Genomic DNA, 129,325 nt, shown 5'->3' with positions numbered 1-129,325 from the left:
CATCAACACTCCACCCCCATCCATCATCACTCCCCCCATCCATCATCACTCCCCCCATCCATGCATCACTCCCCCCATCCATCATCACTCCCCCCATCCATCATCACTCCTCCCATCACACATCACCCCCCCATCACACATCACTCCCCCCATCATCACTACCCCATCCATCATCACTCCCCCCATCACACATCAATCCCCCATCACACATCATTTCCCCATCACAGATCACCCCCCATCAAACATCACTCCCCCCATCACACATGACTCCCCCCATCCATCATCACTCCCCCCATCACACATCACTCCTCCCATCACACATGACTCCCCCATCACATATCACTCCCCCCATCACATATCACTCCCCCCCATCACATATCATTCCCCCCCATCACACATCACTCCTCCCATCATATATCACCCCCCCTCCATCATCACCCCCCCATCACACATCAATCCCCCATCACACATCACTTCCCCATCACACATCACTTCCCCATCACACATCACCCCCCATCACACATCACTCCCCCCATCACACATCACTCCCCCATCACACATCACTCCCCCCATCCATCAGCACTCTCACCCATCACACCATCACTCCCCCCATCACACATCACTCCCCCCATCCATCAGCACTCTCACCCATCACACCATCACTCTCACCCATCACACCATCACTCCCCATCAAACATCACCCACCCCATCGTCACTCCCCCATCACACATCACTCCCCCATCAAACATCACCCACCCCATTGTCACTCCCCCATCACACATCACTCCCCCCATCACACATCACTACCCACATCACACATCACTCCCCCCATCCATCATCACTACCCCAACACACATCACTCCCCCCATCACACATCACCCCCCCATTACACATCACCCCCCATCACACATCACTCCTCCCATCCATCATCACTCCCCCCATCCATCATCACTCCCCCCATCCATCATCACTCCCCCCATCCATCAGCACTCCCCCCATCCATCATCATCCCCCCATCAAACATCACTCCCCCCATCACCCCCCCACATCACCCATCATCCCCCCCCACATCACACATCATCCCCCCACATCACACATCATTTCCAACATCAAACAACACCCCCCCACACATCACTGCCCAATCACACATCACCCCCCCCACATCACACATCACCCCCCCACATCACATATCACCCCCCCACATCACACATCACTCCCCACCCCACCCACACACATCACAGACCACTCCCCCCACATCACAGATCACTCCCTATATCACACATCACCATTTCCCCACATCACTGATCACCACCCCTTCACAAATCACTCCCCCAACATCACTGATGAATCCCCATATCACACGTCACTCCTCATCACACATCAACCCCCCCATTCATCATCATTCCCCCATCACACATCACTCCCCCCATCACACATAACTCCCCATCACACATAACTCCCCATCACACATCACTTCCCCATCACACATCACTCCCCCCATCACACATCACTCCCCCCATCACACATCACTCCCCCCATCCCACATCACTCCCCCCCATCACACATCACTCCCCCCCATCACACATCACTCCCCATTACACATCACTCCCCCAACACACATCACTCCCCCCCATCACACATCACTCCCCCAACACACCTCACTCCCCCAACACACATCACTCCCCCCATCACACATCACTCCCCCCCATCACACATCGACCCCCCCCCCATCACACATCACTCCCCCCATCACACATCACTCCCCCCATCACACATCACTCCCCCCATCACACATCACTCCCCCAACACACATCACTCCCCCCCATCACACATCGACCCCCCCCGTCACACATCACTCCCCCCCATCACACATCACTCCCCCATCCCACATCACTCCCCCCCATCACACATCACTCCCCCCATCACACATCACTCCCCCCATCACACATCACCCCCCCATCACACATCACTCCCCATCACACATCACTCCTCATCACACATCACTCCCCCCATCACACATCACTCCCCATCACACATCACTCCCCCCATCACACATCACTCCCCCCATCACACATCACCCCCCCCATCACACATCACCCCCCCATCACACATCACTCCCCATCACACATCACTCCCCCCATCACACATCACTCCCCATCACACATCACTCCCCCATCACACATCACCCCCTCATCACACATCACTCCCTCCCCAACAGATCAACCCCCATTGCAAATTATTCCCCCCACATCACAGATCCCTCCACAAATCAAAGAACCCTCCCCCCCATATGACAGATCAACCCACAAATCAAGGATCACACCCCCACCTATCAGAGAACAGCCCCCCCCCCCCACCCCAACAAAAAAAAAACATAACATTCCCCTACCAACCACAGATCCAAAGATCATAGATCCCCCCTCCCCCCCCCCCCAATCACCCCGAGCCGTCCTCTACATCTCATCATCGTCATAAAGAGACCATAAAAGGGAAAATCATCCCCGACACAGAACAACGTATACCGAGAATTCCATCAGAACAACGTATACCGAGAATTCCATCCCGTACAACACCAGGGAAGTCATACTGTGCAGAGTCCATACATACAGAATAAGAACAGATACCGAGAATTACACCCAGCATACAGGACAGGAGAAGTAGTACTGTGCAGAGTCCATACATACAGAATAAGAACAGATACCGAGAATTACACCCAGCATACAGGACAGGAGAAGTGGTACTGTGCAGAGTCCATACATACAGAATAAGAACAGATACCAAGAATTACACCCGGCATACAGGACAGGAGAAGTGGTACTGTGCAGAGTCCATACATACAGAATAAGAACAGATACTGAGAATTACACCCAGCATACAGGACAGGAGAAGTAGTACTGTGCAGAGTCCATACATACAGAATAAGAACAGATACCGAGAATTACACCCATTATACAGGACAGGAGAAGTAGTACTGTGCAGAGTCCATACATACAGAATAAGAACAGATACCGAGAATAACACCCGGCATACAGGACAGGAGAAGTAGTACTGTGCAGAGTCCATACATACAGAATAAGAACAGATACCGAGAATAACACCCGGCATACAGGACAGGGGAAGTAGTACTGTGCAGAGTCCATACATACAGAATAAGAACAGATACCGAGAATTACACCCGGCATACAGGACAGGGGAAGTAGTACTGTGCAGAGTCCATACATACAGAATAAGAACAGATACCGAGAATTACACCCGGCATACAGGACAGGAGAAGTAGTACTGTGCAGAGTCCATACATACAGAATAAGAACAGATACCGAGAATTACACCCAGCATACAGGACAGGAGAAGTAGTACTGTGCAGAGTCCATACATACAGAATAAGAACAGATACCGAGAATTACACCCGGCATACAGGACAGGAGAAGTAGTACTGTGCAGAATCCATACATACAGAATAAGAACAGATACCGAGAATAACACCCGGCATACAGGACAGGGGAAGTAGTACTGTGCAGAGTCCATACATACAGAATAAGAACAGATACCGAGAATTACACCCGGCATACAGGACAGGAGAAGTAGTACTGTGCAGAGTCCATACATACAGAATAAGAACAGATACCGAGAATTACACCCGGCATACAGGACAGGAGAAGTAGTACTGTGCAGAGTCCATACATACAGAATAAGAACAGATACCGAGAATAACACCCGGCATACAGGACAGGAGAAGTAGTACTGTGCAGAGTCCATACATACAGAATAAGAACAGATACCGAGAATTACACCCGGCATACAGGACAGGAGAAGTAGTACTGTGCAGAGTCCATACATACAGAATAAGAACAGATACCGAGAATTACACCCGGCATACAGGACAGGAGAAGTGGTACTGTGCAGAGTCCATACATACAGAATAAGAACAGATACTGAGAATTACACCCAGCATACAGGACAGGAGAAGTGGTACTGTGCAGAGTCCATACATACAGAATAAGAACAGATACTGAGAATTACACCCGGCATACAGGACAGGAGAAGTGGTACTGTGCAGAGTCCATACATACAGAATAAGAACAGATACTGAGAATTACACCCGGCATACAGGACAGGAGAAGTGGTACTGTGCAGAGTCCATACATACAGAATAAGAACAGATACCGAGAATTACACCCGGCATACAGGACAGGAGAAGTAGTACTGTGCAGAGTCCATACATACAGAATAAGAACAGATACTGAGAATTACACCCGGCATACAGGACAGGAGAAGTGGTACTGTGCAGAGTCCATACATACAGAATAAGAACAGATACTGAGAATTACACCCGGCATACAGGACAGGAGAAGTAGTACTGTGCAGAGTCCATACATACAGAATAAGAACAGATACTGAGAATTACACCCGGCATACAGGACAGGAGAAGTAGTACTGTGCAGAGTCCATAGATACAGAATAAGAACAGATACCGAGAATTACACCCGGCATACAGGACAGGAGAAGTGGTACTGTGCAGAGTCCATACATACAGAATAAGAACAGATACTGAGAATTACACCCGGCATACAGGACAGGAGAAGTAGTACTGTGCAGAGTCCAAACATACAGAATAAGAACAGATACTGAGAATTACACCCGGCATACAGGACAGGAGAAGTAGTACTCTGCAGAGTCCATACATACAGAATAAGAACAGATACTGAGAATTACACCCAGCATACAGGACAGGAGAAGTAGTACTGTGCAGAGTCCATACATACAGAATAAGAACAGATACCGAGAATTACACCCGGCATACAGGACAGGAGAAGTGGTACTGTGCAGAGTCCATACATACAGAATAAGAACAGATACTGAGAATTACACCCGGCATACAGGACAGGAGAAGTAGTACTGTGCAGAGTCCAAACATACAGAATAAGAACAGATACTGAGAATTACACCCGGCATACAGGACAGGAGAAGTAGTACTCTGCAGAGTCCATACATACAGAATAAGAACAGATACTGAGAATTACACCCAGCATACAGGACAGGAGAAGTAGTACTGTGCAGAGTCCATACATACAGAATAAGAACAGATACCGAGAATTACACCCGGCATACAGGACAGGAGAAGTAGTACTGTGCAGAGTCCATACATACAGAATAAGAACAGATACTGAGAATTACACCCGGCATACAGGACAGGAGAAGTAGTACTGTGCAGAGTCCATACATACAGAATAAGAACAGATACTGAGAATTACACCCGGCATACAGGACAGGAGAAGTGGTACTGTGCAGAGTCCATACATACAGAATAAGAACAGATACTGAGAATTACACCCAGCATACAGGACAGGAGAAGTAGTACTGTGCAGAGTCCATACATACAGAATAAGAACAGATACTGAGAATTACACCCAGCATACAGGACAGGAGAAGTAGTACTGTGCAGAGTCCATACATACAGAATAAGAACAGATACTGAGAATTACACCCGGCATACAGGACAGGAGAAGTAGTACTGTGCAGAGTCCATACATACAGAATAAGAACAGATACTGAGAATTACACCCGGTATACAGGACAGGAGAAGTAGTACTGTGCAGAGTTCATACATAGAGAATAAGAACAGATACTGAGAATTACACCCGGCATACAGGACAGGAGAAGTGGTACTGTGCAGAGTCCATACATACAGAATAAGAACAGATACTGAGAATTACACCCAGCATACAGGACAGGAGAAGTGGTACTGTGCAGAGTCCATACATACAGAATAAGAACAGATACCGAGAATTACACCCAGCATACAGGACAGGAGAAGTAGTACTGTGCAGAGTCCATACATACAGAATAAGAACAGATACCGAGAATTACACCCGGCATACAGGACAGGAGAAGTAGTACTGTGCAGAGTCCATACATACAGAATAAGAACAGATACCGAGAATTACACCCGGCATACAGGACAGGAGAAGTAGTACTGTGCAGAGTCCATACATACAGAATAAGAACAGATACCGAGAATTACACCCGGCATACAGGACAGGAGAAGTGGTACTGTGCAGAGTCCATACATACAGAATAAGAACAGATACTGAGAATTACACCCAGCATACAGGACAGGAGAAGTAGTACTGTGCAGAGTCCATACATACAGAATAAGAACAGATACCGAGAATTACACCCAGCATACAGGACAGGAGAAGTGGTACTGTGCAGAGTCCATACATAGAGAATAAGAACAGATACTGAGAATTACACCTGGCATACAGGACAGGAGAAGTAGTACTGTGCAGAGTCCATACATAGAGAATAAGAACAGATACTGAGAATTACACCCGGCATACAGGACAGGAGAAGTAGTACTGTGCAGAGTCCATACATAGAGAATAAGAACAGATACTGAGAATTACACCCGGCATACAGGACAGGAGAAGTAGTACTGTGCAGAGTCCATACATAGAGAATAAGAACAGATACTGAGAATTACACCCGGCATACAGGACAGGAGAAGTAGTACTGTGCAGAGTCCATACATACAGAATAAGAACAGATACCGAGAATTACACCCGGCATACAGGACAGGAGAAGTGGTACTGTGCAGAGTCCATACATACAGAATAAGAACAGATACCGAGAATTACACCCGGCATACAGGACAGGAGAAGTAGTACTGTGCAGAGTCCATACATACAGAATAAGAACATATACCGAGAATTACACCCGGCATACAGGACAGGAGAAGTAGTACTGTGCAGAGTCCATACATACAGAATAAGAACAGATACTGAGAATTACACCCGGCATACAGGACAGGAGAAGTAGTACTGTGCAGAGTCCATACATACAGAATAAGAACAGATACTGAGAATAACACCCGGCATACAGGACAGGAGAAGTGGTACTGTGCAGAGTCCATACATAGAGAATAAGAACAGATACTGAGAATTACACCCGGCATACAGGACAGGAGAAGTGGTACTGTGCAGAGTCCATACATACAGAATAAGAACAGATACCGAGAATTACACCCGGCATACAGGACAAGAGAAGTAGTACTGTGCAGAGTCCATACATACAGAATAAGAACAGATACCGAGAATTACACCCGGCATACAGGACAGGAGAAGTGGTACTGTGCAGAGTCCATACATACAGAATAAGAACAGATACTGAGAATTACACCCGGCATACAGGACAGGAGAAGTAGTACTGTGCAGAGTCCATACATACAGAATAAGAACAGATACCGAGAATTACACCCAGCATACAGGACAGGAGAAGTAGTACTGTGCAGAGTCCATACATACAGAATAAGAAGAGATACTGAGAATTACACCCGGCATACAGGACAGGAGAAGTAGTACTGTGCAGAGTCCATACATACAGAATAAGAACAGATACCGAGAATTACACCCAGCATACAGGACAGGAGAAGTAGTACTGTGCAGAGTCCATACATACGGGGAAGTTGTACTGAGCGCAGTCCATACTTGTCTGTTTCCCTCGGTAATGACTCTTCAGTAGAGGAAGTAGAGGGGCGGTCTTGTGTCTGATCCCCGCCCCTCCTACACAGAGTCTCCACCCCTCTGACCATATATGGAGTATAGACTGTAGGGGAGGAGCTGTCTTCACAGAAAGGGGCAGTCCTGTCTATGACCCCTCCTACTTAGTCTCTGCCCATAACGGAAGTGCACATAGTGAAGGAAGGGGGAGGAGCTGAGTAGTGGGGCGGTCCTCTCTCTGACCCCTCCCCGCATGCTTTTAGTTCCCACCCCTCTGACCAAAAATGGCGTTTTGGGGACGGATGACCTGAGTAGAGGGGTGGTCCTGTTTTTAGCCCCTCCCCTCACCCTCAGTCCCCGCCCCTCTTATTATACAAGGAGTGTATGAGGGAGGAGCTGAGTCTAGGGGGCGGTCCTTTCTGGCCACTCTCCTCACACGCTTAGTCCCCGCCCCACTGGCTATATATAGACTGTATGGGGAGGGGCAGTCTTCTCTCTTGCCCCTCCCCTCACACCCTTAGTTCCCCGCCCCTGTGATTATACAGGGAGTATATGAGGGAGGAGATGAGTATATGGGGTGGTCCTCTTTCTGGCCCCTCCCCTCAATCAACACCCCTCAGATTACACATGGAAAGTGTGGGGGAGGAGCTGAGCATAGCGGGCGGTCCATTTTGGCCCCTCCCCTCACACCCTCAGTCCCCGCCCCTGTAATTATACATGGAGTGTACAAGGGAGGAGCTGGGTATAGGGGGCGGTCCTCTCTGACCCCTCCCCTCACATGCTCAGTCCCCGCCCCACTGGCTATACATAGAATTCAAGGGGGAGGAGCTGTCTACTCTCTGGCCCTTCCCCTCACAGTCCCCGCCCCACTGGTTATACATAGAATGTAAGGGGGGAGGAGCTGTCTTATCTCTGGCCCCTCCCCTCACACGCTTAGTTCCCACCTCTCTGACCATACATTGCATGTAGGGGTGGTCCTGTTTCTGGCACCGCCCCTCTGATTATCCATGTAGTGTATGGGGGAGGAGCTGTCCTCTCTCTGGCCCCGCCCCTCTGATTATCCATGTAGTGTATGGGGAGGAGCTGTCCTCTCTCTGGCCCCTCCCCTCTGATTATCCATGTAGTGTATGGGGAGGAGCTGTCCTCTCTCTGGCCCCTCCCCTCTGATTATCCATGTAGTGTATGGGGGAGGAGCTGTCCTCTCTCTGGCCCCTCCCCTCTGATTATCAATGTAGTGTATGGGGGAGGAGCTGTCCTCTCTCTGGCCCCTCCCCTCTGATTATCCATGTAGTGTATGGGGGAGGAGCTGTCCTCTCTCTGGCCCCGCCCCTCTGATTATCCATGTAGTGTATGGGGGAGGAGCTGTCCTCTCTCTGGCCCCGCCCCTCTGATTATCCATGTAGTGTATGGGGGAGGAGCTGTCCTCTCTCTGGCCCCGCCCCTCTGATTATCCATGTAGTGTATGGGGGAGGAGCTGTCCTCTCTCTGGCCCCTCCCCTCTGATTATCCATGTAGTGTATGGGGAGGAGCTGTCCTCTCTCTGGCCCCTCCCCTCTGATTATCCATGTAGTGTATGGGGAGGAGCTGTCCTCTCTCTGGCCCCTCCCCTCTGATTATCCATGTAGTGTATGGGGGAGGAGCTGTCCTCTCTCTGGCCCCTCCCCTCTGATTATCCATGTAGTGTATGGGGGAGGAGCTGTCCTCTCTCTGGCCCCTCCCCTCTGATTATCCATGTAGTGTATGGGGAGGAGCTGTCCTCTCTCTGGCCCCTCCCCTCTGATTATCCATGTAGTGTATGGGGGAGGAGCTGTCCTCTCTCTGGCCCCTCCCCTCTGATTATCAATGTAGTGTATGGGGGAGGAGCTGTCCTCTCTCTGGCCCCTCCCCTCTGATTATCCATGTAGTGTATGGGGGAGGAGCTGTCCTCTCTCTGGCCCCTCCCCTCTGATTATCCATGTAGTGTATGGGGGAGGAGCTGTCCTCTCTCTGGCCCCTCCCCTTTGATTATCTATGTAGTGTATGGGGGAGGAGCTGTCCTCTCTCTGGCCCCTCCCCTCTGATTATCCATGTAGTGTATGGGGGAGGAGCTGTCCTCTCTCTGGCCCCTCCCCTCTGATTATCCATGTAGTGTATGGGGGAGGAGCTGTCCTCTCTCTGGCCCCTCCCCTCTGATTATCCATGTAGTGTATGGGGGAGGAGCTGTCCTCTCTCTGGCCCCTCCCCTCTGATTATCCATGTAGTGTATGGGGAGGAGCTGTCCTCTCTCTGGCCCCTCCCCTTTGATTATCCATGTAGTGTATGGGGGAGGAGCTGTCCTTTCTCTGGCCCCTCCCCTTTGATTATCCATGTAGTGTATGGGGGAGGAGTTGTCCTCTCTCTAGCCCCACCCCCTCTATACACAGTACAGGTGACATGTCCTCTCCTCCCAGCATGCTCCCAGTGAGGGCCCCGGTCTCCTCTCCCTCTCACCTGCTTCTCTCCGGAGCTCCGCTCTCCTCCAACTTCTGCCAGTCTGTGGGGGAGATCCATGTGACCCGAGCCAGCCAATCAGCGCCGAGCTCCGGGAAGAGGCGTGGCGGGAGCGATGAGTGACACCCAGTGGGCGGGGCCAGCTGCTCCGGGTTTGAGCGACACTGACAGGTGAGTGACGGCCGGTGGGAGGAGCCATCCGCACAATGTTGGTGGGCGGGGTCAGGTGTGGATATTTTCTGATGAAAGGGGAGGCGGGGCGCAGCGTGGCGAATGACAACTAGTGGGAGGGGCCAGCGCTGCTTTTAACTATTAGAAGGGGCGGACAGAAATGGAGGGGGCGGGCTTCTATAAACAGGTGGGCGGGGCTTGGTCTGTGTATGAGGCGTGTGGACAGGTGGAGGAACAGCTGAGCCGAGTGTGGAGGGGGCGGAGCTAAGGATGGAAACAATGTTATTTATAGAGAGCAATAGAAGATCACGTGATGAGAGAATCTACAGGATACAATGTAACATTATCCATAGAGAGGGGAGAAGATACAGTGTGTGACAAAAGTAAGTACACCCCTCCCATGTGACAACACTGCTACAATGTAAAGTAGTGAGTGTACAGCTTGTATAACAGTGTAAATTTACTGTCCCCTCAAAATAACTCAACACACAGCCATTAATGTCTAAACCGCTGACAACAAAAGTCAGTACACCCCTAAGTGACAATCTCCAAATTGGACCCAAAGTGTGAATATTTTGTGTGGCCACCATTATTTTCCAGCACTGCCTTAACCCTCTTGGGCATGGAGGTCACCAGAGCTTCACAGGTTGTCACTGGAGTTCTCTTCCCCTCCTCCATGATGACATCACAGAGCTGGTGGATGTTAGAGACCTTCCCCTCCTCCCCCTTCTGTTTGAGGATCCCCACAGATGCTCAATAGGGTTTAGGTCTGGAGACGCTTGGCCACTCCATCACCTTTACCCTCAGCTTCTTTAACAAGGCAGTGGTCTTCTTGGAGGTGTTTGGGGTCGTTATGTTGGAATACTGCCCTGTGGCCCAGTCTCTGAAGGGAGGGGATCATGCTCTGCTTCAGTATGTCACAGTACATGTTGGCATTCATGGTTCCCTCAATGAACTGTAGCTCCCCAGTGCCGGCAGCCCCAGACCATGACACTCCCACCACCATGCTTGACTGTAGGAAGACACACTTGTCTTTGTACTCCTCACCTGGTTGCCCCCACACACGCCTGACACCATCTGACACCAAATAGGTTTATCTTGGTCTCATCAGAGCACAGGAGATGGTTCCAGTAATCCATGTCCTTAGTCTGCTTGTCTTCAGCAAACTGTTTGTGGGCTTTCTTGTCCATCATCTTTAGAAGAGGCTTCCTTCTGGGATGACAGCCATGCAGACCAATTTGATGCAGTGTGCGGCGTATGGTCTGAGCACTGACAGGCTGACCCCTCCCCCACCCCTTCAACCTCTGCAGCAATGCTGGCAGCACTCATACGTCTATTTCCCAAAGACAACCTCTGGATATGACGCTGAGCACGGCACTCAACTTCTTTGGTGGACCATGGTGAGGCCTGTTCTGAGTGGAACCTGTCCTGTTACACTGCTGTATGGTCTTGGCCACCGTGCTGCAGCTCAGTTTCAGGGTCTTGGTAATCTTCTTATAGCCTAGGCCATCTTTATGTAGAGCAACAATTCTTTTTTTCAGATCCTCAGAGAGTTCTTTGCCATGAGGTGCCATGTTGAACTTCCAGTGACCAGTATGAGAGAGTGAGAGCGATAACACCAAATATAACACACCTCCCCCCATTCACACCTGAGACCTTGTAACACTAACGAGTCACATGACACCGGGGAGGGAAAATGGCTAATTGGGTCCAATTTGGAGATTGTCACTTAGGGGTGTACTGACTTTTGTTGCCAGCGGTTTAGACATTAAGGCCCCTTTCACACATACAGTCCGTTCAGTTCATCAGTTCAGTCACGTCAAATGTATCAGTTTTTCATCCGTTTTTCGTCAGTTGTTATCCGTTTTTCATCAGTTTTTCATCCGATCCGTTTTTTTGACGGATGAAAAATAGGGCATTCATCCGTTCAAAAAAACGGACATTGACGGAAGTGGATGAAAACGGATGTTAACTGACGATCATCCGTTGTCATCCGTTTTTACATAGAGATACATTGATGTCCGTTTTTCATCCGTCAACGGATGGATGAAAAACGGACAAACGGACAGCATGTGTGAAAGGGGCCTAATTGTGTTGAGTTATTTTGAGGGGACAGTAAATTTACACTGTTATACAAGCTGTACACTCACTACTTTACATTGTAGCAAAGGGTCATTTCTTCAGTGTTGTCACATGGGAGGGGTGTACTTACTTTTGTCAGACACTGTACAGGATACAATGTAACATTATATAGGAGCATCTCATAAAATTAGAATCTAATTAAAAAGTGAATTTATTTCAGTAATTCAATTAAAAAAAGTGACCTCCTATATTTTCTATGGATGTCACACAGAGTGAGAGATTTCCAGCATTTGATGATTTTGGCTTCCAGCGAGTGACTCCCCAACATTCAGCATCTCAGAAAATTAGAATATTACATAAGACCAATAAAAGGATTTATAATGGAGAAATGTTGTCTTAGTGAGAAGTCTGTCCATGTACAGTATAGGAGGAGAAGTCTGTCCATGTACAGTATAGGAGGAGAAGTCTGTCCATGTACAGTATAGGGGGAGAAGTCTGTCCATGTACAGTATAGGAGGAGAAGTCTGTCCATGTACAGTATAGGGGGAGAAGTCTGTCCATGTACAGTATAGGAGGAGAAGTCTGTCCATGTACAGTATAGGGGGAGAAGTCTGTCCATGTACAGTATAGGAGGAGAAGTCTGTCCATGTACAGTATAGGGGGAGAAGTCTGTCCATGTACAGTATAGGATGAGAAGTCTGTCCATGTACAGTATAGGAGAAGTCTGTCCATGTACAGTATAGGAGGAGAAGTCTGTCCATGTACAGTATAGGGGGAGAAGTCTGTCCATGTACAGTATAGGAGGAGAAGTCTGTCCATGTACAGTATAGGGGGAGAAGTCTGTCCATGTACAGTATAGGAGAAGTCTGTCCATGTACAGTATAGGAGGAGAAGTCTGTCCATGTACAGTATAGGGGGAGAAGTCTGTCCATGTACAGTATAGGATGAGAAGTCTGTCTATATACAGTATAGGAGGAGAAGTCTGTCCATGTACAGTATAGGAGAAGTCTGTCCATGTACAGTATAGGAGGAGAAGTCTGTCCATGTACAGTATAGGGGGAGAAGTCTGTCCATGTACAGTATAGGATGAGAAGTCTGTCTATATACAGTATAGGAGGAGAAGTCTGTCCATGTACAGTATAGGGGGAGAAGTCTGTCCATGTACAGTATAGGAGGGGAAGTCTGTCCATGTACAGTATAGGAGGAGAAGTCTGTCCATGTACAGTATAGGGGGAGAAGTCTGTCCATGTACAGTATAGGAGGAGAAGTCTGTCCATGTACAGTATAGGGGGAGAAGTCTGTCCATGTACAGTATAGGGGGAGAAGTCTGTCCATGTACAGTATAGGAGGAGAAGTCTGTCCATGGACAGTATAGGAGGAGAAGTCTGTCCATGTACAGTATAGGGGGAGAAGTCTGTCCATGTACAGTATAGGGGGAGAAGTCTGTCCATGGACAGTATAGGAGGAGAAGTCTGTCCATGTACAGTATAGGAGGAGAAGTCTGTCCATGTACAGTATAGGGGGAGAAGTCTGTCCATGTACAGTATAGGAGGAGAAGTCTGTCCATGTACAGTATAGGGGGAGAAGTCTGTCCATGTACAGTATAGGATGGGAAGTCTGTCCATGTACAGTATAGGAGGAGAAGTCTGTCCATGTACAGTATAGGATGAGAAGTCTGTCCATGTACAGTATAGGATGAGAAGTCTGTCCATGTACAGTATAGGGGGAGAAGTCTGTCCATGTACAGTATAGGAGGAGAAGTCTGTCCATGTACAGTATAGGAGAAGTCTGTCCATGTACAGTATAGGGGGAGAAGTCTGTCCATGTACAGTATAGGAGGAGAAGTCTGTCCATGGACAGTATAGGAGGAGAAGTCTGTCCATGGACAGTATAGGAGGAGAAGTCTGTCCATGTACAGTATAGGGGGAGAAGTCTGTCCATGTACAGTATAGGGGGAGAAGTCTGTCCATGTACAGTATAGGGGGAGAAGTCTGTCCATGGACAGTATAGGAGGAGAAGTCTGTCCATGTACAGTATAGGGGGAGAAGTCTGTCCATGTACAGTATAGGAGGGGAAGTCTGTCCATGTACAGTATAGGAGAAGTCTGTCCATGTACAGTATAGGGGGAGAAGTCTGTCCATGTACAGTATAGGAGGGGAAGTCTGTCCATGTACAGTATAGGATGAGAAGTCTGTCCATGTACAGTATAGGATGGGAAGTCTGTCCATGTACAGTATAGGAGGAGAAGTCTGTCCATGTACAGTATAGGAGGAGAAGTCTGTCCATGTACAGTATAGGATGAGAAGTCTGTCCATGTACAGTATAGGATGAGAAGTCTGTCCATGTACAGTATAGGGGGAGAAGTCTGTCCATGTACAGTATAGGATGAGAAGTCTGTCCATGTACAGTATAGGGGGGAGAAGTCTGTCCATGTACAATATAGGATGAGAAGTCTGTCCATGTACAGTATAGGATGAGAAGTCTGTCCATGTACAGTATAGGGGGAGAAGTCTGTCCATGTACAGTATAGGAGGAGAAGTCTGTCCATGTACAGTATAGGGGGAGAAGTCTGTCCATGTACAGTATAGGATGAGAAGTCTGTCCATGTACAGTATAGGGAGGAGAAGTCTGTCCATGTACAGTATAGGAGGAGAAGTCTGTCCATGTACAGTATAGGGGGAGAAGTCTGTCCATGTACAGTATAGGAGGAGAAGTCTGTCCATGGACAGTATAGGAGGAGAAGTCTGTCCATGGACAGTATAGGAGGAGAAGTCTGTCCATGTACAGTATAGGATGAGAAGTCTGTCCATGTACAGTATAGGGGGAGAAGTCTGTCCATGTACAGTATAGGGGGAGAAGTCTGTCCATGTACAGTATAGGAGGAGAAGTCTGTCCATGTACAGTATAGGGGGAGAAGTCTGTCCATGTACAGTATAGGAGGAGAAGTCTGTCCATGTACAGTATAGGAGGAGAAGTCTGTCCATGTACAGTATAGGGGGAGAAGTCTGTCCATGTACAGTATAGGGGGAGAAGTCTGTCCATGTACAGTATAGGGGGAGAAGTCTGTCCATGGACAGTATAGGAGGAGAAGTCTGTCCATGTACAGTATAGGGGGAGAAGTCTGTCCATGTACAGTATAGGAGGGGAAGTCTGTCCATGTACAGTATAGGAGAAGTCTGTCCATGTACAGTATAGGGGGAGAAGTCTGTCCATGTACAGTATAGGATGGGAAGTCTGTCCATGTACAGTATAGGAGGAGAAGTCTGTCCATGTACAGTATAGGAGGAGAAGTCTGTCCATGTACAGTATAGGAGGAGAAGTCTGTCCATGTACAGTATAGGGGGAGAAGTCTGTCCATGTACAGTATAGGGGGAGAAGTCTGTCCATGTACAGTATAGGAGGAGAAGTCTGTCCATGTACAGTATAGGAGGAGAAGTCTGTCCATGTACAGTATAGGGGGAGAAGTCTGTCCATGTACAGTATAGGAGGAGAAGTCTGTCCATGTACAGTATAGGAGGAGAAGTCTGTCCATGTACAGTATAGGAGGAGAAGTCTGTCCATGTACAGTATAGGGGGAGAAGTCTGTCCATGTACAGTATAGGGGGAGAAGTCTGTCCATGTACAGTATAGGGGGAGAAGTCTGTCCATGTACAGTATAGGAGGAGAAGTCTGTCCATGTACAGTATAGGAGGAGAAGTCTGTCCATGTACAGTATAGGAGGAGAAGTCTGTCCATGTACAGTATAGGGGGAGAAGTCTGTCCATGTACAGTATAGGAGGAGAAGTCTGTCCATGTACAGTATAGGAGGAGAAGTCTGTCCATGTACAGTATAGGAGGAGAAGTCTGTCCATGTACAGTATAGGGGGAGAAGTCTGTCCATGTACAGTATAGGGGGAGAAGTCTGTCCATGTACAGTATAGGAGAAGTCTGTCCATGTACAGTATAGGGGGAGAAGTCTGTCCATGTACAGTATAGGGGGAGAAGTCTGTCCATGTACAGTATAGGATGAGAAGTCTGTCCATGTACAGTATAGGAGGAGAAGTCTGTCCATGTACAGTATAGGATGAGAAGTCTGTCCATGTACAGTATAGGAGGAGAAGTCTGTCCATGTACAGTATAGGGGGAGAAGTCTGTCCATGTACAGTATATGAGGAGAAGTCTGTCCATGTACAGTATAGGAGAAGTCTGTCCATGTACAGTATAGGAGGAGAAGTCTGTCCATGTACAGTATAGGATGAGAAGTCTGTCCATGTACAGTATAGGGGGAGAAGTCTGTCCATGTACAGTATAGGGGGAGAAGTCTGTCCATGTACAGTATAGGATGCACTCAGTTCTTGGTCGGGGCTCCTTGTGCATGAATTACTGCATCAATGCGGCGTGTCATGGAAGTGTGACATGGAGGCGGGGCATGGAGGTGTGGTATGGAGGCGTGGCATGGAGGCGATCAGCCTGTGGCACTGCTGAGGTGTTATGGAAGTCCAGGTTGCTTTGATAGCGGCCTTCAGCTCCTCTGCATTGTTGGGTCTGGTGTCTCTCATCTTCCTCTTGACAATACCCCACAGATTCTCTATGAGGTTTAGGTCAGGCCAGTTTGCTGGCAAATCAAGCACAGTGATCCCATGATCATATGACCAGGTATTGGTAGATTTGGCAGTGTGGGCGGTGCCAGGTCCTGCTGGAAAATGAAATCAGCATCTCCATAAAGCTGGTCAGCAGAGGGAAGCATGAAGAGCTCTAGAATTTCCTGCTAGAGGGCGGAGCTGACTTTGGTGGACCGACACCAGCAGATGACACGCCCCCAAATCATCACTGACTGTGGAAACTTCACACTGGACCTCATTTACCTTGGATTCTGTGCCTCTCCACTCCTCCTCCAGACTCTGGGACCTTCATTTCCAAATGAAATGCAATATTTTCCACAGTCGGTGATGATTTGGGGCACCATGTCATCTGCTGGTGGTGTGTTTTTTTGGCTCCCCAAATCATCACTGACTGTGGAAAATTTTGCATTTCATTTGGAAATGAAGGTCCCAGAGTCTGGAGGAGGAGTGGAGAGGCACAGAATCCAAGGTGCATGAGGTCCAGTGTGAAGTGACCAAAGTCAGTGATGATGGACGTAGTGTAGGCTCTCAGGTGTTCTTGTACACGGGGGTGGGGTAGTATGGCCCCTCAGGGATTTGTCTTTGTGTGAGGGGTGTAGAGTAGGCTCTCAGGGGGTATTCTTGTATGCGGGGTGGGGTAGTACAGTCCCTCAGGGACTTGCCCTTGTGTGAGGGGCGTAGTGTAGGCTCTCAGGGGGTGTTCTTGTATGCGGGGGTGGGGTAGTATGGCCCCTCAGGGACTTGTCCTTGTGTGAGGGGCATAGTGTAGGCTTTCAGGGGGTGTTCTTGTATGCGGGGGTGGGGTAGTATGGCCCCTCAGGGATTTGTCTTTGTGTGAGGGGCGTAGTATAGACTCTCAGGGGGTGTTCTGTATGCGGGGGTGGGGTAGTATGGTCCCTCAGGGACTTGTCCTTGTGTGAGGGGTGTAGAGTAGGCTCTCAGGGGGTATTCTTGTATGCGGAGGTGGGGTAGTATGGCCCCTCAGGGAATTTTCCTTGTGTGATGGGTGTAGTATGGTCTTTCAGGGGGTGTTCTTGTATGCAAGGGTGGGGTAGTACGGTCCCTCAGGGACTTGCCCTTGTGTGAGGGGCGTAGTGTAGGCTCTCAGGGGGTTTTCTTGTATGCGGAGGTGGGGTAGTATGGCCCCTCAGGGAATTTTCCTTGTGTGATGGGTGTAGTATGGTCTTTCAGGGGGTGTTCTTGTATGCAGGGGTGGGGTAGTACGGTCCCTCAGGGACTTGCCCTTGTGTGAGGGGCGTAGTGTAGGCTCTCAGGGGGTGTTCTTGTATGCGGGGGTGGGGTAGTACGGCCCCTCAGGGATTTGTCTTTGTGTGAGGGGCGTAGTATAGACTCTCAGGGGGTGTTCTGTATGCGGGGGTGGGGTAGTATGGCCCCTCAGGGATTTGTCCTTGTGTGAGGGGCGTAGTGTAGACTCTCAGGGGTGTTCTGTATGCGGGGGTGGGGTAGTACGGTTCCTCAGGGACTTGTCCTTGTGTGAGGGGCGTAGTGTAGGCTCTCAGGGGGTATTCTTGTATGCGGGGTGGGGTAGTACGGTCCCTCAGGGACTTGCCCTTGTGTGAGGGGCGTAGTGTAGGCTCTCAGGGGTGTTCTGTATGCGGGGGTGGGGTAGTACGGTTCCTCAGGGACTTGTCCTTGTGTGAGGGACGTAGTGTAGGCTCTCAGGGGGTGTTCTTGTATGCGGGGGTGGGGTAGTACGGTTCCTCAGGGACTTGTCCTTGTGTGAGGGGCGTAGTGTAGGCTCTCAGGGGGTGTTCTTGTATGCGGGGGTGGGGTAGTACGGCCCCTCAGGGATTTGTCCTTGTGTGAGGGGCGTAGTGTAGACTCTCAGGGGTGTTCTGTATGCGGGGGTGGGGTAGTACGGTTCCTCAGGGACTTGTCCTTGTGTGAGGGGCGTAGTGTAGGCTCTCAGGGGGTATTCTTGTATGCGGGGTGGGGTAGTACGGTCCCTCAGGGACTTGCCCTTGTGTGAGGGGCGTAGTGTAGGCTCTCAGGGGTGTTCTGTATGCGGGGGTGGGGTAGTACGGTTCCTCAGGGACTTGTCCTTGTGTGAGGGACGTAGTGTAGGCTCTCAGGGGGTGTTCTTGTATGCGGGGGTGGGGTAGTACGGCCCCTCAGGGATTTGTCCTTGTGTGAGGGGCGTAGTGTAGACTCTCAGGGGTGTTCTGTATGCGGGGGTGGGGTAGTACGGTCCCTCAGGGACTTGTCTTTGTGTGAGGGGCGTAGTGTAGGCTTTCAGGGGGTGTTCTTGTACACGGGGGTGGGGTAGTATGGCCCCTCAGGGATTTGTCCTTGTGTGAGGGGTGTAGTGTAGGCTTTCAGGGGGTGTTCTTGTATGCGGGGGTGGGGTAGTACGGCCCCTCAGGGATTTGTCCTTGTGTGAGGGGCGTAGTGTAGACTCTCAGGGGTGTTCTGTATGCGGGGGTGGGGTAGTACGGTTCCTCAGGGACTTGTCCTTGTGTGAGGGGCGTAGTGTAGGCTCTCCGGAGGTGTTCCTGTACACGGGGGTGGGGTAGTATGGCCCCTCAGGGATTTTTCCCTGTGTGGGGGAGAGTGTGGAGGTCACATAAGTGGGAGAAGGTGGGGGGAACATCATTCTTGTAGGGTGGGATTGGGACCATTAGGGGCTCCTGTAGGTGTGACAGGTCCTCTTCAGCAGTAATAGCGAAGGAAGCCAATGTCACAGGCTGGGGGCACTCATACTCTTAGATAAGTAAGGGGGGTCATCATCCTTCCAGGGTGGGATTGGGACCTTAGGGGCTCCTGTAGGTGTGACAGGTCCTCTTTAGCTTTAGGGAAGCCGTTGTCACAGGTTGGGGGTCAGTAGTGGATGGGGGCGCTCATACTGGCAGATGAGTGTGGGAGGGGGGCATCATCCTCCACAGCAGTCAGTTGAGGTCCCGGAGTCCTGTGATGTGACCGGAGTGGTGATCAGGAATGGGCGGAGTGCTGGGCCCCACATAGGAACAAGCGGCCCCTCGCTGACTGCCATACACAATGCCCGGAGTCCTGCCCCCCGCATACTAAGCAGGTTCCAGCTTCCTGGCCGCCCCTCCTCTGCTTGCCAGCTATTAATCCTCAGCAAGGACGGGGCCAATCTGGGGGGGTATTTATATATCACCCTACAATAAACCCCACAAGGGGCCCCTGTGCTGCTCATTTGTGCCACCTCGTAAGAGGCTTTCTGTCATGCTGATCCTCTGGCTTCAATACTTTGCATTAAGCTTTCAGGTCCAGCATTGTGACTTCACTGTATGCATGCTTTGTTCAGGGTCTGAATCCCTAAATCTACGCTCTGCTGCTGCAGGAAGGAAAGAAAATATGCAGTACTTCCAGGTATGGAGGAGCATGCGACTCACTCCCATGTGATTGGCCCTGAGCTGTATGGAGGAGCATGTGACTCACTCCCATGTGATTGGCCCTGAGCTGTATGGAGGAGCATGTGACTCACTCCCATGTGATTGGCCCTGAGCTGTATGGAGGAGCATGTGACTCACTCCCATGTGATTGGCCCTGAGCTGTATGGAGGAGCATGTGACTTGCTTCCATGTGATTGGCCCTGAGCTGTATGGAGGAGCATGTCACTCACTCCCATGTGATTGGCCCTGAGCTGTATGGAGGAGCATGTGACTTGCTTCCATGTGATTGGCCCTGAGCTGTATGGAGGAGCATGTGACTTGCTTCCATGTGATTGGCCCTGAGCTGTATGGAGGAGCATGTGACTCACTCCCATGTGATTGGCCCTGAGCTGTATGGAAGAGCATGTGACTCACTCCCATGTGATTGGCCCTGAGCTGTACGGAGGAGCATGTGGCTCACTCCCATGTGATTGGCCCTGAGCTGTATGGAGGAGCATGTGACTCACTCCCATGTGATTGGCCCTGAGCTGTATGGAGGAGCATGTGACTTGCTTCCATGTGATTGGCCCTGAGCTGTATGGAGGAGCATGTCACTCACTCCCATGTGATTGGCCCTGAGCTGTATGGAGGAGCATGTGACTTGCTTCCATGTGATTGGCCCTGAGCTGTATGGAGGAGCATGTGACTTGCTTCCATGTGATTGGCCCTGAGCTGTACGGAGGAGCATGTGACTCACTCCCATGTGATTGGCCCTGAGCTGTATGGAGGAGCATGAGACTCACTCCCATGTGATTGGCCCTGAGCTGTATGGAGGAGCATGTGGCTCACTCCCATGTGATTGGCCCTGAGCTGTATGGAGGAGCATGAGACTCACTCCCATGTGATTGGCCCTGAGCTGTATGGAGGAGCATGTGACTCACTCCCATGTGATTGGCCCTGAGCTGTATGGAGGAGCATGTGACTCACTCCCATGTGATTGGCCCTGAGCTGCATGGAGGAGCATGTGACTCACTCCCATGTGATTGGCCCTGAGCTGTATGGAGGAGCATGTGACTCACTCCCATGTGATTGGCCCTGAGCTGTATGGAGGAGCATGTGACTCAGTCCCCTTCCTCAGATGTGATTGGCCCTGAGCTGTACGGAGGAGCATGTGACTCGCTCACTTCCTCCTATGTGATTGGTCCTGAGCTGTACAGAGGAGCAGGTTACTCACTCCAGTCCCTCCCATGTGATTGGCCCTGAGCTGTATGGAAGAGCATGCGACTTGCTCTGCTTCCTCTCATGTGATTGGTCCTGAGGTGTATGAAGTAGCAGGTGACTCACTCCAGTTTCTCCCATACAATTGGCCCTAAGCTGCGTGTAACTCAGTCCCCTACCTCCCACGTGATTGGTTCTAAAGTGTATGGAGGAGCATGTGACTCACTCCGGTTCCTCCCATGTGATTGGCCCTGAGCTGTATAGAGGAGCATGCGATTTAGTCCCCTTCTTCCCATGTGATTGGCCCTGGGCTGTCTTACAGGGGCAGGAAGATACCTCAGTTCCATCTATGCTCAGACTGAAGTGACTCAGAGCTCACGTTGGGAGTATGTATAGCTGCGGGGGGAAGGTTTCAGTTTGATCAACAAAACTTTTCTGCAACATCAAAAATAAAAAGTTTTCAGTCTTTAGAAACCAGCCACAACTTGAGTAGAAGTTTGTCACCTGCCAGCATGCTGCAGCAATAGAACCGCATGGAAGAAGTCCTTAGAAACCAGCCACAGCTGGAGGACAAAAGCCTGTTCCCTGCCAGCATGCTATGCTCAGAGTTAGAGCCCTGGAATCAGCTAAACCCATGCTACCCTGATGGGGCATGGAGGACTGACTGCAGAGGGACCACACCGAGAGAAAGGGTCCTTCTCTGCAGCATGCTGGCAGGGGACAGGCTTTTCTATCCAGGCTGTAGCTGAGTGTTTCCCCAGAACTGTCAAGGCCTCAAATGGCTGGAGTCATAACTGATCACATGTGCAGCACCATGACAACTGCAGACCAGAGACTAAGATGGCAGCTTCATTGGTTGTAGACAGAGCAAAGTTTAGTTCCCCTTTAATCACTGTCAGGAAGGAGAAAAGTCATGGCTGCCTGACCAGCATTTGTACAACTTTTATTGTTCTGGTCTTGGTTTCTCTTCACTTCAGTCCCGATGAAGGGCGATCTCCAAACCCCCTGAAACAGGTTGGCTTACTCTTTTGACTTCTTGCCATGTGCAAAAAAGACGTACTGGGTTCACCTTGGACATGTTCTCATCCTCTGGACACTACTTCGCCTACCGCCAAGAATACCATGGCTGACCGAGAGCTGCTTCAAAAGTTTGGATTTCAAGCCCTTTTATTACTAATAACACCAGGAGAGGCCATGGAAGCCAATACCGGCCAATCAGAACTTTTCCACATTCCCAACATCCAGTAAACAGAAGATCCAGCCACACTTCGATGACATCAGCATATAGTAAAGCATCATTGTTCTAAACAAGATCACAAATAGTCCACCCACTGTCTTATGACTGATACATTGCACCCAATAGGGCTTAGCCGTAGAGATCATACCAGATCATGCAGAGTTGTAGTGAAGATCATAATGGATCATGCAGAGTTGCATATAGAGATCACAGTAGGCCATGGAGATTGTAGCAGACCATGTAAAGATCATAGCAGACCATGCACAGTCTTAGTGGAGTGTGTAGTAGACCATGCATGAAGAGATGACAGACTGTGGAGATTGCAGTAGAGGATACAGAGTCATAGTGGAAATTATGCAGTCATAGAGAAGATCATAGTAGAACATGCAGAGCTGGAAGTAGACCACGCAGAGCCCTGGTGGAGCTGGAAGTAGACCACGCAGAGCCCTGGTGGAGCTGGAAGTAGACCACGCAGAGCCCTGGCGGAGCTGGAAGTAGACCACGCAGAGCCCTGGCGGAGCTGGAAGTAGACCAAGCAGAGCCCTGGCGAAGCTGGAAGTAGACCACGCAGAGCCCTGGTGGAGCTGGAAGTAGACCACGCAGAGCCCTGGCGGAGCTCGAGGGAAAACCACGCAGAGTCCTGGCGCAGCTCGAGGGAAAACCACGCAGAGTCGTGGTGGAGATCAAAGTAGACCATGCAGTCCTAGTGGAGATCAAAGTAGACCATGCAGTCCTAGTGGAGAGGGTACTAGACCATGCAGTCCTAGTGGAGAGGGTACTAGACCATGCAGGCCTAGTGGAGAGGGTAGTAGACTACGTAGTCCTAGTGGAGAAGGTAGTAGACTACGTAGTCCTAGTGGAGAAGGTAGTAGACCATGCAGTCCTAGTGGAGAGGGTAGTAGACTACGTAGCGAGGGTAGTAGACCATAAAGAATCATAGTGGAGATTGTAGTATACCATGCAGTTAGAGTTGCATGTAGAGATCATAGTAGACTATACAGAACCCTAGTGGAGATCTTGGTAGACGATATAGATGCAAAGTAAACTACACTGAGTCTCACCAGATTCTCTATGACTAAGCCCTTTCCAGCTCAAACACCTTAGAGTGCATGCAGTCCTAGTGGAGAGGGTAGTAAACCATGCAGTCCTAGTGGAGAGGGTAGTAGACTGCGTAGCCCTAGTGGAGAGGGTAGTAGACTGCGTAGCCCTAGTGGAGAGGGTAGTAGACTGCGTAGCCCTAGTGGAGAGGGTAGTAGACTGCGTAGACCTAGTGGAGAGGGTAGTAGACTGCGTAGCCCTAGTGGAGAGGGTAGTAGACTGCGCAGCCCTAGTGGAGAGGGTAGTAGACCATAAAGAATCATAGTGTAGATTGTAGTATACCATGCAGTTAGAGTTGCATGTAGAGATCATAGTAGACTATACAGAACCCTAGTGGAGATCTTGGTAGACGATATAGATGCAAAGTAAACTACACTGAGTCTCACCAGATTCTCTATGACTAAGCCCTTTCCAAGCCAAACACCTTGGAGTGCATGCAGTCCTAGTGGAGAGGGTAGTAGACTGCGTAGCCCTAGTGGAGAGGGTAGTAGACTGCGTAGCCCTAGTGGAGAGGGTAGTAGACTGCGTAGCCCTAGTGGAGAGGGTAGTAGACTGCGTAGCCCTAGTGGAGAGGGTAGTAGACTGCATAGCTCTAGTGGAGAGGGTAGTAGACTGCGTAGCCCTAGTGGAGAGGGTAGTAGACTACGTAGCCCTAGTGGAGAGGGTAGTAGACTACGTAGCGAGGGTAGTAGACCATGCAGAATCATAGTGGAGATTGTAGTATACCATGCAGTTAAAGTTGCATGTACAGATCAAAGTAGACTATACAGAACCCTAGTGGAGATCTTGGTAGACGATATAGATGCAAAGTAAACTACCTTCCCTTACCAGATTCTCTATGACTAAGCCCTTTCCAAGCCAAACACCTTGGAGTGAGAAGGGTCTGGGTGGATCGTCTGCGATCTTGTCTGGAACAATAAAGCTAATTTTTCACTAATGGCATCGGACTTTTGGCTGGTTTTTCAGTTACCTATCTTTTTAACCCTTGGATCCAGAGAACTACCAACATGTCAACCGAATATCTCATTCATGGCAATCACTCATCCCAGTCAGTGAGAAATAAGACATGGAGACGTACCATCACATTTTTATAGAACCGCTTATACCAGCAGTACACACAATATCCACAGCTGGAAATACACAAAGTTCTCGCCGCCATCTCCCCCGCCATTTATAGAAATAACGGACACTTACATGGAAGGGATCCAGGCAACAAGCAGGGGGTGCGCCACTATTATATAGCAGTAAAAGTCTTGCGCCCCCATTCAGCTCTGATTGTCCTCCAAATCATGGCTTAAAGTCCACTCGGGAGGGGTAAACAACAGTGCTGTGTTCCATAAGTGCATAATCACTGGTGGGGGTACAAAGGACGGATTGAAGGGGGGGGGGGGGGGCGCACAGTCCATATTGCAGAAGCAAATTCACAAATATTCACATGAAGGAATCTCCAGGTGGCACCTCCCGGCAGCGTCACCATTAGGGTTGCAGGTTTTTAAAGTGAGGTAGTTGCAAACCCCATGCGGGTGGAGTCTCTGTAGGAGGGGTGGAGTCTCCGGAGGGCACCTAGAAAGGCCAGGAGTGCTTTTATTTTGATTGAAGAGTCATAGTGGACTATGTAGTCGAGCCACAGTCCAGTGGTAGTGGACTACCTAGTTGAGCCACATTTGAGTAGAGTCCTCATGGACTACGTAGTCCAGTCACAGTCGAGCCGTCGCACACCCCACCGTCCAGTCACAGTCGAGCCGTCGCAGCCCACGCGGTCCAGCCACAGTCGAGCCGTCGCAGCCCACGCGGTCCAGCCACAGTCGAGCCACCGCAGCCCACGCCGTCCAGCCACGGACCACGTCATCCAGTCACAGTCGAGCCGTCGCGGACCACGCTGTGCAGCCACAGTCGAGCTGTCGCAGACCACGCCGTCCAGCCACAGTCGAGCCGCCACAGCCCATGCCTTCCAGCCACGGACCACGTCATCCAGTCACAGTCGAGCCATCGCACACCACGCCATCCAGTCGCAGTCGAGCCGTCGCACACCACGCCGTCCAGTAACAGTCGATCCGTCGCACACCACGCCGTCCAGTCAGTCAAGCCGTCGCAGACCATGCCGTTCAGTCAGAGTCGAGACATAGTAGACCATGCCATAGAGCCGTAGCAGACTACACCGTCCAGTCACAGTCGAGCCGTAGCAGAACACACCATCCAGTCACAGTCGAGCCGTCACACACTACGCCGTCCAGTCACAGTCGAGCCCTCGCACACTACGCCGTCCAGTCACAGTCGAGCCCTCGCACACCACGCCCTCAAGTCACAGTCGAGCCCTCGCACACCACGCCGTCAAGTCAAAGTCGAGCCCTCGCACACCACGCCGTCAAGTCAAAGTCGAGCCCTCGCACACCACGCCGTCAAGTCACAGTCGAGCCCTCGCACACCACGCCCTCAAGTCACAGTCGAGCCCTCGCACACCACGCCGTCAAGTCACAGTCGAGCCCTCGCACACCACGCCGTCAAGTCACAGTCGAGCCCTCGCACACCACGCCGTCAAGTCACAGTCGAGCCCTCGCACACCACGCCGTCAAGTCACAGTCGAGCCCTCGCAGAACACGCCGTCAAGTCACAGTCGAGCCATCGCAGAACACGCCGTCCAGTCAGCAACGAGCCATCGCAGAACACGCCGTCCAGTCAGTGTCGAGCCGTCGCAGAACACACCGTCGAGTCATAGTAGACTGTGTGAAAGAGCTTCTAGAACATTCCACATAATAAACACAGACTCCAATTATTTACAGCTTACTGCTTGGATCCACCATCTCAGGTTACGGGAGGTTGAAAGCTGATCATAGTTTTCTTATAAAGGATTATCTGACAGGAAGTCAGCTGTGTGCTTTAAAATATCTCCCCCCCCCCCCCCCAAACATTTATTTTTAGTACTTTTAGCACTGATTCAACCAAAAGGTCTAGAAAACTCTCCATGGGAAGTTCTTAAGACTCTTTTACATAAACCCGGAAATCACGCAGCGTCCTCCTTCAAAACATTCATTGGACTGCGTCAAAATCAACAACCCCCCCCCCCCCCCCCCGTCAAAAAAAAAAATTAAAAGGGACCACATGCCATCCCCCGAGAGCGTCAAGTGCGAAAATAAAATGGCCAGCATGGCCAAGATCAACAGACTGGTTATAACAGATAAAATATTTATTTTTTTATCGAACATGATTGTAACCAGACTTAAGTATTCGCTCACCTCCGCAGGTACAGGGCACCTGTAGGGAACAATAATCCCCAGCTTTGACTAAAGCTGGATAATGTCCTTGCTATAGGGGTACGCTATTTACATACGAAGCCAGGTCGGAAAACTCCCAGAGATGGCATCATCTTGTCTGGCTTTGTTGCTGAGACACTCCCAGCCTTCCCGGAACAGCGCAGCTCAGAGCTGCTTCCACAGTGGAGAGAGCACGCGTGCGAGAGGAGCTTGGATCAGACGGGAGCGTCTTAGCAACATCCTAGTATATAGGAGTTTTTCAGTCAGTGTTCAGGAGGGAAATAGCCTACACCTGTAGCAAGGTTTAACTCTACACTCCATTCAATTCTTTTCACAGGCCGGGCATTACATAGTTGTTGGTAGATCTAGGGGATTGCACAGATTATATAGCCGGCTTTCCTGACCCTCTCTGGCCTTACAATCTCCTTTACATCTAACGACAGCTGCGCCGGTCCATCAAATTTAAAGGCTGAGGCTTAGGTTTTAGTTAAAGGAAGCCGTACAATCCAATTGTAGTGTGTAGGACGAGACAAAGTAGTATCAGCAAAGCTCAAACATTGATGAATCCTCAGGGCATTACTGAGCCGGAGTGGTCAACTGTGTGCCGACCTTCCTCCAACCAACTGCTCAGAAGGGGGAGAACTTTAAATGTGATGCGAGTGACCACTCAGGCTTGAGGAAGAGGGGGAATCTCAGGGAATGATGCCACATGCACAAAGGAGGGGGGGCTATGAGAGATGACATACAGGGGAGGGAAGGCAATGGACGCATAGGGGGCAGGGCAATAGAGGACAGACAACGCACACACACCAAGGAGAGAGGGGCGGCGACAGACGACGCACACACCAAGGAGCGAGGGGGCGGCGACAGACGATGCACGCACCGAGGAGAGAGGGGGCGGCGACAGACGATGCACGCACCGAGGAGAGAGGGGGCGGCGACAGACGACGCACGCACCGTGGAGAGAGGGGAGCGGCAACAGACGACACACGCACTGAGGAGAGAGGGAAGCGGCAACAGAGGACACACGCACCGAGGAGAGAGGGAAGCGGCAACAGAGGACACACGCACCGAGGAGAGAGGGAAGCGGCAACAGAGGACACACGCACCAAGGAGAGAGTCAATAGATGCACAGAGGATAGGGGGCGTTGGCCAACACATGCACGGAGAGGGGGAGGCGGACGACAGACGACGCACGCACGCATAGAAGTAAAGGTTGTTACAGTGCTATAGCTCTCCTATAGGAATGCCTGTAAATTGGGCTTCAGCCTGGGGTGGAGCCGACAGCTAGAAACAAATGCACTTTTATTGGGCAATGCAACCACCAATCAGAATGGGCCCAAGTCCGCCACGTACTTCGCCCCCCTGGGTGATTCAACGAGATTTAAGCTGTGGTGATACTTCTTAAAAACACAACGGCACACAAAGGGTCCCCTGCCGGCCAAGGAACACAAGTCTGCAATGACAGTGCTATGAACAGGTGAAGTGGAAGATTAACAGAATAATTTTTGGGCAAGATGGATTTCTTTTTATACCAATCAGCATGCCCAACATGTGAAAGACCCAGCGGACGTCCTGACCACGCCCCCAGAGATGAGCGGGAATATATCACCATATACTGATAACGGTCGACCATAGAGGAAAAATAACAGCAAGCAAAGTTTGACCTGTACAAAATAAAATAAAGCTTTAGAAGAAACCATGACAGACTCAGGGGGACCATGGCAGGCTCTAGAAGGGGTGGCACCAGTTGAAACGGATGCAGGTACAGAACTGGAAGAGACCATGGTGGACTCTTGAAGGGGTGGCACCAGCATGTGATGGATGTGGTAGAAGCACTGGAAGAGCCCATGGTGGAATTTGGGAGGGGTGGCACCAGTTGTGATGGATGCAGGTACAGTATTGGAAGAGACCATGGTGGACTCTTCAAAGGGCAGGACCAGCCATGATGGATGCAGAAGTACTGAAGGAAACCACAGTGGACTCCAGGGGAGGGATGGCACCAGAAGAGACCATGATGAACTGAGAGGGACAGGACCAGCCGTGATGGATGCGACAGAATCACTGGAAGAGACCATGGTGGACTCTTGAAGGGGCGGGACCAGCCGTGACGGATGCAGTAGAAGCACTGAAGGAAACCATGGTGGACTCCAGGGAAGGGATGGCACCAGTTGTGATGGATGTGGTACAAGCACTGGAAGAGCCCAAGGTGGATTTGGCAAGGGGGCACCAGCTTTGATGGATGCATGTTTTCACAATGACCCCTCACTGTCCGAGTGGTGAACACAGACTCATAGTGACACAAGCGACTTAACGTTCCTCCCGGACCGGCTTTACAGGTCGGGAAGGTCCGAACCACGCCCCTTCCCGCTGATTGGTGCCGGTCATTAAAGCTCAGAATAGCCATATTGTGGGGCCCGCTCCGTCCCTTCATCCGTCATTGGCGGCTACCAGCTGCCCCATGGGCTCACGGATGTACACGGGCTGAATGTCCTTGGTCTTCAGGCAGTAATCGCATGCCCACACGGCGGAGGCCTCCCGCGTCAGCAGACCGTAGGCACTTTCTGTCATCCCTGTGCACTCGCGGTGGAACCACTTCTGACAAGAGGCTTCGCACAAGATGGCGTCCTGGTCGTCATTGACCTCGTTGCGGCACGCCCCGCAGGGATAAACAAGTCCTGGAGGGGGCTGGTGTCCGGAGTTCCCGGTGGGCTTGCTGGGCGGGGGGATGTTGTTGACCTCTGGTGTGCTGCTGTTCCCGCGGGGGGCGCTGTTGGGAGTGAAGCTCTGCTGATTGCCGTTGACAGCCGACGGCGAGCCGACGTGCTGCTCTTGGTTAAAGGTGTTGCTGGGAGGGTTTAAGTTCTTGTTGTGGTCCTCCACCCCTGGGGGGAAGTTTTGGTCGGCTCCGGAATATGGACTGGCATTTGGAGGAAGGCTTGGCCTCTGAATTGATGGCTGTCCGAAGGGGTGACCGGGCGAGCCAAACCTTTGAGTGAAAGGCGGACCCGTTGGAGAGTTTAATACGGTACCCGGCCCCAGTTCCCCGCGGGGAGGCTGACCCATTGTGGGGGACATCATAGGGCCAAATCCCCCAACTGGCCCCTGCATTATCTGCCCACCCGGGGGGCTAAAGCTCTGTCCCATGCCTTGGTTGAACGGCTGGTTGGAGAAGTTCATGTTTCCGGGTTGGACGTAGTTGGGGTTCTGAGGCATGCCGAACCCAGGGCCCATCTGGTTGGGTGGGAAGGGCGGATGCTGGCGTCTGATTGGCTGGGGACCTCCTGGATATCCCGGGGGTACCTGGTGAGGCATTCCACCTTGCATGCGGTAGCTGCCGAAGGGGACAGGGTTATTCATGAACGGAGAAGCGGCGGCAGCGGCGCTGACCTTCGGAGCTCCAAAGTCATCCTCGAAGGGATTGGAAGCCACCAAGTGGTCCACCATTGGGGTTGGAGGTGGGGCGAACTCCGACAGGTGAGAGTAGGACGGCCCCTGAAAAAGACAGGAGAGAGTCAGAAACAGATTACATAGAAACAGATGGAACAAAATCATCCAACACAACACTGAACACGCCACAGTACAGGCGGGCTGAGGACGCCAACGAGGTTATCCATGATGCTGCGCCATCTACAGCCCAGTCAAGGAACCACGGCCCGGGCTGACACTACCCAGATGAAAGCCATTAACCATTTATACCGTAATAAATGCCCCGACACCCATCCCAGCTTTACAAAGTCCCAAACAAACCTGACATGAAGGTGAAGGACCAGAGCTCGAGGGTTGTTGGGTCTGAGGCTCTGAATATAAACCTTCTGGGGGATTGAGAAATCAAATCAAACACCGGAGGGGAGGGGGGAACCAAACCAATCGATATTCAGCAACAAGTTCCTCTGTAAAAGTGACTGACACCATTGAGGACGAAGTGACGGGTTCTCTTGAAAGAACACCCCACCCCCGAACTTAAAATCTGAACTCCAGGTCTGGATAATATTACATAGTTGGATTGTTCCAGCTTGAGACCAAAAATAAACACCCGTTACCAAAAGTATTGGGACGCCTTTACATACACATCAACTCTAATGACATCCCAGTCTTGTCTTGGTCCGTAGGGTTCAATATTGAGTTGGCCCACCCTTTGCAGCTATAAACACCTTCAACTCTTCTGGGAAGGCCGTCCACAAGGTTTAGGAGTGTCTATGGGAATGTTTCACCATTCTTCCAGAACTGGCCTGCACAGAATCCTGAGCTCAACCCAATAGAACACCTTTGGGATCAGTGCCTGACCTCACAAATGCGCTTCTGGAAGAATGGTGAAACATTCTCATAGACACTCCTAAACCTTGTGGACGGCCTTTCCAGAAGAGTTGAAGCTGTTATAGCTGCAAAGGGTGGAGCCAACTCAATATTAAACCCTACGGACTAAGACTGGGATGCCATTAAAGTTAATGTGTGTGTAAAGGCAGGCGTCCCAATACTTTTGATGTGTGTGTAAAGGCCGGCGTCCCAATACTTTTGGTAATATAGTGTGTGTGAGTGTGTCTACACGTCCCATGATGCATTGCAAAACTCAATCAGACATGACAAGGCATGATGGGAATTGTAGTTCCTGAACAATTGGTGGGCCATAGTTTGAGGATCCCTGCTCTAGAAGCTGGAAATCACTGGACATCACCACTACTACACTATGCCCCAAAAGACGTCACCTATGACGAAACACGTAGAGAAGGGCTACCTACCTAGGCCTTAAGAGTTACTCGCCACCAGTTACCCCACCCAACCCTTACCCTAAACACGCCCTCATAAGTCATCTCATGAAATGACACTATTAAATGTTTTATGCAGAATTAAGTTACAAAAATAAATAACTTCATCAGCGTCCATCAGCGCAGCCTCACCAGCGCCCGGGGATCAGAGCGAGGAGATCCGGCCGGATCACACAGAGCGGGGATCTCACCGCTGTGACATAGCATGGATTTAAATTGCTCGGCGGCCGCAGTCAAACGAAGTCTCGCCTTCTATGACAGACGTCACACTACTTCAATTTCCCGGCATTGAACCAGTGTGCTGTATATCATAGGAGCTGGTCCAGGAGGCGGGACTTCGCTTGACTGCGGCCACCGGGCAATTCAAATCCATGCTGTGTCACAGCGGCAGATCCCCGCTCGCCCCTCCCACCTTTCTCAGAGGCAGCTCCACACTTGCCCTCAAGTTTTTTCCACATGTCAAATGTGAGCAGGCAAGTGGAAATTTTAAGGGCTGACGTAGAGCTACATGCTTACTACATCACTACTACACTATGCCCCGGAGGACGTCACGTATGACGAAACGCGTAAAGCTACATGCTTACTACACCACTACTACACTATGCCCCGGAGGACGTCAAGTATGACGAAACGCGTAAAGCTACATGCTTACTACATCCCTACTACACTATGCCCCGGAGGACGTCACGTTTGACGAAACGCGTAAAGCTACATGCTTACTACACCACTACTACACTATGCCCCGGAGGACATCACATGACAAAATGCGTAAAGCTACATGCTTACTACACCACTACTACACTATGACCCGGACGTCGTCATGTATGACAAAACGCGTAAAGCTACATGCTTACTACACCACTACTACACTATGCCCCGAAGGACGTCACGTATGACAAAACGCATAAAGCTACATGCTTTCTACACCACTATTACACTATGCCCCGGAGGACGTCACGTATGACAAAACGCATAAAGCTACATGCTTTCTACACCACTGCTACACTATGCCCGGAGGACGTCACGTATGACAAAACGCATAAAGCTACATGCTTTCTACACCACTGCTACACTATGCCCCGAAGGATGTCACATAACGAAATGCATAGAGCTACAGTACATGCTTACTATAATATGCCCCACAATACGTTATGTATGACGAAACACGTAGAGTTACACGCTTACTACACCACTAATACACTACGCCCCAGGCTTGCATATGCCGAAATGTGTAGAGCTACACGATTACTACACCACAAACCCGAAAGATTTTATGTATAATGAAACGTGTAGGGCTACATGCTTACTACACAAGTAATACACTATGCCCCAGAGGACGTCACGTATAACGAACAGAATAGAGCTAAATGCTTCATACACTATGCCCCGGAAGACGTCACGTATGTTGAAAGGCATAGAGCTGAACGCTTACTACACCACATCCTGGAAGACTAAACCTGTAGAGCTACATGCTTAATACACCACGAATACACTATGCCCTGGAAGACGTCACAAATGACGAAACTCTGTCCCAGGCTTGTGTATGACGAAACGCGTAGAGCTCTATGCTTACTACACTGCGCCCCGGAAGACAAAACCTGTGGAGCTGCATGCTTACTACACCACTAATACACTATGCCCCATGCTTGTGTGTGACAAAACTCGTAGAGCTCCACGCCCCAGGAAAGAGGTCACATATGACAAAACCTGTGGAGCTTCATGCTTACTACACCTCGAATACACTATGCCCTGGAAGACGTCACGAATGACGAAACTCTGTCCCAGGCTTATGTATGACGAAACGCGTAGAGCTCTATGCTTACTACACTGCGCCCGAAGACAAAACCAGTAGAGCTGGTGCTTACCACACCACTAATACACTATGTCCCACGCTTGTGAAAAAACTCATACAGCCCCACACCCCGGAAGACGTCACGTATGACCAAACCTGTAGAGCTACATGCTTACTACACCACTAATACACTATGTCCCAGGCTTGTATGTGACAAAACGCGTAGAGCTCCACGCTTACTACACTATGCCCCGGAAGACGTCATGTATGACGAACCTGTAGAGCTGCATGCTTACTACACCATGCCCAAGACTTGCGTATGATAAAACGCGTAGAGCTACATGCTTACTACACCCCTACTACACAATGTCATGTATGACGAAATTCGTAGAGCTACATGCTTACTACCCCACTACCCTCAAGGAACCCATTGCATTGTGAACACTGGAGGGCGCTCTCCCAGAAGACTTTGCAATTTTCTCAGTAAATAAGAAGCACCCTGATTGGAGGAGGTGGAGAAGTAGGAAGGTGACATGATCTTCACCTCATCCAGTTGCAGCGGAGAGGGCGGGGCTGCGTTATAAGAGAACCTGTCACTTTGCCTTCTTTACAGGGTTAGTTCACCTTTATGGAGGTAGGGGGCGCCCCCCTGTGATGGAGGAGGCATCACTTAGTAACGTCCCAGGAGTATTCCAGTCAGGCTTCGGGGGGTAAATAAATGGCTCACACCTACAGCAAGGGCGTTATTCATCTTCAGTCAGAGCTGCACTGATTATTACCTACAGGCGCCCCCTATCTGCATGGGCAGTATTTTGTAAAGGTGAACTACCCCTTTAGGAGGGTGTCAGGGCATTTATTTCTAATCGAGCAATTAGGGAGGCAAGAGGAGGAGGAGTCACTTCTATAGGAAGACCCCGGTACATGGGAGGTTCCTCTGACCTGTGATTGGACAGACGGCACTGAACCCCAACAAGCAGCTGGGTGTGTTCAGGAGACCTGAGCCAATGCTGGCCACTCCTACATATAAGGGGTGGGGGGTAAGATGGGGGGGGGTGTCTGCTGGCCACTCCTACATATAAGGGGTGGGGGGTAAGATATGGGGGGGGGTGTCTGCTGGCCACTCCTACATATAAGGGGTGGGGGGTAAGATATGGGGGGGGGTGTCTGCTGGCCACTCCTACATATAAGGGGTGGGGGGTAAGATATGGGGGGGGTGTCTGCTGGCCACTCCTACATATAAGGGGTGGGGGGTAAGATGGGGGGGTGTCTGCTGGCCACTCCTACATATAAGGGGTGGGGGGTAAGATATGGGGGGGGTGTCTGCTGGCCACTCCTACATATAAGGGGTGGGGGGTAAGATGGGGGGGGGTGTCTGCTGGCCACTCCTACATATAAGGGGTGGGGGGTAAGATATGGGGGGGGGGGTGTCTGCTGGCCACTCCTACATATAAGGGGTGGGGGGTAAGATATGGAGGCGGGGGGGTGTCTGCTGGCCACTCCTGGATATAAGGGGTGGAGTTAAGATATGTGGGGGGGGGGGCTCTGCTGGGCACTCCAGAATATAAGGGGTGGGGCTCCACTGGCCACTATTATATATATATATAGGGAGGGGGAGGGGAGGATTTTCCCTTAAAGTGACCCTGTCACAGTAGAGCTCTCCTGTGATTGGCTCTGATGGTAGAACAGCCGGAAGATTCGTAATTTTTGTAATTTGAATTCATTACACAGGTGACAGATAAGACACAGAACGGATAGGATGGCTCCGCCCCTGGAGGGGAGGGGCCAGGAAGAGACAGACGATGGACAGGACGGGTCCCAACCTTCTGGAATTGGCCATTCCCGGGTCCCTTTACTTTCCGCTGAGACTCGTCCCAACCCCCGCTCCTCCATACCTGAGTGTTAGACTTGCGACGTTTCTTCTCCGGGCTCTTCATTTGCAAACCTGGAAGAGAAGGCGGGACAATCAGCAACCCCGCCGGAGACACGCCCACCACCAAATCTACCAATCATAGGGGGGAGGGTCAGACCCAACGGGGAGACTTCACTTCCTGTTCTACAAACACCACAGGAAGTGGGAGGAAACTTCCCCGATGGAAGATCCCCCCTCTATTCCGTATTCCATCCCCTCCCAACAAATCTCCTCCTGACCCCCCCTGAGGAAGTCTCTATAGATCCGCCTCTCAACCTTTTCACCCCAGAAGAAGCCCCTAATTCTTTATTCCCCCCCTCCCCCATATACACCTTCTACATACCCCCTCCCCCCCATATACACCTTCTACATACCCCCCTTCCCCCATATACACCTTCTACATACCCCCCTTCCCCCATATACACCTTCTACATACCCCCCCCTCCATATACACCTTCTACATACCCCCCTCCCCCCTATACACCTTCTACATACCCCCCTCCCCCCCTATACACCTTCTACATACCCCCCTTCCCCCATATACACCTTCTACATACCCCCCTCCCCCTATACACCTTCTACATACCCCCCTCCCCCCTATACACCTTCTACATACCCCCCTCCCCCCCTATACACCTTCTACATACCCCCCTCCCCCCTATACACCTTCTACATACCCCCCTCCCCCCCTATACACCTTCTACATACCCCCCTCCCCCCTATACACCTTCTACATACCCCCCTCCCCCCTATACACCTTCTACATACCCCCCTCCCCCCTATACACCTTCTACATACCCCCCTCCCCCCTATACACCTTCTACATACCCCCCTTCCCCCATATACACCTTCTACTTACCCCCCTCCCCCATATACACCTTCTACATACCCCCCCTCCCCCCATATACACCTTCTACATACCCCCCCCTCCATATACACCTTCTACATACCCCCCTCCCCCATATACACCTTCTACATACCCCCCCCTCCATATACACCTTCTACATACCCCCTTCCCCCATATACACCTTCTACATACTCCCCCTCCCCCATATACACCTTCTACATACCCCCCCTCCCCCATATACACCTTCTACATACCCCCCCTCCCCCCTATACACCTTCTACATACCCCCCCTCCCCCCTATACACCTTCTACATACCCCCCCTCCCCCCTATACACCTTCTACATACCCCCCTCCCCCCTATACACCTTCTACATACCCCCCTCCCCCCTATACACCTTCTACATACCCCCCCCTCCCATATACACCTTCTACATACCCCCCCTCCCCCATATACACCTTCTACATACCCCCCCCTCCCCCTTATACACCTTCTACATACCCCCCTTCCCCCATATACACCTTCTACATACCCCCTTCCCCCATATACACCTTCTACATACCCCCCTCCCCCATATACACCTTCTACATACCCCCCCCTCCCCCATATAAACCTTCTACATACCCCCCCCTCCCCCATATACACCTTCTACATACCCCCCCTCCCCCATATACACCTTCTACATACCCCCCCTCCCCCATATACACCTTCTACATACCCCCCCTCCCCCATATACACCTTCTACATACCCCCCCTCCCCCATATACACCTTCTACATACCCCCCCTCCCCCCTATACACCTTCTACATACCCCCCCCCTCCCCCCTATACACCTTCTACATACCCCCCCTCCCCCCTATACACCTTCTACATACCCCCCTCCCCCCTATACACCTTCTACATACCCCCCCTCCCCCCTATACACCTTCTACATACCCCCCCCTCCCCCATATACACCTTCTACATACCCCCCCTCCCCCATATACACCTTCTACATACCCCCCCTCCCCCATATACACCTTCTACATACCCCCCTCCCCCTATACACCTTCTACATACCCCCCCTCCCCCATATACACCTTCTACATACCCCCCCTCCCCCATATACACCTTCTACATACCCCCCTCCCCCCTATACACCTTCTACATACCCCCCCTCCCCCATATACACCTTCTACATACCCCCCTCCCTCAGCTCCCCTCCCCCCTCTTCTATGTCCCCCCTCAGCTCCCCTCCCCCTCTTCTATGTCCCCCCCTCAGCTCCCCTCCCCCTCTTCTATGTCCCCCCTCAGCTCCCCTCCCCCTCTTCTATGTCCCCCCTCAGCTCCCCTCCCCCATGTCCCCCCCTCAGCTCCCCTCCCCCTCTTCCATGTCCCCCCTCAGCTCCCCTCCCCCCTCTTCCATGTCCCCCCCTTAGCTCCCCTCCCCCTCTTCTATGTCCCCCCCTTAGCTCCCCTCCCCCCTCTTCTATGTCCCCCCCCTCAGCTCCCCTCCCCCTCTTCCATGTCCCCCCTCAGCTCCCCTTCCATGTCCCCCCCTCAGCTCCCCTCCCCCTCTTCCATGTCCCCCCCTCAGCTCCCCTCCCCCCTCTTCTATGTCCCCCTTTAGCTCCCCTCCCCCCTCTTCTATGTCCCCCCCTCAGCTCCCCTCCCCCTCTTCTATGTCCCCCCCCCCCCGGATATCTGACCGGCTTTGGCTCTGCGGCCCGGTATTGTCAGTCCGTCCAGCTTGTCCTGGTCGGCGGCCATGGGATGGGGGAGGGGAAGTTCTCAGTGTCCGGACATCTCTCCGGCCTCACCGCTCCGACCGCCGCACAAAAACCGGAAACCGCCGCCAGAGAACCGGAAGCCGGCCGGACCATACCACTCCTCCGAGAGGGGGAGACAGCGCCTCACATATATCCCCCCTCCCCCATTCCTCCCCCCGGAGATCCTCACACCGCCCGCCTCCGGGAATATTAATATTCTACCAACCGGAACCGGCCGCTAAAGCTCCGCCGCCTCATCTATTACCTCCCCCCTCCTCATACAATGGTACCGCCCACCCCGCGTTCACCGTCACGGCGCTCTGGACGAATCCATGTAAAACTAGGGGGGGGGGGCGTTAAACCTGGCGCACAGATACTCTACATAGCGGAGGTTACGTCACACAGACTGTATATAGCGGAGGTTACGTCACACAGACTGTATATAGCGGAGGTTACGTCACACAGATTGTATATAGCGGGGGTTACGTCACACAGACTGTATATAGCGGAGGTTACGTCACACAGATTGTATATAGCGGGGGTTACGTCACACAGACTGTATATAGGGGAGGTTACGTCACACAGACTGTATATAGGGGAGGTTACGTCACACAGACTGTATATAGCGGGGGTTACGTCACACAGACTGTATATAGCGGAGGTTACGTCACACAGACTGTATATAGCGGGGGTTACGTCACACAGATTGTATATAGCGGAGGTTACGTCACACAGACTGTATATAGCGGAGGTTACGTCACACAGATTGTATATAGCGGAGGTTACGTCACACAGACTGTATATAGCGGAGGTTACGTCACACAGATTGTATATAGCGGCTGTTACGTCACACAGATTATATATAGCGGAGGTTACATCACACATACTGTATACAGCGGCAGTTACGTCACACAGATTGTATATAGCGGAGGTTACGTCACACAGACTGTATATAGCGGAGGTTACGTCACACAGATTGTATATAGCGGGGGTTACGTCACTCAGACTGTATATAGCGGGGGTTACGTCACACAGACTGTATATAGCGGAGGTTACATCACACATACTGTATACAGCGCCGGTTACGTCACACAGACTGTATATAGGGGAGGTTACGTCACACAGACTGTATATAGCGGGGGTTACGTCACACAGACTGTATATAGCGGAGGTTACGTCACACAGACTGTATATAGCGGGGGTTACGTCACACAGATTGTAGATAGCGGAGGTTACGTCACACAGATTGTATATAGCGGAGGTTACGTCACACAGACTGTATATAGCGGAGGTTACGTCACACAGATTGTATATAGCGGAGGTTACGTCACACAGACTGTATATAGCGGGGGTTACGTCACACAGATTGTATATAGCGGCTGTTACGTCACACAGATTGTATATAGCGGAGGTTACATCACACATACTGTATACAGCGGCGGTTACGTCACACAGATTGTATATAGCGGAGGTTACGTCACACAGACTGTATATAGCGGAGGTTACGTCACACAGATTGTATATAGCGGGGGTTACGTCACACAGACTGTATATAGCGGAGGTTACGTCACACAGACTGTATATAGCGGGGGTTACGTCACACAGATTGTATATAGCGGAGGTTACGTCACACCGATTGTATATAGCGGAGGTTACGTCACACAGACTGTATATAGCGGAGGTTACGTCACACAGATTGTATATAGCGGAGGTTACGTCACACAGACTGTATATAGCGGAGGTTACGTCACACAGATTGTATATAGCGGAGGTTACGTCACACAGACTGTATATAGCGGGGGTTACGTCACACAGATTGTAGATAGCGGAGGTTACGTCACACAGACTGTATATAGCGGAGGTTACGTCACACAGATTGTATATAGCGGAGGTTACGTCACACAGACTGTATATAGCGGAGGTTACGTCACACAGATTGTATATAGCGGAGGTTACGTCACACAGATTGTATATAGCGGCTGTTACGTCACACAGATTGTATATAGCGGGGGTTACGTCACACAGATTGTATATAGCGGCTGTTACGTCACACAGATTGTATATAGCGGAGGTTACATCACACATACTGTATACAGCGGCGGTTACGTCACACAGATTGTATATAGCGGAGGTTACGTCACACAGACTGTATATAGCGGAGGTTACGTCACACAGATTGTATATAGCGGGGGTTACGTCACACAGACTGTATATAGCGGAGGTTACGTCACACAGACTGTATATAGCGGGGGTTACGTCACACAGACTGTATATAGCGGAGGTTACGTCACACAGATTGTATATAGCGGAGGTTACGTCACACAGACTGTATATAGCGGAGGTTACGTCACACAGATTGTATATAGCGGAGGTTACGTCACACAGACTGTATATAGCGGAGGTTACGTCACACAGATTGTATATAGCGGAGGTTACGTCACACAGACTGTATATAGCGGAGGTTACGTCACACAGATTGTATATAGCGGAGGTTACGTCACACAGACTGTATATAGCGGAGGTTACGTCACACAGATTGTATATAGCGGGGGTTACGTCACACAGACTGTATATAGCGGCGGTTACGTCACACAGATTGTATATAGCGGCTGTTACGTCACACAGATTGTATATAGCAGCTGTTACATCACACAGATTGTATATAGCGGGGGTTACGTCACAAAGACTATATAGCGGCAGTTACGTCACACAGATTGTATATAGCGGCTGTTACGTCACACAGATTGTATATAGCGGAGGTTACGTCACACAGATTGTATATAGCAGCTGTTACGTCACACAGATTGTATATAGCGGGGGTTACGTCACACAGATTGTATATAGCGGGGGTTACATCACACAGACTGTATATAGCGGCGGTTACCTCACACAGATTGTATATAGCAGCTGTTACGTCACACAGATTGTATATAGCGGGGGTTACGTCACACAGACTGTATATAGCGGAGGTTACATCACACATACTGTATACAGCGGTGGTTATGTCACACAGATTGTATATAGCGGAGGTTACATCACACAGACTGTATATAGCGGAGGTTACGTCACACAGACTGTATATAGCGGAGGTTACGTCACACAGATTGTATATAGCGGGGGTTACGTCACACAGACTGTATATAGCGGAGGTTACGTCACACAGATTGTATATAGGGGAGGTTACGTCACACAGACTGTATATAGCGGGGGTTACGTCACACAGACTGTATATAGCGGAGGTTACGTCACACAGACTGTATATAGCGGAGGTTACGTCACACAGATTGTATATAGCGGAGGTTACGTCACACAGACTGTATATAGCGGGGGTTACGTCACACAGATTGTATATAGCGGCTGTTACGTCACACAGATTGTATATAGCGGAGGTTACATCACACATACTGTATACAGCGGCGGTTACGTCACACAGATTGTAGATAGCGGAGGTTACGTCACACAGACTGTATATAGCGGAGGTTACGTCACACAGATTGTATATAGCGGGGGTTACGTCACACAGACTGTATATAGCGGCGGTTACGTCACACAGATTGTATATAGCGGCTGTTACGTCACACAGATTGTATATAGCGGCTGTTACGTCACACAGATTGTATATAGCAGCTGTTACGTCACACAGATTGTATATAGCGGGGGTTACGTCACACAGACTATATAGCGGCGGTTACGTCACACAGATTGTATATAGCGGCTGTTACGTCACACAGATTGTATATAGCGGAGGTTACGTCACACATACTGTATATAGCGGCGGTTACGTCACACAGATTGTATATAGCGGCTGTTACGTCACACAGATTGTATATAGCGGAGGTTACGTCACACATACTGTATATAGCGGAGGTTACATCACACATACTGTATATAGCGGAGGTTACGTCACACAGACTGTATATAGCGGGGGTTACGTCACACATACTGGATATAGCGGAGGTTACGTCACACATACTGTATATAGCGGAGGTTACGTCACACAGACTGTATATAGCGGGGGTTACGTCACACATACTGTATATAGCGGCTGTTACGTCACACAGATTGTATATAGCGGAGGTTACATCACACATACTGTATACAGCGGCGGTTACGTCACACAGATTGTATATAGCGGAGGTTACGTCACACAGACTGTATATAGCGGAGGTTACGTCACACAGATTGTATATAGCGGGGGTTACATCACACAGACTGTATATAGCGGAGGTTACGTCACACAGACTGTATATAGCGGGGGTTACGTCACACAGACTGTATATAGCGGAGGTTACGTCACACAGATTGTATATAGCGGAGGTTACGTCACACAGACTGTATATAGCGGAGGTTACGTCACACAGATTGTATATAGCGGAGGTTACGTCACACAGACTGTATATAGCGGAGGTTACGTCACACAGATTGTATATAGCGGGGGTTACGTCACACAGACTGTATATAGCGGCGGTTACGTCACACAGATTGTATATAGCGGCTGTTACGTCACACAGATTGTATATAGCAGCTGTTACGTCACACAGATTGTATATAGCGGGGGTTACGTCACACAGACTATATAGCGGCGGTTACGTCACACAGATTGTATATAGCGGCTGTTACGTCACACAGATTGTATATAGCGGAGGTTACGTCACACATACTGTATATAGCGGAGGTTACGTCACACATACTGTATATAGCGGAGGTTACGTCACACAGACTGTATATAGCGGGGGTTACGTCACACATACTGTATATAGCGGAGGTTACGTCACACAGACTGTATATAGCGGGGGTTACGTCACACATACTGGATATAGCGGCGGTTACGTCACACAGACTTTATATAGCGGAGGTTACGTCACACATACTGTATATAGCGGAGGTTACGTCACACAGACTGTATATAGCGGAGGTTACGTCACACACACTGTATATAGCGGAGGTTACGTCACACAGATTGTATATACCGGCGGTTACGTCACACACACTGTATATAGCGGTGGTTACGTCACACAGACTGTATAAAGCGGAGGTTACGTCACACACACTGTATATAGCGGAGGTTACGTCACACAGATTGTATATAGCAGCTGTTACGTCACACACACTGTATATAGCGGAGGTTACGTCACACGGACTGTATATAGCAGAGGTTACGTCACACAGACTGTATATACCGGCGGTTACGTCACACACTGTATATAGCGGAGGTGACGTCACACGGACTGTATGTAGCGGAGGTTACGTCACACACACTGTATATAGCGGCTGTTACGTCACACATACTGTATATAGCGGAGGTTACGTCACACATACTGTATATAGGGGAGGTTATGTCACACAGATTGTATATACCGGCGGTTACGTCACACAGACTGTATATAGCGGGGGTTACGTCACACAGACTGTATATAGCGGGGGTTACGTCACACACACTGTATATAGTGGAGGTTACGTCACACAGACTGTATATAGCGGGGGTTACGTCACACAGACTGTATATAGCGGGGGTTACGTCACACATACTGTATATAGCGGAGGTTACGTCACACACTGTATATGGCGGCAGTTATGTCATGCAGGCTGTATATAGCGGCAGTTACGTCACACAGACTGTATATAGCGGCGGTTATGTATTGTTGCAGCAAATAAATTGAAACCCAGAATGAATTTCTTGGACTCAGGCTTCGGAATCAAACCTTTTTATTCGCTTGCGAAAATGGCTTAGCCAGGTTCCTGCCCGCTTGCTAAGTTTGTGATAAAGTGTGTACATCCCATATATGAAACAGCAGTTACGTCACAGATACATATTTCCCGAACTAGCCTGGCAGTAATACAATACAAATCCTCCCCCTACCATTGACTCCGCACATCTGTGTGTAGCAATTACATCCCTGGACTTCACTCTTATCCGTATTCTCATTGTTCTTGGGAGGCTGGAGAAGAGAAGGTGGGGGCCTCAAATGCACAGCTTTGACTGTCATGGTCTCTGTAGTACCACAGAATCCACCATTTTGTCTTAAAAGGGCTATTTATCCATCATTTTAGAAGCTTTCCAGGTACTGCCACATTCCGCCCTTGATCCTGTTGTAGTGAGAGTTTGAGCATAGACCAAGCATCACGTAGCATTACGAAGCACTAAATTAAGGGGGTATACCAAAAAGGGGGCGAAGGAAGGAGTTATGGTAGTTCTAATTCCTCCCGGGGAGCTAAGGGTTGGTACTTCCATATGGCCATTACATGGGCCGCAGCCTTCCTCTCTACAGTGGCCTAATAATTTGGTTCACCATATACGGCAACCATGTAATCCATCATTCACCCGGGTGGCGGGGCCATAATACTGGACAATACATTCAGGGGACCATTCATGGTCTTTACAACTCCCTATCGGGAGACCAGGTGCCCTCTTTCCCATCCTAATCCCCCGCAACCTCTCCTCGGGAAGCCACTGAGGTTAATGGCAGAGCACACATCAAGCTGTATTGGGGTTAGTAATTTAGAGTACGGTTTATCAGCTTGCCTGTGGAGCCACAGCTCTTAACGGCTAACCAGGTTTTGGTGGGTGCAGAGGTAGGGTCATAACGGGTTACCTGGTCCCCTGCAGTGCACACTGCATAGGTGGTTTCATTACGCACGCAGATACCAGTCACCACGCCGTCACATTTGTAATATGAATTCCACAGCAACATTTTGGTGGTTATGGGGCCTACCTTAGTAGTTTTGATACACGGGTCACATGATGTGTCCTCCCCCCTTACGGGTATTTCCAGTATTATCACCATGGTAACCAGTAAACTTATTAAAGCATTTCTAATAAACATTACATCGATGAATATTCCCAGCTTTGGCTGTGCGTTGACCAGTCAGTTTCCGGGTGTGACGGGAGCTGAGCTAGCAGATATCAGATGTCCTATTCTTCCGCTGTGCATTGACCCAACAGCTTCCAGGTATGTGTTGGGAGCAGGGCTGTAGTCCAACTATCTTCCGCCGTGTGCAGGCCTGACAGCTTCCAGGTGGGTGTCAGGAGCAGGGCTGGAGTTCTTCCCTCTGGTCGATCGCCTTATAGGGTCTCGAGGGTCTACTGTGCTCACCCAGGAGTCTGTGTGGTCAGCAGCTCACTTTGCCCTGGAGTGGTGGATCCAGGGGGTCACCTCGGCCACCTTAATGGCTGTGGGGGTTGAAAGTAGGACAGTATGAGGACCTCTCCATTTTTGTCCTAGGGTGGTTGTGTTCCACTCTTTTACCCTCGCTGTATCTCCTGGCCTAAAGGGGTGGACTGGGTTTATCAGACTTATGGGGAGTTTCTCCTGCACCCATTTCCCTATGTCCTGCATATTCTCCCCTAATTTCTGTAACAGTTCGTGGTTCACCAACCCCCCCCCTATCTGGTGTAAGTCTCCCTTGATATCTTTTATGATGGGTGGGGGCCTACCATACAGTACTTCAAAAGGGGACAGGTTTGTCCTCTTTGTTGGAGTTCTCTGAATCCTCAGCAGAGCAATGGGCACCATCAAGGTCCACTTCATTTGGGTCTCCTGACAGAGTTTGGCCAATTGCAACTTTATGGTGCAATTTGTTTCCACTTTTCCAAAGCAGCTCCTCCCCATGGACAATGCTCCAGGATGTCTCAATGCGCTGGGTGCACACATTGTGACCACAGGACATCAACACGGGATGCTGGGGTGGTATCATTACCAATGGCCAATTTTCGGGCAGTTCAGCCCCTCTAGAATGGCGAATGCTCAATTTGCTGGGTATTCAGTGTAACAAGCAGGCACAATGGAAGATCAGACTGTCCACATTTCACTGGGTGCATGCTTGTTCTATACCAGAGCACTTGATAAACCAGAGCTAAAGAATAACAACATCCTGAACAGTAAACCCAGAGAGACGTTCTTAGCCTTTAACAACGTGGATGATGGTGACACCAAGCATCTGGGTACAATACAGAACAGTAAAGAGCAGCAGAAGACTGGGGAGGCCATCCCTCTTCTTCCTTTCTCTTTCCCCCAACTCTCTCCTCTTCCATTCCCTCCCCCCTCCAAACTCTCTCCGCTTACATTCTTCTGCCCCCCCCCCAACTATCTTTGCTTCCATTCCCTCTCCCACTCTCCCCCCACCTCTCTCCTCTACCACTCCCCCCCCCCCACCTCTCTCCTCTACCACTCCCCAAACTCTCTCTGCTTCGGTTCTCTCCCCCCCACCTCTTCCCCTCCCCCCACCTCTCTTTTCCCCACTCTTCCAATCTCTTTCTCTCACACCTCTCTTCTCTTCCATTCTTTCCCACCCCTCTTCCAATCTCTACACCCCCACCACCTCTCTCCTCTTCCATTCTCTCTCCCCCCACCCCTTTTCCATGCTCACCCCCCCACCTCTCTCCTCTTCCACTCGCTCCCCCCCTCTCTCCTCTTTCATTCTCCCCCTCCCCTCCTCTTCCATTCTCCCCCTCCCCTCCTCTTCCATTCTCTCCACCCCACCTCTATCCTTTTCCATCCCCCCCACCTCTCTCCTTTCCCATTCTCCCCCTCCCTTGTTCCCCTTCATCCATCTCCACCTCTTCTCTCCCTCCCCTCTTCCATTCTCCCCCTCCCCACCTCTCTCCTCTTCCATTCTCCCTCTCTCCTCCTCCATTCTCCCCACCTCTCTCCTCTTCCATTCTCCCCTTCCCATCTCTCTCCTCTTCCATCCCCCCCTCCTCTCTCCTCTTCCATTCCCCCCTCTCTCCTTTTCCTTCCCCCTCCCCACCACCTCTCTCCTCTTCCATTCTCGCCCCCCCCCCCACCTCGCTCCTCTTCCATTCTCTCATTCCCCTCAATTCTTCCATTGCCACCTCCTCTTTTTCTCTCCTCCCCCGCGCCCCCACCCCACTATCCTCTTCCCTCATTCGGCTTCTTTAGTAGGTTCTTTATTGGCTGCATTCGTCTGTCTGCTCCACTTTCAGGCCGATGAGGCGCCATTGCCGGAGGGAAGGTTAATGACGCACGCCCCCGATTCAGGACAAACACCCGACCCAGTAACACACGACCACAAACACATGTAAAGAAATACTAACTTTAATAATGAGCGCTTGTAATTTTCCTTTGGTATAATCAAGGCAAAAATTTCTCTTTAAAATAATATGAAAAAAAAAAAAAAAAGTAATGTACAAGGAAGTGACGCAGCAATACGTGACACAGATGATATGTTGCTGCAGGTGGCGAGACTTTGGTATCAGAATATAAAGTGTGCATGCAATAAGGTGGGGGTCTATGTACATGTGTGAGGGGAAGGGGGGGGGGGGACAACATGTGCATTTCTCTGTGCGCCCCGTCCAGTCCGCCAGTGGCGACAGAGCAAAAGCTGCTTTCCCATTGGTTTGGCTGTGCGGTCACATGACTTCCTCCTTTCCAAGCCTCTTCCTCCTCCTGATCTTCTGGTCTGAGATACAATTCACAGGACTGAACCAACTACAGACAGCAGGCCAACCTACCCAACCGGACCTATTCTATGTTAGGAAATCAGAATCACTGGAACCCGGGAGGGTCAAAGACTACAACCCAACATCTCAAGCTTGGCCATCAGCCATGACCCCACATTGGCTGAGGATGTCCACTGACCACCATCAGCCACGACCCCACGTTGGCTGAGGATGTCCACTGACCACAGGCACCCTCCTCGGTCTAATGTCTATAGCAGCTTTTCTAACCCTTCTTACTTCAGAGGAACCCCTGAAATAACTTTAAGGCCCTGGAGGACCCCTGCTAGAACCAATTCACTGGGGGTCAGTGAAAAAAATGTCCCAGATCCTGGTGGCCAGTGGGATGAATGCTTCCCTTACAGTTGTGTTCCGAATGCCAGCCTGTCATGTAGCCGGCTCTGCCAAGTGGTGGTGGCTAAACTATACCAGCACCATCAAATGGGAGGTCAATCAGCCAAAGCTCAAGGAACCCCCAGCAATCTCTGGAGGAAACCTGGATGAGAATAACTGGTCTACAGATCAGAGCAGGCCATTCTGGCCTACCCTCAGGGAACTGTTCAGAGTAACCGTGGCCGATCCTCCACCTCTTCTTCATTTTAACCCAATCCAGTCTAAGATCCCTTTCCCATTGTTGGACTACCGTCTGCTCTCCTTCTGTCCAATGCCTACACCAGATATTCTAGAACTTCTGCTTTATCCAGCCTGGAGACCCAATCGGGGTCACCAATGTGCTTCTTCAGTAAGGAAAGCAGCGATGTACAGGAGGTGCCCAGCGCAACCAATCAGAATCCACTTTGCTGTATCTACTGGAAATTGGACTGGCAGTCACTACCGACTGCAGGACCATCGCAGATGGAACACCGGTATGAACTGGGAAAACCTGGGCTTCAAGGATTTAACACATCCAGAATGAATCTCCCAACAGCTTTTGAAGGTAGAAAAATCTTCCAATTCAAGCCAAAAAACAAAGCAGAAAGTAAGAAGAGATACGTTCTCCTGAGGACACTAAGTGAAACTAGTGAAGTGGGAGGGGCTATGGCCTCTAGGGGGTTGGCATTCAGCTTTTTATGTGCCTAGTGTGCGTTTCTCTTGTAGGTGGCAGTATAACCGCCCAGGTCTCTTAATATCAATCTGCATCTGACGATGGGACGATGGAGAAATTCCAATTGGCTATGATGGGTTGCAGTTCTGTAAGCATCATCACCGCCCTTGTACACAGAACAATTGTACTTACTACCCAGGCACTGGAAATCACACTCTGCCAGGCTGTGTCCGAAACACCCTCCAAGACAAACCCCTTAAACTTTGACTGGATGAAGGTCTATGAAACTCTAAAATCCAAAACAGGTGGCCAAGGGTGCAAACCCTGCTCTGCATCCAAAAGAGGGGTCAAGCCTAATGATGGGTCATTCTCCCATGAAGTGGGTGCAAGACGCCAGCTGTGGCTCATCTTCAGTCCTGCACACTGCAAGAAGGAGGTTGCCTGCGCTCGTTATGAATCCAGACACAGTCCATACCGACGCGTTTCACCTAGAGACCTAGGCTTCATTGTAGATTAAAGATGAAGCCAATGCCAGTAGGTGAAGCGCACCGGCGTAGGAGGTCCAGGGAAACCCTTGCTAGAACCAATTCATTGGGGGGTCAGTGAAAAAATGGCCTGGGAATTGGTGGCCAGTGGGAAGAATTTCCCTCTTACACTGTTGTTCAGAATGCCAGCCTGTCATGTAGCTGGCTCTGCCAAGTGGTGTTGGCCCCAGAACTATACCGGCACCATCAAATGGGAGGTTAATCAACCAAAAGGTCAAGGAAGCCCCAGCAACCTCTGGAGGAACCCTGGCTGGGAATACCTGGTCTACAGATTAGAGTGGACCATCATAGCCTACCCTAATGGAACCAGAGTAACTGTGATCGATCCTCCACCTTTCCATCATTTCCACCCATCCCAGTCTGAGATTCCTTTCCCTGTAATTTCCAGTATCTGGGCAGTAAATGCAGTTGTGCTGTGTATGAGGGATGTGAAATGCATCAGCGGAGGAGGTCCCAGGAGGGTACATTCTGTCTGGATCAATCTGTTAGCTAGCTTTCTTCTTTTGGACTTGCTCTGTATCCCTCTGGGCACTTGTTCTTTTATAAAGTCTGAGAGCGCCAAAGTTCAAATAAAAATTGTATAATATTAGTATTGGCTCATACACGTGAACGTGCAACGCGTTTTGGCGGCTCAAGGGCCTTCTTCTTTAGGACTACAAAACAGACATGAATTTCTGTACTGGAAGGGATACATCCCAGCTTTATATAAACCAATAAAGTAATTCAAATATATTGGGATCTGTTTTACAGTCCTAAAGAAGTGGGCGGTCTTTGAGCTGACAAAACGCGTTGGATATTCTGTAGTTATTTGTGAACCAATACTAACAGTTTTTAGACTGACTGTTTGGCACTCTCATTAGACGTAGTTTTAATCTTCAAATCTGGGCACCCCAGTTTGAGGGGCACCCCATTTCTGTTGAGAGCCACCACGTCTCATCGCGATCTGACCAATCTCCTGATGATTAGAACACAGCAACTCATTTCTATTGGTTACAGTTCTTCGATGGATCCAAGTTGTGTTATCACTCACAGGGAAGGGATGAGCCGGGATGGATCGGTGTGCCCATCCAGAGAGTCCTCAATGGTGGACATTTCCCTCCCATCCCTTTAAGTCAGGGATCCTCAAACTACGGCCCTCCAGCTGTTGCAGAACTACACGTCCCATGAGGCATTGTAAAACTCTGACATTTACAGACATGACTGGGCATGATGGGAATTGTAGTTCCTGAACAGCTGGAGGGCCGTAGTTTGAAGACCCTTGATTTAAGGCAAAGGATAGAAAGAAGTCACCGAACGCCTCCATACGGGAAGATGGAGTTCAGATTTCGGGACAGCGATGATTCACAGGTTGGGGACAACCTCGCTCAGTCCTTTAGACTGGAGGACAGGACACAGGGACCGGTGGACGAGACGCACTCTACGAATAAATGGCGTTCGGGGGTGGGGAAAAGGAATTCCAGCATGCAGCAGCTCCAGCTACAATCATTATTGCCGTTCGGTCAAGAACCATCTTCGCTGAAATCCCACACAACAGTGCATACAAGTCTATAAGCTGTGGCTGAGAAGGGGGTTAACCTTGAGGTCAACCCTCCCCCACCTCAGAATTCGGGGTGCATTGTACAAAATCAAAGACGAAGAAACAAAAACAAAAAAAGGTTTCTAGAAGGCACAAATCAGTATGGTGGAGAGGCCGCCACAGATCGCTGTGTGCTATAAGAAGCGGAGCCTGTCTTGTGCTGAAGGGGGGGGGGGGGGGGAGGCAATTTGCTCAGACGCCCGCCATCTTAAAGAGTACAGTTCGCTCCCTTACTTGTGATTGAGGGGGTATCCAGGTTTCACTGTCCCATTTGTGCATTAGGACCCCTAAAGATTCCCTGAAAGTGACGGAAGGGAGCCACCCACCAGGGCGAAGGGCCCGCAACGAGATACGGTATAAAGATGGCCGACAACCCCCCCTCCCCTGTGATCTGACAGTCTAAAGAAGAACAAACGCGGATGTCTGTGGCCGATGGGCGGATGGGCCTCACTGTCTACGCTCCACGGGTTGTTGAAGACACAGCTCACTCCCAGCGGAGATGATCGGTAAGTGATTGTCCATGTGGTAGCTGATGAGATGGCTCACGCTCTCAAAGCGGTGGTCCTTAGTCCGAACCTGGCAAGAAGAGAAGACCAGTGAGGCAGGATTTTTATCATTCACCATTTTTCTCCATTGAAGAGCCTGGGCCCTCTATCTCTTAACTCACCACTCCCTCCGGATCCACCAGCAGAAGGTGTTTGGGCTGTCCGTTTTGGAGGCCAGTCAGGACGTACTGCCCCGGGGTGGTGGTGCTCTCTCTTACTAGGAAGTCTCCATTGACTCGTAGAAGCCTCTCAGCCTCCTTCCGGGTCATTTTCCCATGATACCATGGCTCCCGCTTCAACTGCTCCTCCATGCTGATGGCCTGGCCCGGGGGAAGAGCTTCTTCAAATGGCTCTGTGGAGAGGAAGGATATTGAGAAAATATACTGAAAAACTGTGTAACCTCCCCTCATCATCCCCTGAACAGCACTGCCCTTTTTGGTGGTAAAATAAGCCTACAGCCAACCAACCTAACTAACAGAGCTCAGGGTGCCATGGTTTGGCCCTGAGGAAGGGGGTACAACCCTCCAAACATGCAAGCCAACTAGTTTAGCTCTAAAGGAGGGGGTACAACTCTCGGAACACGTAAATCAACTAGTTTGGATCTGAGAAATAGGGGAATACCCACAAAACATGTAAGGCAGCTGGTTGGGCTACGAGGAAGGGGTACAACCCACAAAACACATAAACCAACTATTTTGGACCTGAGAAAGGGGGGACAACCTACAAAACACGTAAACCAACTAGTTTGGACCTGAGAAAGGGGGGGGGGGGGGACAACCCACAAAACATGTCAGTCAGCTAACTGGGCTCTGAGGAAGGGAGTACAACCCTCCAAACATGCAAGCCAACTAGTTTAGCTCTAAAGGAGGGGGTACAACTCTCGGAACACGTAAACCAACTAGTTTGGGTCTGAGAAAGAGGGGAATACCCACAAAACATGTAAGCCAGTTAGTTGGGTTCCGAGGAAGGGGTACAACCCACAAAACACGTAAACCAATTAGTTTGGATCTGAGGAAGGGAGGCAACCCACAAAACATGTAAGCCAGCTAGATGGGATCTGAGTAAGGGGGGACAACCCACAAAACACGTAAACCAATTAGTTTGGACATGAGAAAGGGGGGGGCAACCCACAAAACACGTAAACCAACTAGTTTGGACCTGAGAAAGGGGGGACTAACCACAAAACATGTCGCCAGCTAACTGGGCTCTGAGGAAGGGGTACAACCCAAAAAACATGTAAACCAACTAGTTTGGACCTGAGAAAGGGGGGACAAAACACGTAAACCAACTAGTTTGGACCTGAGAAAGGGGGGACAACCCACAAAACCTGTAAACCAACTAGTTTGGACCTGAGAAAGAGGGGCAAAACACGTAAACCAACTAGTTTGGACCTGAGAAAGGGGGGTACAACCCACAAAACATGTAAACCAACTAGTTTGGACCTGAGAAAGGGGGGGGGGCAACCCACAAAACATGTCAACCAGCTAACTGGGCTCTAAGGAAAGGGGTACAACCCAAAAAAACACGTAAACCAACTAGTTTGGCTCTGAAGAAGTTACAACCCTGAAATCCATATGCTAGCTAGTTTAGCTCGGGGAAGGGGGTACAGCCCGTGAAACAGGTAAGCCAGCTAGTTTGGCTTTAAGGAAGGGGTACAAACCTCAAAACATGTAAACCAGCTAGTTTGGCTCTGAGAAAGGAGGTATAACCCTTGAAACGCGTAAACCAGCTAGGATCCAGGTGGTGTCCTTCAAAGCTGAGGAGCATGTGTAGCGGACTGAGCGATGTTGATGCAGATGCTTACTCAGATGGGCTTTATTATCACAGCCTTTGTGAGTACAGTTATACTGGAGTATCAATACATGGAGTTATTAGGATAATGGGCTAGGCTGGTGCGCCCCTCTTTCTTGTTTTTCAGGGGGTCATGGACCTGGAGCGTGAAGGGGCATCAACATTATAATATGGGATCACAGTACTGCTGCAGTACCTCCTCCCCATAGTACTATAAGTACCTCTATGATTAAGCTCCTTTGGTGGAGTGAAATGCGTTAGCCTGGCTATGACCCCAGGTGGACCTAGTGACGGCATCCTTCTGGTTTCAATAAGCTCATATAGGCTTTTATGAGGGTCTCTCTTCCCCTTTTTGGAGGATCTATGGGTTTGTATGAGTACTAATGCTGACCCCTCCTACAATACCATTAGTATTGGAGCTGATCCGTCCCACCCCTTTAGTACTACAAGTACCAATACTGACCACTCCCTCACCTATAATACTGGCCCCTCCATCCTATACTACAAGTACTGGTACTGACCCGTATCTAGAGTACTACAATTACGGGTATTTACTCTTCTTCCTATACCACCAGTAACAGTACAGCCTGCTAGCAGATACTCCTTAGAGATTTGTTCAGAACCGGCCCACCGTATGACAGATATTGCTGTGGGTTCAGATTTAGGACATGATGACCCCCAGATATTGCTGTGGGTTCAGATTTAGGACATGATGACCCCCATAAAGCAAGTTGCAGACTCACTCATGTCAAAGATGTCCCTCTGGCCATTGGTGGTTCCTCGCAGAGGCTGCCGGGACTTCTCCAGGTTCTGGACATTGACGTACGAGGGGTCATCAAAGAGGTCGGGACGGTTCAGGGGCTTGGCGCCGGGTACAGGGAAACGCTCCTTACCTAGATTAACAAAGGGAGAATAGATGAAACAGGTCTGAATCCACAGGAGAGCCCAGATATAGATCAAGGATTGGGTGGGACACGGTGACCAGGATAAGGGGAAGGATCAGATATAGATCAGGGATTGGGTGGGACATGGTGACCAGGCTGAGAGGAGAGATCAGATATAGATCAGGGATTGGGTGGGACATGGTGACCAGGATAAGGGGAAGGATCAGATATAGATCAGGGATTGGGTGGGACACGGTGACCAGGATGAGGGGAGAGGTCAGATATAGATCAAGGATTGGGTGGGACACGGTGACCAGGATAAGGGGAAGGATCAGATATAGATCAGGGATTGGGTGGGACATGGTGACCAGGCTGAGAGGAGAGATCAGATATAGATCAGGGATTGGGTGGGACATGGTGACCAGGATAAGGGGAAGGATCAGATATAGATCAGGGATTGGGTGGGACACGGTGACCAGGATGAGGGGAGAGATCAGATATAGATCAGGGATTGGGTGGGACATGGTGACCAGGATAAGGGGAAGGATCAGATTTAGATCAGGGATTGGGTGGGACACGGTGACCAGGTTTAGGGGAGAGATCAGATATAGATCAGGGATTGGGTGGGACACGGTGACCAGGATGAGGGTAGAGGTCAGATATTGATCAGGGATTGGGTGGGACACGGTGACCAGGATAAGGGGAAGGATCAGATATAGATCAGGGATTGGGTGGGACACGGTGACCAGGATTAGAGGAGAGATCAGATATAGATCAGGGATTGGGTGGGACACGGTGACCAGGATTAGAGGAGAGATCAGATATAGATCAGGGATTGGGTGGGACATGGTGACCAGGATAAGGGGAAGGATCAGATATAGATCAGGGATTGGGTGGGACACGGTGACCAGGATGAGGGGAGAGGTCAGATATAGATCAGGGATTGGGTGGGACATGGTGACCAGGATGAGGGGAGAGGTCAGATATAGATCAGGGATTGGGTGGGACATGGTGACCAGGATGAGGGGAGAGATCAGATATTGATCAGGGATTGGGTGGGACACGGTGACCAGGATGAGGGGAGAGATCAGATATAGATCAGGGATTGGGTGGGACATGGTGACCAGGATGAGGGAAGAGGTCAGATATAGATCAGGGATTGGATGGGACACGGTGACCAGGATGAGGGAAGAGGTCAGATATAGATCAGGGATTGGGTGGGACACGGTGACCAGGATGAGGGGAGAGGTCAGATATAGATCAGGGATTGGGTGGGACATGGTGACCAGGATGAGAGGAGAGATCAGATATAGATCAGGGATTGGGTGGGACACGGTGACCAGGATTAGAGGAGAGATCAGATATAGATCAGGGATTGGGTGGGACACGGTGACCAGGATGAGGGAAGAGGTCAGATATAGATCAGGGATTGGGTGGGACATGGTGACCAGGATGAGGGGAGAGGTCAGATATAGATCAGGGATTGGGTGGGACACGGTGACCAGGATGAGGGGAGAGGTCAGATATAGATCAGGGATTGGGTGGGACACGGTGACCAGGATGAGGGGAGAGGTCAGATATAGATCAGGGATTGGGTGGGACATGGTGACCAGGATGAGAGGAGAGATCAGATATAGATCAGGGATTGGGTGGGACACGGTGACCAGGATTAGAGGAGAGATCAGATATAGATCAGGGATTGGGTGGGACACGGTGACCAGGATGAGGGAAGAGGTCAGATATAGATCAGGGATTGGGTGGGACATGGTGACCAGGATGAGGGGAGCGGTCAGATATAGATCAGGGATTGGGTGGGACATGGTGACCAGGATGAGGGGAGAGGTCAGATATAGATCAGGGATTGGGTGGGACACGGTGACCAGGATGAGGGGAGAGATCAGATATAGATCAGGGATTGGGTGGGACACGGTGACCAGGATGAGGGGAGAGATCAGATATAGATCAGGGATTGGGTGGGACATGGTGACCAGGATGAGGGAAGAGGTCAGATATAGATCAGGGATTGGGTGGGACACGGTGACCAGGATGAGGGGAGAGGTCAGATATAGATCAGGGATTGGGTGGGACATGGTGACCAGGATGAGGGGAGAGATCAGATATTGATCAGGGATTGGGTGGGACACGGTGACCAGGATGAGAGGAGAGGTCAGATATAGATCAGGGATTGGGTGGGACATGGTGACCAGGATGAGGGGAGAGATCAGATATTGATCAGGGATTGGGTGGGACACGGTGACCAGGATGAGGGGAGAGATCAGATATAGATCAGGGATTGGGTGGGACACGGTGACCAGGATGAGGGGAGAGATCAGATATAGATCAGGGATTGGGTGGGACACGGTGACCAGGATAAGGGGAGAGGTCAGATATAGATCAGGGATTGGGTGGGACATGGTGACCAGGATGAGGGGAGAGGTCAGATATAGATCAGGGATTGGGAGGAGACAAAGAATGGGTGGAGTTATAGGGAAAGGCGGAGTCATTTGCAGTTGAATGTTACCTTGTACTGAGGCCTGTGGCTGCAGCTTTCGTGGGTCCTGCTCTGCCCCGGTGATTTGTCCCACTGGCTGCAGACAAGAAAGGATGGTCACATGACTATTTATCGCATATATATATATATATATATATATATATATATATATATATATATATATATATATATATATATATCCCCCTCCCCCATCCTATCTCAGCCCAGCCTCACCAGGGTGGCACCCATGTGGTTGGGGCTTTGCCTTGGTACTGCGGGAGCCGCTCCCTCCCGTAGTCTCATGTCCACAACCCCACCGATGGGCGGCTCTTTGCCTGGAAAATCGTTGTAATAGGCGTGGTCTGGAAGCTCCTCCTCCTCCTCGTCCCACGCAGAGCCGTCAAATCCGGCCATCCTGAAGAGGAGTAGAAGGAAGATATAAACATTACAGGCTCTGCTCCTCCTGCACATCTCTGATGCACCACCCATGGCGGGGGTGGGGGGGGTACCTGTCATGAGGAGTCACTAATTTTGGAGGATTTTTGAGGTATTGTTTGAAGCGAAGTTCAAAGGCCTGTCCAATGGTGCTGATCACATCCTGGGCGAGACCCTCAGGGCACTCCAATATATGGCAAGCTGCAGGGACACAGACAGTTCACATTACCGTTCTGTATAGGACTTCACCTGATACTTCCAGGTATGGAGACACATGTGACTTCCTCCCCTTCCTCCCACGTGACAGCGCTGGGGGTGGTGATTGGCTGCTCAGGTAGTCAGTGCTGTCACATGGGTAAGGGGAAAACTTCACGCCAGTGGCTTTTGCAAGGATGGGCCCCATTTTCTGCTGCCACTTATATGTGCTAGAATCTCACTCCTCTGCATGCTCTTAGCACTGTGACTGCGCTGTCATCAACAGATCCGGGTCATGGAACAATCCGGAGCCAGAAGGACAGGCTACCGATCATGAGATCACTGTGATTGGCATTTACAGTGATTGGGAACCTCTCCTGCTGGGTATCACAGAGATCACATGAGCGGGGAGCCTGTCCTCTCTGCAGTCCGTGGCCCTCTCTCTCTCTCTGCAGTCTGTGGCCCTCTCTCGCTCTCTGCAGTCCGTGGCCCTCTCTCGCTCTCTGCAGTCCGTCGCCCTCTCTCTCTGCAGTCCGTCGCCCTCTCTCTCTCTCTCTGCAGTCCGTCGCCCTCTCTCTCTCTCTGCAGTCCGTCGCCCTCTCTCTCTCTCTGCAGTCCGTCGCCCTCTCTCTCTCTCTGCAGTCCGTCGCCCTCTCTCTCTCTCTGCAGTCCGTGGCCCTCTCTCTCTCTCTGCAGTCCGTCGCCCTCTCTCTCTCTCTGCAGTCCGTCGCCCTCTCTCTCTCTCTGCAGTCCGTCGCCCTCTCTCTCTCTCTGCAGTCTGTCGACCTCTCTCTCTCTCTGCAGTCCGCAGCCCTCTCTCTCTCTCTGCAGTCCGTCGCCCTCTCTCTCTCTCTGCAGTCCGTCGCCCTCTCTCTCTCTCTGCAGTCCGTGGCCCTCTCTCTCTCTCTGCAGTCCGTCGCCCTCTCTCTCTCTCTGCAGTCCGTCGCCCTCTCTCTCTCTCTGCAGTCCGTCGCCCTCTCTCTCTCCCTGCAGTCCTTGGCCCTCTCTCTCTCCGTGCAGTCCTTGGCCCTCTCTCTCGCTCTGCAGTCCTTGGCCCTCTCTCTCGCTCTGCAGTCCGTCGCCCTCTCTCTCGCTCTGCAGTCCGTCGCCCTCTCTCTCTCTCTGCAGTCCGTCGCCCTCTCTCTCTCTCTGCAGTCCGCCGCCCTCTCTCTCTCTCTGCAGTCCGCCGCCCTCTCTCTCTCTCTGCAGTCCGCCGCCCTCTCTCTCTCTCTGCAGTCCGCCGCCCTCTCTCTCTCTCTGCAGTCCGCCGCCCTCTCTCTCGCTCTGCAGTCCGCCGCCCTCTCTCTCGCTCTGCAGTCCGCCGCCCTCTCTCTCTCTCTGCAGTCCGTCGCCCTCTCTCTCTCTCTGCAGTCCGTCGCCCTCTCTCTCTCTCTGCAGTCCGTCGCCCTCTCTCTCTCTCTGCAGTCCGTCGCCCTCTCTCTCTCTCTGCAGTCCGTCGCCCTCTCTCTCTCTCTGCAGTCCGTCGCCCTCTCTCTCTCTCTGCAGTCCGTCGCCCTCTCTCTCTCTCTGCAGTCCGTCGCCCTCTCTCTCTCTCTGCAGTCCGTCGCCCTCTCTCTCTCCCTGCAGTCCTTGGCCCTCTCTCTCTCCGTGCAGTCCTTGGCCCTCTCTCTCGCTCTGCAGTCCGCCGCCCTCTCTTTCGCTCTGCAGTCCGTCGCCCTCTCTCTCTCTCTGCAGTCCGTCGCCCTCTCTCTCTCTCTGCAGTCCGCCGCCCTCTCTCTCTCTCTGCAGTCCGCCGCCCTCTCTCTCTCTCTGCAGTCCGCCGCCCTCTCTCTCTCTCTGCAGTCCGCCGCCCTCTCTCTCGCTCTGCAGTCCGCCGCCCTCTCTCTCGCTCTGCAGTCCGCCGCCCTCTCTCTCGCTCTGCAGTCCGCCGCCCTCTCTCTCGCTCTGCAGTCCGCCGCCCTCTCTCTCGCTCTGCAGTCCGCCGCCCTCTCTCTCGCTCTGCAGTCCGTCGCCCTCTCTCGCTCTGCAGTCCGTCGCCCTCTCTCGCTCTGCAGTCCGTCGCCCTCTCTCGCTCTGCAGTCCGTCGCCCTCTCTCGCTCTGCAGTCCGTCGCCCTCTCTCGCTCTGCAGTCCGTCGCCCACTCTCGCTCTGCAGTCCGTCGCCCACTCTCGCTCTGCAGTCCGTAGCCCTCTCTCGCTCTGCAGTCCGTCGCCCTCTCTCGCTCTGCAGTCCGTCGCCCTCTCTCTCGCTCTGCAGTCCGTCGCCCTCTCTCTCTCTGCAGTCCGTCGCCCTCTCTCTCTCTGCAGTCCGTCGCCCTCTCTCTCTCTGCAGTCCGTCGCCCTCTCTCTCTCTGCAGTCCGTCGCCCTCTCTCTCTCTGCAGTCCGTCGCCCTCTCTCTCTCTGCAGTCCGTCGCCCTCTCTCTCTCTGCAGTCCGTCGCCCTCTCTCTCTCTGCAGTCCGCGGCCCTCTCTCTCTCTGCAGTCCGTGGCCCTCTCTCTCTCTCTGCAGTCCGTGGCCCTCTCTCTCTCTCTGCAGTCCGCGGCCCTCTCTCTCTCTCTGCAGTCCGCGGCCCTCTCTCTCTCTCTGCAGTCCGTGGCCCTCTCTCTCTCTGCAGTCCGTGGCCCTCTCTCTCTCTGCAGTCCGCGGCCCCTCTCTCCCACTAAGGGTTTCCCTTACACATGAACAATTGTTTTCTGCTTTACTCACACATTTATCAGGGTTATCTCTTACATTTATGAATAATACACAAAGTCCCCGTCTAAATATATTTCCATTATCAGATCCATTTCATGATAAATCCTAAAAAGAATGGAGGAACCCCACCCCCACCCTTCTTACCTCTTTGATTCACTGGATCTTTGGCAACGTAAGCTACATATTCTGCTGTGTCCTGCAATACAACATGGAGGAAGAACGGTTACCCAGAATCCTCTAGTCCTCTGCACTGACACTGTACATCTGGGCTGGACTTTTATTTAGTAACCCCTACAGCACACAAAACTGACCCCCCCCCCCCCCCTCCAATGAAGGGTCTTGGTAATTCCATATCATAGAAAGTCATTTTAGGCAGTTGTGCTCTTTTTGTGGTAACAGTTTGGTGAAGACCCTTTCCTGTTCCACCATGACTGCCCCCCCCCCCCCCCTACAAAAAGCCAGCTCCATAAAGACATGGTTAGACCAGCTTGGTGTGGAGGAACCTGACCCCTGACCTCAACCCTCCCAAACACCTTTGTAATGAACTGGAATGCGGATTGTGAGTCTCTTTTGTTAAGGTGCCCAATGTGAGGTGTGATGTGCCAGCCAGGTCTCCTATTCCGTGCCCAACGTGAGGGCTGTGTGAGCCATGTCTCTTACTTGAAGCCCAATGTGAGGCCCGATGTGTGAGTCAGGTCTTCTCATCCAACATCAGTACCTAACCTCACAAATTCCCAAAGACACACCCCAAAATCTTGTGGCACGTCTTCCCAGAAGAATGGAGGATGTTATAGACACAATGGGGGGCTAACTCCATATTATTGGCCATGGGGGAGGGAGGGGGCCCCTAAATTATTAGCTATGAGGGAGGGGGCCCCTAAATTATTAGCTATGAGGGAGGGGACCCCTAAATTAGCTATGAGGGAGGGGGCCCCTAAATTATTAGCTACGAGGGAGGGGGCCCCTAAATTATTAGCTACGAGGGAGGGGGCCCCTAAATTATTAGCTACGAGGGAGGGGACCCCTAAATTATTAGCTATGAGGGAGGGGACCCCTAAATTAGCTATGAGGGAGGGGGCCCCTAAATTATTAGCTACGAGGGAGGGGGCCCCTAAATTATTAGCTACGAGGGAGGGGGCCCCTAAATTATTAGCTACGAGGGAGGGGGCCCCTAAATTATTAGCTATGAGGGAGGGGCCTTTAAATTATTAGCTATGAGGGAGGGGCCTTTAAATTATTAGCTATGAGGGAGGGGCCTTTAAATTATTAGCTATGAGGGAGGGGGCCTCTAAATTATTAGCTATGAGGGAGGGGGGCCCCTAAATTATTAGCTATGAGGGAGGGGCCTTTAAATTATTAGCTATGAGGGAGGGGCCTTTAAATTATTAGCTATGAGGGAGGGGCCTTTAAATTATTAGCTATGAGGGAGGGGGCCTCTAAATTATTAGCTATGAGGGAGGGGCCTTTAAATTATTAGCTATGACGGAGGGGCCTTTAAATTATTAGCTATGAGGGAGGGGGCCTCTAAATTATTAGCTATGAGGGAGGGGGCCCCTAAATTATTAGCTATGAGGGAGGGGCCCCTAAATTATTAGCTATGAGGGAGGGGGCCTCTAAATTATTAGCTATGAGGGAGGGGGCCTCTAAATTATTAGCTATGAGGGAGGGGGCCCCTAAATTATTAGCTATGAGGGAAGGGGCCCCTAAATTATTAGCTACGAGGGAGGGGGCCCCTAAATTATTAGCTACGAGGGAGGGGGCCCCTAAATTATTAGCTACGAGGGAGGGGGCCCCTAAATTATTAGCTACGAGGGAGGGGGCCCCTAAATTATTGGCTATGAGGGAGGGGGCCCCTAAATTATTAGCTACGAGGGAGGGGGCCCCTAAATTATTAGCTATGAGGGAGTGGTCCCTAAATTATTGGCTATGAGGGAGGGGGCCCCTAAATTATTAGCTATGGTTTTTAAAAGGGATGTCCAACAAGCTCATACAGGTGCGATAGTCGGTGTAGACAGACTGGATTGGTTTGGCCTCCATGTTCACACTCACCGGATCTCCCCCGGAGGCGAAAGATATCGACTGCATGTGGTGATTTGCGATGATCTGCAGGAATAAAAAAATGTTCATTAACCACTCCCCCTCTGGAAGATTTACCCCCCTTCATGACCAGGCCATTTTATTTTGTGATACGGCACAGCATGACTTTAACTGACAATTGCGCGGTCGTGCGACGCTGTACTAAAATAAAATTGAAATCCTTTTTTTCCCACAAACAGAGCTTTGGTGGTTTTTTTTGTCACCTCTGCGATTTTATTTTTTGTGCTATAAACAAAAAAAAAAAAAAAGCAACAATTTTGAAATAATAATAATATTTTTTTTTTACTTTCCGCTAAAAACTAGCCAATAAAGAAAAAAAAAAAAAAAAAAGTTAAAAATTTCTTCAATTTATTCCAAATATGTATTCTGCTGCATATTTTTGATAAAAAAAAAAAAAAAAAAAGAAAATATCCCCAAAAAAATGTATATTAATTAATTTGCAGAAAGGTTCTAGCATCTGCAAACTATGGGATATATCCCGGAATTTCTATTTTATACTGGTAATGGTGATTTATAGCGGGACTGCGAAAATGTGTCGGAGAAATTGGACGCTTTGTGGGAACCGGTGACATTATTACAGCGATCAGAGGTAACAATATGCACTGTCACTGTACTAATCACACTGGCTGGGAAGGGGTTAACCACTTCAGCTCCGAACCAGGCCATTTTTTGCGATTCGGCGCTGCGTTACTTTAACTGACAATTGCGCGGTTGTGTGACACTGCACCCAAATAAACTTGATGCCCTCCCCCCCCCCCCCCCCCCCCCACAAACAGCTTTCTTATTTTTTTGTGCTATAAAACAAATAAATGACCGACAATTTTGCAAAAAAAAAAAAAAAAAATTATATATATTTTTTTTAATTTCTGCTATAAATATCAATAAAAAAATAATTATTATAAACAACAAACGGCCGACAATTTTGAAAATAAAAATATATATATTTTTACTTTCTGCTATACAACATTCAATAAAAAAAAAAAAAAAAATCAAAATTTAGGCCGTAATGTATTCTGCTACATCTTTTTGGTAAAAAAAACCCCAATAAGCGTATATTGATTGATTGATCGATTGATTGATTGATTGGAAAGTTGTGACGTCTGCAAACTATGGGAATATATCCTGGAATTTGTATTTATTTATTATACTGGTAATGGCGGTGATCAGCGACTTCTAGCGGGACTGCGATATTGCGGCAGGAAATCTGACACTGAGTGACACCAATACAGTCATCAGCAGGGCAGCCATCAGACATTGTGGGCCCCTTACACAGCTTTAGGTCGGGGCCCCTCCGGGTATGACAACCAATATTCCCCAGGGCCCGCCCCCTGGCCATCCCACAGAATCCGCCCACTGCCCATCCCACCGAGTCCTTCAGTGCACCCACTTCTATTTCCACACTCGCAACCTAATATATGAAAATGAATCCAATCCAGCAAAGAGACATCCCAATCCAGCAAAGAGACGGCCACAAATATTCAGCAAAGAGACATCCCAATCCAGCAAAGAGACGGCCACAAATATTCAGCAAAGAGACATCCCAATCCAGCAAAGAGACAGCCACAAATATTCAGCAAAGAGACATCCCAATCCAGCAAAGAGACGGCCACAAATATTCAGCAAAGAGACATCCCAATCCAGCAAAGAGACGGCCACAAATATTCAGTAAAGAGAGACATCTCAATCCAGCAAAGAGACATCCCCATATATATCAGAGACATCCCAATCCAGCAAAGAGACATCCCAATCCAGCAAAGAGACATCCCCATATATATGTATCAGAGACATCCCCATATATCCAAAGAGACACCCCAATCCAGCAAAGAGACGGCCACAAATATTCAGCAAAGAGACATCCCAATCCAGCAAAGAGACGGCCACAAATATTCAGCAAAGAGACATCCCAATCCAGCAAAGAGACGGCCACAAATATTCAGTAAAGAGAGACATCTCAATCCAGCAAAGAGACATCCCCATATATCCAGCAAAGAGACACCCCAATCAAACAAACAGCCAGCCCATAATATACAAAGAGACATCCCAATCCAGCAAAGAGACGGCCCCAAATATTCAGCAAAGAGACCTCCCAATCCAGCAAAGAGACATCCCCATATATATTTATCAGAGACAGCCCCAAATATTCAGAGATATCCCAATCCAGCAAAGAGACGGCCCCAAATATTCAGTAAAGAGACACCCAATCCAGCAAAGAGACATCCCAATCCAGCAAAGAAAGTGGCCCCTCAGAATCCCCCGTCAGTGCTAGAAATGTGCACTGTCACTGTACAGATGAGACCGGCAGGGAAGGGGAGAACATCAGAGGGTTAAATGTGTGCCTAGCCGGTGTTTAGTGTAGTGGGGGAGGAGGATCCATGCCTTCCCTACTGACCAATCCCCATTCTGCCTGTGTACCAATCAGCGGGGGCTGGAGGACATCACAACCACGGGACGCGCTGATTGGCTCCCGCTGTGTCCAATCACAGCTGGCGGCGGTGTGCAGTGCGGGATCCTTTCCTGGTCCAAACTCCCCTCCCCCTCCAAACCATCAACATGGCGACATTTTTATGACCTTATTGTGGACCCGATGACATCATCACTGGGCCTCTGTGCTTCTCTATGCAGTGCAGGCAGATCATGGCTGGTGGGAGGAGCCTGTATACATTATTTTATACCCGATGACATCATCACTGGGTCTCTGTGCTTCTCTATGCAGTGCAGGCAGATCATGGCTGGTGGGAGGAGCTGAAAATTGGCATAACTCCTCCCCAGAGCCCTGACACAAGCAGGGGGAGGAGTTATGCAAATATGAAAAGGCCTAGATGGGTGTGTGTCAGTCTGGAGGAGTGGCAGAAGGGGAGGAAAGGGTTGGATGATGTTGGGAGACTCACCTGCTTGCAGTCAGAAGCCATGAGGTTGAGGCTGCTGGTGGATACGGTGAGGGTGATGGGCATCCCGGCAAACTTCAGGTTACATTTCCCCAGGATGGAGTTGAGGGCGCGGCCTCCCGTCTGTGAGACACAAATCAGACCAATCAATAGAGACTCAGCTTTCCCATCCCCCCTCCATTATCAGCAACCAATATTGATTGGTCACTCATCCGCTGCGCTGCCTGCGGGGATTAACCCCCTCAGCTCCCAACAAAGGAGGTCGTCCTCTTCCTGGAGGTCACTCCGCCCACAACTGAGAAATCACAGCTTAGTGGATGATCACCGTTCTCTAATTATTGTGAATCCCACCCACTTTCTGATAGCTCCGCCCCTATCTACTGCATTAAAGTTGAAACCCCCTGGTGTTTTTTTTACTGCAGTGGGCGGGGTCTTAGCTGACAAAGGCAAAAAAAAAAAATGGCTTGATGGGTGGGTGTCAAGCTGGAGGAGTGGGCGGTCCTAGGCAGGTTGTATTTGCATAGGTAACGCCCACAATGTGATGCTGAGCCTCTATGACTGACAGAACTGATGAAAGGGGTGGGGCCAGTGACAGACTGGGGAAAATGAGTGGGCGGTCCTAGGCAGGTTGTATTTGCATAGGTAACGCCCACAATATGATACTAAGCTTCAATGACTGACAGAACTAATGAAAGGGGCGGGGCCAGGGACAGACTCGGAAAAATGAGTGGGAGGTCCTAGGCAGGTTGTATTTGTATAGGTAACGCCCACAATGTGATGCTGAGCCTCCATGATTGACAGAACTTATTAGAGGGGCGGGGTTAGAGAAATCAGACTGGGGAAGCAAGGGCTAAATAAGGAGTGGGCGGTCCTAGGCAGGCTGTATTTGCATAGGCAACGCCCACAATGTGATGCTGAGCCTCCATGACAGAAATCCAATTATTGGAAGGGGCGGGGCCAGGGACAGTTCCTCCAGCCAGGAATTGGGGCGGGGCTTTATCTGACTTGCTGCAGCCTCTAATGCATGTTGTGAGAAGCTTGCAGTGTGCAGTAAAATCAGAAGGAGGTGTGTCAGTCAAAGGGGAGGAGCCATTACAATCGGATGATGGAGGTAGGATTTCAGTCCAGGGGGAGGAGTCGGTACACCCAGGGGGAGGATTTCAGTCCAGGGGGAGGAGCCTGTACACCCGGAGGATGGAGGGAGGATTTCAGTCCAGGGGGAGGAGCCTGTACACCCAGAGGATGGAGGGAGGATTTCAGTCCAGGGGGAGGAGTCTGTACACCCAGAGGATGGAGGGAGGATTTCAGTCCAGGGGGAGGAGCCTGTACACCCGGAGGAAGGAGGGAGGATTTCAGTCCAGGGGGAGGAGTCTGTACACCCAGAGGATGGAGGGAGGATTTCAGTCCAGGGGGAGGAGCCTGTACACCCGGAGGAAGGAGGGAGGATTTCAGTCCAGGGGGAGGAGCCGGTACACACAGAGGATGGAGGGAGGATTTCAGTCCAGGGGGAGGAGTCAGTACACACAGAGGATGGAGGGAGGATTTCAGTCCAGGGGGAGGAGTCAGTACACACAGAGGATGGAGGGAGGATTTCAGTCCAGGGGGAGGAGTCAGTACACACAGAGGATGGAGGGAGGATTTCAGTCCAGGGGGAGGAGTCTGTACACCCGGAGGATGGAAGGAGGATTTCAGTCCAGGGGGAGGAGCCTGTACACCCGGAGAAAGGATTTCAGTCCAGGGGGAGGAGCCTGTAAACCCAGGGGGAAGATTTCAGTCAAGGGGGAGGAACCTGTACACCCAGGGGGAAGATTTCAGTCCAGGGGGAGGAGTCGGTACACCCGAAGGATGGAGGGAAGATTTCAGTCCAGGGGGAGGAGCCTGTACACCTGGAGGAAGGATTACAGTCCAGGGGGAGGAGCCTGTACACCCGGAGGGAGGATTTCAATCCAGGGGGAGGAACCTGTACACCTGGGGGAGGGGATTTCAGTCCAGGGGGAGGAGCCTGTACACCTGGAGGATGGAGGGAGGAGCCTGTATACCCGGAGGATGGAGGGAGGATTTCAGTCCAGGGGGAGGAGCCTGTACACCCGGAGGATGGAGGGAGGATTTCAGTCCAGGGGGAGGAGCCTGTACACCCGGAGGATAGAGGGAGGATTTCAGTCCAGGGGGAGGAGCCTGTACACCTGGGGGAGGGGATTTCAGTCCAGGGGGGAGGAGCCTGTACACCCGGAGGATGGAGGGAGGATTTCAGTCCAGGGGGAGTAGTCGGTACATTCGGAGGATGGAGGGAGGATTTCAGTCCAGGGGGGAGGAGCCGGTACACCCGGAGGATGGAGGGAGGATTTCAGTCCAGGGGGAGGAGCCTGTACACCCGGAGGACAGAGGGAGGATTTCAGTCCAGGGGGAGGAGCCTGTACACCTGGGGGAGGGGATTTCAGTCCAGGGGGGAGGAGCCTGTACACCCGGAGGATGGAGGGAGGATTTCAATCCAGGGGGAGTAGTCGGTACATTCGGAGGATGGAGGGAGGATTTCAGTCCAGGGGGAGGAGCCGGTACACCCGGAGGATGGAGGGAGGATTTCAGTCCAGGGGGAGTAGTCGGTACATTCGGAGGATGGAGGGAGGATTTCAGTCCAGGGGGAGGAGTCGGTACACCCGGAGGATGGAGGGAGGATTTCAGTCCAGGGGGAGGAGCCGGTACACCCGGAGGATGGAGGGAGGATTTCAGTCCAGGGGGAGGAGTCGGTACACCCGGAGGATGGAGGGAGGATTTCAGTCCAGGGGGAGGAGTCGGTACACCCGGAGGATGGAGGGAGGATTTCAGTCCAGGGGGAGGAGCCAGTACACCCGGAGGATGGAGGGAGGATTTCAGTCCAGGGGGAGGAGTCGGTACACCCGGAGGATGGAGGGAGGATTTCAGTCCAGGGGGAGGAGCCTGTACACCCGGAGGATGGAGGTCAGTTTTTATAAAAGATGTTCTCCCTTACTCCCCAGGGGAGGGGCAGAGATAAAACCCCGCCCTCAGGTAGGAAAACACGCCATGAAACATACCGGGGGAGGGGGGGCACTCACCTTCCTCCTCCGCAGAGCCCCCTTGGCCCCGGGGACGGCATCGCACACCAGGCTGATGGCTTCTCTGTAGAGGAGAGGAGAGGGGGACACCGGTCAGTCACACAGGACAATTGTAGGGTTAGAAGTCATCTCCATAACATCGGGGAGGGGGGTGTTCTGTAGTCCTGTCTCAGGGTTACAACGCTGCTCTTCCATAGATATGGGGGTTGTCACACTAGAAAAAAACTACAAAACACCTCCACCTCTCAACATATGGGGAGGTGTTCTGTAGTCCAGCCCTAGGGTGACAGCGCTGCCCTTCCATAGGTAATGTACAGGGAATGAGAACCTCCCAACAGGTTATGGAAATGAGGAGAGATGGAGGTGTTCTGTAGTCTTGTCCTAGGGTGACAACGCTCATTCAATGCACCTGGGACAAAACTACAGAACACCTCCACCTCTCCATGACATTACGGGAGGTGTTCTGTAGTCCTATCCCAGGGTGACAAAATTGCTCTTCCATAGATTTGGGCATTGCCAAACTTGGATAAGACTACAAAACACCTCCACCTCTCCATGACCTATTGGGAGGTGTTCTGCCGTTCCATAGATATACAGGGAATGAGCACAATGTCCTAATGGAGGAAATGAAGAGAAGCGGAGGTGTTTTGTAGTGTTGTCCTCATGTGACACTCAATGTACCGTATCTTTGGAAGAGCAGTGCGGTCACCCTGTGACAAGACTACAAAACACCTCCACCTCTCCTCATCTCCATAACAAAGGGGGGAGGTATTCTGTAGTCCTACTTTAGGGTGACAACGCTGCGGTTCTATAGATACAGTATACAGTGAATGAACGCTGTCACCCTAGGATGGGACTACAGGACACCTCCACCTCATCACCATAGCATAGGGGGAGATATTCTGTAGTCTTCTCTTAGGGTGACATCAGCGTTGTCACCCTACAGTGGAACTACAGAATACCCCCCACGCTATGGTAATGAGAGGTGGAGGTGTTCTGTAGTCCCATCCTAGGGTGACAATGTTTGTTCTCTGTACTGCATCTATGAGACAGCAGCGTTGTCACCCTATGGTAGGACTACAGAATAACCACCCAATGCTATGGAGATAAAAGGTGGAGGTGTTCTGTAGTCTGATGCCAGGATGACAATGTTCATTCACTGCACTGTATTTATAGAACAGCAGCATTGCCACCCTAGGACTACAGAACACTCCCCCCATGCTATGGAGATGAGAGGTGGAGGTGTTCTGTAGTCTCACCCCGGGGTAACAATGCTGATGTTCTATAGATACAGTGCAGTGAATTAAACATGTCCTAGACTACAGAACACCCCCTCATCATCTTCTCTCCATAACATATGGGAAGGTGTTCTGTAGTTCTGTCCCAAGGTGACAATGCCCGCCCCTTTATTGTATTCACTGGGAGATCAGTGTTGTCACCCTAGGACGGGACTACAGGACACATCCACCTCTCCACACATACACTGAGTAGGAGGTGTTCTGTAGCCCAGTCTGAGGGTGACAACGCTCGCTCACTGTGCTGTATCTATGGATAGAACTACAGAACACCATCAATGGGGAGGTTGTACTGAGCTCCAATATATACACACGGGGGACCTCCCTTCCCTGTCATGTGACCACATCATACGGCCACACCCCCACACCACATCATGCGGCCACACCCCCACACCACATCATACAGCCACACCCCCACACACGGCCACACCCCCACACCACATCATACGGCCACACCCCCACACCTCCTACCTTGTGACTTGTGTCCTGGTATTGAAGTCCAGAGCCCTCATAGACTGCAGGACCTCCACACAGCCCATATACTGCAATACAGGAAGAGAGACGTCCAATGAGAGAGGAGGAGGAGGAGTGACACAGGAAGAGAGACGTCCAATGAGAGAGGAGGAGGAGGAGTGACACAGGAAGACAATTCTCTATGGTTAAGGTTTTTTTTTTTTTAAGTTGATGGCTGCCCTGGACTGACCTGCTCAATAGAGGGTCTGTGGGTGGGTGGTAGGTGAGAGAGGGTCTGTGGGTGGGTGGTAGGTGAGAGAGGGTCTGTGGGTGGGTGGAAGGTGAGAGAGGGTCTGTGGGTGGGTGGTAGGTGAGAGAGGGTCTGTGGGTGGGTGGTAGGTGAGAGAGGGTCTGTGGGTGGGTGAGAGAGGGTCTGTGGGTGGGTGGGTGAGAGAGAGTCTGTGGGTGGGTGGTAGGTGAGAGAGGGTCTGTGGGTGGGTGGAAGGTGAGAGAGGGTCTGTGGGTGGAAGGTGAGAGAGGGTCTGTGGGTGGGTGGAAGGTGAGAGAGGGTCTGTGGGTGGGTGGAAGGTGAGAGAGGGTCTGTGGGTGGGTGGAAGGTGAGAGAGGGTCTGTGGGTGGGTGGAAGGTGAGAGAGGGTCTGTGGGTGGGTGGAAGGTGAGAGAGGGTCTGTGGGTGGGTGGAAGGTGAGAGAGGGTCTGTGGGTGGGTGGTAGGTGAGAGAGGGTCTGTGGGTGGGTAGTAGGTGAGAGAGGGTCTGTGGGTGGAAGGTGAGAGAGGGTCTGTGGGTGGGTGGAAGGTGAGAGAGGGTCTGTGGGTGGGTGGAAGGTGAGAGAGGGTCTGTGGGTGGGTGGAAGGTGAGAGAGGGTCTGTGGGTGGGTGGAAGGTGAGAGAGGGTCTGTGGGTGGGTGGAAGGTGAGAGAGGGTCTGTGGGTGGGTGGAAGGTGAGAGAGGGTCTGTGGGTGGGTGGAAGGTGAGAGAGGGTCTGTGGGTGGGTGGAAGGTGAGAGAGGGTCTGTGGGTGGGTGGAAGGTGAGAGAGGGTCTGTGGGTGGGTGGAAGGTGAGAGAGGGTCTGTGGGTGGGTGGAAGGTGAGAGAGGGTCTGTGGGTGGGTGGAAGGTGAGAGAGGGTCTGTGGGTGGGTGGAAGGTGAGAGAGGGTCTGTGGGTGGGTGGAAGGTGAGAGAGGGTCTGTGGGTGGGTGGTAGGTGAGAGAGGGTCTGTGGGTGGGTAGTAGGTGAGAGAGGGTCTGTGGGTGGGTGGTAGGTGAGAGAGGGTCTGTGGGTGGAAGGTGAGAGAGGGTCTGTGGGTGGGTGGAAGGTGAGAGAGGGTCTGTGGGTGGGTGGAAGGTGAGAGAGGGTCTGTGGGTGGGTGGTAGGTGAGAGAGAGTCTGTGGGTGGGTGGAAGGTGAGAGAGGGTCTGTGGGTGGGTGGAAGGTGAGAGAGGGTCTGTGGGTGGGTGGAAGGTGAGAGAGGGTCTGTGGGTGGGTGGAAGGTGAGAGAGGGTCTGTGGGTGGGTGGAAGGTGAGAGAGGGTCTGTGGGTGGGTGGTAGGTGAGAGAGAGTCTGTGGGTGGGTGGAAGGTGAGAGAGGGTCTGTGGGTGGGTGGAAGGTGAGAGAGGGTCTGTGGGTGGGTAGTAGGTGAGAGAGGGTCTGTGGGTGGGTGGAAGGTGAGAGAGGGTCTGTGGGTGGGTAGTAGGTGAGAGAGGGTCTGTGGGTGGGTGGAAGGTGAGAGAGGGTCTGTGGGTGGGTGGAAGGTGAGAGAGGGTCTGTGGGTGGAAGGTGAGAGAGGGTCTGTGGGTGGGTGGAAGGTGAGAGAGGGTCTGTGGGTGGGTGGAAGGTGAGAGAGGGTCTGTGGGTGGGTGGAAGGTGAGAGAGGGTCTGTGGGTGGAAGGTGAGAGAGGGTCTGTGGGTGGGTGGAAGGTGAGAGAGGGTCTGTGGGTGGGTAGTAGGTGAGAGAGGGTCTGTGGGTGGGTGGAAGGTGAGAGAGGGTCTGTGGGTGGGTGGAAGGTGAGAGAGGGTCTGTGGGTGGGTGGTAGGTGAGAGAGAGTCTGTGGGTGGGTGGAAGGTGAGAGAGGGTCTGTGGGTGGGTGGTAGGTGAGAGAGAGTCTGTGGGTGGGTGGTAGGTGAGAGAGGGTCTGTGGGTGGGTGGAAGGTGAGAGAGGGTCTGTGGGTGGGTGGAAGGTGAGAGAGGGTCTGTGGGTGGGTGGTAGGTGAGAGAGAGTCTGTGGGTGGGTGGAAGGTGAGAGAGGGTCTGTGGGTGGGTAGTAGGTGAGAGAGGGTCTGTGGGTGGGTGGAAGGTGAGAGAGGGTCTGTGGGTGGGTAGTAGGTGAGAGAGGGTCTGTGGGTGGGTGGAAGGTGAGAGAGGGTCTGTGGGTGGGTGGAAGGTGAGAGAGGGTCTGTGGGTGGGTAGTAGGTGAGAGAGGGTCTGTGGGTGGGTGGAAGGTGAGAGAGGGTCTGTGGGTGGGTAGTAGGTGAGAGAGGGTCTGTGGGTGGGTGGAAGGTGAGAGAGGGTCTGTGGGTGGGTGGAAGGTGAGAGAGGGTCTGTGGGTGGAAGGTGAGAGAGGGTCTGTGGGTGGGTGGAAGGTGAGAGAGGGTCTGTGGGTGGGTGGAAGGTGAGAGAGGGTCTGTGGGTGGGTGGAAGGTGAGAGAGGGTCTGTGGGTGGGTGGAAGGTGAGAGAGGGTCTGTGGGTGGGTGGAAGGTGAGAGAGGGTCTGTGGGTGGGTGGAAGGTGAGAGAGGGTCTGTGGGTGGGTGGTAGGTGAGAGAGAGTCTGTGGGTGGGTGGAAGGTGAGAGAGGGTCTGTGGGTGGGTAGTAGGTGAGAGAGGGTCTGTGGGTGGGTGGAAGGTGAGAGAGGGTCTGTGGGTGGGTAGTAGGTGAGAGAGGGTCTGTGGGTGGGTGGAAGGTGAGAGAGGGTCTGTGGGTGGGTGGAAGGTGAGAGAGGGTCTGTGGGTGGAAGGTGAGAGAGGGTCTGTGGGTGGGTGGAAGGTGAGAGAGGGTCTGTGGGTGGGTGGAAGGTGAGAGAGGGTCTGTGGGTGGGTGGAAGGTGAGAGAGGGTCTGTGGGTGGGTGGAAGGTGAGAGAGGGTCTGTGGGTGGGTGGAAGGTGAGAGAGGGTCTGTGGGTGGGTGGAAGGTGAGAGAGGGTCTGTGGGTGGGTGGAAGGTGAGAGAGGGTCTGTGGGTGGGTAGTAGGTGAGAGAGGGTCTGTGGGTGGGTGGAAGGTGAGAGAGGGTCTGTGGGTGGGTGGAAGGTGAGAGAGGGTCTGTGGGTGGGTGGAAGGTGAGAGAGGGTCTGTGGGTGGGTGGAAGGTGAGAGAGGGTCTGTGGGTGGGTGGAAGGTGAGAGAGGGTCTGTGGGTGGGTGGAAGGTGAGAGAGGGTCTGTGGGTGGGTAGTAGGTGAGAGAGGGTCTGTGGGTGGGTGGTGGGTGAGAGAGGGTCTGTGGGTGGGTGGAAGGTGAGAGAGGGTCTGTGAGTGGGTAGTAGGTGAGAGAGGGTCTGTGGGTGGGTAGTAGGTGAGAGAGGGTCTGTGGGTGGGTGGTGGGTGAGAGAGGGTCTGTGGGTGGGTGGAAGGTGAGAGAGGGTCTGTGGGTGGGTAGTAGGTGAGAGAGGGTCTGTGGGTGGGTAGTAGGTGAGAGAGGGTCTGTGGGTGGGTGGAAGGTGAGAGAGGGTCTGTGGGTGGGTGGAAGGTGAGGGAGGGTCTGTGGGTGGGTGGAAGGTGAGAGAGGGTCTGTGGGTGGGTGGAAGGTGAGAGAGGGTCTGTGGGTGGGTGGAAGGTGAGAGAGGGTCTGTGGGTGGAAGGTGAGAGAGGGTCTGTGGGTGGGTGGAAGGTGAGAGAGGGTCTGTGGGTGGGTGGAAGGTGAGAGAGGGTCTGTGGGTGGGTGGAAGGTGAGAGAGGGTCTGTGGGTGGGTGGAAGGTGAGAGAGGGTCTGTGGGTGGGTGGAAGGTGAGGGAGGGTCTGTGGGTGGGTGGAAGGTGAGAGAGGGTCTGTGGGTGGGTGGAAGGTGAGAGAGGGTCTGTGGGTGGGTGGTAGGTGAGAGAGGGTCTGTGGGTGGAAGGTGAGAGAGGGTCTGTGGGTGGAAGGAAGGTGAGAGAGGGTCTGTGGGTGGGTGGAAGGTGAGAGAGGGTCTGTGGGTGGGTGGTAGGTGAGAGAGGGTCTGTGGGTGGGTGAGAGAGGGTCTGTGGGTGGGTGGAAGGTGAGAGAGGGTCTGTGGGTGGGTGAGAGAGGGTCTGTGGGTGGGTGGAAGGTGAGAGAGGGTCTGTGGGTGGGTGGTAGGTGAGAGAGGGTCTGTGGGTGGGTGGAAGGTGAGAGAGGGTCTGTGGGTGGGTGAGAGAGGGTCTGTGGGTGGAAGGTGAGAGAGGGTCTGTGGGTGGGTGGAAGGTGAGAGAGGGTCTGTGGGTGGGTGGTAGGTGAGAGAGGGTCTGTGGGTGGGTGGAAGGTGAGAGAGGGTCTGTGGGTGGGTGGTAGGTGAGAGAGGGTCTGTGGGTGGGTGGAAGGTGAGAGAGGGTCTGTGGGTGGGTGGAAGGTGAGGGAGGGTCTGTGGGTGGGTGGAAGGTGAGAGAGGGTCTGTGGGTGGGTGGAAGGTGAGGGAGGGTCTGTGGGTGGGTGGAAGGTGAGAGAGGGTCTGTGGGTGGGTGGTGGGTGAGGGAGGGGCCACTTGGGGAAATTAACTCCAAATCAATCTGGCCCGACTGGATGAAAGGCAGTGGACCCTTGTTAAGGGGTCTGGGCTGCTACCCCAAGATACGGCCTAGTGGTCGCTTCCAAAGTTTCTAGAGGTAGTCGGTAGTTTCTAGCGGCAGTCGGTAGTTTCTAGCGGCAGTCGGCAGTTTCTAGCGGCAGTCGGCAGTTTCTAGCGGCAGTCGGCAGTTTCTAGCGGCAGTCGGCAGTTTCTAGCGGCAGTCGGCAGTTTCTAGCGGCAGTCGGCAGTTTCTAGCGGCAGTCGGCAGTTTCTGGAGGCAGTCGGCAGTTTCTGGAGGCAGTCGGCAGTTTCTGGAGGAAGTCGGCAGTTTCTAGAGGCAGTCGGCAGTTTCTAGCGGCAGTCGGCAGTTTCTAGCGGCAGTCGGCAGTTTCTAGCGGCAGTCGGCAGTTTCTAGCGGCAGTCGGTAGTTTCTAGCGGCAGTCGGTAGTTTCTAGCGGCAGTCGGTAGTTTCTAGCGGCAGTCGGTAGTTTCTAGCGGCAGTCGGTAGTTTCTAGCGGCAGTCGGTAGTTTCTAGCGGCAGTCGGCAGTTTCTAGCGGCAGTCGGCAGTTTCTAGCGGCAGTCGGCAGTTTCTAGCGGCAGTCGGCAGTTTCTAGAGGCAGTCGGCAGTTTCTAGCGGCAGTCGGCAGTTTCTAGCGGCAGTCGGCAGTTTCTAGCGGCAGTCGGCAGTTTCTAGCGGCAGTCGGCAGTTTCTAGCGGCAGTCGGTAGTTTCTAGCTTCCACCCACCCACAGCTAGGGTCTGTGGGTGGGTGGAAGGTGAGAGAGGGTCTGTGGGTGGAAGGTGAGAGAGGGTCTGTGGGTGGAAGGTGAGAGAGGGTCTGTGGGTGGGTGGAAGGTGAGAGAGGGTCTGTGGGTGGGTAGTAGGTGAGAGAGGGTCTGTGGGTGGGTGGAAGGTGAGAGAGGGTCTGTGGGTGGGTGGAAGGTGAGAGAGGGTCTGTGGGTGGGTGGAAGGTGAGAGAGGGTCTGTGGGTGGGTGGAAGGTGAGAGAGGGTCTGTGGGTGGGTGGAAGGTGAGAGAGGGTCTGTGGGTGGGTGGTAGGTGAGAGAGGGTCTGTGGGTGGAAGGTGAGAGAGGGTCTGTGGGTGGGTGGAAGGTGAGAGAGGGTCTGTGGGTGGGTAGTAGGTGAGAGAGGGTCTGTGGGTGGGTGGTAGGTGAGAGAGGGTCTGTGGGTGGGTGGAAGGTGAGGGAGGGTCTGTGGGTGGGTGGTAGGTGAGAGAGGGTGTGTGGGTGGGTGGTAGGTGAGAGAGGGTCTGTGGGTGGGTGGTAGGTGAGAGAGGGTCTGTGGGTGGGTGGAAGGTGAGAGAGGGTCTGTGGGTGGGTGGAAGGTGAGGGAGGGTCTGTGGGTGGGTGGAAGGTGAGAGAGGGTCTGTGGGTGGGTGGAAGGTGAGAGAGGGTCTGTGGGTGGGTGGAAGGTGAGGGAGGGTCTGTGGGTGGGTGGAAGGTGAGAGAGGGTCTGTGGGTGGGTGAGAGAGGGTCTGTGGGTGGGTGGAAGGTGAGAGAGGGTCTGTGGGTGGGTGGTAGGTGAGAGAGGGTCTGTGGGTGGGTGGAAGGTGAGAGAGGGTCTGTGGGTGGGTGAGAGAGGGTCTGTGGGTGGAAGGTTAGAGAGGGTCTGTGGGTGGGTGGAAGGTGAGAGAGGGTCTGTGGGTGGGTGGAAGGTGAGAGAGGGTCTGTGGGTGGGTGGTAGGTGAGAGAGGGTCTGTGGGTGGGTGGAAGGTGAGAGAGGGTCTGTGGGTGGGTGGAAGGTGAGAGAGGGTCTGTGGGTGGGTGGAAGGTGAGGGAGGGTCTGTGGGTGGGTGGAAGGTGAGAGAGGGTCTGTGGGTGGGTGGAAGGTGAGGGAGGGTCTGTGGGTGGGTGGAAGGTGAGAGAGGGTCTGTGGGTGGGTGGTGGGTGAGGGAGGGGCCACTTGGGGAAATTAACTCCAAATCAATCTGGCCCGACTGGATGAAAGGCAGTGGACCCTTGTTAAGGGGTCTGGGCTGCTACCCCAAGATACGGCCTAGTGGTCGCTTCCAAAGTTTCTAGAGGTAGTCGGTAGTTTCTAGAGGTAGTCGGTAGTTTCTAGCGGCAGTCGGTAGTTTCTAGCGGCAGTCGGTAGTTTCTAGCGGCAGTCGGTAGTTTCTAGCGGCAGTCGGTAGTTTCTAGCGGCAGTCGGCAGTTTCTAGCGGCAGTCGGCAGTTTCTAGCGGCAGTCGGCAGTTTCTAGCGGCAGTCGGCAGTTTCTAGCGGCAGTCGGCAGTTTCTAGAGGCAGTCGGCAGTTTCTAGAGGCAGTCGGCAGTTTCTAGAGGCAGTCGGCAGTTTCTAGCGGCAGTCGGCAGTTTCTAGCGGCAGTCGGCAGTTTCTAGCGGCAGTCGGCAGTTTCTAGCGGCAGTCGGCAGTTTCTAGCGGCAGTCGGTAGTTTCTAGCTTCCACCCACCCACAGCTAGGGTCTGTGGGTGGGTGGAAGGGGAGAGAGGGTCTGTGGGTGGAAGGTGAGAGAGGGTCTGTGGGTGGAAGGTGAGAGAGGGTCTGTGGGTGGGTGGAAGGTGAGAGAGGGTCTGTGGGTGGGTGGAAGGTGAGAGAGGGTCTGTGGGTGGGTGGAAGGTGAGAGAGGGTCTGTGGGTGGGTGGTGGGTGAGAGAGGGTCTGTGGGTGGGTGAGAGAGGGTCTGTGGGTGGGTGAGAGAGGGTCTGTGGGTGGGTGGAAGGTGAGAGAGGGTCTGTGGGTGGGTGGAAGGTGAGAGAGGGTCTGTGGGTGGGTGGAAGGTGAGAGAGGGTCTGTGGGTGGGTGGTGGGTGAGAGAGAGTCTGTGGGTGGGTGAGAGAGGGTCTGTGGGTGGGTGAGAGAGGGTCTGTGGGTGGGCGGAAGGTGAGAGAGAGTCTGTGGGTGGGTGGAAGGTGAGAGAGGGTCTGTGGGTGGGTGGTGGGTGAGAGAGGGTCTGTGGGTGGGTGAGAGAGGGTCTGTGGGTGGGTGAGAGAGGGTCTGTGGGTGGGTGGAAGGTGAGAGAGGGTCTGTGGGTGGAAGGTGAGAGAGGGTCTGTGGGTGGGTGGAAGGTGAGAGAGGGTCTGTGGGTGGGTGGAAGGTGAGAGAGGGTCTGTGGGTGGGTGGAAGGTAAGAGAGGGTCTGTGGGTGGGTGGTGGGTGAGAGAGGGTCTGTGGGTGGGTGGAAGGTGAGAGGGTCTGTGGGTGGGTGGTGGGTGAGAGAGGGTCTGTGGGTGGGTGGAAGGTGAGAGAGGGTCTGTGGGTGGGTGGAAGGTGAGAGAGGGTCTGTGGGTGGGTGGAAGGTGAGAGAGGGTCTGTGGGTGGGTGGAAGATGAGAGAGGGTCTGTGGGTGGGTGGAAGGTGAGAGAGGGTCTGTGGGTGGGAGGTAGGTGAGAGAGGGGCCACTTGGGGAAATTAACTCCAAATCAATCTGGCCCGACTGGATGAAAGGCAGTGGACCCTTGTTAAGGGGTCTGGGCTGCTACCCCAAGATACGGCCTAGTGGTCGCTTCCAAAGTTTCTAGAGGTAGTCGGTAGTTTCTAGCGGCAGTTTCTAGCGGCAGTCGGCAGCTTCTAGCGGCAGTCGGCAGTTTCTAGCGGCAGTCGGCAGCTTCTAGCGGCAGTCGGTAGTTTCTAGCGGCAGTTGGCAGTTTCTAGTTTCTAGCGGCAGTCGGCAGTTTCTAGCGGCAGTCGGCAGTTTCTAGCGGCAGTCGGCAGTTTCTAGCGGCAGTCGGCAGTTTCTAGCGGCAGTCGGCAGTTTCTAGCGGCAGTCGGCAGCTTCTAGCGGCAGTCGGCAGTTTCTAGTGGCAGTCGGTAGTTTCTAGCGGTCTAACCAACTACCATTAGAAACTATGGGGAAGGTGAAATCCTCATGGTGTCATCTGTCTGGCTGGGATTCAAACAGAGCGGTGTATATACAGGAGGTATGGGGGTGTATACAGAGAGGTATAGAGGTGTATATACAGGATAGAGGTGTATATGGAGCGGTGTATATAGAGGAGGATAGAGGTGTACACTGAGTGGTGTATATACAGGAAGTACGGAGGTGTATAGAGAGCGGTGTATATATACAGGAGGTATAGAGGTGTATACAGAGTGGTGTATATACAGGAGGTATAGAGGTGTATACAGAGTGGTGTATATACAGGAGGTATAGAGGTGTATACAGAGGGGTGTATATACAGGAGGTATAGAGGTGTATATACAGGAGGTATAGCGGTGTATACAGAGCGGTGTATATACAGAGGTATGGGGGTGTATACAGAGCGGTGTATATACAGGAGGTATAGAGGTGTATACGGAGAGGTGTATATACAGGAGGTATGGGGGTGTATATACAGGAGGTATAGCGGTGTATACAGAGCGGTGTATATACAGGAGGTATAGAGGTGTATATATAGGAGGTATGGAGGTGGACACCGATCAGCGTATATACAGGAGGCATAGCGGTGTATATACAGGAGGTATGGGGGTGTATATACAGGAGGTATGGGGGTGTATACGGAGCGGTGTATATACAGGAGGTATGGGGGTGTATACGGAGCGGTGTATATACACAGGAGGTATGGGGGTGTATATACAGGAGGTATGGGGGTGTATATACAGGAGGTATGGGGGTGTATATACAGGAGGTATGGGGGTGTATACGGAGCGGTGTATATACAGGAGGTATGGGGGTGTATATACAGGAGGTATGGGGGTGTATATACAGGAGGTATGGGGGTGTATATGGAGCGGTGTATATACAGGAGGTATGGAGGTGTATACAGAGCGGTGTATATACAGGAGGTATGGGGGTGTATATACAGGAGGTATGGGGTGTATACGGAGCGGTGTATATACAGGAGGTATGGGGGTGTATATACAGGAGGTTTGGGGGTGTATATACAGGAGGTTTGGGGGTGTATATACAGGAGGTATGGGGGTGTATATACAGGAGGTATGGGGTGTATATACAGGATAGAGGTCTTACCCGGACGAGGTAGGAGACTCCGGGTCCCATCACTTTGTCATCGGGGTGCAGCCATCCACGGGTGGGCTTGTTGACGAAGCTGCCATGTCGCGTCCACTCGTCTCCCGCCAGTTGTCCTCCTTCCACCCGGGACTTCCTCCCGCAGCTCAGCTTGTTCATATCCTGAGAGAAAACAGTAAAAGTCCTCCCTAAGTCAGGGCTGTCAGCGTTGTCGGCTGCCTCCCCCGGGCTGCCCATCTCCTTCCCTGACCCGGAGGAGAAGCTGCGAAGGTTGAGGAGGTTGGCCGGGTTGGAGAGTTTGAGGTTGGCCATTTTGGGGAAGAAGGAGCAGAGGGTGGTAGGACTGTCCTCCGACTCAGAGGACAGCTCAGCCAGGGGCAACATGGGGGCCAGAGAAGAAGAGGAGGCCGAGTTGGGCAAAGACTCCGCCACCATGATGTCCATGGAAAGAGCCGGCATCCCCGCGCCCAGAGCTTCCTCCACCGAGCTGACGGACTCGTTGCGCAGATGGTTGTACTTGGTTTTCGGCAGGAGATCCATAATGCCCGTCGGCAACTTGCACTCTACAGAAAGTGGGGGCCCGGGTCTCATAGTCCGGTGAGTCCAGGAGACCGAACGTTTACACACAACCCCCCCCCCCAACGTGGTACCTCACCCGACGTCAGATGGACCCTCACATGGAGGAGGATCAGGAGACCCAACGGGAGACCTTCGATAATCCACAGACGTCAGCAGAGTGACGCCAAGAGTCGCCTGGTCAGGCGCGGCATGGCATTCACACCCCTCCTTCTCCTGCCCTCAGCAATCGATGTCTTCCATTAGAACCCCACCGTGATCGACCTCCTACCCGGAGGACTGGTTGTGTCCCCTCCGACACACCCAGAGGAAGGAAGAGGAGATACGAGGACGGACCAGCGATGACAGGAAGAGGAGATACGAGGATGGACCAGCGAAGGCAGGAAGAGGAGATACGAGGATGGACCAGCGATGACAGGAAGAGAAGATGCAAGGCCAAGGACACCGGTGCTGTGACTTCACAGGTAGATGAGGAAGGTCAGCCGGCTGGGGAACAGCCGACGAGGAGAGCCGACATCCCAACCGGGAAAAGGACGGAGGAGCTCCGGTCTCAGGAGACCTCCACCGTGAAGGCCAAGGAAGGGTCCAGCTAATCTATGAATGGAGCGGAGCAGCGCAGCCTGATTAGCTATTCACATGTTCCCAGGAGAAGCAGCTGGCGGCCAATCACAGCGGCTCTGCTGACTCACGGGCAATGCTGACAGGAAGGCAGCCTCCAGGTTCGGCACGCAAAGATCACCGCGCCTCATTTCCTCTGCCTGTAACCCGAGCCCCGCACCCACCGCACTCAGCAACCCATCTGCTAATTAGATCTCACGCCCTCCTCCCTCAAGGACCCACAGAGCTGGCAATCTAGCAGCAAGGTCACATCATCCTGCGCTAAACACCCAGGCTGGCAGGTGGCTGCGAGAAAACCGCCGCTCTCGTTCTACAGCGCGCGTCGGTTTCCGAGGGGCTGCGTTGTCATGGAAACACTTAACTTATTAGAAGGCGGATGAGTCGTAATAGAAGGTCGCAGAGAGGATCCTAGCAATGAAAGCCAGCCAGGAACGGCGCTACCTGGTGGCGGTGGCAGGATGCTGCACGGCAGCTCAGAAAGGGAGGGGGGCCTGGGGGGGAAAGTGGGGTTAATTTCTGCCTGGAACTGCGCCACCCGGTGGCGGTGGCAGAAAGCTGCACGACAGCTCAGAAAGGGACGGAAACTGGGGGCAGGAGACTCAGGGTTCACAATGAGGGGTGAAATCCAGCCTGGAACGGCGCCACCCGGTGGCGATGGCAGGATGCTGCACAGCAGCTCAGAAAGGGAGGGGGCCTGGGGGGGGGGATGTGGGGTTTATTCCTACCTGGAACGGCGCCACCCGGTGGCAGTGGCAGCAAGCTGCACGACAGCTCAGAAAGGGATGGAAACTGGGGGAAGGAGTTTGGGGAGGACTTGGGGTTCACTCTGGCCTGAAATGGCGCCACCAGGTGGCTAGGGCAGCAAGCTGCACAACAGCTCAGAAAGGGACGGGGACTGGGGGAAGGAGGTTGGGGGGACTTTGGCATTACTCTGGCTTGGAACTTAGGGGGGAGGGGGGGAGGAGGATTGGGGGACCTGAAGTTTACAACTCGAGGGAGGGGGGTTCATTTCTGCCTGCAATGGCACCACCCGGTGGCAGCAAGCTGTATGACAACTCAGAAAGGGACGGGGACTGGGGGGGAAGGAGATTGGGGGGACTTTGGGTTGTCTCTGGCTTGGAACTTGGGGGGGGGTCACAATTCGAGGGGGGTTCTTTCTACTCTGCAAGGGTGCCACCCAGTGGCGGTAGCAGGATGCTGCTCAGCAGCTCAGAAAGGGATGGGAACTGGGGGAAGATCGGGGGGAAGGGGCTCATATCCGCCTGCAACGGCGCCACCCGGTGGCAGCAAGCTGCATGACAGCTCAGAAAGGGACGAGAACTGGGGGAAGGAGATGGGGGGGGACTTGGGGTGAAGAATCGGGGGAGGGGGAGTTAATTCTGGTCTGGAACGGCACCACCCGGTGGCGGTGGCAGGAAGCTGCTTGACAGCTCAGAAAGGGATGAAAACTGGGGGGACAGAGATTGGGGGACTTGGGGTTCACTCTGGCTTGGACCTTGGGGGGGGGGGGGGTAACAATTTGAGGGGGGTTCATTCTACTCTGCAAGGGTGCCACCCATTGGCGGTAGCAGGATGGGAACTGGGGGGAGATTAGGGGGACTTACAATCGGGGAGGGGGCTCATATCCCCCTGCAGCGGCGCCACCCAGTGGCAGCAAGCTGCATGATATCTCAGAAAGGGACGAGAACTGGGAGGACGGAGATTGGGGGGACTTGGGGTTCACTTCTGCCTGGAACAGTACCACCTGGTGGCAGGACACTGCTTCACAACTCAGAAAGGGGCAAGAACTAGGGGAAGGAGATTGGGGATACTTGGGGTTCACAATCGTGGGAGGGGGGCGGGTCATTCACCTGGTGGCGGGGGCAGGACGCTACACGGCAGTGGAGAAAAGGACAAGAACTAGGGGAAGGAGATTGGGGGGACTTGGGGTTCACAATCGTGGGAGGGGTGTTTATTCCAGCCCAGAACAGCGCCACCTGATGGCAGGAAGCTGCACGGCACCTCAGAAAGTGACAGGAACTGGAGGAAGGAAATTGGGGTGACTTGGGGTTCACAATTGTGGGGGAGGGGGGGTTCATTTCAGCCTGCAACGCGCGCCACCTGTGGCAGCTCAGAGAGGGAAGAGAACTGGGGGGGGGGACTTGGGGTTCACTCAGGCCTGGAACGGCACCACCCAGTGGCGGTGGCAGGACGCTGCACAACAGCTCAGAAAGGGAGGGAGATTGGGAGGACTTGGGGTTCACAATTACGAGGAGGAGGGGCTACTATTTCAGTTATGGGCGGAGACTTCAGCCAGACAGTCCCACCTGGGGTTCCAAGCTCCACCCTCCTGCTGCAGAGTCTCACTTCTCCTGCTGTGTCCTCCGTAACATCACAGACAAATGAACGGTGGGGGCACAAATTTCACCCCCGGGGGGCGATTCGCCTCGCGCCTCCACACAGAACTGAAACCGGAGCGTTGGGTGGAAAAGCCTTTAAAGAGGGAAGTATGGGAGGGTGAGAATCGGCATCCGCATCACTTCCTGTCCCGGTGACTACACAGGAAATGAGCAGATCTTCCTCAAATAATGCCGAGATTCTCTCCCCCCCCCCCCCTCCGTCGGAGAGAATTTGCTCACTTCCTGTCCTGGTGACCACACAGGAAATTAGCGTATCTCTCTAGAGGGGGGTCACGGAGGACAAATAACACCTGACCAAGATTACCACCCCTCCTCCACTCCAAACGCATTGGTAGTGTCCCCCCGTTGGGGAAATTTTGCTCACTTCCTATCTCGGTGACCACATATAGGGTGAGGGGGAAAAAAAAAATCGTCCAATTGTTGCAGAAGCAGCTATAAATTAATTTGTAATAGAGGAAATATAGCAAAGGGGTGGAGACACCTGGAAGAGGGCGGAGACACCCCAGGAATCAGAGTGAAATGCCCCCATTGGGTGGGAGGGGCAGTAATAGAAGAGAGAAGCGTGCCGTGTGATTCCAGGAAGCGGAGTTGTTGCTATGGGTTACGCGGTGTGGCAGAGCTATAAATAATCTGACCCCCCCCCCCCCCCTTCCGTTGGCCTTCTCAGATGCTATTTTATTAATTGAATGCAGAGCCGGCCCCCGGGGACCCCGCAGCTTCCTGCAGTCCTCCGCCTCCCCCACTCATCAGGATGGCAGGCAGCACACAGGAAGGAGCCGGGCCCTGGCCTGAGGAAGAGGGGGGGGAGGGGGGGCATTAACTCCATCCCTGCTGGAGGCCAAGAAGAGCTAAACCTGGGGGCCAACTGCTGTACTACAAGTCCCAGCATCCTCCTCAGCCTCTGTACTACAAGTCCCAGCATCCCCCCTCAGCCTCTGTACTACAAGTCCCAGCATCCCCCCTCAGCCTCTGTACTACAAGTCCCAGCATCCCCCTCAGCCTCTGTACTACAAGTCCCAGCATCCCCCCTCAGCCTCTGTACTACAAGTCCCAGCATCCCCCTCAGCCTCTGTACTACAAGTCCCAGCATCCCCCTCAGCCTCTGTACTACAAGTCCCAGCATCCTCCCTCAGCCTCAAGTACTACAAGTCCCAGCATCCTCCCTCAGACTCTGTACTACAAGTCCCAGCATCCCCCCTCAGCCTCTGTACTACAAGTCCCAGCATCCCCCTCAGCCTCAAGTACTACAAGTCCCAGCATCCCCCCTCAGCCTCAAGTACTACAAGTCCCAGCATCCCCCCTCAGCCTCTGTACTACAAGTCCAAGCATCCCCCTCAGCCTCTGTACTACAAGTCCCAGCATCCCCCCTCAGCCTCTGTACTACAAGTCCCAGCATCCTCCCTCAGCCTCAAGTACTACAAGTCCCAGCATCCTCCCTCAGACTCTGTACTACAAGTCCCAGCATCCCCCTTCAGCCTCTATACTACAAGTCCCAGCATCCCCCTCAGCCTCTGTACTACAAGTCCCAGCATCCCCCTCAGCCTCAAGTACTACAAGTCCCAGCATCCTCCCTCAGACTCTGTACTACAAGTCCCAGCATCCCCCCTCAGCCTCTGTACTACAAGTCCCAGCATCCCCCTCAGCCTCAAGTACTACAAGTCCCAGCATCCCCCCTCAGCCTCAAGTACTACAAGTCCCAGCATCCCCCCTCAGCCTCTGTACTACAAGTCCAAGCATCCCCCTCAGCCTCTGTACTACAAGTCCCAGCATCCCCCCTCAGCCTCTGTACTACAAGTCCCAGCATCCTCCCTCAGCCTCAAGTACTACAAGTCCCAGCATCCTCCCTCAGACTCTGTACTACAAGTCCCAGCATCCCCCTTCAGCCTCTGTACTACAAGTCCCAGCATCCCCCTTCAGCCTCTATACTACAAGTCCCAGCATCCCCCTCAGCCTCTGTACTACAAGTCCCAGCATCCCCCTCAGCCTCTGTACTACAAGTCCCAGCATCCCCCTCAGCCTCTGTACTACAAGTCCCAGCATCCCCCTTCAGCCTCTGTACTACAAGTCCCAGCATCCCCCTTCAGCCTCTGTACTACAAGTCCCAGCATCCCCCTTCAGCCTCTGTACTACAAGTCCCAGCATCCCCCTTCAGCCTCTGTACTACAAGTCCCAGCATCCCCCTCAGCCTCTGTACTACAAGTCCCAGCATCCCCCTCAGCCTCTGTACTACAAGTCCCAGCATCCTCCTCAGCCTCTGTACTACAAGTCCCAGCATCCCCCTAAGCCTCTGTACTACAAGTCCCAGCATCTCCCTCAGCCTCTGTACTACAAGTCCCAGCATCCCCCCTTAGCCTCTGTACTACAAGTCCCAGCATCCCCCCCTCAGCCTCTGTACTACAAGTCCCAGCATCTCCCTCAGCCTCTGTACTACAAGTCCCAGCATCCCTCCTCAGCCTCTGTACTACAAGTCCCAGCATCCCCCTCAGCCTCTGTACTACAAGTCCCAGCATCCCCCCTCAGCCTCTGTACTACAAGTCCCAGCATCCCCCCCTCAGCCTCTGTACTGCTGTACTACAAGTCCCAGCATCCCCCCCTCAGCCTCTGTACTACAAGTCCCAGCATCCCCCCCTCAGCCTCTGTACTACAAGTCCCAGCATCCCCCTCAGACTCTGTACTACAAGTCCCAGCATCCCCCTCAGACTCTGTACTGGTGCTCCCAGCATCCCCCCTCAGCCTCTGTACTACAAGTCCCAGCATCCCCCTCAGCCTCTGTACTACAAGTCCCAGCATCCCCCCTCAGCCTCTGTACTACAAGTCCCAGCATCCCCCCCCCCTCAGCCTCTGTACTGCTGTACTACAAGTCCCAGCATCCCCCTCAGCCTCTGTACTACAAGTCCCAGCATCCCCCCTCAGCCTCTGTACTACAAGTCCCAGCATCCCCCCTCAGCCTCTGTACTACAAGTCCCAGCATCCCCCCCTCAGCCTCTGTACTGCTGTACTACAAGTCCCAGCATCCCCCCCTCAGCCTCTGTACTACAAGTCCCAGCATCCCCCCCTCAGCCTCTGTACTACAAGTCCCAGCATCCCCCCCTCAGCCTCTGTACTACAAGTCCCAGCATCCCCCCCTCAGCCTCTGTACTACAAGTCCCAGCATCCCCCCTCAGCCTCTGTACTACAAGTCCCAGCATCCCCCCTCAGCCTCTGTACTACAAGTCCCAGCATCCCCCTCAGCCTCTGTACTACAAGTCCCAGCATCCCCCCTCAGCCTCTGTACTGCTGCTCCCAGCGTTCCCTTTTAGAAAACCTGAGCCATACGTCTCTCAGGGGACTACAACTCCCAGAATAAACTATTAACTATAACGCTTTACTCTTAAAGGGGACCTGTCATCAGAGGCACTGGGCATGCATGGTGGTGGGGGGAGGGGTTAAATAAAAGGCTCCAATTCCTCCATTTATTTGTGGAACGGTGAGGAATATTCCATTCCAGGTGACCGGCCCCTCCCCCTCCCGGTTCCAGAAGTTGGGACTCTATATATAACCTGGCTGAGCGTCTAGACATGACATGTATTCCGGCACGCGGAGGGGGAAGGGACAGCAAGGGGGGGGGGGGGATATAAAACATCTCACAACTTACAGACCAAATCAATGATTGCAATGAAAGTCTTCTGTCATCCAATCAGATTCCGGAATTTAATGACCTACAACTGCCACTCCACCCCCTACCCAACCTACAGAGGGTGGGACTATGGACCAATAAATGCCACTCCTCCCCCTACCCAACCTACAGAGGGTGGGACTATGGACCAATAAATGCCACTCCTCCCCCTACCCAACCTACAGAGGGTGGGACTATGGACCAATAAATGCCACTCCTCCCCCTACCCAACCTACAGAGGGTGGGACTATGGACCAATAAATGCCACTCCTCCCCCTACCCAACCTACAGAGGGTGGGACTATGGACCAATAAATTCCACTCCACCCCCTACCCAACCTACAGAGGGTGGGACTATGGACCAATAAATGCCACTCCTCCCCCTACCCAACCTACAGAGGGTGGGACTATGGACCAATAAATGCCACTCCTCCCCCTACCCAACCTACAGAGGGTGGGACTATGGACCAATAAATGCCACTCCACCCCCTACCCAGCCTACAGAGGGTGGGACTATGGACCAATAAATGCCACTCCTCCCCCTACCCAACCTACAGAGGGTGGGACTATGGACCAATAAATGCCACTCCTCCCCCTACCCAACCTACAGAGGGTGGGACTATGGACCCATAAATTCCACTCCACCCCCTACCCAACCTACAGAGGGTGGGACTATGGACCCATAAATTCCACTCCACCCCATACCCTACCTACAGAGGGTGGGACTATGAACCCATCAATTCCACTCCACCCCCTTCCCTACCGACAGAGGGTGGGACTATGGACCAATAAATGCCACTCCACCCCCTTTCCAACCTACTGAGGGTGGGACTATGGACCTACAACTGCAACTCCACCCCTACCCAACCTACAGAGGGTGGGACTATGAACCCATCAATTCCACTCCACCCCCTTTCCAACCTACAGAGGGAGGGACTATGAACCCATAAATTCAACTCCACCCCCTTTCCAAACTACAGAGGGTGGGACTATGGACCTACAACTGAAACTCCACCCCCTACCCTACCTACAGAGGGTGGGACTATGGACCTACAACTGAAACTCCACCCCCTACCCAACCTACAGAGGGTGGGACTATGGACCCATAAATTCCACTCCACCCCATACCCAACCTACAGAGGGTGGGACTATGGACCCATAAATTCCACTCCACCCCATACCCAACCTACAGAGGGTGGGACTATGAACCTATCAATTCCACTCCACCCCCTTTCCAACCTACAGAGGGTGGGACTATGAACCTACAACTGCCACTCCACCCCCTACCCAACCTACAGAGGGTGGGACTATGGACCCATCAATTCTACTCCACCCCCTTCCCAACCTACAGAGGGTGGGACTATGAACCCATCAATTCCACTCCACCCCCTTTCCAACCTACAGAGGGTGGGACTATGAATCCATAAATTCAACTCCACCCCCTTTCCAACCTACAGAGGGTGGGACTATGAACCCATAAATTCAACTCCACCCCCTTTCCAACCTACAGAGGGTGGGACTACGAACCCATCAATTCCACTCCACCCCCCTTTCCAACCTACAGAGGGTGGGACTATGAACCCATAAAATTCAACTCCACCCCCTTTCCAACCTACAGAGGGTGGGACTATGAATCCATAAATTCAACTCCACCCCCTTTCCAACCTACAGAGGGTGGGACTATGAACCCATAAATTCAACTCCACCCCCTTTCCAACCTACAGAGGGTGGGACTATGGACCTACAACTGCCACTCCACCCCCTTTCCAACCTACTGAGGGTGGGACTATGAACCCATAAATGTCACTCCACCCCCAACCTACAGAAGGTGGGACTATGAACCCATAAATTCAACTCCACCCCCTTTCCAACCTACAGAGGGTGGGACTATGGACCTACAACTGCCACTCCACCACCTACCCAACCTACAGAGGGTGGGACTATGGACCCAAAACTGCCACCCCCTCCACCTACCCAACCTACAGAGGGTGGGACTATGGACCCACAACTGCCCCCCCACCAAACCTACAGAGAGTGGTATACTGGACTATGAATTCACAACTGCCACTCGACCATCTACCCAACCAACACAGGGTGGCAGTGCATACTGAGACTATGGCCCTAAAACTGCCACTGCTCCACCTACCCAACCTACAGATGGTGGGACTATGGACCCACAACTGCCACTCTACCTTGTACCCAATCTACAGACGGAGGAGTAAATGCTGGGAGTAGGGATTTACAACTGCCATTCCACACCCTAGACAACCTACAGAGGGTGGGAGTATAGACCTGGAAGTGCCACTCCACCGCACACCAACCTACAGAGGGTGCAAGAGAATGCTGGGATTACACACCAATACCTACCATTGCACCACCTACCCAACATACAGAGGGTAGCAAGGCATACTGGGACAAAACTGCTATTCTATACCCTACCCAACCTACAGAAGGTGGGACCATAGACCCATAACTGCCAGTCCACCCCCTACCAAATCTACTATAGACCCACAATTACCCCTGAGCCTTGTAGTTCCACATCTGGAGGAACTCTCACAGCATGAGAAGGTTCCTGCTTGGCATTCCTCGTGTTTCCAGTAAATATAGATATAGATTACGGCTACGGTGAGTAATGTATCTATGCCGACACCAAATTAACCCCGTATACATGGAAAGACGAGGCAGAAGCCCTGAAGAAGAAGCCAACAGTGCGCCCAGAACCCTCCACCAAAATCACCGCAAAGAGAGATCACAAAGCCCACCACCGACACCAGGCCAAGAACCGGGACCTTCTTCTTACCACGTACTCCATGACGGCCACCCAAACCGACCTGCTCCTCTACGACCTGCATGGCAGGGACAAGAAGGGGTTAAAGTCACTTTCAGGAACTAAGAGTAACACAGAAAGGGGCGGTCCTTCCCCATCCCTGAACCCAACACAGAGGGTGAGAGACACCCCGACAGGGCGAGACTCACCGACACCTCTCACCAAAACCACTTCCAAAACTTCCTACATGTGAGTGGAGAGATCCAGGGGAGAGGAGAGTTCAACGCACCTTCCCCCTCCTCCGATCACAACCACTTCCTGATCACCAACTCTGGTGATAAGATCACAAACACCTCCCCCCCCCCTTCCCGAGCCAAGAGCGGGTCCAGACACATAGGGAATGCCGGAGGGGAGGCTCCAGGAGGAGGAGATAACCGGATTCATGGAGCCTCCGCTAACCCCATTACTACCCCGGACTGAACCGTACAGCCACTACTATCCCCCAACTGACCCAATCTACCCCTAGCCTACTACCCCCAACTGAACCAATCTACCCCTAGCCTACTACCCCCAACTGAACCGTACAGCCACTACTATCCCCCAACTGAACCAATCTACCCCTAGCCTACTACCCCCAACTGAACCAATCTACCCCTAGCCTACTACCCCCAACTGAACCGTACAGCCACTACAACCCCCAACTGAACCAATCTACCCCTATCCTTCTACTCCCGACTGACCCAATCTACCCCTATCCTACTACTCCCGACTGACCCTATCTACCCCTATCCTACTACTCCCGACTGACCCAATCTACCCCTATCCTACTACTCCCGACTGACCCAATCTACCCCTATCCTACTACTCCCGACTGACCCAATCTACCCCTATCCTACTACTCCCTACTGACCCAATCTACCCCTATCCTACTACTCCCGACTGACCCAATCTACCCCTATCCTACTACTCCCGACTGACCCAATCTACCCCTATCCTACTACTCCCGACTGACCCAATCTACCCCTATCCTACTACTCCCGACTGACCCAATCTACCCCTATCCTACTACTCCCGACTGACCCAATCTACCCCTATCCTACTACTCCCTACTGACCCAATCTACCCCTATCCTACTACTCCCGACTGACCCTATCTACCCCTATCCTACTACTCCCGACTGACCCAATCTACCCCTATCCTACTACTCCCGACGGAACCAATCTACCCCTATTCTACTACTCCCGACTGACCCAATCTCCCCCTATCCTACTACTCCCGACTGACCCAATCTCCCCCTATCCTACTACTCCCGACTGACCCAATCTCCCCCTATCCTACTACTCCCGACTGACCCAATCTCCCCCTATCCTACTACTCCCGACTGACCCAATCTCCCCCTATCCTACTACCCCCAACTGACCCAATCTATCCCTATCCTACTCCTCCCGACTGACCCAATCTATCCCTATCCTACTACTCCCGACTGACCCAATCTACCCCTATCCTACTACTCCCGACTGACCCAATCTACCCCTATCCTACTACTCCCGACTGACCCAATCTACCCCTATCCTACTACTCCCGACTGACCCAATCTCCCCCTATCCTACTACTCCCGACTGACCCAATCTCCCCCTATCCTACTACTCCCGACTGACCCAATCTCCCCCTATCCTACTACCCCCAACTGACCCAATCTATCCCTATCCTACTCCTCCCGACTGACCCAATCTATCCCTATCCTACTACTCCCGACTGACCCAATCTACCCCTATCCTACTACTCCCGACTGACCCAATCTACCCCTATCCTACTACTCCCGACTGACCCAATCTACCCCTATCCTACTACTCCCGACTGACCCAATCTACCCCTAACCTACTACTCCCGACTGACCCAATCTACCCCTATCCTTCTACTCCCGACTGACCCAATCTACCCCTATCCTTCTACTCCCGACTGACCCAATCTACCCCTATCCTACTACTCCCTACTGACCCAATCTACCCCTATCCTACTACTCCCGACTGACCCAATCTACCCCTATCCTACTACTCCCGACTGACCCAATCTACCCCTATCCTACTACTCCCTACTGACCCAATCTACCCCTATCCTACTACTCCCGACTGACCCAATCTACCCCTATCCTACTACTCCCTACTGACCCAATCTACCCCTATCCTACTACTCCCGACTGACCCTATCTACCCCTATCCTACTACTCCCGACTGACCCAATCTACCCCTATCCTACTACTCCCGACTGACCCAATCTACCCCTATCCTACTACTCCCTACTGACCCAATCTACCCCTATCCTACTACTCCCGACTGACCCTATCTACCCCTATCCTACTACTCCCGACTGACCCAATCTACCCCTATCCTACTACTCCCGACTGACCCAATCTACCCCTATCCTACTACTCCCGACTGACCCAATCTACCCCTATCCTACTACTCCCGACTGACCCAATCTACCCCTATCCTACTACTCCCGGCTGACCCAATCAACCCCTATCCTACTCCTCCCGACTGACCCAATCTACCCCTATCCTACTACTCCCGACTGAACCAATCTACCCCTATCCTACTACTCCCGACTGACCCAATCTACCCCTATCCTACTACTCCCGGCTGACCCAATCAACCCCTATCCTACTACTCCCGACTGAACCAATCTACCCCTATCCTACTCCTCCCGACTGACCCAATCTACCCCTATCCTACTCCTCCCGACTGACCCAATCTACCCCTATCCTACTCCTCCCGACTGACCCAATCTACCTCTATCCTACTACTCCCGACTGACCCAATCTACCCCTATCCTACTACTCCGGACTGACCCAATCTACCCCTATCCTACTATTCCGGACTGAACCAATCTACCCCTATCCTACTACTCCCGACTGACCCAATCTACCCCTATCCTACTACTCCCGACTGACCCAATCTACCCCTATCCTACTACTCCCGACTGACCCAATCTACCCCTATCCTACTACTCTCGACTGAACCAATCTACCCCTATCCTACTCCTCCCGACTGAACCAATCTACCCCTATCCTACTCCTCCCGACTGAACCAATCTACCCCTATCCTACTCCTCCCGACTGAACCAATCTACCCCTATCCTACTCCTCCCGACTGAACCAATCTACCCCTATCCTACTCCTCCCGACTGAACCAATCTACCCCTATCCTACTACTCCCTACTGAACCAATCTACCCCTATCCTACTCCTCCCGACTGACCCAATCTACCCCTATCCTACTCCTCCCGACTGACCCAATCTACCCCTATCCTACTCCTCCCGACTGAACCAATCTACCCCTATCCTACTATTCCGGACTGAACCAATCTACCCCTATCCTACTACTCCCGACTGACCCAATCTACCCCTATCCTACTCCTCCCGACTGAACCAATCTACCCCTATCCTACTATTCCGGACTGACCCAATCTACCCCTATCCTACTACTCCCGACTAAACCAATCTACCCCTATCCTACTCCTCCCGACTGAACCAATCTACCCCTATCCTACTACTCCCGACTGAACCAATCTACCCCTATCCTACTCCTCCCGACTGAACCAATCTACCCCTATCCTACTATTCCGGACTGACCCAATCTACCCCTATCCTACTACTCCCGACTAAACCAATCTACCCCTATCCTACTACTCCCGACTGAACCAATCTACCCCTATCCTACTCCTCCCGACTGAACCAATCTACCCCTATCCTACTCCTCCCGACTGAACCAATCTACCCCTATCCTACTCCTACACAGACTACCCCAGCTCTACGGTCAGTAATATCTGCCCCTCCTCCCCGGCACAGAGCTGTGTGATTAATGGCTGCAAAGGACAATCCACCTGAGTCAGCGATTGGGCAGGAAGGAAGACGGATCTCAGTGATGCCAAAGGGGTGGCTCATCATGTGATACATTGTGATCAGAATCCCAGCCGTAACCCCCGGCAACTACAAAACACCCCCCTGTGAAAGCTAACCTGCAGTTGCAGCCCCCCCCATTACTACAGCCTGAAGAGGACCTGTCAATGATGAAATCCTGGAGAGGTCAGGAAGGGATCAGAGCATCCAGCCAATAGGTAGCCAGGGTTATATGCAAATCTCATCTAGCTTGGCCCCTCCCCCAGGTGATGGAACCCTCCGTGTGTAAAGACCACCGTAACCCCGAGCAACAGCACCCGTCATCAACCCGCCTACAATCTGTCTAATTGGCTGCCAGTGGTTACAACGTATCCCTCCACCGTACCCTCTACGTCACATCGTATCCCTACACCGTACCCTCTACGTCACATCGTATCCCTACACCGTACCCTCTACGCCACATCGTATCCCTACACCGTACCCTCTACGTCACATCGTATCCCTACACCGTACCCTCTACGTCACATCGTATCCCTACACCGTACCCTCTACGCCACATCGTATCCCTACACCGTACCCTCTACGTCACAACGTATCCCTCCACCGTACCCTCTACGACACATCGTATCCCTACACCGTACCCTCTACGTCACATCGTATCCCTACACCGTACCCTCTACGTCACATCGTATCCCTACACCGTACCCTCTACGACACATCGTATCCCTACACCGTACCCTCTACGTCACAACGTATCCCTCCACCGTACCCTCTACGTCACATCGTATCCCTCCACCGTACCCTCTACGCCACAACGTATCCCTACACCGTACCCTCTACGTCACATCGTATCCCTACACCGTACCCTCTACGTCACATCGTATCCCTACACCGTACCCTCTACGTCACATCGTATCCCTACACCGTACCCTCTACGCCACAACGTATCCCTCCACCGTACCCTCTACGCCACATCGTATCCCTACACCGTACCCTCTACGCCACATCGTATCCCTACACCGTACCCTCTACGTCACAACGTATCCCTCCACCGTACCCTCTACGTCACAACGTATCCCTCCACCGTACCCTCTACGCCACAACGTATCCCTACACTGTACCCTCTACGCCACAACATATCCCTCCACCGTACCCTCTACGCCACATCGTATCCCTACACCGTACCCTCTACGTCACATCGTATCCCCACACCGTACCCTCTACGTCACATCGTATCCCTCCACCGTACCCTCTACGTCACAACGTATCCCTACACCGTACCCTCTACGCCACAACGTATCCCTACACCGTAACCCTCTACGCCACAACGTATCCCTACACCGTAACCCTCTACGCCACATCGTATCCCTCCACCGTAAACTCTACGCCACATCGTATCCCACCACCGTACCCTCTACGCCACAACGTATCCCACCACCGTACCCTCTACGTCACAACGTATCCCTCCACCGTACCCTCTACGCCACAACGTATCCCTACACCGTAACCCTCTACGCCACATCGTATCCCTACACCGTACCCTCTACGTCACAACGTATCCCTCCACCGTACCCTCTACGCCACAATGTATCCCACCACCGTACCCTCTACGTCACAATGTATCCCCACACCGTACCCTCTACGTCACATCGTATCCCTCCACCGTACCCTCTACGTCACAATGTATCCCCACACCGTACCCTCTACGTCACATCGTATCCCTACACCGTACCCTCTACGCCACAACGTATCCCTCCACCGTACCCTCTACGTCACAACGTATCCCTACACCGTACCCTCTACGCCACAACGTATCCCTACACCGTAACCCTCTACGCCACAACGTATCCCTACACCGTAACCCTCTACGCCACATCGTATCCCTCCACCGTACCCTCTACGCCACAACGTATCCCTCCACCGTACCCTCTACGCCACATCGTATCCCACCACCGTACCCTCTACGCCACAACGTATCCCTACACCGTACCCTCTACGCCACAACGTATCCCACCACCGTACCCTCTACGTCACAACGTATCCCTCCACCGTACCCTCTACGCCACAACGTATCCCTACACCGTAACCCTCTACGCCACATCGTATCCCTCCACCGTACCCTCTACGCCACATCGTATCCCACCACCGTACCCTCTACGCCACAATGTATCCCACCACCGTACCCTCTACGCCACAACGTATCCCTACACCGTACCCTCTACGCCACATCGTATCCCACCACCGTACCCTCTACGCCACAATGTATCCCACCACCGTACCCTCTACGTCACAACGTATCCCTCCACCGTACCCTCTACGCCACAACGTATCCCTACACCGTAACCCTCTACGCCACATCGTATCCCTCCACCGTACCCTCTACGTCACAACGTATCCCTCCACCGTACCCTCTACGCCACATCGTATCCCTCCACCGTACCCTCTACGTCACAATGTATCCCTACACCGTACCCTCTACGCCACATCGTATCCCTCCACCGTACCCTCTACGTCACAACGTATCCCTACACCGTAACCCTCTACGCCACATCGTATCCCTCCACCGTACCCTCTACGTCACAATGTATCCCCACACCGTACCCTCTACGTCACATCGTATCCCTCCACCGTACCCTCTACGTCACAATGTATCCCCACACCGTACCCTCTACGTCACATCGTATCCCTACACCGTACCCTCTACGCCACAACGTATCCCTCCACCGTACCCTCTACGTCACAACGTATCCCTACACCGTACCCTCTACGCCACAACGTATCCCTACACCGTAACCCTCTACGCCACAACGTATCCCTACACCGTACCCTCTACGCCACATCGTATCCCACCACCGTACCCTCTACGCCACAACGTATCCCTCCACCGTACCCTCTACGCCACATCGTATCCCACCACCGTACCCTCTACGCCACAACGTATCCCTACACCGTACCCTCTACGCCACAACGTATCCCACCACCGTACCCTCTACGTCACAACGTATCCCTACACCGTACCCTCTACGCCACATCGTATCCCTCCACCGTACCCTCTACGCCACATCGTATCCCACCACCGTACCCTCTACGCCACAACGTATCCCTACACCGTAACCCTCTACGCCACATCGTATCCCTCCACCGTACCCTCTACGCCACATCGTATCCCTCCACCGTACCCTCTACGCCACATCGTATCCCACCACCGTACCCTCTACGCCACAACGTATCCCTACACCGTAACCCTCTACGTCACAACGTATCCCTACACTGTACCCTCTACGCCACATCGTATCCCACCACCGTACCCTCTACGCCACAACGTATCCCTACACCGTAACCCTCTACGCCACATCGTATCCCTCCACCGTACCCTCTACGCCACATCGTATCCCACCACCGTACCCTCTACGCCACAACGTATCCCTCCACCGTACCCTCTACGCCACATCGTATCCCACCACCGTACCCTCTACGCCACAACGTATCCCTCCACCGTACCCTCTACGCCACATCGTATCCCACCACCGTACCCTCTACGCCACAACGTATCCCTCCACCGTAACCCTCTACGCCACATCGTATCCCTCCACCGTACCCTCTACGTCACAATGTATCCCACCACCGTACCCTCTACGTCACAACGTATCCCTACACCGTACCCTCTACGTCACAATGTATCCCTACACCGTACCCTCTACGCCAGGAGGGGGGGGGGTGAGAGGAGTCAACTGACAGGAGGAGAGGGGGGGGGGGGGTGAGAGGAGTCAACTGACAGGAGGAGAGGGGGGGGGAGAGAGGAGTCCACTGACAGGAGGAGAGGGGGGGAGAGGAGTCCACTGACAGGAGGAGAGGGGGGAGGAGTCCACTGACCGGAGGAGGGAGGAGTCCACTGACCAGAGGGGGGAGGAGGGAGGAGTCCACTGACATGAGGAGAGGGGGGGAGAGGAGTCCACTGACAGGAGGAGAGGAGGGGGGAGGAGTCCAATGACAGGAGGAGAGGAGGGGGGAGGAGTCCAATGACAGGAGGAGAGGGGGGAGGGAGGAGTCCAATGACAGGAGGAGAGGGGGGAGGGAGGAGTCCACTGACAGGAGGGGGGGGGGAAGCGTGCATTGGGGGTACAGAGTGGGGGAGGGGTGTAGTGGGGGGTACAGGGCATGGGGGGAGGGGTGTAGTGGGGGGGGGGGTGATGGGGGTACAGGGCATGGGGGGAGGGGTGTAGTGGGGGGGGTGATGGGGGTACAGAGTATGGGGGGAGGGGTGTAATGGGGGTACAGAGTAGTGGGGGAGGGGTGTAATGGGGGGTACAGGGCATGGGGGGAGGGGTGTAGTGGGGGGGGGGTGATGGGGGTACAGGGTATGGGGGAGGGGTGTATTGGGGGGTACAGAGTATGGGGGGAGGGGTGTAGTGGGGGTACAGAGTAGTGGGGGAGGGGTGTAATGGGGGTACAGAGTATGGGGGGAGGGGTGTAATGGGGGTACAGAGTAGTGGGGGAGGGGTGTAATGGGGGTACAGAGTATGGGGGGAGGGGTGTAATGGGGGTACAGAGTATGGGGGGAGGGGTGTAATGGGGGTACAGAGTAGTGGGGGAGGGGTGTAGTGGGGGTTGGATATATCTCGGGGTTCCCCCCTCACTCACCAGGACAGCATGAAGCGGGGGAGGGGCGGGCGGGGGGTGGGGCCCGGCGGATCTCCCGGTCTCGGTAAACTTTCTTCCTTCTTCTCTCACACGAAACTTTTTTCGGCCACTTCCGGCTCCGCCGAGCTCTTCGTCACCGTGACGTCACCAGCAGCGCCGCCATCTTGGTTGGGCGTCTCACGCCTCGTTCTGAGCTCTGGCCCCGCCTCCAGTGACTGGCGGTGTGCGGATTGGTCGCTCCGGCCGTCCAATGGCTGACGGTCTGTGGGCGGTTTGAAGCGCGGCGGGAAGAGAAGATCGGAGCGGAGAGAAGAGAAGAGAAATGTCCGCCAAGAATATTTATTACTCCGATAAGTATGACGACGAGTGCTTCGAGTACCGGTATGTACCCCTCCCCCATCCTATAGTACTATAAGTACCCTCCCCCATCCCATAATACTACATTCCCCTCCCCCATCCCATAATACTACATTCCCCTCCCCCATCCCATAATACTACATTCCCCTCCCCCATCCCATAATACTACATTCCCCTCCCCCATCCCATAATACTACATTCCCCTCCCCCATCCCATAATACTACATTCCCCTCCCCCATCCTATAGTACTATAAGTACCCTCCCCCATCCCATAATACTACATTCCCCCTCCCCCATCCCATAATACTACATTCCCCTCCCCCATTCTATAGTACTATAAGTACCCTCCCCCCTCCCATAATACTACATTCCCCTCCCCCATCCCATAATACTACATTCCCCTCCCCCATCCTATAGTACTATAAGTACCCTCCCCCCTTCCATAATACTACACTCCCCTCCCCATCCCATAATACTACATTCCCCTCCCCCATCCTATAGTACTACATTCCCCTCCCCCATCCCATAATACTACATTCCCCTCCCCCATCCCATAATACTACATTCCCCCTCCCCCATCCCATAATACTACATTCCCCTCCCCCATCCCATAATACTACATTCCCCCTCCCCCATCCCATAATACTACATTCCCCTCCCCCATCCTATAGTACTATAAGTACCCTCCCCCATCCCATAATACTACACTCCCCTCCCCCCAATACTAGGAGTACCGGTACTACGCTCCCCTCCCCCCCCCAATACTAGGAGTACCGGTACTACGCTCCCCTCCCCCCAATACTAGGAGTACCGGTACTACGCTCCCCTCCCCCCCCCCAATACTAGGAGTACCGGTACTACGCTCCCCTCCCCCCTAATACTAGGAGTACCGGTACTACGCTCCCCTCCCCCCAATACTAGGAGTACCGGTACTACGCTCCCCTCCCCCCAATACTAGGAGTACCGGTACTACGCTCCCCTCCCCCCAATACTAGGAGTACCGGTACTACGCTCCCCTCCCCCCAATACTAGGAGTACCGGTACTACGCTCCCCTCCCCCCAATACTAGGAGTACCGGTACTACACTCCCCTCCCCCCCAATACTAGGAGTACCGGTACTACGCTCCCCTCCCCCCAATACTAGGAGTACCGGTACTACGCTCCCCTCCCCCCAATACTAGGAGTACCGGTACTACGCTCCCCTCCCCCCCAATACTAGGAGTACCGGTACTACGCTCCCCTCCCCCCCAATACTAGGAGTACCGGTACTACGCTCCCCTCCCCCCCAATACTAGGAGTACCGGTACTACGCTCCCCTCCCCCCCAATACTAGGAGTACCGGTACTACGCTCCCCTCCCCCCCCAATACTAGGAGTACCGGTACTACGCTCCCCTCCCCCCCCCAATACTAGGAGTACCGGTACTACGCTCCCCTCCCCCCAATACTAGGAGTACCGGTACTACGCTCCCCTCCCCCCCAATACTAGGAGTACCGGTACTACGCTCCCCTCCCCCCCAATACTAGGAGTACCGGTACTACGCTCCCCTCCCCCCAATACTAGGAGTACCGGTACTACGCTCCCCTCCCCCCCAATACTAGGAGTACCGGTACTACGCTCCCCTCCCCCCCCCCCAATACTAGGAGTACCGGTACTACGCTCCCCTCCCCCCCCCAATACTAGGAGTACCGGTACTACGCTCCCCTCCCCCCCAATACTAGGAGTACCGGTACTACGCTCCCCTCCCCCCCAATACTAGGAGTACCGGTACTACGCTCCCCTCCCCCCCAATACTAGGAGTACCGGTACTACGCTCCCCTCCCCCCCAATACTAGGAGTACCGGTACTACGCTCCCCTCCCCCCCAATACTAGGAGTACCGGTACTACACTCCCCTCCCCCCCAATACTAGGAGTACCGGTACTACGCTCCCCTCCCCTCAATACTAGGAATACCGGTACTACGCTCCCCTCCCCCCCAATACTAGGAGTACCGGTACTACGCTCCCCTCCCCCCCAATACTAGGAGTACCGGTACTACGCTCCCCTCCCCCCCAATACTAGGAGTACCGGTACTACGCTCCCCTCCCCCCCAATACTAGGAGTACCGGTACTACGCTCCCCTCCCCCCCAATACTAGGAGTACCGGTACTACGCTCCCCTCCCCCCCAATACTAGGAATACCGGTACTACGCTCCCCTCCCCCCCAATACTAGGAGTACCGGTACTACGCTCCCCTCCCCCCCAATACTAGGAGTACCGGTACTACGCTCCCCTCCCCCCCCAATACTAGGATTACCGGTACTACGCTCCCCTCCCCCCCAATACTAGGAGTACCGGTACTACGCTCCCCTCCCCCCCAATACTAGGAGTACCGGTACTACGCTCCCCTCCCCCCCCAATACTAGGAGTACCGGTATTACGCTCCCCTCCCCCCCCAATACTAGGAGTACCGGTATTACGCTCCCCTCCCCCCCAATACTAGGAGTACCGGTACTACGCTCCCCTCCCCCCCCCAATACTAGGAGTACCGGTACTACGCTCCCCTCCCCCAATACTAGGAGTACCGGTACTACGCTCCCCTCCCCCAATACTAGGTGTGACAGAACCATCTGACTTTGTATTATATTGTTGCTGCCTCCTTTCGTCTGTTTGTTCGGCTGTTCCACGGCCCGTACAGCCCCCCCCTTTGTTCCCCTATGTTTTAGCTGCTACGCTCCAAATTCCTTTAAAGAGGTTGTCACTATGTCTGCAAATTCAATGTGTATTAGCTGCAGATTGAGGGGGGGGGGGGATTGTTTCCAGCAGCCCCCTCCTAAAGAATGTCTACTGATTAACTCAGTGCTTTTGTCTAAAATAGGACAGTATGTTAATTGGGTCTGAGACTATTGATAAGCATGTTAATGAGCTCACCTGGCTGTAATTACACAGTCATTGTTCATGTGGTATTCTCAAAGTATATATAAGTGTGTGTTTCTTTCAATAAAGAGAAGAGAGTTACTCTTGATCGAACCTCACTACAGAGCCTTGTCTCGTACTTGGGGGGGAATTATTGATGTGCTTCATGTATGGCAGATTGGAGTGGTCGATAGCTGTCCGGGTGTTCGGGAGTGGATTATCCTAGACGACTGTAACCCCTTTCATACTTTGGGGTGTCGTAACACTAGGAGTACCGGTACTACACTCCCCTCCCCCCCCAATACTAGGAGTACCGGTACTACACTCCCCTCCCCCCCCAATACTAGGAGTACCGGTACTACACTCCCCTCCCCCCCCCCAATACTAGGAGTACCGGTACTACACTCCCCTCCCCCCCCAATACTAGGAGTACCGGTACTACACCCTCCCCCCCCCCAATACTACGAGTACCGCTACTACACTCCCCTCCCTCCAATACTAGGAGTACCGCTACTACACTCCCCTCCCCAATACTAGGAGTACCGGTACTACACTCCCCTCCCCCCCAATACTAGGAGTACCGGTACTACACTCCCCTCCCCCCCAATACTAGTAGTACCGGTACTACACTCCCCTCCCCAATACTAGGAGTACCGGTACTACACTCCCCTCCCCCCCAATACTAGGAGTACCGGTACTACACTCCCCTCCCCCCGAATACTAGGAGTACCGGTACTACACTCCCCTCCCCCCCAATACTAGGAGTACCGGTACTACACTCCCCTCCCCCCCAATACTACGAGTACCGGTATTACACTCCCCTCCCCCCCAATAGTTACATAGTTACATAGTTAGTGAGGCTGAAAAAAGACACAAGTCCATCCAGTTCAACCTATGTGTGTGTGTTTGCTTTTAACCGTACATTGTGTACCCCCTGTATGTTGTGGTCTTTAAGGTGTCCATCCAATAGTTTTTTGAAACTATCAATGCTCCCCGCTGATACGACTGCTTGCGGAAGAGAATTCCACATCCTTACCGCTCTTACAGTGAAGAACCCCTTACGCACTTTAAGGTTAAACCGCCTTTCCTCTAGTTTTAGTGAGTGGCCACGTGTCTTATTGTATTCCCTTACTCTAAATAGTTTGTTCCTTATGCTAGGGTCACCAGTACAGTATTTGTACATTGATATCATATCCCCCCTCAATCGTCTCTTCTCCAGAGAGAATAAGTTCAGTGCTTGTAGTCTTTCCTCATAGCTGATGTCCTCCATTCCCCTAATTATTTTTGTTGCCCTTCTCTGGACTTTCTCCAGTTCCAGCACATCCTTCCTGAGGACCGGTGCCCAGAACTGGACAGAATACTCCAGATGTGGCCGGACCAGAGTCTTGTAGAGCGGGAGAATAATCTCTTTATTTCTGGAGTGAATCCCCTTTTTTATACATCCCAGTATTCTGTTGGCTTTGCTTGCAGCGGCTTGGCATTGCATGCCACTGCCAAGCCTGTTGTCTACCAGTACCCCCAGGTCCCTTTCCATCCTAGACTCACCCAGAGGTTCCCCCCTAGTGAGTAGCTTGCTTTCTGGTTTCTGGCCCCCAAGTGCATTACTTTACATTTTTCTACATTAAATCTCATCTGCCATGTAGTTGCCCACCCCGTTATTTTGTTCAGGTCTGCTTGCAAGATTTCCACATCCTGCATAGAAGATATTGGCATGCCTAATTTAGTATCATCTGCAAATACTGAGATTGTACTAGATATCCCCTCCTCTAGATCATTTATGAATAAATTAAACAGGATTGGTCCCAGGACAGAACCCTGGGGGACCCCACTTTCCACACCCGCCCAATCCGAGTACTCCCCATTAATCACCACCCTCTGTACTCTCCCCTGGAGCCAGTTCTCTATCCAGGTACTCACCTTATGGTCCATACCTACCTTCCTTAGTTTGTACAGTAAGCGTTTGTGGGGAACGGTGTCAAAGGCCTTTGCAAAGTCCAGATACACCACATCCACAGACCTTCCTTTATCCAGATACACCACATCCACAGGCCTTCCTTTATCCAGATACACCACATCCACAGGCCTTCCTTTATCCAGATACACCACATCCACAGGTCTTCCTTTATCTAGGTGGCAGCTCACTTCATCGTAGAAGGTTAATAGATTGGTTTGGCATGAACGATTTTTCATGAATCCATGCTGATTACTACTTATAATACCGTTTTCATTACTAAAGTCTTGTATGTGGCCCTTATCATCCCCTCCAAAATTTTGCAGACTACAGATGTTAGGCTGACCGGCCTATAGTTACCCGGGATATATCTCGGCCCCTTTTTAAATATTGGTACCACGTTGGCTTTTTTCCAATCAGCTGGCACCATACCAGTCTGTAAACTATCCTTAAAGATCAAGAATAATGGTCTGGCAATCACCTGACTGAGCTCATTTAGAACCCTTGGGTGCAAGCCATCCGGTCCCGGGGATTTATTTATGTTAAGTTTCTCTAGTTTAGCTCCAAGTCTATCCTCTGTTAGCCATGGCGGCACTTCCTGAGGTGTATTATTTAGTTCGGCCTTACAAGCGGGGTTCGTGTAGCCCCCCGATTCCTTTGTGAAGACTGAAGAAAAGAAATTATTTAACACTTCCGCCTTTTCTCTGTCCTCAGTGGCCATTTTTCCTTTATCATCTTTTATGGGGCCAATGTGTTCTGGTCTCGCTTTCCTACTGTTTATATACTTAAAGAATTTCTTGGGGTTCTTTTTGCTCTCCTCTGCTATATGTCTCTCGTGTTCTATTTTAGCCGCCCTGATTTCGTCTTTACATTTCTTATTACACTCTTTGTAATGCTTAAATGCTGCCAATGAGCCCTCAGTCTTGTATTTTTTGAAGGCCTTTTCTTTAGCTCTAATATACATTTTTATGTTGGAGTTTAGCCACCCAGGGTTTAGTTTTGCTCTTTTAAATTTATTTCCCTGTGGAATGCACTGGCCCACCCCCTTGTTAAGTATGCTCTTGAAGCACTCCCATTTTTCCTCCGTGTTCTTTGTTCCCAGGGTTCTATCCCAATTGATATTTTCTAGCAGCGAGCGCAGTTTAGGGAAATTGGCTCTTGTGAAATTCAGTGTCCTTATATTACCCTTGTGTTTCCTATTACTGTAATTAATACTGAAACCAATTGACCTATGGTCACTGTTCCCTAAGTTGTCCCGTATTTCTATATCCGTGAGCAGGTCTGTATTGTTGGTAATCAGTAGGTCAAGTACCGCATTGTTTCTTGTCGGTGCATTCACCATCTGACCCATGAAATTGTCCTGCAAAACATTTAGGAACTGCCGAGCCTTGGCTGAATGCGCGGTTCCTTCTGCCCAGTCTATATCAGGATAATTAAAGTCCCCCATTATAATGACATTTCCCATCCTTGCTGCCAATCCTATCTGTAACATGAGGTCCACCTCACCCTCCTCCCTCTGGTTTGGGGGCCTATAGCATACGCCCAATATTACCTTCCCCACCGTGCCTTTCCTTTGAAGCTCTACCCATAGGGATTCTGCCTCGTCCATAGCTCCATTATTAATATCATCCCTCATATTTACCTGTATACTGTTCTTAATATACAAACATACCCCTCCCCCTTTTTTACCCTCTCTATCTCTGCGAATACTACGAATACCGGTATTACACTCCCCTCCCCCCCAATACTACGAATACCGGTACTACACTCCCCTCCCCCCCAATACTACGAATACCGGTACTACACTCCCCTCCCCCCCAATACTACGAATACCGGTACTACACTCCCCCCCCCAATACTTCGAGTACCGGTACTACACTCCCCTCCCCCCCCAATACTACGAGTACCGGTATTACACTCCCCTCCCCCCCAATACGAGTACCAGTACTACACTCCCCTCCCCCCCAATACTAGGAGTACCGGTATTACACTCCCCTCCCTCCCCCAATACTAGGAGTACCTGTTCTATGCTTCCCCCTCCCCTGATACAAGTAGCGGTAATGTGTGGAGGAATGATGGAAATGTCCTGATTACTCCTGGGAGGAGCTCAGTACTGGACTTGTCTCCTCCCACCTAGCGGTGACTGATGATTGGTCTCTCCTCTCAGGCACGTCATGTTACCCAAGGACATCGCTAAGCTGGTGCCGAAGACTCACCTCATGTCCGAGACCGAGTGGAGGAATCTGGGGGTCCAACAGAGCCAGGGCTGGGTGCACTACATGATCCATGAGCCAGGTGAGTGCCCCTCCCCCGTCCCCCCCCCCCTCCTTCCCCGATGAATAGTGACGGTGATATAAGTCAGGTGTGTGCCTCTCCCCCTCCCCTCGTCCCTCCCCTCGTCCCTCCCCTCGTCCCTCCCCTCGTCCCTCCCCTCTTCCCTCCCCTCTTCCCTCCCCTCTTCCCTCCCCTCTTCCCTCCCCTCTTCCCTCCCCTCTTCCCTCCCCTCTTCCCTCCCCTCTTCCCTCCCCTCGTCCCTCCCCTCGTCCCTCCCCTCGTCCCTCCCCTCGTCCCTCCCCTCTTCCCTCCCCTCGTCCCCTCCTCCTTCAACGATGAATAGTACCGGGAATATAAGTCAGGTGTGTGCCCCTCTCCTCTCCCAGCATACTCCTATGATGAATAGTGACGGTGATATAAGTCAGGTGTGTGCCCCTCCCCTCTCCCCTGTCCCCTCCTCTCCCCTGTCCCCTCCTCTCCTCTGTCCTCTCCCCTCTCCCCTCCCTCGTCCCCGCCTCCTCCTACGATGAATAGTGACGGTGATATAAGTCAGGTGTGTGCCCCTCCCCCATCCCCTCCCCTCTCCTCTGCTCTCCCAGCATACTCCTATGATGAATAGTGACGGTGATATAAGTCAGGTGTGTGCCCCTCTCCCCCCCTCTCCCCTCCTCTCCCCCCCTCTCCCCTGTCCCCTCCCCTCTCCCCTCCCTCGTCCCCGCCTCCTCCTACGATGAATAGTGACGGTGATATAAGTCAGGTGTGTGCCTCTCCCCTCTCCCCTCCCTCGTCCCCGCCTCCTCCTACGATGAATAGTGACGGGGATATAAGTCAGGTGTGTGCCCCTCCCCTCCCCCCTCCCAGCCGCCTCCTATGATGAATAGTACCGGTGATATAAATATATGGATCATAGTGAAGGTCACCAAAAAAAGGGCAAAACAACCTTCAGAGAAGAGGACATTCGTTACTTACCAGACCTCTGAGGACCTCCGGTGCTACTTACCAGGCCTCTGAGGACCTCCGGTGCTACTTACCAGGCCTCTGAGGACCTCCGATGCTGCTTACCAGACCTCTGAGGACCTCCGGTGCTGCTTACCAGACCTCTGAGGACCTCCGGTGCTGCTTACCAGACCTCTGAGGACCTCCGGTGCTGCTTACCAGGCTTCTGAGGACCTCCGGTGCTGCTTACCAGGCTTCTGAGGACCTCCGGTGCTACTTACCAGGCTTCTGAGGACCTCCGGTGCTACTTACCAGGCTTCTGAGGACCTCCGGTGCTGCTTACCAGGCTTCTGAGGAACTCCGGTGCTGCTTACCAGGCTTCTGAGGACCTCCAGTGCTACTTACCAGGCCTCTGAGGACCTCTGGTGCTACTTACCAGGCCTCTGAGGACCTCCGGTGCTACTTACCAGGCCTCTGAGGACCTCCGGTGCTACTTACCAGGCCTCTGAGGACCTCCGGTGCTACTTACCAGGCCTCTGAGGACCTCCGGTGCTACTTACCAGGCCTCTGAGGACCTCCGGTGCTACTTACCAGGCCTCTGAGGACCTCCGGTGCTACTTACCAGGCCTCTGAGGACCTCCGGTGCTACTTACCAGGCCTCTGAGGACCTCCGGTGCTACTTACCAGGCCTCTGAGGACCTCCGGTGCTACTTACCAGGCCTCTGAGGACCTCCGGTGCTACTTACCAGGCCTCTGAGGACCTCCGGTGCTACTTACCAGGCCTCTGAGGACCTCCGGTGCTGCTTACCAGGCCTCTGAGGACCTCCGGTGCTGCTTACCAGGCCTCTGAGGACCTCCGGTGCTGCTTACCAGGCCTCTGAGGACCTCCGGTGCTGCTTACCAGGCCTCTGAGGACCTCCGGTGCTGCTTACCAGGCCTCTGAGGACCTCCGGTGCTGCTTACCAGGCCTCTGAGGACCTCCGGTGCTGCTTACCAGGCCTCTGAGGACCTCCGGTGCTGCTTACCAGGCCTCTGAGGACCTCCGGTGCTGCTTACCAGGCTTCTGAGGACCTCCGGTGCTGCTTACCAGGCTTCTGAGGACCTCCGGTGCTGCTTACCAGGCTTCTGAGGACCTCCGGTGCTGCTTACCAGGCTTCTGAGGACCTCCGGTGCTGCTTACCAGGCTTCTGAGGACCTCCGGTGCTGCTTACCAGGCTTCTGAGGACCTCCGGTGCTGCTTACCAGGCTTCTGAGGACCTCCGGTGCTGCTTACCAGGCCTCTGAGGACTGGTAAGCTACCCCGATGCTGGTAGAACTCCTAAGTTTTCGCAGCGACCACCTCCTCCTAGGTGAAGATTCAGGGGTACATCTATCCCATAATCTCTCCTATGGCTGAAATGGGACTTCTTATCCAAAGTATCTCAAAAAACGCAGAGAGGAAGAACTCCTGATGCAGTGAGTTTATTGAATGTATAAATATGATATTTCCTGATGACGCCATATCTGGGCGAAACGCGTTGAGCAATTTTGAGCAGAACATATTCCAAGCGGTCCCCTCTTCTTTATCTGTACGATTTACGAGGAACCAACAAATGTGAGTTCTCATCTATATCTTTCCCATCGTCCTTACCCAACGTGCTCGTCTGACAGTTCTCTGCTCTTTGTTTGGTGACCTTCACTATAATCCATATATTTATATCTTTATTTATTGTACGGAGGACTTTACCTTTTACTTCCTTCGCCGTATATTTCAATGCACACACCTGACTGATAGCAACGATACTTTTCATCGTAGGAGGATTGTGGGTGGATCACTGCTGTGGCCCCCCCCATAGACCTCGGGTCTGATCATTGCTGTGGCCCCCATAGATCTCGGGGCTGATCACTGCTGTGGCTCCCCCGTAGAACTCTGGGCTGATCACTGCTGTGGCCTCTCCGTAAAACTCAGGGCTGATCACTGCTGTGGCCCCCCCCCCCCCCGTAGACCTCGGGGCTGATCACTGCTGTGGCCCCCCCCCCCCCGTAGACCTCGGGGCTGATCACTGTTGTGGCCCCCGCCCCCCCCCGTAGACCTCGGGGCTGATCACTGCTGTGGCCCCCCCCTCCCCCCCGTAGACCTCGGGGCTGATCACTGCTGTGGCCACCCTCCCCCCCGTAGACCTCGGGCTGATCATTGCTGTGGCCTCCCCCGTAGACCTCGGGGCTGATCATTGCTGTGGGTACACCTCGGGGCAGATCACTGCTGTGGGGTCCCCCCCCCCGTAGAGCTTGGGGCTGATCACTGCTGTGGCCCCCCCCCCCGTAGAGCTCGGGGCTGATCACTGCTGTGGCCCCCCCCCCCGTAGACCTTGGGCTGATCACTGCTGTGGCCCCTCCCCCGTAGACCTCGGGGCTGATCACTGCTGTGGCCCCCCCGTAGACCTCGGGGCTGATCATTGCTGTGTACCCCCCCCTCCCCCCCCCCGTAGAGCTCGGGGCTGATCATTGCTGTGGCCTCCCCCGTAGAGCTCGGGGCTGATCATTGCTGTGGCCTCCCCCGTAGACCTCGGGGCTGATCACTGCTGTGGCCCCCCCCGTAGACCTCGGGGCTGATCATTGCTGTGGCCCCCCCCCCGTAGACCTCGGGGTGGATCATTTCTGGGGCCCCCAGGCTGTCACTCCCCATAGGGGCTGTGTTTTGTATTTCCCGTATATTATTGTCTATATTGTGATCTTTGTTTTTTTTCTTTCTCCCTGCAGAGCCGCACATCCTGCTCTTCCGCCGGCCTCTCCCCATAAAGAAGCTGTAACCCCGCCCCATTCTGGACCCCGTCCTGCTGATGACTGCATGCACCTTCTTCTCCTATTTATACTGTGCATCCTCCATGTCCTCCCGTCTGCAGGGGGCGCTCCGTACGGCTGTCAGGACTGAATCACTAACGTACTGTCACACTGCCGTCCTCTCCGAGGAGACTCCTCCCCCTGACTATTATTGGATATCCTCACCAAGGCGGATCACCACTGCTCCACCCAGAATCGGATCCACCAACCGGAGCGTTGCCTTAGTCTCCCTCTGTATTATGTGTGTCTGCGGTGTTACACTACCAGGCTGTATTTTGTTGGGGTGCCACTCTCTGTATTCATATATTGGGGTCACCTCTGATCACTCTGTACTCATAGCGGGGTGATGGTGATCCTCTGTATTGATATATTGGGGAGCCCCTATATTACTATAGTAGGGTAACACTGACCTCTCTAGTCATATATTGGGGAACCCCTGTACTGATATAGTGGGGTGAGTCCTCTTTTGGGGTGACCCCTCTGTAGTCCTATAGCGGGGTGATGGTGACCCTTCTGTAGTCATATATTGGGGAACCCCTGTATACATATAGTGGGGTGATGGTGACCCTCCTGTAGTCATATATTGGGGAACCCCTGTATACATATAGTGGGGTGACCTCTTTGTAATGATATATTGGGGAACCCCTGTATACATATAGTGGGGTGACCTCTTTGTATCGATATATTGGGGAACCCCTGTATACATATAGTGGGGTGACCTCTTTGTATCGATATATTGGGGAACCCCTGTATACATATAGTGGGGGTGACCTCTTTGTATTGATATATTGGGGAACCCCTGTATACATATAGTGGGGGTGACCTCTCTGTATTGATATATTGGGGAACCCCTGTATACATATAGTGGGGTGACGCTGGCCTCTGTATTGATATATTGGGGAACCCCTGTATACATATAGTGGGGTGACCTCTTTGTATCGATATATTGGGGAACCCCTGTATACATATAGTGGGGGTGACCTCTTTGTATTGATATATTGGGGAATCCTTGTATACATATAGTGGGAAGACCTCTTTGTATTGATATATTGGAGAACCCCTGTATACATATAGTGGGGGTGACCTCTCTGTATTGATATATTGGGGAACCCCTTTATACATATAGTGGGGTGACGCTGGCCTCTGTATTGATATATTAGGGAACCCCTGTATACATTTAGTGGGGTGACCTCTTTGTATCGATATATTGGGGAACCCCTGTATACATATAGTGGGGTGACGCTGGCCTCTGTATTGATATATTGGGGAACCCCTGCATACATATAGTGGGGGTGACCTCTTTGTATTGATATATTGGAGAACCCCTGTATACATATAGTGGGGTGACGCTGGCCTCTGTATTGTTATATTGGGGAACCCCTGCATACATATAGTGGGGGTGACCTCTTTGTATTGATATATTGGGGAACCCCTGTATACATATAGTGGGGTGACGCTGGCCTCTGTATTGTTATATTGGGGAACCCCTGCATACATATAGTGGGGGTGACCTCTTTGTATTGATATATTGGGGAACCCCTGTATACATATAGTGGGGGTGACCTCTTTGATATATTGGGGAACCCCTGCATACATATAGTGGGGTGATGCTGGCCTCTGTATTGATATGTTGGGGAACATTTTTAGTCATATATTGGGGTGACCCCTTTATTGATATATCAGAGAACCCCTGTGTTGATGTATTGGGGTGCCCCCCTCTCCTGCATTGTGTGTCATTGCTGTTTTTATATTTGTTTTTCTTTCCTTCTGATGTCAGAGTTTTTATTGTGGGCGGAGTTTCTTCTCTTAGGATTGTTATGAAAAAGCCGGGTCACTGATGACTGTTTGTAAATGTGACCCATAACAGGGCGGAGCTTGTGTCCGGTGTAGACCACTGCTGCCACGGGTGGGGGAGGGGTCAGACTGTAATTATTTCTGTGTTTGTATGATGTCTCCTCCTCCAGTAAAGATGAATCTTCTCCTATAACACTCTCTCCTCATTCATTGGATGAAGAATTCTCACTGGGCTTTCACAGGTGGCCCCAGACTCCTCATCAGTTATAGAATGAGACCATTCCTGTGCCCAGCTGTAGGTGGCGCCAGACTCCTCATCAGTTATAGAATGAGACCATTCCTGTGCCCAGCTGTAGGTGGCACCAGACTCCATCAGTTATAGAATGAGACCATTCCTGTGCCCAGCTGTAGGGGGCGCCAGACTCCTCAGTTATAGAATGAGACCATTCCTGTGCCCAGCTGTAGGTGGCACCAGACTCATCAGTTATAGAATGAGACCATTCCTGTGCCCAGCTGTAGATGGCACCAGACTCCATCAGTTATAGAATGAGACCATTCCTGTGCCCAGCTGTAGGTGGCGCCAGACTCCATCAGTTATAGAATGAGACCATTCCTGTGCCCAGCTGTAGGTGGCGCCAGACTCCATCAGTTATAGAATGAGATCATTCCTGTGCCCAGCTGTAGGGGGCGCCAGACTCCTCAGTTATAGAATGAGACCATGCCTGTGCCCAGCTGTAGGTGGCGCCAGACTCCATCAGTTATAGAATGAGACCATTCCTGTGCCCAGCTGTAGGTGGCGCCAGACTCCATCAGTTATAGCATGAGATCATTCCTGTGCCCAGCTGTAGGTGGCACCAGACTCCATCAGTTATAGAATGAGACCATTCCTGTGCCCAGCTGTAGGTGGCACCAGACTCCTCATCAGTTATAGAATGAGATCATTCCTGTGCCCAGCTGTAGGTGGCACCAGACTCCATCAGTTATAGAATGAGACCATTCCTGTGCCCAGCTGTAGGTGGCGCCAGATTCCATCAGGTATAGAATGAGACCATTCCTGTGCCCAGCTGTAGGTGGCGCCAGACTCCTCAGTTATAGAATGAGATCATTCCTGTGCCCAGCTGTAGGTGGCGCCAGACTCCATCAGTTATAGAATGAGATCATTCCTGTGCCCAGCTGTAGGTGGCGCCAGACTCTTTATCAGTTATAGAATGAGATCATTCCTGTGCCCAGCTGTAGGTGGCGCCAGACTCCTCATCAGTTATAGAATGAGATCATTCCTGTGCCCAGCTGTAGGTGGCACCAGATTCCATCAGTTATAGAATGAGACCATTCCTGTGCCCAGCTGTAGGTGGCACCAGATTCCATCAGTTATAGAATGAGATCATTCCTGTGCCCAGCTGTAGGTGGCACCAGATTCCATCAGTTATAGAATGAGATCATTCCTGTGCCCAGCTGTAGGTGGCACCAGACTCCATCAGTTATAGAATGAGATCATTCCTGTGCCCAGCTGTAGGTGGCACCAGACTCCATCAGTTATAGAATGAGACCATTCCTGTGCCCAGCTGTAGGTGGTGCCAGACTCCCAATCAGTTATAGAATGAGACCATTCCTGTGCCCAGCTGTAGGTGGCGCCAGACTCCATCAGTTATAGAATGAGATCATTCCTGTGCCCAGCTGTAGGTGGCGCCAGACTCCCATCAGTTATAGAAAGAGATCATTCCTGTGCCCAGCTTTAGGGGGCGCCAGACTCCTCATCGGTTATAGAATGAGCCCATTCCTGTGTCCAGCTGTAGGGGGCGCCAGACTCCATCAGTTATAGAATGAGACCATTCCTGTGCCCAGCTGTAGGTGGCGCCAGACTCCATCAGTTATAGAAAGAGACCATTCCTCTGCCCAGCTGTAGGGGGCGCCAGACTCCTCATCAGTTATAGAATGAGACCATTCCTGTGCCCAGCTGTAGGTGGCGCCAGACTCCCCATCAGTTATAGAATGAGACCATTCCTGTGCCCAGCTGTAGGTGGCGCCATATTCCATCAGTTATAGAATGAGATCATTCCTGTGCCCAGCTGTAGGGGGCGCCAGACTCCATCAGTTATAGAATGAGACCATTCCTGAGCCCAGCTGTAGTGGGCGCCAGACTCCATCAGTTATAGAATGAGATCATTCCTGTGCCCAGCTGTAGGGGGCGCCAGACTCCATCAGTTATAGAATGAGATCATTCCTGTGCCCACCTGTAGGTGGTCCCAGACTCCATCAGTTATAGAATGAGACCATTCCTGTGCCCAGCTGTAGGTGGCGCCAGACTCCATCAGTTATAGAATGAGACCATTCCTGTGCCCAGCTGTAGGTGGCGCCAGACTCCTCATCAGTTATAGAATGAGATCATTCCTGTGCCCAGCTGTAGGTGGCACCAGACTCCATCAGTTATAGAATGAGATCATTCCTGTGCCCAGCTGTAGGTGGCACCAGATTCCATCAGTTATAGAATGAGACCATTCCTGTGCCCAGCTGTAGGTGGCGCCAGACTTCTCAGTTATAGAATGAGACCATTCCTGTGCCCAGCTGTAGGTGGCGCCAGACTCCATCAGTTATAGAATGAGATCATTCCTGTGCCCAGCTGTAGGTGGCGCCAGACTCCATCAGTTATAGAAAGAGATCATTCCTGTGCCCAGCTTTAGGGGGCGCCAGACTCCATCAGTTATAGAAAGAGATCATTCCTGTGCCCAGCTTTAGGGGGCGCCAGACTCCTCATCAGTTATAGAATGAAACCATTCCTGTACCCAGCTGTAGGGGGCGCCAGACTCCATCAGTTATAGAATGAGATCATTCCTGTGCCCAGCTGTAGGTGGCGCCAGACTCCCCATCAGTTATAGAATGAGACCATTCCTGTGCCCAGCTGTAGGTGGCGCCAGACTCCCCATCAGTTATAGAATGAGACCATTCCTGTGCCCAGCTGTAGGGGGCGCCAGACTCCATCAGTTATAGAATGAGATCATTCCTGTGCCCAGCTGTAGGGGGCGCCAGACTCCATCAGTTATAGAATGAGACCATTCCTGTGCCCAGCTGTAGGTGGCGCCAGACTCCCCATCAGTTATAGAATGAGACCATTCCTGTGCCCAGCTGTAGGGGGCTCCAGACTCCTCATCAGTTATAGAATGAGACCATTCCTGTGCCCAGCTGTAGGTGGTGCCAGACTCCTCAGTTATAGAATGAGAACATTCCTGTGCCCAGCTGTAGGGGGCGCCAGACTCCATCAGTTATAGAATGAGAACATTCCTGTGCCCAGCTGTAGGGGGCGCCAGACTCCTCATCAGTTATAGAATGAGATCATTCCTGTGCCCAGCTGTAGGTGGCGCCGCCAGACTCCCCATCAGTTATAGAATGAGACCATTCCTGTGCCCAGCTGTAGGGGGCGCCAGACTCCCCATTAGTTATAGAATGAGACCATTCCTGTGCCCAGCTGTAGGTGGTGCCAGACTCCATCAGTTATAGAATGAGACCATTCCTGTGCCCAGCTGTAGGGGGCTCCAGACTCCATCAGTTATAGAATGAGACCATTCCTGTGCCCAGCTGTAGGTGGCGCCAGACTCCATCAGTTATAGAATGAGATCATTCCTGTGCCCAGCTGTAGGTGGCGCCAGACTCCCCATCAGTTATAGAATGAGATCATTCCTGTGCCCAGCTGTAGGTGGCGCCAGACTCCATCAGTTATAGAATGAGACCATTCCTGTGCCCAGCTGTAGGTGGCCCCAGACTCCATCAGTTATAGAATGAGACCATTCCTGTGCCCAGCTGTAGGTGGCCCCAGACTCCTCATCAGTTATAGAATGAGATCATTCCTGTGCCCAGCTGTAGGGGGCGCCAGACTCCATCAGTTATAGAATGAGACCATTCCTGTGCCCAGCTGTAGGTGGCACCAGACTCCCAATCAGTTATAGAATGAGACCATTCCTGTGCCCAGCTGTAGGTGGCACCAGACTCCATCAGTTATAGAATGAGATCATTCCTGTGCCCAGCTGTAGGTGGCACCAGACTCCCAATCAGTTATAGAATGAGACCATTCCTGTGCCCAGCTGTAGGTGGCGCCAGACTCCTCAGTTATAGAATGAGACCATTCCTGTGCCCAGCTGTAGGTGGCACCAGACTCCATCAGTTATAGAATGAGACCATTCCTGTGCCCAGCTGTAGGTGGCACCAGACTCCCAATCAGTTATAGAATGAGACCATTCCTGTGCCCAGCTGTAGGTGGCACCAGACTCCATCAGTTATAGAATGAGATCATTCCTGTGCCCAGCTGTAGGTGGCACCAGACTCCCAATCAGTTATAGAATGAGACCATTCCTGTGCCCAGCTGTAGGTGGCACCAGACTCCCAATCAGTTATAGAATGAGACCATTCCTGTGCCCAGCTGTAGGTGGCACCAGACTCCATCAGTTATAGAATGAGATCATTCCTGTGCCCAGCTGTAGGTGGCACCAGACTCCCAATCAGTTATAGAATGAGACCATTCCTGTGCCCAGCTGTAGGTGGCGCCAGACTCCTCAGTTATAGAATGAGACCATTCCTGTGCCCAGCTGTAGGTGGCACCAGACTCCCAATCAGTTATAGAATGAGACCATTCCTGTGCCCAGCTGTAGGTGGCGCCGGACTCATCAGTTATAGAATGAGACCATTCCTGTGCCCAGCTGTAGGTGGCGCCAGACTCCATCAGTTATAGAATGAGACCATTCCTGTGCCCAGCTGTAGGTGGCGCCAGATTCCCTCAGTTATAGAATGAGACCATTCCTGTGCCCAGCTGTAGGTGGCCCCAGACTCCTCATCAGTTATAGAATGAGACCATTCCTGTGCCCAGCTGTAGGTGGCGCCGGACTCATCAGTTATAGAATGAGACCATTCCTGTGCCCAGCTGTAGGTGGCGCCAGACTCCATCAGTTATAGAATGAGACCATTCCTGTGCCCAGCTGTAGGTGGCGCCAGATTCCCTCAGTTATAGAATGAGACCATTCCTGTGCCCAGCTGTAGGGGGCGCCAGATTCCATCAGTTATAGAATGAGACCATTCCTGTGCCCAGCTGTAGGGGGCGCCAGACTCCCCATCAGTTATAGAATGAGATCATTCCTCTGCCCAGCTGTAGGTGGCGCCAGACTCCTCATCAGTTATAGAATGAGATCATTCCTGTGCCCAGCTGTAGGTGGTGCCAGACTCCTAATCAGTTATAGAATGAGACCATTCCTGTGCCCAGCTGTAGGGGGCGCCAGACTCCTCATCAGTTATAGAATGAGACCATTCCTGTGCCCAGCTGTAGGGGGCGCCAGACTCCTCATCAGTTATAGAATGAGACCATTCCTGTGCCCAGCTGTAGGTGGCACCAGACTCCATCAGTTATAGAATGAGATCATTCCTGTGCCCAGCTGTAGGTGGCACCAGACTCCATCAGTTATAGAATGAGATCATTCCTGTGCCCAGCTGTAGGTGGCGCCAGACTCCATCAGTTATAGAATGAGACCATTCCTGTGCCCAGCTGTAGGTGGCGCCAGATTCCCTCAGTTATAGAATGAGACCATTCCTGTGCCCAGCTGTAGGTGGCCCCAGACTCCTCATCAGTTATAGAATGAGATCATTCCTGTGCCCAGCTGTAGGGGGCGCCAGATTCCATCAGTTATAGAATGAGACCATTCCTGTGCCCAGCTGTAGGGGGTGCCAGACTCCCCATCAGTTATAGAATGAGATCATTCCTCTGCCCAGCTGTAGGTGGCGCCAGACTCCTCATCAGTTATAGAATGAGATCATTCCTGTGCCCAGCTGTAGGTGGCCCCAGACTCCTCATCAGTTATAGAATGAGATCATTCCTGTGCCCAGCTGTAGGGGGCGCCAGATTCCATCAGTTATAGAATGAGACCATTCCTGTGCCCAGCTGTAGGGGGCGCCAGACTCCCCATCAGTTATAGAATGAGATCATTCCTGTGCCCAGCTGTAGGTGGCGCCAGACTCCTCATCAGTTATAGAATGAGATCATTCCTGTGCCCAGCTGTAGGTGGCGCCAGACTCCATCAGTTATAGAATGAGACCATTCCTGTGCCCAGCTGTAGGGGGCGCCAGACTCCTCATCAGTTATAGAATGAGACCATTCCTGTGCCCAGCTGTAGGGGGCGCCAGACTCCTCATCAGTTATAGAATGAGACCATTCCTGTGCCCAGCTGTAGGTGGCACCAGACTCCATGAGTTATAGAATGAGATCATTCCTGTGCCCAGCTGTAGGTGGCACCAGACTCCATCAGTTATAGAATGAGATCATTCCTGTGCCCAGCTGTAGGTGGCGCCAGACTCCATCAGTTATAGAATGAGATCATTCCTGTGCCCAGCTGTAGGTGGCGCCAGATTCCCTCAGTTATAGAATGAGACCATTCCTGTGCCCAGCTGTAGGTGGCGCCAGACTCCCCATCAGTTATAGAATGAGACCATTCCTGTGCCCAGCTGTAGGTGGCGCCAGATTCCATCAGTTATAGAATGAGACCATTCCTGTGCCCAGCTGTAGGTGGCCCCAGACTCCCAATCAGTTATAGAATGAGATCATTCCTGTGCCCAGCTGTAGGTGGCACCAGACTCCATCAGTTATAGAATGAGACCATTCCTGTGCCCAGCTGTAGGTGGCGCCAGATTCCCTCAGTTATAGAATGAGACCATTCCTGTGCCCAGCTGTAGGTGGCGCCAGACTCCCCATCAGTTATAGAATGAGACCATTCCTGTGCCCAGCTGTAGGTGGCGCCAGATTCCATCAGTTATAGAATGAGACCATTCCTGTGCCCAGCTGTAGGTGGCGCCAGATTCCATCAGTTATAGAATGAGATCATTCCTGTGCCCAGCTGTAGGTGGCGCCAGACTCCATCAGTTATAGAATGAGATCATTCCTGTGCCCAGCTGTAGGGGGCACCAGACTCCATCAGTTATAGAATGAGACCATTCCTGTGCTCAGCTGTAGGGGGCCCCAGACTCCTCATCAGTTATAGAATGAGATCATTCCTGTGCTCAGCTGTAGGTGGCGCCAGACTCCATCAGTTATAGAATGAGACCATTCCTGTGCCCAGCTGTAGGGGGCGCCAGACTCATCAGTTATAGAATGAGATCATTCCTGTGTCCAGCTGTAGGTGGCACCAGACTCCATCAGTTATAGAATGAGACCATTCCTGTGCCCAGCTGTAGGTGGCGCCAGACTCCTCATCAGTTATAGAATGAGATCATTCCTGTGCTCAGCTGTAGGGGGCCCCAGACTCCTCATCAGTTATAGAATGAGATCATTCCTGTGCCCAGCTGTAGGGGGCGCCAGACTCCTCATCAGTTATAGAATGAGACCATTCCTGTGCCCAGCTGTAGGTGGCGCCAGACTCCTCATCAGTTATAGAATGAGATCATTCCTGTGCTCAGCTGTAGGGGGCCCCAGACTCCCCATCAGTTATAGAATGAGATCATTCCTGTGCCCAGCTGTAGGTGGCCCCAGACTCCTCATCAGTTATAGAATGAGATCATTCCTGTGCCCAGCTGTAGGTGGCGCCAGATTCCATCAGTTATAGAATGAGATCATTCCTGTGCCCAGCTGTAGGTGGCCCCAGACTCCTCATCAGTTATAGAATGAGACCATTCCTGTGCCCAGCTGTAGGTGGCGCCAGACTCCATCAGTTATAGAATGAGACCATTCCTGTGCCCAGCTGTAGGGGGCGCCAGACTCCTCATCAGTTATAGAATGAGATCATTCCTGTGCCCAGCTGTAGGGGGCGCCAGACTCCTCATCAGTTATAGAATGAGATCATTCCTGTGTCCAGCTGTAGGTGGCACCAGACTCCATCAGTTATAGAATGAGACCATTCCTGTGCCCAGCTGTAGGTGGCCCCAGACTCCCCATCAGTTATAGAATGAGACCATTCCTGTGCCCAGCTGTAGGTGGCGCCAGACTCCCCATCAGTTATAGAATGAGACCATTCCTGTGCCCAGCTGTAGGTGGCCCCAGACTCCTCATCAGTTATAGAATGAGACCATTCCTGTGCCCAGCTGTAGGTGGCACCAGACTCCATCAGTTATAGAATGAGACCATTCCTGTGCCCAGCTGTAGGGGGCGCCAGACTCCTCATCAGTTATAGAATGAGATCATTCCTGTGCCCAGCTGTAGGGGGCGCCAGACTCCTCATCAGTTATAGAATGAGATCATTCCTGTGTCCAGCTGTAGGTGGCACCAGACTCCATCAGTTATAGAATGAGATCATTCCTGTGCCCAGCTGTAGGTGGCGCCAGACTCCCCATCAGTTATAGAATGAGACCATTCCTGTGCCCAGCTGTAGGTGGCCCCAGACTCCTCATCAGTTATAGAATGAGATCATTCCTGTGCCCAGCTGTAGGTGGCCCCAGACTCCTCATCAGTTATAGAATGAGATCATTCCTGTGCCCAGCTGTAGGTGGCCCCAGACTCCTCATCAGTTATAGAATGAGACCATTCCTGTGCCCAGCTGTAGGTGGCCCCAGACTCCTCATCAGTTATAGAATGAGATCATTCCTGTGCTCAGCTGTAGGTGGCCCCAGACTCCCTCAGTTATAGAATGAGATCATTCCTGTGCCCAGCTGTAGGTGGCGCCAGACTCCTCATCAGTTATAGAATGAGATCATTCCTGTGCCCAGCTGTAGGTGGCACCAGACTCCATCAGTTATAGAATGAGACCATTCCTGTTCCCAGCTGTAGGTGGCCCCAGACTCCTCATCAGTTATAGAATGAGATCATTCCTGTGCCCAGCTGTAGGTGGCGCCAGACTCCTCATCAGTTATAGAATGAGATCATTCCTGTGTCCAGCTGTAGGTGGCACCAGACTCCATCAGTTATAGAATGAGACCATTCCTCTGCCCAGCTGTAGGGGGCGCCAGACTCCCCATCAGTTATAGAATGAGACCATTCCTGTGCCCAGCTGTAGGTGGCGCCAGACTCCTCATCAGTTATAGAATGAGACCATTCCTGTGCCCAGCTGTAGGTGGCGCCAGACTCCTCATCAGTTATAGAATGAGACCATTCCTGTGCCCAGCTGTAGGTGGCGCCAGACTCCATCAGTTATAGAATGAGACCATTCCTGTGCTCAGCTGTAGGTGGCGCCAGACTCCTCATCAGTTATAGAATGAGATCATTCCTGTGCCCAGCTGTAGGTGGCGCCAGACTCCATCAGTTATAGAAAGAGACCATTCCTGTGCCCAGCTGTAGGTGGCCCCAGACTCCTCATCAGTTATAGAATGAGATCATTCCTGTGCCCAGCTGTAGGTGGCGCCAGACTCCATCAGTTATAGAATGAGACCATTCCTGTGCCCAGCTGTAGGTGGCACCAGACTCCATCAGTTATAGTGGAATAAGGGAATAATAACCGCGCTAAAGGAACAAATAAATTGGGACAGCAGCAACTTCAAGTGTGACCACACCCTAATAAATATTATACATATAAGTCGCGCTAAATATATTAGATGGAGATGTGAAGTCCATAAAAGTCCAAAATTATATTATTGATAAATTCCAGGACCAAGCTCCCTTAAGGGTATGTGCTTACCAGATGAAGGTAAGGAAAAGGCAGTCTCGCTGTGTGGAAACTTGTCACCTTGACAGTAGATCCAAGCTTCTATAATCGATCAACTCAGTGGACATGGGATCATGAAAAGCAAAAAAGTACCGCAATAGCGTAAAACCCAACAAACAAATTGTGACTATCACCATAGGTGTGGGTAAATGAAATTGTGATGTGATATGACCTCCACCACAATAAATGAAATAAATAAATCATGCAAAAATATAGGGAACTTAGGGTGAATAACCCCTACCAGAGAGGTTAAGGGTTGACGCCTTAAGTGATTAAATGTGTATCGGTTAGAGTAGCCTCTTACCAAACATAAAAATAATGACACAGTGAAGAAAACGTTGAAAAAAAGATATTCGTGCTGAACCACCACCAGCTGAATTCGCCTCTTACCCTGGATAGATATAGATTAGCCAAAGTGTACTAAACAAATCCAGTGTACCACTCAGGAGCCAGCAATATCACACCTGTGAGAGTTGCCTCTTACCACATATGAAGTTGTATCAAGCCTGTAGGGTAAACCAAGTGGCCAAAGACCGACCCCAAATTGAATCCAAGCCTGTATGTTTACGAATAACCAGGGGATCCGTCCAGAGGTGTAGGTAACTGGGTCTCAGAAGTTTCAGCAATATAGGATATCACCACCATAAGAAGAAAGAAAGGGCTCCCATAGCGTAAAACCATAAAAGCATTTTATTCCATAAAAGCAAAAAAACTTACAAAGACCAGGAATGGGTGAGCAATGGAAGTTGCCGCCGGCCGGACGGCTCCGCTCGTCCGCACTCGTGGGTCGCAGTCAGATGACGTCAGTACGCCGTTGCCCTGACGACGTTTCGTCACAGATGACGTTTTCAAAGGTGCGGACGGCGCACTGACGCCATCTATTTATAAGAAGAGAGGATTGGATGCCCGGAAGTGGGTGAAGACCGTTCCGCCATCATTGAAGAGGTAATCAGAACTGTTACGATCATACATCCACCATCGGGCAAACACTTTGAACTAAGCTGTTGTACGCAGCACAAATAACACCCATAAGGTTGTCAACCCGTGCAAACAATACATTGGTGCAATACATATATAATAAACAATAATGTCAATCCCATAGAGAGGGCTGGCTGCAACGCCATCTAGTGGATATTTGATATATTAAATATGAAAGGTCCATATATATGATCTTATTCAATAGACCCCATCAAGACAACAACAATATTAACCTATTGAATATAATCAAAGGTTGCTGATATATGAAATAAAGTTAATCCTGACAAACCGCTCTCAATCATTGTGTATATTGGGTCAAGAACCGAAACCAACTCAAAAAATTTTGGCCCCACCCTACATCAATAAATGTCACATATACCAGTTATATATTGGTGTTGTCCTGTTACAATCTCAAATGAAATTTGAATGATATACATAGTTAAAATTTATAAAATTATACAAAAAACAATATTTGGTCAAATAAACTTAATCCAAAATGTACGGGTGATATCATACATCTCCATCAGATGATGAAAATATATTAATAACAATGGAAAAAAGGGCTTATATGACTGAATAACCGGATCAAACTAAGCATTATTTATGAACGCATTCACTTCTATATCCACGTTCAGTCCAAACGGTACATAAGTTTTGACTCGGTGAATCCAGGTCATCTCTAATTTAGAGATGCCTCTAACTAGGGGTTCACCTCTCCAGTGTGGTGTGAATTTATCTATCCCTAAAAATAAAGTATTAGCGGGATTTTTACCATGGACAAGAGCGTAGTGTTTGGACACTGAGTGTTTAGGAAATCCCTTGAGGATATTGGATATGTGTTCATTGAGTCTCACTTGTAGCGGTCGTTTAGTTCGGCCTATGTATTGTAACCCGCATGGGCACTGGAGTAAATATACAATGCCAGTGCTCATGCAGGAAACAAATGGTCTAATGGCATGAACTCTACCTGTACTGGTAGAAGTGAATTCTTTAACTGTTCTACGCTTGTTAGAGCTAAAGGAACAAACCCGACATCTATTACATTTATAGAATCCAGTCATTTGGCTTAAAAAGGTAGGTTTAGGAGCTGGTGGTTCTAAAATGTTAGGTGCCACCTTGTCTCTCAAGGTGGGAGCCCCTCTAAACACCACACGTGGTCTATCTGGCAAAGTGCTGCCCAAGACAGGGTCATTCCCTAGAATGTGCCAATGGCGGCTGACAATGTTCTTAATACTCATATGCTGGCTAGAGAAAGAAGTGACAAAAGGCAGGCCGAATGATGAATCCTTAGGATCCACTTTTGGATTCCCACTCAGTAGTTGACTTCTGTCTATTCGACTAACCTCCGTCAGGGTCTCTCTAAGGAATCCCTCGTCATATCCCTTATCAAGAAATCTCTTAGTAAGGACACGAGCCTGAGTTTGGAAATCATGAAAGTCACTACAGTTGCACCTAATGCGGAGGTATTGGCCTTTGGGTATGGCCCTCAGCCAAGGTGCATAATGGCAACTATCGGTAGGAATATATGAATTCCTATCGGTTGCTTTAAAGTATGTGGACGTACAGAACTGTCCATCTTTGATGTTAATAGTAAGATCAAGAAAATTGATGGTAGACTGGCTGCATTCATAGTTTAACTGTATACCCCGATCATTGATGTTTAAATGATCTAGAAAGGATATCAAGTCACTGTGATGGCCATCCCAGAGGAGGAGCACGTCATCTATATACCTAGCCCAAAGGAGTATCTGCGGTCTACGATGGGCATAGATGACGCCCTCCTCCCACTGGGCCATAAACAGATTTGCAAGGGATGGGGCATATTTGGCACCCATGGCCACACCGGTGACCTGGCGATAGAATTGCCCGCTATACCAAAAATAATTATGGTGGGTTGCAAACTCCAATAACTCCATAATAAATGATATCTGGATAGCCGGCAAATCAGAATTCCTATTGAGAAACATGTTAACCGCATTTAGCCCAACACTATGTGGAATGATTGTGTATAGGGAAGAGACATCAGCTGTGACCATCCAAAGATTATCAGTGGGGGTCACGTTGGTCAAAAGACCGATGACATGTCTCGTGTCTTTAATATAAGATGGTGTATTTTGCACCAGTGGCTGCAGATAAGAGTCAATGTACTTCCCCACCCGGGACGTCACAGAGTCGATGCCACTGACAATGGGACGACCCGGGGGGGAAGTCAGACTCTTGTGCAGCTTCGGTAGATAGTAAATAACCGGAGTGCGGGGGCACTTGGGGATCAAAAATGCCTTTTCTTTTTTATTGATTATATTTTGATTGAATCCTCTTTCTACAATACCCTCAAGAATCTTTTTATAGGAAACTTTGGGATCCCTAGATAGAGGGACATAGGTCAAGTTGTCACCTAAAATCCGATGCATCTCCCGGTTATAATCGCTACGGTCAAGTACAGCGATCCCACCCCCCTTATCCGCTGGCCTAATGACCAGATCTTTATTGTCACAAAGGGAATCTAATCCCTTTTGTAGGTCGGCGGACAAGGAGGTTTTATGTGGTTTGACCTTATCCAGATCTCTAAGTAACACATCCCTAAATACCTTTAGTGATGGAGCTAAAGAACCAGGCGGATTAAATAATGAGGCATTAGAAAGCCCTGAGTGTTGAATCTCAGAGCTAACTAATCCTCTGGGATGGCCATCACAGTGACTTGATATCCTTTCTAGATCATTTAAACATCAATGATCGGGGTATACAGTTAAACTATGAATGCAGCCAGTCTACCATCAATTTTCTTGATCTTATTATTAACATCAAAGATGGACAGTTCTGTACGTCCACATACTTTAAAGCAACCGATAGGAATTCATATATTCCTACCGATAGTTGCCATTATGCACCTTGGCTGAGGGCCATACCCAAAGGCCAATACCTCCGCATTAGGTGCAACTGTAGTGACTTTCATGATTTCCAAACTCAGGCTCGTGTCCTTACTAAGAGATTTCTTGATAAGGGATATGACGAGGGATTCCTTAGAGAGACCCTGACGGAGGTTAGTCGAATAGACAGAAGTCAACTACTGAGTGGGAATCCAAAAGTGGATCCTAAGGATTCATCATTCGGCCTGCCTTTTGTCACTTCTTTCTCTAGCCAGCATATGAGTATTAAGAACATTGTCAGCCGCCATTGGCACATTCTAGGGAATGACCCTGTCTTGGGCAGCACTTTGCCAGATAGACCACGTGTGGTGTTTAGAGGGGCTCCCACCTTGAGAGACAAGGTGGCACCTAACATTTTAGAACCACCAGCTCCTAAACCTACCTTTTTAAGCCAAATGACTGGATTCTATAAATGTAATAGATGTCGGGTTTGTTCCTTTAGCTCTAACAAGCGTAGAACAGTTAAAGAATTCACTTCTACCAGTACAGGTAGAGTTCATGCCATTAGACCATTTGTTTCCTGCATGAGCACTGGCATTGTATATTTACTCCAGTGCCCATGCGGGTTACAATACATAGGCCGAACTAAACGACCGCTACAAGTGAGACTCAATGAACACATATCCAATATCCTCAAGGGATTTCCTAAACACTCAGTGTCCAAACACTACGCTCTTGTCCATGGTAAAAATCCCGCTAATACTTTATTTTTAGGGATAGATAAATTCACACCACACTGGAGAGGTGAACCCCTAGTTAGAGGCATCTCTAAATTAGAGATGACCTGGATTCACCGAGTCAAAACTTATGTACCGTTTGGACTGAACGTGGATATAGAAGTGAATGCGTTCATAAATAATGCTTAGTTTGATCCGGTTATTCAGTCATATAAGCCCTTTTTTCCATTGTTATTAATATATTTTCATCATCTGATGGAGATGTATGATATCACCCGTACATTTTGGATTAAGTTTATTTGACCAAATATTGTTTTTTGTATAATTTTATAAATTTTAACTATGTATATCATTCAAATTTCATTTGAGATTGTAACAGGACAACACCAATATATAACTGGTATATGTGACATTTATTGATGTAGGGTGGGGCCAAAATTTTTTGAGTTGGTTTCGGTTCTTGACCCAATATACACAATGATTGAGAGCGGTTTGTCAGGATTAACTTTATTTCATATATCAGCAACCTTTGATTATATTCAATAGGTTAATATTGTTGTTGTCTTGATGGGGTCTATTGAATAAGATCATATATATGGACCTTTCATATTTAATATATCAAATATCCACTAGATGGCGTTGCAGCCAGCCCTCTCTATGGGATTGACATTATTGTTTATTATATATGTATTGCACCAATGTATTGTTTGCACGGGTTGACAACCTTATGGGTGTTATTTGTGCTGCGTACAACAGCTTAGTTCAAAGTGTTTGCCCGATGGTGGATGTATGATCGTAACAGTTCTGATTACCTCTTCAATGATGGCGGAACGGTCTTCACCCACTTCCGGGCATCCAATCCTCTCTTCTTATAAATAGATGGCGTCAGTGCGCCGTCCGCACCTTTGAAAACGTCATCTGTGACGAAACGTCGTCAGGGCAACGGCGTACTGACGTCATCTGACTGCGACCCACGAGTGCGGACGAGCGGAGCCGTCCGGCCGGCGGCAACTTCCATTGCTCACCCATTCCTGGTCTTTGTAAGTTTTTTTGCTTTTATGGAATAAAATGCTTTTATGGTTTTACGCTATGGGAGCCCTTTCTTTCTTCTTATGGTGGTGATATCCTATATTGCTGAAACTTCTGAGACCCAGTTACCTACACCTCTGGACGGATCCCCTGGTTATTCGTAAACATACAGGCTTGGATTCAATTTGGGGTCGGTCTTTGGCCACTTGGTTTACCCTACAGGCTTGATACAACTTCATATGTGGTAAGAGGCAACTCTCACAGGTGTGATATTGCTGGCTCCTGAGTGGTACACTGGATTTGTTTAGTACACTTTGGCTAATCTATATCTATCCAGGGTAAGAGGCGAATTCAGCTGGTGGTGGTTCAGCACGAATATCTTTTTTTCAACGTTTTCTTCACTGTGTCATTATTTTTATGTTTGGTAAGAGGCTACTCTAACCGATACACATTTAATCACTTAAGGCGTCAACCCTTAACCTCTCTGGTAGGGGTTATTCACCCTAAGTTCCCTATATTTTTGCATGATTTATTTATTTCATTTATTGTGGTGGAGGTCATATCACATCACAATTTCATTTACCCACACCTATGGTGATAGTCACAATTTGTTTGTTGGGTTTTACGCTATTGCGGTACTTTTTTGCTTTTCATGATCCCATGTCCACTGAGTTGATCGATTATAGAAGCTTGGATCTACTGTCAAGGTGACAAGTTTCCACACAGCGAGACTGCCTTTTCCTTACCTTCATCTGGTAAGCACATACCCTTAAGGGAGCTTGGTCCTGGAATTTATCAATAATATAATTTTGGACTTTTATGGACTTCACATCTCCATCTAATATATTTAGCGCGACTTATATGTATAATATCCATCAGTTATAGAATGAGACCATTCCTCTGCCCAGCTGTAGGGGGCGCCAGACTCCATCAGTTATAGAATGAGACCATTCCTGTGCCCAGCTGTAGGTGGCGCCAGACTCCTCATCTCTGATCATTGTCTGTAATATGAGATTGTGGGTGGAGCTCCCAAATTATGATTCCCCAAGCTCCTCCCACTGAGTGCTGCTGTGACTCTTCTTTAATGTTTGGGTAAGGAGGGGTTATTCCCCCAGTCTACTTCCTGTCCCAAATGACACAACAGGAAGTAGGAGGAAATCCACTCCCAGTTGTCACCTGGACAGATTTCCCATTACTTCCTGTAGTGGAGAGAAAACAGGAAGTGAAGGAAATCCCCCTCCACAGAACCGGTGTCCCCAATAGAAGATTGCCCCTGACTTCCTGTTGTCATTCTGAGTTTTCTATCACTTCCCGTACAAAATGACAACAGGAAGTTAAGGAAATTGACGCTTAGTTGTCACCTGAACAGATTTCCTTTCACTTCCTGTACTGCAGAGAAAACAGGAAGTGAATGAACCCCCCACCCCCTCCACAGAACAGGTGTCCCCATCGAAATTTTCCCCTTACTTCCTATTCTGGTGACAACTGTCATTTTGGGTTCCCATCACTTCCTGTACAAAACGACACAACAGGAAGTGGGGGAAATCCACTCTAAGTTGTCACCTCTACATTATTCCTGTTACTTCCCCTCCAGTAGAGAAAACAGGAAGTGAAGGAATCCTTCCTCCACAGAACAGGTGTCCCCAACAGAAGATTTCCCCTGACTTCCTGTTTTGGTGACAATTATTTTGTGTTCTCCAATCACTTCCTATAGAAAATGACACAACAGGAAGTGGAGAGAAATCCACTCTGAGTTGTCACCTCCACAGATTACCTTTAACTTCCTGTACTGGAGAGAAAACAGAAGTTGAAGGTGTCCCCTTCGGAAGATGTCCCCTGACTTCCTGTTCTGGTGACAACTGTTATTTTGGGTTCCCTGATCACTTCCTGTGTTGGTGACAACTGGACAGATATTGAGGGTGAATCTTCCCAGAGGGGACAAAGATGGCGGTGCGCACCTGATGGGGGATCGCCATGGCAGCCAAAACTCCGCCTTCTCCGGATAAAGAGAACCGGCCACAAAGATAAGCGGAGTGTCCCTTTAATTGTATAAAGTGGGGGAGATTCAGACTCTGTGGCTTCCGTTGTCACCGAGACGGGAAGTGATGTCAAATATTCCAACGGGGACACTTGATCTGGTGACACCCAAGAAGGGATTTTCCTCACTTCCTGTTTTGTGTGCAGTAAAGGAAGTGAGGGGAAATCTCCCCATGAGGAACACCGGAAGGAGAACAGGAATATAATACTCCTCTGTCACTCCCCCATGCCTGGAATAAGACCACTTCCGGGGTAGAGATGAGGAGGACCGGAAGTGGCCGCTGTGATCCGGAACCATTCTTCCCGGCCTCTGTTCCCGGACAGTACACGCCCTCCTCTACCTGAAGGAGCCAATCGCTGACAGGAATACTTAGACTGACGTCAGATTCAGCCAATGAGGAGTGCGGAGGGGCGGGGTTTGGAGGTGTCTGAGGGAAGTGTGCGGTGACCACGGAGGAGCCCGGAAGCAGGTGAGAGGAGCCGGGGGGACACGTGTGTGTGTAACCCATAGCAACCAATCACAGCCCACATCCTGGGTGCAAAATCATTGGCTTTCAGTGACTGGGGGAGGGGGAGCTGTTACCAACAGCAACCAGGGAGGCGCCATAATTACTGACATCAGCGATCTGATTGGTTGCCGTGATAACCCCCAACTTAGAGTTCCCCCTCCCCCATACCAGAACAAATATATATATATCACACCTCCCCTTATCCGTATTCTATCCCCCCAACTTTGTGACCACCCTCCTCCACCCCCTTCATATTCTTTCTCCCTTCTCCCCCTCCTCCTTTCTCCCCCCCCCCCTCCTCCCCCTCCTCCTCCTCCTCCTCCTCCTTTCTCCCCCCCTCCTCCTCCTCCTTTCTCCCCCCCTCCTCCTCCTCCTTTCTCCCCCCCTCCTCCTCCTCCTTTCTCCCCCCCTCCTCCTCCTCCTTTCTCCCCCCCCTCCCCCTCCTCCTCTCTCCCCCTCCTCCTCCTCCTTTCTCCCCCCCCTCCCCCTCCTTTCTCCCCCCCCTCCCCCTCCTTTCTCCCCCCCTCCTCCTCCTCCTTTCTCCCCCCCTCCTCCTCCTCCTTTCTCCCCCCCTCCTCCTCCTCCTTTCTCCCCCCCTCCTCCTCCTCCTTTCTCCCCCCCTCCTCCTCCTCCTTTCTCCCCCCCCTCCCCCTCCTCCTCTCTCCCCCTCCTCCTCCTCCTTTCTCCCCCTCCTCCTCCTCCTTTCTCCCCCCCCTCCTCCTCCTTTCTCCCCCCCCCTCCCCCTCCTTTCTCCCCCCTCCTCCTCCTCCTCCTACTCCCCCCCTCTTCTTCCCCCCCTCCTCCTCCCTTCCCCCCCCCCTCCTCCTCCTCCTTTCTCCCCCCCCCCCCTCCTCCTCTCTCCCCCCCCCCCCCCTCCCCCTCCTCCTCTCTCCC

The 129,325-nt window shown here is 51.9% G+C and overlaps 4 protein-coding genes and 1 long non-coding RNA gene across 8 annotated transcripts in view; 2 read left to right on the top strand and 3 right to left on the bottom strand.

Annotated features, from left to right (window-relative positions):
* Positions 1–29,112: 29,112 nt before the first annotated feature.
* On the bottom strand, positions 29,113–38,134 carry PYGO2 (pygopus family PHD finger 2). Of its 2 annotated transcripts, none has more exons than XM_082275157.1 (3): positions 37,984–38,134; positions 35,361–35,482; positions 29,113–30,477 (listed from the first exon to the last, which is right to left on the bottom strand). In XM_082275157.1, the coding sequence occupies exons 1-3, from the start codon at positions 38,042–38,044 to the stop codon at positions 29,413–29,415; spliced, it is 1,248 nt and encodes a 415-aa protein (XP_082131283.1). In that variant the 5' UTR covers positions 38,045–38,134; the 3' UTR covers positions 29,113–29,412. The 2 variants fall into 2 exon arrangements, with proteins under 2 accessions (XP_082131283.1, XP_082131284.1); XM_082275158.1 differs by having other exon boundaries at positions 35,433–35,482.
* Positions 38,135–50,358: 12,224 nt separating this feature from the next.
* Positions 50,359–97,775, bottom strand: SHC1 (SHC adaptor protein 1). Of its 3 annotated transcripts, XM_082275148.1 has the most exons (14): positions 97,651–97,775; positions 89,146–89,191; positions 79,099–79,260; positions 69,482–69,552; positions 67,716–67,779; positions 64,648–64,767; positions 61,712–61,765; positions 59,807–59,858; positions 56,887–57,013; positions 56,612–56,792; positions 56,408–56,474; positions 53,746–53,895; positions 51,334–51,563; positions 50,359–51,242 (listed from the first exon to the last, which is right to left on the bottom strand). In XM_082275148.1, exons 2-14 carry the CDS (start codon positions 89,155–89,157, stop codon positions 51,114–51,116), a joined length of 1,419 nt encoding a protein of 472 aa, XP_082131274.1. In that variant the 5' UTR covers positions 89,158–89,191; positions 97,651–97,775; the 3' UTR covers positions 50,359–51,113. The 3 variants fall into 3 exon arrangements, with proteins under 3 accessions (XP_082131274.1, XP_082131275.1, XP_082131273.1); XM_082275149.1 differs by lacking the exon at positions 89,146–89,191 and having other exon boundaries at positions 97,651–97,771; XM_082275147.1 differs by lacking the exons at positions 89,146–89,191; positions 97,651–97,775 and having other exon boundaries at positions 79,099–80,648.
* LOC309569363 lies at positions 87,322–88,306 on the bottom strand. The gene is made up of 3 exons (XR_014226065.1): positions 88,218–88,306; positions 88,064–88,116; positions 87,322–87,637 (listed from the first exon to the last, which is right to left on the bottom strand). It is a non-coding gene; the product is annotated as an uncharacterized lncRNA (long non-coding RNA).
* CKS1B (CDC28 protein kinase regulatory subunit 1B) lies at positions 97,774–109,014 on the top strand. Its single transcript, XM_082275162.1, has 3 exons — positions 97,774–98,031; positions 105,022–105,149; positions 108,804–109,014. The coding sequence occupies exons 1-3, from the start codon at positions 97,973–97,975 to the stop codon at positions 108,851–108,853; spliced, it is 237 nt and encodes a 78-aa protein (XP_082131288.1). The 5' UTR covers positions 97,774–97,972; the 3' UTR covers positions 108,854–109,014.
* Positions 109,015–128,361: 19,347 nt separating this feature from the next.
* The window catches only part of FLAD1 (flavin adenine dinucleotide synthetase 1), a 17,031-nt gene continuing 16,067 nt past the window's right edge, over positions 128,362–129,325 (top strand). The window contains exon 1 of the mRNA XM_082275156.1: positions 128,362–128,392. The gene's annotated coding sequence lies outside the window, so the exon portion shown is untranslated. The remainder of the gene's footprint in view (positions 128,393–129,325) is intronic.

The sequence above is a fragment of the Pelophylax lessonae genome (genome assembly GCF_965119305.1).
Source record: "Pelophylax lessonae genome assembly, chromosome: 13".
NCBI classification, from domain to species: Eukaryota; Metazoa; Chordata; class Amphibia; order Anura; family Ranidae; genus Pelophylax; species Pelophylax lessonae.
The sequence above is the reverse complement of the archived record's forward strand: the minus strand, read 5'-3'. Positions and strand labels throughout refer to the sequence as shown.

Bases quoted from the DNA above. Each gene is read 5' to 3' on its own strand.
- PYGO2 (XM_082275157.1), bottom strand. From the start codon at position 38,044: ATGGCCGCCGACCAGGACAAGCTGGACGGACTGACAATACCGGGCCGC. The intron at 35,483-37,983 runs GTCAGATATCCG...CTTCTCTTCCAG, and splicing joins GGGCCGCAGAGCCAAAGCCG to GTTTGCAAATGAAGAGCCCG. The intron at 30,478-35,360 runs GTTGGGACCCGT...TGTCTTTTTCAG, and splicing joins GGAATGGCCAATTCCAGAAG to GGGCCGTCCTACTCTCACCT.
- SHC1 (XM_082275147.1), bottom strand. From the start codon at position 79,689: ATGAGACCCGGGCCCCCACTTTCTGTAGAGTGCAAGTTGCCGACGGGC. The intron at 51,564-53,745 runs GTGAGTCTGCAA...TCCTCTCCACAG, and splicing joins GAGGGACATCTTTGACATGA to AGCCATTTGAAGAAGCTCTT. The intron at 51,243-51,333 runs GTGAGTTAAGAG...TCTTCTTGCCAG, and splicing joins TGGTGGATCCGGAGGGAGTG to GTTCGGACTAAGGACCACCG.
- CKS1B (XM_082275162.1), top strand. From the start codon at position 97,973: ATGTCCGCCAAGAATATTTATTACTCCGATAAGTATGACGACGAGTGC. The intron at 98,032-105,021 runs GTATGTACCCCT...CTCTCCTCTCAG, and splicing joins GACGAGTGCTTCGAGTACCG to GCACGTCATGTTACCCAAGG. The intron at 105,150-108,803 runs GTGAGTGCCCCT...TTCTCCCTGCAG, and splicing joins CTACATGATCCATGAGCCAG to AGCCGCACATCCTGCTCTTC.